Below are 115988 nucleotides of genomic sequence, written 5' to 3'. Positions count from 1 at the left end.
TTGAGCCTGAAAGCTTGTAGAAAAAGATGATTTTTTTTGTTGCCATTTCCTCGTTGGTCTAATAAAAGGTATCCTCTCGGAACCAAGAGTTCTAGAGTTTTGCATTTCGTTTTGTCTCTGACCAACACGGCTATCGAGTACATCCCTGAAATGGGGGTTCGGAGGACACTTAAAAAAATAAAAAAAGCCAAAGGCAGAGAGGAAAATAAATCAATATTGAGGAGAAATGACCTCAAAAACCCGAAACAGGGCAGAAGGACGTGGAGAGGCGCCCCTGCTGAGGAGGCGGGGGCTCATTAACACCGCCCACCCCTCAACCGCTGCCCGTTACTAGGGCCACGGACTATCGTCAAGAGCCGAGCACGAGTACAACGGGGGCAGACAGTTAACTTCGCCCCCTCCCCATAGCGGAGTCTGAGGGAGCGTGGCCCCACCCCCTCAGCCAAGCCTCCGTCATTGCCCCGCCCCCTCCCTCCCCTCGGGCAGGAAGTGACCTCCGCGCGCGGAGCGGGGGGGGCGCCGCGCGCGCGCTCGGTTGCTTCGTCACCAGGAGCCGCTGCTGCGCGAGTCGGCGGGGCCGGGCGCGGCCATCGCGGCGGCGGTTGGGCGGCCGTTAGCCATGGCCGCGGGCGGGGAGGAGCGGCGCGGTGCCGGGCCGCAGAAGGAGGTGGCGTACAACCGCCTGCTGCCCTACGGCGCCCGGCTGGAGGCCGAGGCCGCCTCCCTGCTCGCATGCATCAAAGGCAACCTGGGCCGCGCCGTGCAGCTCCGCGAGCTCTGGCCCGGCGGCCTCTTCTGGACCCGCAAGCTCGCCACGTGAGTCCTGGGGGAGGCTGGGTTACGGCGCGGGGGCCGGCGGCGGCTCTGTGCCCTTGAGTCCGGCTCGCTGCTCCGTGCCCGAGGCTGGGCCGCTTCAAGGAGCGACAAACCCCTCCCGCTTCCCGAGCCGGTTGCAGTGCCTGGGGCGAGTCGCAGATTTCCACAAGTTCAGGGCTGGGAGGGACCTTGTGAGATCATCGGGTCCAGTCCCCCTGCTCTGGGTTGGAAAGACTGCTGGGGCCAAATAACCCCTTGAAGTAAGGGGTTGGGAGGGTGTCCTGGAGGCTGCAGGGTGCTGAGGGTTCTGGGTGGGAGCTACTTGTCTTCCTGTGGTGGCTGGGATGGGCCTGGAGGTTGAGTGTGCCTTTGCTCCAGATACGTTCAGGGATGTATTTAGTAACCGTGTAGGTCTGAGACTAAAAGAAATGTGAAACTTTACAACTCTTGGTTCAGGGTTGATAGCTTTTATTAGACCAACTAGGAAATGTTTCTTAGTTCAGATCATCTCTTGGTTCAGAGGTGATACCTTTTATTAGACTGACTAAGAAATCTTTCTTGGCTCATCTAATAAAAGGTATCGCCTCTGAACCAAGAGTTTGAGAGTTCTGCACTTCTTTTCCAGGCAGTGGTTGTTGGGGTAAAGGTGGCTTTCTGGTCAGCCTCCTGCAGCCCTGCCACTGAGTTGGAAACCAGTCACTTGTCTAGGGAACGGCATGTTGAAGTGCCCCCTCGGGATGTTTTGGGGTGAGGGGGGGTGTTGGTGTAAGGACATAGGCAGACAAGGTTATTTGGGTAAGTGTGATATCTTCTGTTAAATAAAACCCAACTGCATAGTTGGAAAACTTGCTCTTTGCAAGTTCTGCATTGTGGCTTAAGCTTCTTTTTGGCCCTGGAGAAAACAACAGCAGACTCCCTCTATGCCTGAAGAAGGGTGTCTGTGCCTGAGAGCTTACAAATAATGTTTTTTTCCCCCCAACTATTCAGTTGGGTAAATATAAAATCTTGTATTAAACCAGCTAACTTTGTTTCTGTCAGGATGGGAATCTTTCCAAATGGGGATTCAGTTCAGGACGATGCAGGATTTAAATCTTGTAAAATAAAGCCTTGAAAGATTGCATTTGTGCTGCACTGGTTCAGTACCAGAAGTCTTGGTGTAAACACAATGATTGTTCAATTGTGTTAACAAAATCCTAGCAGCGGCAGAAAGAACAGGGCATCAAACATGGCCTTCACTAACCCAGTCAGAGCACTCATGCCAGTGCGGGTGATAGTGCTGGTGAGAACAGTTTCTAAAAATCCCTCCTGCTGGCAAAATCAGGAAGCGTTTTGATTCTGAGGACTGTGTCAAAGTGCAAGTGAAAATTTCCCTGGGTACTAATGATGCTCTTTCTGGCTCAGTCTTGTCATATGATGCCATTTTTATAAAAATGGACTGCCACAACTATAGTTAGTGCACCACATCCCTGTGATTAAAAATTCTGTCTTTACTAAATACTGTGTATCCCTACAGTGGTGACATTTGTTACATATGCAGACTAATGAGCGTCAAGTTACTGTCAAGCTCTGTGATGGCTTGTGTTTAATTGTCGTAAATGATAAATAGATTGTGAAGCTGATCTGCGCTTCCAGAATTTAAAAAAAAGGAAAAATAATATTTGAATATGCTTTTTGAACATTTAAGAATTTAATAAATATCTGGGTATTTAAAAATCTGCTTTTGTAAAAATAAATAAATAAAACCCCAACAAAAAACAGTGCAAATGACCTTATGTTTACCAAGTAGCTTTCTTGGATAGAATTACAGTGCTAGTTGCAAAATGACTTGCAAGATTGCATTATGAGACTTTTGTACCTGATTGGACATGGTGATACTGTTTTTCCTGTAGACATCTGCTAACTCATACTGTTTACAGTGATGCCTCTTGTTTTTTTAAGTCTTGTGGCAAAAGTTCATATGCCAATATTTTCAAAACACTTGTGGCAGTTGTCAGTGGCCAAGAGGAAGGGCAGCCTCTTATAGGTAGGGTGACTTGAGAAAGCAGCAGGACACTTGTTAGCATTAAGCCTTTTGCAACTTCAGAGTGCGACTGTTTTATACACTAGCGGTTACTAAACTGCAGCTACTGCTGGTAGTTTAATCTGTAGGACAATACGCATAGCTCATCCAGAATAGCTATTATGCTACTTCTGTGAATCTCAAAAAGAAGAAGCAGGTGTAATTAGTGTGCTTTGCCACCTATTCTTTGAAGTTTGAATTCACTGTAGGTGTAGTGCAGCTTGCACGATGTCCTTTATTTTGTCCGAAGACTTCCCTGTTGTAATATAATGCATTCCAGAGCCCGGAGTCCACGTTTTTATGTTTGGTGTGGGGAGCAGAGGGAAACAAAACTTGGTGCTAGTTTCATATTCGCTTCTGTAGTTTCACTCTGCTTTTGACACTTCTGTTTCCTTAACTTGACTAGACAAAATAGTTTATGTATGAAAACACATCATATGGGTCTGAATATTTTAGAATAAATTTCAGTATATGAAGATTTAAGTATTTTGGCCTGAGTCAAACTGATGTCAAGTGAAGTCTTTCATTTTATTGTCAGTGCATTATACAGTCTGTGGTAATGGGTAAAAACTTCTTCGCATCTTGAATCGGGGTGGATTGATTTTTATATCGGGTCCATTTAAATAACTGATTTAAATCAGCAAGCCTAAAACTGGATTTAAATAATTGATTTTTATCAACTTTCCCATTGCATTTTTTTTAAAAGAAAGGTGTGTTTTCATTGGTCGATATAATAATTTAATAAATGTTGATTTCATTTTCAACTAAATACAGTTTTTACAGTAGCTCTGTAAATACGCTTCCACATGGCTCCTTACTCTGCTCCACTCTCTTATCTACACAAGAAAATACCAGCAAACCAAGACTCCTTCTCCCTGTGACTTAACCCATCACATCCTTCCCCATTTCTCCTCACTCCAAGAAAAAATACCCTCCCTGCTAATAATCCATGGTTTGTGGTCTTATGACCCTCTGGCGTTGTGTGCTGCAGTATTTTAGTTTTCAGACATGGATAGAGGATTTGAGAAGTTAATGTTTACATCTCTGTACACATGCAAAGGGACCAAGGGCCATTTGACTAAAGTACCCAGAACCATTCAGAAGCAAGGGGTTGGTAGTTACTGAGCAGGTGGTTGTTTTTCCATGAGCTGGAGAGTAAGCCTCCACTGTAGGTGCAGAAGCATAAATACTCATAATCTGAAATCTTGGGTACAGAGAATAAAACAAGTTTGATACCATCCATGTGGGCTCAGTGGATAATCCTGTTTAAGGAGTACACATGGTATCTGCTGAAGTCAGAGGCCAGGTTTCAACACTTGATATGACTTTGCAGATCCTTTGCATCCAGTAGTATCTGTCCTGCATCCCTTTCAGGATCAAGCCCCCAGTATGTGAAATATTGTGCCGTATTTTTAAAGCCTGACCTCAAAAGTTGTGGTGGGGCAGGGTGTCCTGCATTCTTATATTGAAGAAAATTGGCTTTTAATTCCAGGGTTTGAGACTCATTGACTCAATGTATTATTTAAATTCTTTTAGTGGATTATGTTCAGCTCACCTTAAAATGTAGTTTGGCTTACTGCCACAGTTATTTTGCATGTTTCATTTTGGTGATGTAAATGTACTCTTGCACAGTGTGGGGGGACAGGAATGCTTTCTCCCATTAAGCAGACATTCATACAGTTATTTTTGTCCATGTGTCACTTAATGTGAGTTGTCCGTTGAAGTCATGGGGTTATTTTTTACAAGTGAAATTCTTTGTATCATTTAGCAAAAAACTAAGATGTAAATTTTGAACCAGTTTCCATTATAAGCCCTAATTTTAGTATTCCCAGTTCCTTCCAGTTTTGGTTAGCAAATTCTTTTGTCCTGTGAAGTGGTGCATTTGTCCTGAAAGCAAGAGGGAAAACTTATAGAAAACATGTTATTTTTTTTTTAATTGACTTAGTTTGCTTAGATTTTATCTAGTTAAAAAGCTTCCGTTTCCCTTTTTTGTTAAATTTTCTTGAAAAGTTGTGCTTAACCAATACTCTTGAAATAGCGTCTATAGTGGACTAATGTATTATAGCTTATGATTTCTTACAGGATATACAAGATCATTACATACTTTCTTGCATACGTAATGTGCCTTGGAATATGACTTCTACCTTCCCAAAAATCAAGGTACAATGAGGAGAGAAAGTTCTCTCCACGCGTTCCTCCCCAAGTTAGCTGCACAGAGCAGGGACAGAGCTAACTTTTCCTTTTTCCCCCAACTCTTCCCAAAGTGGCAGTGGAAATAGGGGGATGAAAGTACCTTCCCACTTTCTAACCAAACTAGGCTGCAGCTTTTCTTTCCCCCTATACCCAGCTGAAGTCCAAATTAGAACTCTAATTCAAATTGCACAGTGGACGTTCACTGTGCAGAACTAATCTGAGGCATGTTTCCAACTGGCTGACAAAACGAGAGGAAGGAGAGCAAGGTTTTGTTAGATTTCTGATGGACTCCAGAGGATATGAGTCAAAAGGAGTAGAATTTCAAGTTTACTGTGAAATGCTATCTTAACTCAGTATATATGTGTGTGTGCATGTGTTTGGTCTTTGTAACATTAACCTTCCTCTGAAAGGACAATAATTCAATATTTTTTGTTGTCCAGCACTTTTATTTTGGGTGTTTAAAGTATTCTGGAAGGACTTGAGCATAGGGTAGTGGTAAAAGCAAACAACTTCAATTCCCCATATAGTTTGGTGCATGTGAATGGAGGCTTGGGAGGCTCCCAACAGCCTTGTAGGATTCTGAACTGTTGTACCCATGCAGTTCTTATTTATTTGGTCATATTTTTTTCTCTGATGAGAAAGTGTTAGGTACTTTGAACACACTAAGTCTTGTTGCTTTTCCTTTTTAAGTATTGCTGAGGACACCCTGAGTAGACTGTATTTTATAATATTGTCTTGGTGACATTTGGGTCAATTGAAGATGAATGATCTGATTCTCTCCCCTTCCCCAGTCTGCTTGCATAAAGAAATCTCTCTTTGAAGTCGTAAAAATAGAAGCCATTTGACATCTAGTTTTGTTTTCTTCATAGTGAGATGTCATGCTTTGGGAACTAGGGTAGGTTTGTGCTTGTTTCCCCTTTACATTCTTACAGGAGCAATATTTAGTATAGCAGAACTGCTTTTACCTTTTCTGAAACTTGTTAATGGTTAAATTTTTTTAAATTCCATGAGTGCTGGCAAAGACACCCAAGTTTTCTCCTGTATGACACTTCTTTTCTTTCTCCTGATACTAAGTTAATTGAACCTTACTGAGTTTTACTCCAAACGAATTCATGCATATTAGCATCCTTGCCAGTTGTGGTTTGGGCTTCTGCATTAATTTTATTTTCTTAAAAGATTTTGAATACTACATTTTGATGAAATAGGACTGTTATACCTGTTAGTTTGCTGCTAGTTATTTTGAGGCACTTCCTACAAATTAATTGGAAAGTAGAGCATTATTAATAACTACAGGCTGTGGAAAAGGAACTAAATAAGTAATTACCATCACTTAAACCTCTCTTTCAGGATCTTCCTCTTCCACAGTTGATACTGATGTGTGCCCATTGGTGCTTCTGCTGCACAGGCTGGGAGCTGGTATAAGCTGTGGACAGGGCTGATATGGGCATACGTGCCTGGCATGATGCAGCAGCTGGAGCCACTAGCTTCCTGCAGGCTAGATCCCATGACTTTGTGGGCTGGGTATAATCAGTTGGTGGGCTAAATCCAGCTTGTAAGCTGTATTTTGCCCACCCCTGCTCTAGTCTCTGGACTACAAAGTGTCTGGAGGAGTGGTCTCAATGGTAAAGGGTGTACTTGCCCCCTCAGGTACAGACCAGATGCAGGGGGAGGGGCTGGAGGGTGGGAAAAAACAGGGCACAGCAAGGTGTAACATCTTTTCCCTCCTATTTTCAGCTGGAACCAGGTAAATCCAGTTCAGTGGTTTTCACCTGGTGTGAACTTTTAGAAAGTTATGGAGGGGTGCCACTACATTCTGAAAGTTATGAATGGGTGCCTTGAGGCTAAAAAGGTTGAGGACCACTGTTCTATTGAAAAGGACTAGGGGGAGGTGTTAAAGCAGCAATTCTTAGTTTCTCAGCCAGGGTGTCATGGCATCTTTTTAAGGTTAGCTATATGAACATGGTTAGGTTTGCAAACGCTTACATGCATGGTTCACAAGGTAAATCCAGAGATTTCAAATAAGAATCCCTCTCTTTTGACCTGTTGTTCTTTTTCTGAGTTGTTTGCAATAGAAGACCTAGCTGTATTAATTTTCTGTAGTTAAAAAATGAATGAAATCCAAGAGCTGGCACTTTCCATGGCATGCCTTGAATATGAAAATGTTGAGAAGTCCTGATTTAAAATCTTCCCTGATTATTACTAATTCTTGGTCTAGTCCAGCAACCGTTGCATATTTCTTCCCTGAAACAAACCTAGAAGAGGATGAGAAAGATGTAGCAAAGCAAGGTCAAAGGAATTTAGGTTTGCTTGTGATTAGTTAAAGTCCTTTTTTTGGTTAGTTTACTAATTTATAAATATGAAGGTTTGGGGATGAAAACATTTTGACTTTCAGAAAGAAAACTGGAAAGAAAAGTATAGGAAAATGAGACATTATCAATTTGAGGAAGTGTTGTAAAGCCAAAATGATATGCAGAACAGTTGTGAGGTATGCTTCTCTGGCATATCTCACCCAGGGCACTTAATGTTAAATGCAGTTTAAAATAAAAGCAGCACTTAAGTCTGTCAAAATCACAATAGCTGGACAATAACAAGGAAGGGAAGGTATGCTCCTGTGTATTTGTAGTAGTTCATGGCTGTGCTGCCTATAAAAAGCACCACTAAGTTTTGCTATAGCAAGTTCCCTTTTTTAGTAGGAAGCTCCTCTCTTTATTTTCCCTATCTAAACATGGAAGCAGGTAGGACAGTGTACTAGATTTTTTTGTTGTGTGAAACATTAAGTCTATTTTACAGAAATTAAATATGAAAGAGTTAGGATCTGTGGCACTGACTGACTGCAGCCTGCCTTGCTGTCCTTCATGGAATTTTTACTTGTGGTGCTGCATATGTTCAGGCTCCTTTTTGGAATTCCATCTTCTGCATTAACCTCTGCTGTATGCAATGGAAGCTTCACACACAGTGGAAGTGGAGAGAGAGTTTCTTTTACTCTTTTAGAAGAGTACAAGTGTCTGCTAATGCATTCCCTCCCATCCTGTGTCACTGAGACCCTTAGTAGACATGAAAGTATAGTAAAAGTACAGTGGGGTCTGATGCGGGATACTGACAGTTATGCTTCCTGTCCTGTGACATGCATGACAGGGGCGATTGTGGGATTCTGCATCAGGTCCCACTTTAAGACATGATTAATCTGTTAATTACGTTTTAAGCATAATGTCTGTTAGGGACATTGGGCTCTAGCTTAGAGACTATGAATAAATTTAGTGCTTACTTCCACAGCTTATTACTTTCTACTTTCCATGGCACTGACCCAGTGGAGAAGTCGGAGCATGTGGCCTTTCCTGGTTGTAGCCCAGGCTGGCTTGCCATGCTGGGCCTTGGGTTTGGGGAATTTGGCAGAGAGCGGGGGAGTTTTATTAATAGCCACTGCTCCTCTGCCGCCAAATTTCCTTGCCTGTCGGGAGCCCTGGAGGCCTGATGGGATGACTTTGCAGGCTGCATTTGGCACACAGACTGGTGGTTGAGCACCCTTGGTCCAAGGGGTTTTGTCTAGAGGTGCACCAGTACATTGGTCTATATTGTATTGGCACTGATAAAAGGAAAATTTGATGTCATCAGCTGTTGGCTTTTTTGGCCTGTGGCCAAAAAAATGGCACACAGCCAGCATGGCAGCTTGGAGAGCAGTGTCTAGCTGGTAAGTCTGTTAGGGTGAAGGGGCGGGAGGAAGGGGCAGATCGAGGCCCCCTAAGTGAGGGAGGGAGTGGGGCAGGCACGTGCTGCCCAGCGGGCAGGGCAGGATGTGGGACGGAGCTGCAAGAGGCTTATTTGTGGGGTGCAGCTCCCAATGCTGCGTGCAGCCCTGGGGCAGGCATAGGGGGCATGTCCCCCAGGTCTGTGCGTAGGGCTAGGGCAGGCTGCCGCTGGTGCTGGGGGCAGTGCTGGGCTCTTCCCAGTGGTGGGACTGGGCCGGGGCTATGCTCGGGGTTGGCAGCTGGGGTGGCAGCACTCAGACTGGGCCTACAGGGTGGGTTCCCCTGTAAACTCCCCTTCCAGCGCTGCCACCCACCTCTAACACTGCCACCTACCCCTAGCACAGCCCCGGCCCAGCCCCCCTGCTGGGAAGAGGCCAACATCAGCCCCGGCCCTAGTCTGCAGTGGCAGCCCGCCCTTACCCCTCACAGATCTGGGAGGCACATGGCTCCCATGCCTGCCCTGGGGTGCGTGCAGTGGTGGGAACCATGGTCCCTGGATGAGCTGCTTGTGGCTCTGTCCCATGTCCAGCCCTGGCTATGCAGCGCCGGCCCCAGCCCTCTTTCTCCCTTGCCAATCTGCTCCCACCCTGCCCCCCAGCAGACTTACCAGCCAGACGCTGCTCTCCAAGCTGCTGGGCTGTATATAGGGAATTGGATCAGTATTGGCCAATATGGCTCATTAATCGGCCATTGTTATTGGCCCAGAAAATCTTTATTGGTACATCCCTAGTTTTGTCTAATAGTGACAAAATTGTTGTACTTGATACTAGTACTTGGTGAAGTTATGAGCATCAGAAGATGACATGAGCTCTATGAAACCTTTGGATAACCATTGCAAAGTTTGAAAAATGCACTCAACATCTGATCTAAGAGCTAAAGTCTATGCATTGGGATGTACTTCACCAGTATCTTAAGCCACTTGTTCTTCTGAAGCAGCAGGAGAATGGTATATAACTCCTGCTGTTTGGTTTTAGGTTTCGCCAGATGAATTTTGTGTTGCCGATTAACTAAAATTGGACTACTCTTTGATTTTACATGATACTGGACTATTTCTTATGCACCTGATTATGTATCTGTCTCTCTGTAGACATCATTTACTATATTAGTTGCACTTGAAGCATGTTTGGAATGTTTTATAAACATAAAGACTAGAGACTTAATCATTTTATTGGGGGGGGGAAGAAAACTCAGATTCTGAAAACTGAGATTTTTTTCAAGTCCCTGGATACCACTGCATCTATTAATCTTTTGAATATATAGGTTTCCCTTGCTTTGTGGGTCCTGTATGTGCAAATTCGCACTTATGCAGTGATCCTTCTCAACCTGGAAGGACGTGGGCAGTGGGGTTCCGCAGGGCTCGGTCCTTGGGTCCACACTGTTCAACATCTTCATCAGCGATTTGGATGAGGGCGTAAAAAGCACCCTGTTCAAATTTGCTGATGACACTAAGATGTGGGGGGACGTGGGCACATTGGAAGGATGCAACAGGCTACAATCAGACCTAGACAGGTTACAAGGGTGGGCGGACGAGAATAGGATGGGTTTCAACACAGACAAGTGCAAGGTGATGCACCTCGGGAGGAACAACTAGCACCATACCTACAGGTTGGGGAACTCCCCTCTTGTCAGCACGGAGGATGAAAGGGATCTGGGGGTCGTCACTGACTCCAAGATGAACATGGGCCGGCAGTGTGGGGAGGCAGTCAACCGCACCTTGGCATGCATCCACAGATGCATCTCGAGCAGGTCCAAGGAGGTGATCCTCCCCCTCTATGCGGCACTGGTCAGGCCGTAGATGGAGTACTGCATCCAGTTCTGGGCACCGCACTTCAAGAGGGATGTCGACAGCATGGAGATGGTCCAGAGGAGGGCCACTCGTATGATCAGGAGACAACAGGGCAGGCCCTATGAGGAGAGGCTGCGGGACCTGAACCTGTTCAGCCTCCAAAAGAGAAGGCTGAGAGGGGATCTTGTGGCCTGTTATAAACTAGTCAGAGGGGACCAGCAGGCACTGGGGGAGTCACTGTTCCCCCGAGCACCGCCAGGAGTGACCAGGAATAACGGTCACAAGCTGGCAGAGGGTAGGTTTAGGTTAGATATCAGGAGGCGCTACTTCACAGTCAGGGTGGCTAGGGTCTGGAACCAGCTTCCAAGAGAAGTGGTGCTGGCCCCTACCCTGGGGGTGTTTAAGAGGAGGTTAGATGTACATCTTGCTGGGGTCATTTGACCTCAGTATTCTTTCCTGCCATGACAGGGGGTCGGACTAGATGATCTGCTCAGGTCCCTTCCGACCCTAGAAACTATGAAACTATGTTTCTGTAGTCGCCATCCCCATTATGATAGTGCCATGTGCTTGTGTGTCCTGCCTGCTGTTGGTGAGTACCAAAATTGTCTTGTAGAAATGGGTCTGGGGGTTGGGTACAGTTGAGGCCTTGAAATATATCCCCGTTTGTTACATTGTAAAGTGGGTTCCCTTTATGCAAATTTGAGTTATGCACCTTTTTCCAAGAACGCATGTACAGGAGACCCTCACCATTTGCGGGAGATCCATTTTGGAGATCCCCATGAATGGCGAAATCTGTTAATACTGACGGGGCTACCCATCAGACCCCACAGCTGCCCCCTGCTCTCTCCGTGAGCCTGGGGACTGACCATTGCTGCCTCCAGGGGAGAAGATGCCGCCCCTGTTCCTGGTGCTCCTCCTCTGCCCACCAAGCTCTGCTCTCTGCTCCACCCTCTCCAGCTCTGCCCTCCCCTGCCCCATGCAGTGCTCCATATCTGGCTTAACTGCAGAGGCAGGAGCTCAGCGTAGTGCCAGAGGGAGCCACAGTGGTGCTCACCCCAATTCGTGCATTTGGCATGGCGTACTGCGAATACTCAAATCCATGAATAGCAAGGGTTTCCTGTAGAGCATAAAGCAAGGGAAATGTGTATTCTTTTTTTATGACTATGAACTTATTTATGTGAAAGCTTAATGCTTGTGTAAATAAGTGGTAGGTGCCCACAGTCCAAAGAAATTTCCTTATTTACTACTGTTCAGTGGGCAAAAAGGATTTTAATCTGCTACTGGACAATTTCTTATAACTGATATATACTAACCAATATATTTTATGTAACCCACATCTTTTCTTCCAACACTAGTTGGGAAAATTGGGGTACTAATTATATGTGAGGAAAAGGTGTAGAGATTTGGGTGGTGGAGGGGTGCAGAGTGGTGGTAGCATCAATTAATGCAGCACGCCGTATCGGGCCACAGAAACCCCAGGCCTCTGGTACTTATCTGTTGAGATTTTTTTTTTTTCTTCCCCTTCTTTTCTTGAGGCTTTCCATACATAGGTTTTGTGTGGTACTTGGAGCCATGTCATATGTGAGAAAGTACTTGAACACAGTTGTGCCCTTACATTTTTAAAAATCATTTCCTAAAACTGAGTAGTCTTCAAATTATTCCTCTAAGCACGTTTTGTGTTTCTTAAATTAACCTAAGACATTACCTGTGGCTAGGAGGTGCTGAGACAGGCCATTATATAGAAGGAGCTTAGCAAGGCTTAACTTCCTGCTTGAACAGTAATATATCTCCTTTCTGGCCTTGAGTTCTTTAGGTGAGCTAGTCCTCTGGAATCGCTCTTCTTGTCCTCATGCAGTGTAGCATCATTTCCTTTTAGGAGGGTATTGTGCCAGGCTTGGCTTGCACACACGTACACGGTGTGTTTTAAATGTCTATAAAATGATACAACTTTGTGTAGGGCCATATAACTTCCTTTGAAATGAGGCATACCAAGTGTGTTTGCATTAGTAAATGTTACTGCACTTAAAGTATGGTCATACAAAGTTTATATGATTTAACTAAATTGCTTTTTTAAAGCAATTGAGACCACCTAAAGTGGTGTGCATGTGTGCAAGACTACAGGAGAGATAAGTACGTACTGCGCCTTTTCTGAGGGGGAGAGAGAGATTGATTAAGGGAGGCATTTTTGCCAAGGGCTTAACTAGTAAAATGTTTTCTTAAGCACATGCGCTTGTAGGCTTGGCAGTACCTGTAAGGAGAAATGCAAGGTGCTGCACCTAGGGAGGAAAAAATGTCCAGCACACCTACTGCCTAGGAAATGACCTGCTCGGCAGCACAAAAGCAGAAAAGGATCTCGGAGTCCTAGTGGACTCCAAGATGAACAGTGATGAAGTCATCAGCAAAGCTAACGGCACTTTATCATGCATCAGCAGATACACAACAAACAGAACCAAGGAGGTGATACTTCCCCTCTATCAGGCACTGGTCAGACGGCAGTTGGAATACTGCATCCAGTTTTGGGTGCCACACTTTAAGAGGGATATGGGTAACCTGGAGAAGGGTCCAGAGAAGGGCCACTTGTACGGTTAAAGGCTTGCAAGCCAAGCTCTATGAGGAGAGACTAGGGTACCTGGACCTCTTCAACCTCTGCAAGAGAAGGTTGAGAGGTGACCTTGTGGCTGCCTCTAAATTCATCATGGGGATGCAGAAGGGAATAAGTGAGGCTCTGTTCACCAAGGTACCCCTGGGGGTTACAAGAAATAATGCCCATGAGCTAGCAGAGAGCAGATTTAAACTGGACATTAGGAAGAACTTCAGAGTTAGAGTGGGCAAAATTTGGAATGGGCTCCCAAGGGAGGTGGTGCTCTCCCCTATCCTGGGGGTCTTCAAGAGGAGATTGGATGGGTACCTGGCTGGGGTCATCTGAACCCAGTACTCTTTCCTGCCTATGCAGGGGGTCGGACTTGATCTACTGAGGTCCCTTCCGACCCTAACATCTATGAATCTCTATGCTAGCACCATGACCAAAAGAGACCTGGGGGTCATGACTGACCATAAGATGAATATGAGCCACCAATGCGATACCACAGCTGGCAAAACGAACAAAATTCTGGCTTGCATTTACCGATGCATCTCCAGTAAAACCCAGGATGTCATCTTTCCACTGTACTCAGCCTTGGAGAGGCTGCAGCTGGAGTACTGCATCCAATTCTGGGCTCCACCAGTTAGGAAGGACATGGAGAAGCTTGACAGAGTCCAGAGGAGAGCCATGTGCATGGTCAGAGGGCAGGAGAGCAGGCCTTGTGAAGAGAGGCTGTGAGCTATGGGACTCTTCAACCTGGAGAAGCACAGGCTCAGGGGTGGCTTGGTGGCAGCCTATAAGTATATAATGGGTGTGCATCAGGATCTGGGGAAACACCTATTCACCAGAGCACCCCAGGGGATGACAAGGTCCAATGGTCACAAACTCCTGCAAGACTGTTGTGAGCTGGACTCAAGGAAAAACTTCTTTACTGTCCGAGCCTTCAAGGTCTGGAACAGACTCCCCCCGCAGAGGTGGTGCAAGCACCTACTCTGGATGCTTTCAAGAAACATTTGGACATTTATCTTGCTGGGATCCTTTGACCTTAGCTGACTTCCTGCCCCTTGGGCAGGGGGCTGGACCTGATGATCTAACGAGGTCTGTTCCAGCCCTAACGTCTATGAAATCTATGAAGTTCACTTCAGGCCAAAGACAAGTTTGTTAAAATTTGTGCATAGCAAAGGTAAGAGCTGTGAAATGAGACGTACATGATACTACAGTAAAAGTAGTACATGATACTACAGTAAAAGTAGTACAGTCTAGCTGATTGCTAACTAGTGTTTTGAAAAGAGGATTGATCTAGTGTTGTCTCACCTGAATGGGCAAATAGTGCTTCAACTACAAAGCATATACGGGTTGAAAATTAAATCCATATAAAAACATGGCCTGCCTCTGTACATGGTCTTTTGTTGGAGTCAGCAATTTGAATCATGGCTGGTGGACCAGAAAAACCCACCACCCCAAAACAAAAGTTCAGGATGCTGGTGAACCAGCCTGTTTCTTGCCAGGTGACTAAAGCATATTAATTAACCCATTGTAACGTCTTACTAGAGTTGAGGCACATGTCGTTTAGTTTTTTTATTGCAAGTTTGCTGCGGAGAAGAGTCCTAGATGGCATATAGGGTTGGTCTCTCTGCTACCTTGCAGCAGAAATTATTGTTTTGTTGCTAAGAACTGTACAGTGGGATAACTAATTTGTCAGTTTTCGTGCAGTAAAAACATACCTTGGCCTTGAAGAGAGAACTTTAGTTTAGTTTGGGTACTGTGCAAAAACTCATGAAAAATAGCTATTTTTATCCATTATAACATAGCTGCTGACAGGCATGGGGGGAAAAAACTGGAAGGGGCGGTGCAGTAGTTTGACACAGCTCTGCAGTATCTGTATAGATCACATACTTCAGCAGGGCTTTTTGGCATGTTTATGTAAAGTTGATTCAATAGGCTATTAAATTAAAGTGCCAAAAAGCCCCATTGAAGTATTGGATCTGTACAGATGTTGGGCAAGCTGGGTCAAACTAATGGGATGCTTTTTCTGGGCATGAGCTGAGCTTGGGGAGGGGGCATGCTGAATTTAAAGTGCCTTTTTTGTGTGTGTGCATGTGTAAGCAGTCTATAATATATTTTAACAAAGCAAAAACAAACTATTTGTAAAACATTGCATTCTTTTGTTTAAAAAATTATTTTTTGACCTTGTATGAAAGATCCATAAAAATGAAAGGGCAAACTGGTTGGCTATACAAGGCTACTTATGAAAACCTGAATTCTTCATCTGTATAAAGTACATTGAATAAACCTGCGTTAGACCTTCTTCTTAGTCTGTGTACTACCCTTCTCCCAGCATCTTCCCAGAGTGACAGGCCCGAGATGTTTTCTCATTTGCCAGCTCTGTAAGACGTAACAGCACTATCCTGAAAATTCAGCTGTCTGCTTATGCAATCTTCAGATCCATCTCGGTTACTGCTATTCCTTCTTCCTGTAACTTCATAATTGCCTTCTAACTCCCTTACTGCTTGTAAAGTCACTGAAATAATTTCCATTCTCTCCCCCTCCAGTCAGCAGCTCCATACTGGATATCTGAGACTATTTCCTGGTCTCTCTTTGCCCCCTCCCCTCCAAACTTCCCTTCCTGCCTTTCCCCACTTGCTCACCCTACATGCTACTTCTAATGCAAGAGAGAACATGCATGAATGTATGAGAGAGAATGTCTATTTATACTCCTCAGCATCCATGATGCTTCCTTTTGTATTCTGTCATGCTTTGTTTTATATGTACTGATTCCATTTATGATTGCTTATAGATTGCTTACTACCCAGTGCACTGATTTTTCTGATTGAGGAAGTAGATAGTAGAGTCAACTCTGTAGGAGGTGGAGACCAGGAACTGGGAAAAGAACATGATATGCCTAACATGTTACATAACTGCAAGGAAACTTTTCTTGCAGTTGGTTCAGGGGTATAGGTTGTAGCTGTGTTGGTCCAAGGACATAGGCAGACAAGGTTCTTTGGGTAAATCTAATAACTGCAGGATGCTTCCTCAGCCTGACAAAGAGGGTATTTATACCTGAAAGTTTGCAAAGAAGAATTTTTCCAACTGTTGGAGTTGGAAGATATCAGATTTACCCAAAGAACCATGTCTACTTACTGTTTCAACCTTTTTGAGTAGAGAGTTTAGGAGAATTCTGCTCTTCTTGTGTCAGGGTGACCTTTTCATTAGAATAGTTTGCCATTCTGAGCCACTATTCCTGACCTCCCGTGAGAGGGGGTGTGCATATTCTAGAAGGCCATGGATGTTTTCTGCCTGACTCTCTAATAATAATTTCATTACAACATTATATAAAATAGGAATGATGAAATGTTTACAAATGAGGTAGCATTCCCAGGGGTGGCCTCTGCATGTTTTTCCTAAGATGTGACCCTTTGTGGTATTGAATGTCAGAGGCACTCTGAAAAAATCAGTGCCAGTCAGGACAGCATGAACATTCTCATCTGACACTGAACATTTGGAGCAGAAATTATACAGCACAGAAAATAAGGAGCGATTTTTAAAAAAGATGTTTTTAATTGCTTGCTATGAAGTCATTTTCCATAAATTAATTTACAAATAATTCCTATGACCTTGCTATAATCTACTAAAATAACAATTGAGGTCAGGTAATACATATTTGCTGCCGCAGTTTTGAGGAATGTCAAACCACTGAACTGGCAGACGTTAATCAGGAACCAGAGTTTGTTGAAGTGACAAAAAAGCTTCAGATAGTTGTTCTCTCTTCTGAAGACAAATTAAAATGAAAAAAATCAGTTTTGGTTTGATAACCAGCGTGCCCTAAGCATTAAACTCATTCAGTTTAAAGAAAGAATTTGTTTGCTTCTTCCAATCTTTGAATAGAACCTAGTGTTGCAAGATCTGCTAGCTTAAATCTCGCTGGATGGAGTTTCAAGAAACAACACGTTTCATTTGTTTAAGATGCAAATGCATTTTTTCTTGTGCGTCCAACACATGTAACATAACTATAAAAACGTCTCTTTATGAGGTGAAAACTATTTTCTACACTTTAATTATTCCAGTTGCCATCCAAAAGCATGATTTAAAATAATGAAATTGGTTAGAAATAGTCATTATTTGCTAACGTAATATGTAAAAGTTAAGAATATAAGGTTGAAATTACTAAATTCTCTCACATACACTATGTTCCTTCCAGGAAAAAAAGTCAGCTGCTGGAAATTGGGGGTGGGGGGAGGTTAAGCAGGGAAATATGGCAATAACAGCTTTTTCAGTAGGAGCCTCTGCCAAGTAAAGTAACTTGGTATGAGCTGCCCCTGTGTGGCATTACTTTCCCTTCCCCAATCAGAGGCTCATGTTGCATCCCACGCGCTCCTCCCTGGGCACCAGCTGGCAAGTGATGGCAGCACAGAGTCCCTGCTTCCAGCACTGATGCGGGCATGGGAGCGGGGGTGTACCCTGCTGCCACTTACCCAGCCAGTGCTGGGGGGAGGGGGGGTAGCAGGTGTGGCTTACTCCCAGGTGGAAGGGGGCAAGCGGCAGTAGGGCATAGCCCCTGCTCCCAGCGCTGCCACGCCCACATCAGCACTGGGAGTGGGGGTTCTGTTCTGTTGCTGCTTCCAAGCTGGCACAGCATGCAAGTGTGGCAGTGCTGGGAGTGGGGGTTGTGCCCTGCTGCTGCTTGCCCCCTTCTGCCCAGAGCAAGCCGTGCCTGTATCCCGCACCCCCTTGCCCCCGGCTGGGTAGTTTTGTCCCAGCCCCAATCCCTCCCTCACCCCTTCCCTTCCACCTCCCCCAACCCCAACAGACTTACCAGCTGGAGGCATATGTGTCAACTGCCTGTCACATATGTGTGTTAAGAAACAGGGGGTGAAAACTGCAGGGATGGTAGCTCTTGCTGATGCTACAAAGCCTGCCAAGTTTCAAGGAGATAGGTGCAGGGTTTTGTGGGAAACTGCACCTCAAACTGCTGACGAGCAAAACTCTTGACACGGGTGACACTGTGTGTTAAGGCGCAGCAGGATGAAAGCTTCAGAAGAAGCTAACCCTTGCTGAGGCCATGAAGCCTTGCTAGCTGTCAAGGAGATAGGTGTAGGGACCCTGTACCTCCAACTGCTGACAGGCAAAACTCATGTCATAGGTGATTGTGCAACCAAGTGTCTCTGTCTTGGATCAGAAGCAGTTCTGGGCTCTGTATTGATTCTTTCCTCTCCTTGGTCTGTGGTTTTCTAGGTGTTAATCCTTGCTCGTTAACTCATCTAGTAGCTAGCTACTGTGTATTGAGCTGGTCCCTGAGTGAATCATGATTGATTGGTAACACAGTAACATAGCAGCTAGGCCTGCAGTAGTTCCCTTCCTCCTCCCCTGTGCCCCAAAACTGACACGGTTGCACAAGCACCCATGACACAAGTTTTGCCCGTCAGCAGCTAGAGTTGCAGGGCCCCAGAACCCAGAAGCCCCTGCACTTACCTCCTTAACAGCTGGCAGGCTTTGTGGCCTCAGCAGGGGCTAGCAGGCCTGCAGCTTTCACCCTGCTGCACCTTAACACATACACTGTCACCCGTGTCACAAGCTTTGCTTGTCAGAAGCTTGAGGTGCAGTTTCCCAGAAACCCCTGTACCTATCACCTTGAAAGGTGGCACGTGTCATGCTCTCAGCAGAGGCTACCTTCTCGGCAAGTTTCATCTGAATCTGCCAAAAGACAACAAAGTTATAGTTATTTCACTGATTCCCCATTATACCCTATGGCCGAATCACAGAATCTTTTCCAAATTGATTTGGAAAGCCTAAAGCTTCCAGTGATTTGATTCAGATTCGTAGATTTGGCTTCCAGATCATCCAAATCATCTCTGAATCCAAAGCTTTTTACAGCCCTGCTGTTCAGTCTATGTCTGAATCTCCGAAGCAGCGCCGAATCTTTCAGATCTGATTTGGCCAAATCAAATCAGAACAGTGATTTGATCTCTGAATCAAATCACTGTCCTGCAAATGGGCCAAATCAGAATTGAATTCTTGCTGCTTCGCACAGTCCTATCCAAGTAGTTTGGCTTGTCCTATAGCACCTGTAGTCTCTTGCAGTTGGGATTTAGGAGACCAGCCCCAGTGTTTTGCTTGCCTCCAACCCTCAGCCCCCTGGAATTGCCTGCACTTTCTCTTGGAAAATACTGTACTTGCCAATATTTTCAAGGAGAGATTTTTTTTTCTTAATTCTTTCTTTCAAAGAAGGATGTGCATCTTATTTGGGGGCACATTTGTATGGAACGAAAATACAGTATATAATTGCTTAAATGTCTAGTATATTCCCCTCATTAATAAAGTCTGTATTTAGTTGTAAATCAGCCTGTCATACAGCTTATTAACCAATGAAACTTAATGTTTCTTTGGGAAATTAACACAAAAGCACCAGCAAAAGGCCTAGCAAATACAGAACAAGATTAACATTTATTATAGAGAAAGATCTTATATTTGTCAGTTAAAACTAGTGACTTAAATCATTCTGACATGCTATGCAGTGTTGTACAATTTTCAGTTGCTTTAGGCTTTTTATTTCTCTTGTAAATGTTTTTCATTTACTAGCAGGCTATAACTAGACCCTTTGCTCTAGTGGTAAGACTTTAGGGTAGATTAACTTCAAGTTGTTTAACAACAAAGTTCTTGGGCAGCTCTGTCACTTAAGATGAGACTCTTTAAAGCATATTTTTTATTCCTTTTATTTTGCTTATAGGTATATCCGTTTATATGGGAGAAAATTTAGTAAAGAAGATCATGTGCTTTTTATCAAGTTGTTGTATGAGTTGGTGACAATTCAAAAGCTGGAGATCAGCATGATGCAAGGATTTGCACGTCTGTTGATAAACCTTTTAAAGTAAGTACTATTCTCTACAATCCATTGAAACTCTTATTTTTAAATATTTAAAGTCCATAACTGAAATAGTTTAAACTTGTTCCACAACTTTATGATGTGGCTTGTTTTCATGCCTTTTAACTCCATTTTGAGCTTGATAGCAACAGGTAGGTGACCTGTTGCTGGGGGCACTGACACTTTTCTGTTTTCCCAGTGGCTGGACATGGGGTGGGGAAGCTTACATGTGGGGGCCACTACCCCATAATGCCACCACTTCACATCCAGCTGTGTGCCAGCCTCCTCCCTCCCCCCTGCTCTGAGTCTGGCTGCCAGGGGGTAAGCTTATTAAAAAAGGTTGAAAACCCCTGCAGTAGACTAATTATTGCTCAGTAAATGTCTTGGCATCTACACGTATTCCCCTATTAAGCTGGAGTAAACTAATTTACTCTGTAGCAGGATAGTACTTGTTAAATACAAGTACTACCTTGCTGTGGAGTGAAAAAACCTGTAAATGCTGCCACGTCTGGCTGGGGCATGAGGTTGCTTCAGTGCAGGGCTGCCTGCTGCCTAGTCCCTCGCTGAAGCACCTTTGTCCCCCAGCCAGTCCCTCCACAGCATGCTGAGCTTGGGGGAGCAGCCCCAGGCTGGCAGGTGGTTCATAGTGTGGTCTTGAACACACCTTTTAACAGCAGTAAACTCCGGAGTGTATTGCTGCTGGATGCACGTTTAAACAGCGCACTCAGGAGCATTAAACTCTGGGGCAAGAAGCCTGGAGGTTATTGCTTCACATTAATTGCACGTGTAGCCATGCCCAGTGAGTTGTATTTCTTGGCTAAACTTTCCAAAAGCTCTGTAACATGTCTTATATCTATAAGGAAGGCGTTTAAATGAATGGTTTGTAGATAAATTGGCATTGAAGTGGAATTAGAAGGAAATAGCTAAAAACAGATGTCGAAGTCAGCTTTCTGTTTTTCAGTTTCTAGGTATTCTGATGTGATTCACGCTGGCATGGATAAAGTTTAATTCTAAAGTGCACTTTATTGTCTTAAATTAGGAAAAAAGAACTTCTCTCAAGAGATGATTTGGAATTACCATGGAGACCACTTTATGAAATGTTGGAGAGGATACTGTATTCCAAAACTGAACACCTGGGATTAAATTGGTTTCCTAAGTAAGGTTCACTGTATTTTGAAGCATTTATTTTGGCTTTGTAGTCTTTAGAATTTTGTCAAGTGAGGTTTCAAATTTTGTTTGTTATGTTTTAGAAGTAGATGTATAGTAAATGAGCAAATATTTTGGTGTTTGGCAGTTAAGTTAAAAAAAAAAAATGTTGGATAATCATATACATTCCTCTGTCAGTTAGTAGTTTTTTTCCATGTGTCTTTGTTTTTCATATACTTTTTCAAGTTTTTCTAAGTACATCACAGGATGAGTCTTCCACCATTTCTATTAGGAAACTAAACTGTTAGATCTGATGCTATAGTCAAAATTATAACATCCTCTTAATTCCACAGTGAGATTTAGCAAAACAAATGAGTTCTTTGGTACACATATACCCAATACACATGAAAATGTAATCGCTTTATATAATAGTGGATATAGCGTATTTTCTTCCATATAACCTACATCGTTTCTTCACATATAATGCACACTCCTATTTTCCCCAGCTGGCTTTTGGCGAAAAGCCATCCCCATGTGTCCACCCTTTCCCTGCTGCCAAATTTCCAGATCCTTGGGGAGTCATCCTACACCTCCCCAGCTGTGCGCTGAATTGGGCTAGGGTGTGGGGCTGATCTGTAGCTGGACCTGATGCACTGGGTCCAACCCTAGACATTAGCTCCAGAGCCACCTGGTGACTTGAACCCAGCATGCTGATACTGAGGCTTTGTGCTGGGTCAGATCTGGCATGTGACTTTAGAGCCAGTGCATGGGGTCAGACCCAGCATGCAATCCTAGACTTTGGGGGGCTGTCTGACTCAGCATGTAGGTCTGGAGCCAGCCAGGTGGTTCTGGATTTCGTGTGCTGGGTCCGACCTGACATGTGGCTCTCGGCCTGTGCTGGACTCAGACCTGGCATACTGACCTCATCCAGTATGTGGGGCTGGGAGCAGACTTGGCTCCCTAGCTGCTGCCACTCAACCATCTCAAGGATCTTTCTGTCTTCAGGCTCCCTTTCCAAATAATAGTGTGTAATATATATAGGGTATGCTATATGGAAGAAAATATGGTATGCACAAGAAAGTACTTTATGTGAAGATGATTATATATAAGAATGTAGACCTCCAGAATGCTAGTATGTAGGTAAATCTAGTTATTCAAAGTTTAATAAAATGTTTCTAAACATGCTTATTTTTAGAGGGGGCATGGAAGCAGTCTGTGACCTGCATATTGCCTTTGCATAAAGCCACTATAGAATGAGTGAAGTCTGGATATAGGACTTTGTAGGGACATTTGGTGTATGCAATACATATTGGCTATTGCCAGTCAAATTACAAAACAATCCTGATTCATAGCCCAGGAATCCTGAATTTTTACTATACAGTCTATTTATAATAAGAACCAAAAAGATTGTGAATTTATTAATGCACTACTAAAGGATTATACCAGGTAGCAAACAAAAGCCTTGTTGTCACATCTTTGTTCATGGTATCTTGGTTATCTCTTTAACTAACTGCTTTTTGTCAGGTAAAGATTCATAGCTTCGTTTGTTTAATTTTCTTAATTTCCTACTCATGTCTGCTCAGTCTGTTGGAGTCCCGTTATTGTACTGTCTGGTACCACTTATGAGTAGATAGAGCTGGTTGAATTTTTCAGGGGGTTGGGGCTGCTGTCGAGAGAGCCCCATGATTTTGTGAGAGATGCTATAAAATCAAGCTGTGAAAAGTCATTGAATAGCATAGTTACTATGTTTTACCTTCTCCCATTCTACCTTTCAAAAATTCTCCAGCTCTGGAAAGTTAAAAGAAAAAGTGAAGAAATTGAGAGATTCATTTACTGTATGTAGTGGCAAAATAGAAAAAGTGGAAGTGAGGGGGAAGCAAAACTCAAATTTTTCAATTTTATTTAAAACCTTCATGCTTTCAAGAATCAAAACAATGAGTACTTCTGTTTGAATTGAACCTTTGTCTTGAGAATTTGAGTGGAAATATTGTATTTAACATTTTTGGAGGAAAAACAGGTTTTCAGACCAGCCACACTTAAAAGTGATGCACACTTGTTTAATTTCTTTAGTAAAATCCTGCATCCCTGTTAAGTGTCTTGACTAGAAAACAACCAAGTTAAGGCTGTGGTTATGTTAGGAAAACCTTTGCTGCTCAGCTTTTCTTTTGATTGTGATACAATTCTGTTAAAGAATACAGTCAAATTAAAAAATCACACTTTCCTTTCGGAAACTTATATATGTGTTTATTAGTAACTGAGAGAGCAGAAGAAAACACTATTTTGCTTGGTTGCTTGCTTTATCTTACTCATGTCACATTCTTTTGAAACTGCTGTCATGTATTTTGCCCTATAGGATCTTTTTATTTAGTTTAACATTTGTCATGAAAGAAATAACGGGACACAAATTGGTGTGGTGGGCAGGAGAAATGAATTATAAGATCCAAATGGAGATGGTATAGATGAAAATATTATTTTGGATTAATTATATTTGAAGCTTTCAGGATCTTATTATGCAGTGCGATGTGTTCTCATATAGTGTTCTTTTTGCAACATTGATGCTCAAATTGAATGAGTTCCTTTTGCTGAGTGTGAAAGGATAATTATTTAAATATTGCCAGGTTAATCTTACGATGTAGTTGTTGATGTAAATGTTGTATTCCATTTCACATTTAAATCTCTCTTTTCTTGCATTCAGTTCATATCGACCAGGCTTGTCTTCACCTAAAACATTTGTGCTTAATGTTTTACATAGGTGGTAAGGACATTTTCTGTTCAGCTCTGGCCGATGTGTTATCTTCTGCATGTTTTGTTAGACTGTAACACTTGTCACGCAGGTGTAATTTTTTTTGCATAAATTAATTGTTTTGGAAAATCAATGTTAACATTACACCACTGTTTATGAGAATGTCGCACTGTATTTAAACCTTTCTAATTGTGGAACAACATACCATGTGTGAAGTGGCTGATACAATGGCTATGTGCTAATTACTTTAACCAACAAATATATTTCAAATGGTGAAATGCTAGGATAAAATCTATGTTTTCAGTAAATGGTAATTTGGATTATGGACAAAATGCATATTTATATAGTATTAGAAATGCATGTCGCTTACTTTACTACAAAATATTGAGAGCAAATAGAAGAACAAGAAACCCCTTAAGTAACAATTTCTAGTAGCAAGCTTAGTATGAAATGAGTTTTACCAGTAACTGGAGGGTTTTGACTACAGTGGATTTTTGCCAAGTGGAAACTTTTTTTTTTTAAAGCTGGCTTATGAACATGTAGAAACATAAGTAGAAAATTAGGATGATATTTAGAAAGATATTTTAGTATACAAACATTCATGATCTGGGGGCAGCAGGGCAGGCCCTACGAGGACAGGCTATGGGACATGAACCTGTTCAGCCTCCACAGGAGAAGGCTGAGGGGGGATCTAGTGGCCTGTTACAAACTAGGCGGAGGGGACCAGCAGGCACTGGGGAGTCCCTGTTCCCCTGAGCACCGCCAGGAGTGACCAGGAATAATGGTCACAAGCTGGCAGAGGGTAGATTCGGACTAGACATCAGGAGGCGCTACTTTACTGTCAGGGTGGCTAGGATCTGGAACCAACTTCCAAGGGAAGTGGTGCTGGCTCCTAGCCTGGGGGTCTTTAAGAGGAGGCTAGACTAAAATCTTGATGGGGCCGTTTGACCCCAGTACTTTTTCCTGCCAAGGCAGGGGGTCGGACTTGATGATCTGCTCAGGTCCCTTCCAACCTTATAAACTATCAAACTATTCTAAAAAAAGTATATGTTTAGTTGTAACACCCATGTACAATATTGGATTGTAAAAGTTAATTTTGGCACATTGGGTGAAATAATGCAGTTTGAAGCTGTGGCTGGTTGACCATTATTTCTGTATAAGCTTTTAGAGCAAAACATTTTATTGGATGGCTAGAATGTCATTTACTGCAGCATGATTTTTTTCATGGGTGGATCTTGTGATGCTTGTGCATTCCACTCTGTTTTTGATCTTCAGTGTTGTGTGTCAGTATTTTAGTTCTTATTGATTTGTGTATTTTAAAATATTGCACACACTCTGTATTCAGAGTGTTATTGAAGGTGTTCCAGGTTAGCTAGGACATGCCCTCTTACATATGAAGAAAATAAGCCTCATAATACTTAACTCTGTTCTTGGGCAGGTTTTTGTAACTTTTGTTTTTTTTTAAATGTAGCTGTATGACAAGACTGCTAATAAGTTAGTATGTCTGTCTGTAGTTAACCAGGAGGGCCAGGTAACTTTAAGTGAAAGAATGTTCATTGAGATTTAGAAAATTAGAGATTTTTATAAAGGTAACAGGCAGTATAAGATAGGAATCTAAACTAGTGCAAAAATGAGCAAAAGCCACTGCTTAAGAGGGTTAAGACAGTTCATTCAAATCAGTAGCAAAGACAGTAACTAATACCCCTAAGACTGAGTTTTACTTTCCAGCTGTACTACCTTGTCTTGCTTCTGACAGGTAGGTAGTTAAGCTAGAATCTCAAAATCTGTGTTCATTGACTTATAGTTAAACTGGATAATGGGCTTTCTTCACCTATCCTTTATTTTGACAAAATCATATTTGCTGTCTTTTAGTCAATTATTTTTAGTTTGCATTGTGAATCTGAAGATCTGCTTTAAATAGTATTGAAAACTAGTGGAGTGGAAAGACCAGTCTCATCTCTTGTATCAGAAACTGTCAGTTTTAACCTCCTTCCCTCCCTTCCAGTTCTCCAAATACTCCTTTGCATTTCATGTTTGAGTAGAATATGGTGACTTTTTTTATTCCACACAACTTGAAAGACCATTCATGTCAAATTTCAACAGCTTTTAGTATTACAGACTGCTGCTGACCCAGCTCTTTCTTGTCTGTCTCATGCAATGAAATGTACTAGGTTTTCCAATAATTTAATTATTCAGGAATTTTTTTTTAGCATTACTCTATTTTTCTTTTCTCCCCCTCCCCTCCAAATCTTTTGTGGCTCTGTATTACTAGTATTTGAGAACTGCACATAACTTCATTATTTGCAACAGGCGTTTGGCACTTTTGCTTGCAGTTTTACACCATTTTAGAAGGCTGACGGCTTCCCTTTAAAGAAATTTGATTTCCCCTTTTTCTTTTAATTTATTTTGTTAGCGCTGGGTAAGGACTGCAAAAAAGTCTTTTATAAAGCACTTCTTCAATTGAAGTAGTGTTGTGGGGAAGGATAAGAGAATGCTGGTTTGCAGTTAATTCTGTGGTGAAGTTGAAGGGTTGATAGATAGTTCATAGGCTTCTCTGGAGGGCAGAGTGGGGTGCCTGATCTATTCACAGTCTTTTTATGTGGAATCTATTCCCTTTGTGGGATGGCTGAAAAGTAAGGCATACTATGCACGTGGCCAGGATAGAAAATAATTTTAACTGGATTTCAACATTTGACTTGGAGAGCAGTCAGCCTTTCTTCCTTATATCCTGATGAAGGCTTCGGTTCTGTGTTGTCTCTTCTTTTGTTGCTGTGGTGAGGGATGTAGAGTGTTTCTTTTTAAGCCGTGTGTAAGCTACAGCTAAAGTAACAATGATGATCTAACTTCCGTGTAATCTTTTTCTTCAGGGAATCTGGTGAAATGTGAGCTACCATTTTGTATTCATTACAAAGTATTGCTCAGTACAAGGCTGTTTAAAATGTGAAATTGCCCTTTACAATGCCATGGGTATTTAAGATGTCATCTGCTTTTTGAACAAACTTACTATGTGTATGAGATCTGGTTTGAAGGTATTTGGTGTTGCCACGTGTGAAGTTTCACTTAAGAATTATAGTAGAACAGTTGTTAACTTCAAAGGTAAAAAGTTTTGCTACCTGTCATTAGGAGAACTTGTTCAGCAAGTTATTGTGTTAGGAAGCTGGTAAAACAACTAGTCAGTTATAGGTAATTCACTTTATTTAGTTAGGAATATATACACATTCATACAAACACCTTTCCCCATCCTCCCAGGGTTTTAGAATTAGGAGTCTAAGCTAAAATTTACTGAAATAAATTGACTTGATTTGTCTTGAAACTTTCTCTTCTATAATAAATGCCACTTTTTTCCTATTAATGTTTCGAGTTTCTACAAAAAAAAGCTATGATGATTCTGCTTGTTAATCTACAATAGAGTGCAAGATATAACGGTTTAATAATTACATTAATTTTTCACTTTTTGTTGAGATATAGTGAATATTGGAATGGAACAAGGTGTAGAATTAGGGGTTTAGTAAAGTAGCTTTAATTGTTGTGATTAGATCCATGCAGAAGAAAAGGATTAGTTACTGCATGTTCACAGATGGTGTCTAATTGCATCTATATCATCTTGGACTTAAAACAGTCATATGATGACTGTCTTAATTATATGCTGTACTTGAAATACACTAACGTAATTCTCCGATAACCTCTTTCTTTTTTGTTTCAGTTCTGTAGAAAGCGTCCTAAAAACACTTGTTAAAAGCTGCCGGCCGTAAGTATTTGAACTGCTTTCCAACTTTTATGCATATTTTAAATATTCTTTCCCCATAACACATTGGAACTAAAAAGCATAAGGTTTCGCATTTTTTTCCCCTCCTTTGCCAGCATAACCCTTAGCATTTGGAGACAGTTTTGAAAAGGAAACTATTTTTAGTAGTTTGTATTTGATAAAAGCCTTTGTTCTAATGCAGTAGTGCTCAATAGGGGTGTGCAAAATGGGCTGTATTTGATTTGGATTAGGCCTGAATCAGGGACAGTGATGCAATTTCATTGATTTGGATCACTGTCCCCGATCTTTTGATTCAGCTGAATCCAAATCTGAAGATTCAATACTGATTTGGAGAATCAGTGATTCGGCCATAGGCACAGTTTTCAGTGTGTATTTTTTGGTTTTTTTCCTACATACCTTGAGGTACCAGGTGTGATTTATGAACGCTGCAATGCTGGGGTGGATGGAGCATTCCACAGGAGCACTTCTGGTCCACTTCCGGGTGCGCTGCTGAGCATGCAGGGTGCGCTGCTGAGCACGCAGGGGGCCCCCCTGCGGCTTGGCAATTGGCTGCAGGGGGACCCCAAGTGCCTTGCACACCCAGGAGGTACCAGTCGCCAAGCCAGGAGGCACGGGGGGGCCCCCCAGCGCGGTTCTGGGCGGACCCAGAAGTATGTCTGGTCCACTTCCGAGTCTGCTGTGAAGCATGCTGGGGAGCCCCCCGCACTCATATGGGATACTCCATCTGCCCCAGTATCGCAGCATTCATGGTCCCTTGAGGTATGTAGAAAAAACATTTAAAGTTGTGTCTCCCTGAATTGTCAAATCTTTCCAAATCTCTCCAAATCAGTTTGATTCAGAGACATTAAAGGGTCTTCTGATTCAATTCGGAGATTTGGCCACCAAATCAGGCCAAATCTCCGCTGAATTGAATCGGGGACTGAAGCTTTGCACAACCCTAGTGCTCAACCTTTTTCCTGGCAGTCTCTGGTCTGGTCTGGTCTGACTGTGGGCCAGATGGAGGTTCCGATCTAGTGTCCAGGGCCAGCATGGTGGCTACTATCCAGCCACATGAAGGGGGGTAGGCAGCATCCTGAGCCCAACCCCCAAGGGAGAAATGGGGTTTCACTTAGCCCCGTGGAGAGGGAAATGTGATCTAGCTTGGGGGGGGGGGGGGGGACACACACGGTGAAGTGGTGTGGCCCAGCCTGGCCCCAACCTAGGGGAAGGGGGGGTGCAGCCTGGCCTTCTGGGGAGGAGGAGGAGGCACAGTCTGACTCTGACCGGGTGTGTGGTGTTTGGGATTTGGAAATTTGGCGGGGGAGGGGACTATTTATTATTATTTCATCATTTTAAATCAATATGAAGGTACCTTCATTAGTTTTAAAGGAATGCAACTGCATAATGGTTTTTATTATTTCCTTTTAGCCAGCATCACTAAATTTTAATTTTTCAGTTATTCCCTTTGTACCTGAGAGAGAAATGTTTGCTTCCTAGTTCTGCTGTCCTGGAAGTGGATGCTAATTTAGAGGCTAAAAGCCATGTCTCAACCTAAGGGTGAGGTTGGAAGAACTAAAAGCATGATTAGTAGTAACTTTTTGTACAAGTAATTCCATATTCTTGTGGTGCAACACACTAACTTTTTATGCGCACACAGCTCCCTAAAGAAGATAAAGAATTCTGGAGTGACTATCTTTTAGAAAAGCAGTATGCTTTATTCTAAGGAAGTGGGACCTTTTCTCTCCTTAGCTAAGGTCTCAAATGCCATTAGGAGTTAGCTTATTTACTTGAATCCAAGAGAATTTTTTTTCTTTCATGTGCCCTCTATTCAACACAGGAGAAGAAGGTGGGGAACCTCACCTTGTGTTTGAATACCGCTCGGAGCAGGTGGCTGCTCCAGCTCTACCCCACCCCTGGAATGGGAGAATGCATGGGAACTGCTGTGGCTCCAGCTCTGGCCTTCATGTGAATGGGCTGAGCCAGAGCCACTGCATAGGGTAAGCAGCAGCCAAAAGGGGCAGGAAAATGGGGAGACAATAGGCAGGGTATAAGCTGCCTGTCTCTTTTCATGTTGGTTGTTCCTCTGCCTCTGTTTCCCCATTTCAGTGGTGGTGGGGGAAGACTCTCCAAATTAGAGATGGCCCTACAGATTAAAGATGACTCTCCAAATTAGATTCCTTAATGTCCAATTTTAACAAATTTATAAAATCGAATTATTGGGAAGCTGTCTTAAATTTGAAGTAGTCTTGGATTCAGGGAAATGTGATGAATTGTCTCTCACAGTCTTTACCTCAAGACAGTTCTTCTTTATGAGGGTTTTTGAGCTTTTAGATGTAACATGAAGCAGGGGGAGTTGATTACAGGTGCAGTTTTTTTAAAAATAATCTATGGTTCTAATCTTGAATTGTCATATCCTTTAGTTTAATTCTTGTTTTTGTGAATTACTGGTTTGGTTCTGATATTGTTCTTTGTAATAAGTAATTATTGACTGTAGCATGTGAGTACATGACCTACTGTAAAATTTAATTTCATGGCAATCCTCCACCCCTCAAGAAAACACTGACTACACAGTGATTTTTCTGAGTGTGTATCATTTTAGACTTTTCTTCCTTTTTAGGTATTTTCCAGAGAATGCCACTGCAGAAATGCTAGATGAGTGGAGACCTTTAATGTGTCCATTTGATGTTACCATGCAAAAGGCCATCACCTATTTTGAACTGTTTCTACCCACTACCCTTCCTCCAAAACTTCACCATAAAGGTTTTAGGTAGGTATATCTAAATATGCAAGGGACAGGACTAGGAGGAATAATTTCAGTTTGACGGGGGAAGGTTAGGGGGATATTAGGAGAAATTTTTATTGGTGTGATGGGGTTAATTAAGCATTGGAAGGGAGTACAGAAAGAGGCTGTGGAATCTGCATACTTGGAAATTTTTTAAGAGTAGATGATACCAGGGCAGTTGAACTGGTGGGCCTATAGGCCATATGTGGCCCATAAGAGGTTAAGTTGTGGCCCCTAACTTGGTGTTCTGCCATCACTGGCTGCAGGAGTGCTGGTTGCCATCACCTGTGACTCATCTGGTACAGCCTGTGCTGCATGTAGCCTTCACTGGTGCAGCCCATGGGATATGTGGCCCTTGGAGGCTTAGAAGTTGGGAGAGGCCTGGGTTAGATGAGTGCTAGACCAAGATGGTTTAGTCAGGGATGATCCTACTTGGAGCATGGGTTTGGACTAGATGACCTCCTGAGTGAGATTACTTGCAACCCTACTTTTTGTGATTCTATTAAATATCTTAAACTTTGTCTCTTATATTGTAATACCCAACTGCATGATCAAGGGATTGCCTTTTAACTTCTTGTTTTTGAAGTCTCATATCATGCTCCTTGGAGTTGGTAGTGCCACGGGGTGAAGTGGGCCCAGACCTGGCATGGGGGTGGGGGGGAGGAGTGGGACCCTTGTGGTGGGGGGTGGGGAGGAAGAAGCAGGCCCAGGCAGTGGGGGGATGGGAGGTGTGGACTCTGGTCTGGGTCTGATGTGGGGGGGGAGGATCAGGCTCAAGAAGGGGTGGAGAAGCTGGCCTGCTGTGGTGGTAGAGGGAGCAGTGGGCCTGGCCCAATGTGGCATTGGCAAGGGGAGGGGAGGAGTGGGTTCCCCCCCTCCCCCGACCCTGAGCCTGCTCCTCCTGTCCCCCCCCACCCCCCCAACTGCCCAGTTGGCCCAGGCCTGCTGCTTTAAAGGAGAAAACCCATGGCAAACAGGAAAACCCAGATTCTTGCTAATGACTCATTACTTAAGCAATTAGCTGCTTGTTCATAGGTGTTCTCTCCTCCCAGTGCAGGGCTTCCTATGGGCTGTGTTTTGTGGCTGGGCTTGCCTACTCCCCTCAGTCGAAGGGAGCTGGGAGAGGCTCCCAGCAGCAGCTGTGTTTTCCGTTATTCATTTAACCAATATAATTACAGGAGGTTAAGTGAATATTTTTAAAAATAATATTTATATCCCTAAGATTTGCCTGTCTGAGTAGAGAAATTGGAAAAAAGCTGAAATGAACAGCTTTATTTCTTCTCTTTTAGGCTTTGGTTTGATGAATTTATAGGCCTTTGGGTTTCAGTTCAAAATCTTCCACAATGGGAAGGGGTAAGTATTTTCTTTTTCTAGGTACTGTAGAATAGCTTCATGTTTATAGCACTTCAGCATGTTTACAAAAAATAAACCCAACATATTTAATTTGGATGCAGTCAAATGCTGTTCTGTTCTTATCCTTCTCTTTTTAATGTGAAAATAGGAGATGGTAGTAATTTCATGACTCCCAACAAATTGTCACCATCTGAGTAAATAAGCCAGCAAAAAAGTGATTCTGTTTGTTTAAATCTTTATGTTCCAAACAATCAGTCAGTGTTTATGGGGATGCAAATGCTGTTTCAGTTGCTGCGAATTAGGATTAATTGGAATCCCATCAGTGTGACAATATTCCATGCTTCCATATTTTGTAGTGAATGAGAAATCAAGGAGGGGGGTGGGGTATACATACATTTTTCTTGTTTATTTCCTCACTTCCTGATTTTTCTTTAGTCGTAAGCATTTAGAAATAACATGGGAATGGAGGTTGTCAAATTTTTACATAAGACTTGTATTTAAATTGCTGAATTGTAGCATATGTGACATTTGGTTAATATACCAATGTTGAGGGGAAAAATGTATCTTGCCTCCATGGCAGCTGATGAAGGGAGTCTGATTCTTCTGTTTAAAAATCTGTGCAATAAATTATTGACATGTTTTTGGGTTTTTTTTTCTTTCCTTCCCCCTAGCATTTAGTAAATCTTTTTGCTCGCTTGGCCACTGACAACATAGGCTACATAGACTGGGATCCATATGTACCAAAGGTAAGCTTGATTATTTGTTGAAGTAATTTTTGGTTCTCCTAAAATAGATCTTTGGCAGTGTTACCAAGCTAAATATTTTCTGTAGTGTACACCTGGGCCATACTGTTACAGTATATAATCTAGGAAGAGGTTAGTATGTTGCATGAGTTAACTGGGAAGGGAATTGACATATTCCTGTAAACACTTAAGCACATGAATTCTACATGCACAGTTCCTTTTAAGAATGGGGCCTCATATGGTATCTTTTTGAAATGTGGAGCTTGTTGTGTTCTCTGAATACCTCAGATGTTTGATTTCAAGCTGTTCATGGCTTTTAAACATGTTCTATTTAATAAAAAAAATCTGGTGTTAGTTTTCTTGCCCATCTGGAGCTGTTCTTGAGATGTGTTATGCATCCCTTCAGAAATTGAGTTACTTCTGTTTCAGACCTTCCAAATCTTGAGTTAGTAAAGACACAGTGGGGTACTTGGTTTATTCTGTGTTTTTATTATAATTTGAACGCTGGAAAATCTAGGCCATTGTCTTTGCAAATCGTCCAGCTGAATAATGACACTGGGAAGGTTCAGAGTAATGCCTTCATTAAATTAACTGCATAATATAATCAAGTTGAGGAGTGAGAGGAGACCATTTCCCCAATTCTGTCTAGTTTTTGTGAAGGCTGCTGCTTGTTCATCATTTAATTCTATCTTTTCCTGAAAGAATACCCAAAGCTGTTCATTAACCATAAAGAAATAGACAACTTTTCACTGAATATTAAACTTATAGGATAATTCCCAGATAGCTACTAATGTCTTGACTTCTGCAGTATATCACTTTTAAACTACATGTTTATTAGTGAATGATTTGAGATTTATCAGTTTCTGCAATAATTGGGCTGCCTTTTTACAAGTCACTGAAATATTCTCTCTTTCTTTTTTAAGTTTAAGTCCATAATTTTCAGTTCCTGTTTTTTCAGTTATATCCTGCCTCTAGGATGCACGTTTTATTCAGAGGTGATCAGACATGCATATGTGTGTACAGTTCTCTGGTGTTCCTGCAGTGTTAAATGTTGTGATATTTCTTCTAGTGAGCAAATTCAGCATAATGTGAAAATGCCTTTCTCAAAATAACCCTTTGCTGGGAGCTGGCATTTTATTTGTTGTCTACTGCTAAGAACGGGATCTGCAGTGCCTGTAGGTTCCCCGTGACCAAAATCACATGTGCTGTTTCGTTGCACAGGTAAAATTTACTCTAGTAAATTAATTACAAAAAACAAAAACATGCAGGAATAATTGTTCTGTTCTAAAATATTGTAAAGAAACTTAGAATTAGTACATTATAATGCTCTTACTAACACTGAGTTACTCTTAAAACAGATATTTACAAGGATTCTGAGAAGTTTGAATCTTCCTGTGGGGAGCAATCAAGTTGTTGTTCCAAGATACTTAACAAATGCTTATGATATAGGACATGCAGTAATGTGGATCACAGCCATGATGGTTAGTATCCTACTTTTATAGTGTATCAAAAACTGTTACTGCAAAGCTCTAGCAGCTTTACAGCTAAAATGAATGTATAAGTGTCTTGGTATTCAGTTCCCTTGCAGAGGCTTATTTTTCTTAGGCTTTCCTTTTGTCTAATATGTATTTAAAAGTAATGTCTTCCCATTTATTTGGACCATTGAGCATGAGGTTTACTTCAGCCCTACTGCTAGTTCCAGCTGCACTGGTGATGAAAAATGGAGTGCAAGGATGAGATTTATCCATAGTGGTGTTCTCAGTCTTAGGAATGAGTGAGATTTAGATCCTCTTCTTGGGACTTTCCTACTCAAAGGTCAGATTTTGAGGGAGTGTTTGTGTGCTGTAGGTGGGTGTTTTAACCCTTTAAAGTGGCAGTGATTATAAATATGTGTGCCTGCCAGTTGCTAGCTTTTTTGATGTTTTGTGCCATTATTCCCCTTGCTTCTATAACTTTTGGGGTAAGAGAACTCTGCCTTGTTTTATTAGACCCAGAAGTGACAATTATCTATGACTGATTTCAGGTATAGCTTTGAAAAAAATCATTTAGAAGTACAAAAAAGAACGTGATAATGTAAGAGGGAATGGCTGATCAAAGTAAACCAGGAAAATATGTGAGCAATCAAATTTTGTCATAAATTTATGACAAATCTAATAAAAATACACTGAAACTATCAAGAAGCCTCTCCATGCCTGACCCTTGTAACTCAATACAGTACAGTTGCAACTTATGTGGGGGTTACGTTCCAAAGTCAGCGAGTATAGTTGAAATTGTGTATAGCTGAAATCACTGCACTCGGTGCCGAGCAGCCACCGCCACTGGGCCCGTACAAGGCAGCCAGCTGAGCATGAGCTCCCCAGCCATGCCAGCGCATGCAGGCAATACCATGCAGCGCTGCGCTACGAGCCGTGCCCCGGCCGGCACCTGGCCAGCAGCCAAGTGCGTAAAGCTGAATTTGCATAAGTAAAAGTACACATAAATTGCGACTGTACTGTACTAGACTTCTTAAGTGCCTTACCCACTACAACCTGGAGGGGGAACCTAATCATATATTTTATCTTAAGTCTGTTGCCCCAAAATGTTGCCAATTCATTACAATGCAAGGTAAAATACTTCTGTAATATTACTGAAGTCACGACCCAACACAGGGTTTCAGGCCTAATTTTCCATAGACCATTCTCCTACTGGGGAGAACAGTTTAACTTTAAGTGCACTGGCCTGGAGCTGTGTTGCTTCATCAAAGAGTATAAATAGATGGCAACACTAAGAGCATTTCTAGTATTATGCCATTGCTTGCCAACATGGCATAATACTATGACTGCATGGAATAAAGTACTCCTTCTCTGTAGGTGCCTTGTTCTAAATGGAAATGCATGCTCAGGAAGCTGATGTACTGATGTTCAGATAGCAAATACGATTTTATTTTTTTTTTATTTTTACTATCTTAAAACTATGCTGTTTTTAAGAATGGATTAAAATATATCTCATTTAATTCTCAATATACATAAGAATTTCAATATGAATGTTTAAGAGAGATCTTTTGCAGTATCTCTTTTCATCCTGGTTATCCTATTTAGTGAACATTTTGTGTGGGGTTTTTTTTTTGGTTTTGGACAGGGTGGACCAAGCAAAATAGTACAGAAGCACTTGTCTGGGTTATTCAGTAGCATTGCATCCTTTTATCATCCTTCAAATAATGGTCGATGGCTGGTGAGTATTAAGTTTAAAGCTTTGATGTTTTTCAGTACTAAAAATATTTTAAGTTTTACAGTGAAAATGTAATTCTAGGACAAATGTCTCTTAAGTCCTTCATTTTTAGTACAGTGTTTGTACTGTTTTTTACAGATTACTGTAATCTACTATTTACTGTAAGATAAAATAATGATGAATATACTTTCTCTTAAAAAAATAAATACCAAAAATACACAGGTGTGATAAGGAAGGTAAATAGAAAAGTAGCCAGAAAATGAGCAAATACAATGAATTTTAACTGGGTACAGTGCCAGCTATGAAACTCAGCTTGTCAAAGTAACTTTGCTGCAATTATCTGTTGTACCTGTCAGTTTTAAAGCACCCATGAAAGCGTTATCTTTGGTTAAGTAACAGGTTTTTTAGCATTTAAATGGCACTTTACTAGTAAGGCATCCTCTAGTTTTGTTGAGCTATCCTATATAAATGCATACTAGAGGTACACCAATACATCAATCTATATCATATTGGCACTGATAAAAGGAAAATTGACGTTATCGGCAATCAGCTTTTTGGCTGATGTGGCCGATTTAACGTTGCCAATAAATGCTGCGTGCATGCGCAGCTGCAGCTCAGCACTCAAGTGGCCAGGAGCACAGTCTGGCAGCATGGAGAGCAGCGTCCAGCTGGTAAGTCAGTTGTGGAGGAAGAGATGTGGGCGAGGGAAGGAGTGTGGATGGGGACCCAACTGAGTTTCTTGTGGTGAGGGAGGGAGTGGGGCTGGGGTAAGTGCTGCCCAACCGGGGTGCAGCGTGGGACAGATGTCACTTGTCAGGGGGAGAGTGGAGGATCGGCTCCTGCTTCTGCATGCACCCCAGTAGGGGATGGGGGGGGCATACGCCCCCCAGATCTGTGCTCAGGGTTAGAGTGGGCTGGGCCTGGGGACAGTGCTGGGCTGTTCCTGGTGAGGGGGCTTGCCAGGCTGTTCTCAGGGCAGGTGGCAGTAGCGCTAGAAATGAGGCTACAGGATGGGCTACAGCCACCCCAAAGTTTACTGTAGCCCCCCATTGCAGCATCGCTTGCCCAGTCCCCCCACCAGGAAGAGCCTGCCCTCATCCCGCACACACATCTGGGGAGCATGAGCCCCCCCCCATGCCTTCCCAGGGTGGTGGAAAAGCTCCCCCTCCTCTTCCCACACCCCTCTGGATGAGCTGTGGCTCCATCCTGTGCCCCGTCCTGGCTGGGCACCACCTGCCGCAGCTCTAGTGCCAGTCCCACTCTGTTTCCCCCGCCTCCCCCTCCCCACAATGCTCCTTTCCCCACTTGCCATCACCCCTTTTCCCCCAACAGACTTGCGAGTTGGACACTGCTCTCCAAGATGCTGGCCTGCGTCAGCAATTAGATCAGTATTAGCTGATCTTACTTGTTAAATATCAGCCATTGGTATCAGCCCAAAAAATCTCTGTCGGTGCACCCCTAATGTATACCAAAATCTCATTTTGATTATTCAGTGCAGAGTTAATTTTTGTTCAGTACTCGGCTAGTTGGGTCATAAAATCCACTGCTTAAATATTTGACCTAAAAATAGCATAAAATGTTGGTATTGGATAGAGTAGAAGTAGACAACCTTTTCTTATATTGCATCAGGGTGCTGGTTTAACAGGGCTTAAGTCTGAGTTGGAGGCCACTTCCAACCTAACTCATACCTTGGCTACAGATTTGACTGCTTCCCCTTGCCCCCACCCAGCTTTGCCACTGCTCTTGCTCTGCTGTCCATTAACCAAGCAAATTAGTCCTACCTACTACACTGCTGAAACACCATTCTGGGAGGCCAGATAAAATGACTCCATGGGCCAGTTCTGTATACATATAAATAACATGAGTTTAAAACTTTAACATTATGGTTCGCAACAGAACTGTGTGTATCTGCATCTTTCCCTGGATGGTATTCTTTGAAGTAAGAGATAATGTTATCATTACTGCTAACATTTAATAATAATAATAACAATAATAATAAACTTAGCTGAACTAATGAGAATTCATGCGGTCTGGATTTGTTTTTGTGCAAGTGCATATTGGCCAACTTCTAACACAGTTGCTAGAAGTGGTACAGGTAGCCTCTGTATGGCACATGGTGGATTGGGAGGGAGCAAGGAACAGAAAGCAAAGTAGCAGATTGGACAGGAAGCACAGGAAAGTACGCATAGCAACACATCAGGCAGTGAAGTGGCAATGGAGGGGCACTGGGGGAAAGTGAAGAGCTAATTTGTGGCCCACCTGCCAGAGAGGTTTGCCCCACTGAGTTAAGACAGTGTTTTATATTATTAACCCTTGTTATAGGGAATAGGTGTTTCTTGATCTATATATGTTGATGTCTTTCCCAACCCTCTGGGTAAATAAGAGTCCACACAGTGGGAGAGCTTTATAAAGTCGTGATGCTTAACCTCTACAATCCATAAGCCATATCTGGCATAGGGTTGGTCCATTGGTCCAGCATTATTATGCATCAGTGCAGTCTGGCATGTGGGGGTCATGTCATCTGCATCACAGGGCTCCCTGTAGATCTGAAAGTTTGGCAGTGGAGCAGTGATGGTGTTAATTGCTGTGGCTCTGGGAGCAATTAATGCTGCTAGTGTTCTCTTGCAACCAAATTTCCAGACCTGTGGGGAGCCCTGTGGGCTGAATAGCATGGCTTTGTGGGCCAGAGGCTGAGCACCAGTGTTTTAATATCCTTACAGTTGGGTTTCTGGGATTTTGCATGGTCCTTGGCTGGTATAGTGCAGTTATAGTGCACCCTCTGCGTGCAGCAGACATCTCCATGGTATCTAGTAGTGAGCAGAAGTTAGCGTGGCAAGACTGCCCTCACTGGTGTTAGGAGTCTGACTCTTCAAGCAGCACCTCTAGAATAACAAGGGTAGTTTCAGTATTCCAGAATATTCCCCTAGCATGAGAGTGCAGAGGATGCCATTGAAGATCTTCTGTTACTGGTAAATAATTTTCATTTATCTGATTAGCCACTGTACAAAAGCTCTAGGAAAAATAAAGTGTATAAGCATGTGTTGGACATTTACAGAAATGAGTAGGAGTGACACAGTGTAGCCTGTACTGGTGGGTATATCAGCCTCCATTGCACATCTTGATTACTTTAGATTTTACTACCTTTCAGTAAGTAGTTTTTCCTGTTGTGTAGTTGCTTACGTGTCTTAAGCTACTATGGCTGACCTTTTTTTTTCTTTAACTGCCTGTTGTATGAATTAAGTTCAGGTCTTGCTGATGTCTTCTCACTGCTAATTATTGAGACTGATTCTGTTACCGCTGGTTATATATTCAACAGAACAAGCTGATGAAACTACTTCAGAGATTACCAAGTAGCGTTGTTAGAAGATTGCATCGTGAACGTTACAAAAAAATGACTTGGCTTACACCTGTGCCTGATAGCCATAAACTTACTGATCAAGATGTTACAGACTTTGTAGAATGCATTATTCAACCTGTTCTTCTGGCTATGTTTAGTAAAACTGGAAGTCTAGAGGCTGCCCAAGCCCTACAGAATCTTGCACTAATGCGTCCTGAATTAGTAATTCCACCTGTACTTGAAAAGTAAGTTGTATTGAAACCATAAAAACAATCAATGCAGATTTAAAAAAAAGAAGATGATGATTCAGAGTTTGTGCCTAGAGCACCTGTATAGGCCAGTACAATTCTTTAATTGTTGGGGGGATACTTGGGTTGGGTACAGCTTTTTGAACACGCCAGAATTTAGCATCTGGATTGGTCAAGGTGTGGTGGTGTATAAGAGGATATTGTTTTGACTGGCTGCTGACGTGGCTTTTGGGTTGATAGCTACCATAAATTAGAATGGCTCTTACATGACTAGAAATTTTCAGGGTACCAATGCCAGATGGTTTGAGGAGTACCTCATAGCCAGCTTTGCACCACTCTCCCCTGACCTGTACTGATCACCCTTTTTTCACAGGTCAGGGTCTTGGCAAAAGTATATATAGGCATAATGCGTATTGTGAGTGGCACATGGTGTGTAATATGCTTCGTAGTATCTTGATTTTTCAGTGTGCTGTGTCAGATCACATATTGCATAATTACAAGTCATTACACTATTTAGTCTGTTGCTTCTGATTTTACAGGCAACCACAAAATGCATAACTGGAATGCTTTGGGCCCCTACCAGTGGGTTACTTCTCATTTCACTCTTGCACATGCACATTCACCTTCCCAAAACAATCCATGTTGTGAAGAATTTTATGCTCAGCAACTTCCTACAGAAAACAATTGAATTTTACAGCGTTCAAAAAGTTAGCCTGACCAAATGCCAGATGATATGCTGACTCGAGTTCATAAAAACACTTATTTATATAAAACAAATGTATTAAGTAAACATTGCAACACTATGACAATTGTAAATGAGGCAGTAATGATATTCTTTTACCTGTTCATTCTGAGGCAGCAAGGGAGGTCAAGTGTAGGGATGGGGCAAATGGCAGAGGGGGTAAGCAGCTGAGGCACAAACACTGGGGAGGTTCTGTGGGGGGGGAAGAAAGCAACATAAGGGCCAATCATGAGGGGAACAGGCAGCAGGGGCAAGGTACAAGGGTCAGGTTTCTTGACTCCCCCCACTGCCTGCTCCCCTGCCACTGCTTGTCTTTTTGCAATCACTTTCGCTGCCAAAGCAGTTTGGAGTGAGAACAAATTGAGGACAATAATTATAGTCTGTACAAGGAAAATTAATGCATTTTCCATGTATAGCATCTAATTGAGGAATAGCTTTAAATTCAAAGTTGTCTTGGATTTGAGTAAATACTGTGTGTTAGTTGTATGCAGGTTTGATGGATGAGAGCCTCCTAAAACTCCATTTGTGAGCATATATATGTGTATATATGTGTGTATGTATGAATGTGTATAAAAATAATGTTAAGGCCTTGGATCTAGGCTAATCACATTATGATTAATTCTCTGTGCTAGGGCGGTTCATAACTTATCCATCAATGATTTTCTGAGATAACAGTAGTTAATAAGACTCAGATAACTGGAGCATGTTTGAAAAGAACTGTGTTATGAATCCTTTGTGAAATGAAATCTGGAAAAAGTTTTGACCAGTAGGTGATTTTTAAAAGGAAACTTTTGAAGCTGACATTTGGTACTGCATATCTATTTTCATTGACTATAGTTTGTGTAGAAGCTCAAGGTTATTCCTGTCTCTATTTTTGATATGGCTTCTTTTGAAATTGTATAGGACATATCCGGCACTGGAGACATTGACCGAACCTCATCAGCTCACAGCTACTTTAAGCTGTGTAATTGGAGTAGCTCGTAGCTTGGTATCTGGAGGCAAGTGGTTTCCTGAAGGTCCAACACACATGTTACCTCTGTTGATGAGAGCATTGCCTGGCGTGGATCCAAATGACTTCAGCAAATGCATGGTGAGCATATAACTCTCTTAATTTTTTAAGGTATAAAGTACTATTTGGCTACCTTTAAATTGCTTTGAGACCTCTTTGAGACTAATATTAAAGTAAATGGAAGTTTTGTTAAAAGACTTTGAAGTCATATCTTGGGCTAAAGTTCCATTTCTAATTTTAGAAAGTCTTAAACTACTATAAACACTGGATAACACTATAGTGTGTGTGTTTGAACAGTTCTAAGCATTTTATTAATATGTTGAGTTCTGCTAATCTGTGTATTATGGACTTGCGTTGCATAATATTTAGTTCAGTAATCCGTGCTGTTAACTCAGGGCTGGCAGCATGTATTTGCCTTTTAAAGAACTGATAACACAGCCATTTGAAATCAGTGGAATGCCTTTTGCTTATTAAAATGGGCGCTTTTGGGGTCCTAGATGCCCATATGCTCATTTTCATAGACTTCATAGACGTTAGGGCTAGAAAGGACCTTGAAGATCATCACCAGGGGCAGGAAGTCAGCTAGGGTCAAAGGATCCCGGCAAGATAAGCATCCAAGCATTTCTTGAATGAGTCTGAAGTAGGTGCCCGCACCACTTCTGGAGGGAGTCTATTCCAGGCCTGGGGGGGCTTGGACAGTAAAAAAATTTTTCTAATGTCCAGGTAAAAATAGTCTTGGAGGAGTTTGACTGTTGACCCTTGTTTTCCCTTGGGGTGCTCTGGTGAACAGAAGTTCTCCCAGGTCCTGATGTTACACCCCTTATGTACTTATAAGCAGCCACCAGGTTCCCTTGAGCCTGCGCTTTTCCAGGCTGAAGAGTCCCATGGCTCTCAGCCTCTCTTCATAAGGCCTGTTTTCTTGCCCTCTGATCATGCATGTGGCTCTCCTCTGGACTCTCTCAAGCTTCTCAACATCCTTCTTGAATTGTGGAGCCCAGAATTGGATGCAGTACTCCAGCTGCAGCATCTCCAAGGCAGAGTACAGCAGGAGGATTCCATCCTGAGATTTGCTGACAAGCATCTATGGATGCAAGCCAGAATTTTGTTTGCTTTACCAGCTGCGACATCGCATTGGTGGCTCATGTTCATTTTGTGGTCAGTCATGACCCCCAAGTCTCTTTCAGCAGTGGTGCTAGCCAGTGTAGCACTGCCGAGCCAATAAGTTAGCTGTGGGATTTTTTCCCCAAGGTGGAGTACCTTACATTTATTGCTATTAAACGTCATCAGGTTTGTATCTTCCCACTTACTAAGTTTATCCAAGTCAGCTTGGATCACTGGCTTGTCCTCAGCTGTGGATGCTACCCCCCAAAGTTTAGTGTCATTGGCAAACTTAGCCAGTGTGCTTCTGACACCAGTGTCCACATCGGTGATAAAGATGTTGAAGAGAACCGGTACAAGGACAGAGCTGTGGGGGACACCACTGGTCACGGAGTGCTGTAATGATTTGCTACCATGAACCACTACTCTCTCGGTCTGACTTCAGAGCCGGTTTCCCAGCCATTGGACTGTGGTGTAGCCGAGGGTGCAGTTGGCCAATTTTTCCATGAGGAGGCCATGGGACATCAGATCAAAGGCTTTTTTAAAGTCCAAATACATAATGTCAGTCTCTTCTCCCTTGTCCAGGTGACAAGTCACCTGGTCATAGAAGGAGATGAGATTGGTCAGGCAAGACCTACCCGCAACAAACCCGTGCTGGCTGTCCCTTAGGATGTTGCCCTCAGCCAGCTTATCCAGAAAGGTCTCCTTGATGATTTTCTCCAGAATCTTACTGGGAATCGAGGTCAAGCTGATTGGCCTGTAATTCCTGGGATCTACTTTCCACCCTTTCTTGAAGATGGATATCACACTGGCCTTCTTCCAGTCTTCTTCTACCTAACCTGAGCATCATGAGTTTTCAAATACTTTTGTCAATATTTTGATCAGATATTTAGACAGTGTAAATCAGTGGAAAGGGGCAGGATTTTTGGTAGGCATGCTAGAAATTAGCCCTGTGCCATCCCAGAGTGCCAGTCTGGTCCCCTTGCCCTGATTGATTTGCTTCCTGTCCTGCGCTTCTGTTCTACCTTCTGTTTCCTATCCCTTATGTTACTGTGATGCTTGCCCCTCCCTGATCTGCTGTGTGCCCCACATGGAGGCTGCCCACACACTTGGGGGCAATTATACTGCTGGTTGACCACCCAGTGTAAACAATTTATACAAAACATCTTATGGGGTGGTTTTCACAATTTCATACTTTTTTTCATCGTAACATATCTGCAAATGGGATTGGGCCAATTCTTGGAGGAAAGGTACATCAGTAGCTAATGAGCATGGGAGTTTGGGATACAGCCTCTGAATCAGAACTTCCTAGTCCTTAAATGCTGGAGGCCACAAGTAGGAGAGGAGCAGTAGAAAAAACCTTGGTCATATCCTGCTCCCTCTCCTTTTCAACATCCACTCTCTGCCACTGTGTGATGCAGCATACTGGGCAAGGTGAACCTATAATCTGACCCAGTAAATGGCAGTTCGTACACTTTTATATTTTTACATAGGAGGTAAATATTTCCCAAAATTCAATATATAACAAGATGGCTTTACTAAAAATTCAGTTACTTTGATAGTACTAGTTTTTGTGGTAACTGGTACAGAGATTTCTGCCTGGAATGGAAGATAATTTGCCTGTTTTCTGCATAACTTTCTGGTCAAGCTTAATGCCTCGGCATGAACCCATATAGTTTGTTTCCAAGTCTCATAAGCTTTCGGTACGATAACATAGGAATATATATTAATATATATTTCAAATTCCCAACAGATCACATTCCAGTTTATTGCAACATTTTCTACCTTAGTGCCTTTGGTAGATTGCTCATCTGTACTACAAGAAAGAGATGATCTTTCAGAGGTAAGAATGCTTTGTAGACATAAAATATAACTAATACAGTTTTCCTGTCACCACATCTTCCTCCTTCTCTGGTTATTTTTTATTCTGTTGTTTCCTTTTAAGTGTAGAATAGGTGTGACAATTGGCCTCTAAACTAGCTTTTTTTCCTGCACTTGCCCTCAAAATGCTATTCCTGCATTTGACATAGACAATGGATGCAGAGACCTAGAGGTTAACTGTCCATGATACTGGACACTGAGCATCAGTCTGTGTTGTGGCAAACTGCAAGCCAAAAAATTCAGTTTAATATCTTCACTGTGGCCTCTAATGGCAGTTTTCAAAACTCTGTAAGACACGGGTATCAGAGAGAGATGGCCTGTGGGCTGGATCTGGCCTGCAGAGTCCTGTCATCTGGCCCCTGGTGCTGACTGGGTCCAGGAGTTGACCCAAAGGCAGCATGCAGGGTGCACCAGGTGGCCCAATGTGCTGCAGATGGTGCCCACTCTGGTAATCGCACTGCCCATTTCAGTGCGCATCAGCTTCATCAGTGCTGGCGCAGCTATCACTTGTGACAGCAGTTGAGTGCAGCCTCTCTGGCTGGTTCAAGATGTGTTGGATTTGGCATGCAGGGTGTGTCTGAGGGTCTGCTGTGGTCTGTAGAATGGCCCTGTGCCACTCATCTGACCTGTGGGCCCAGATGGGTTTGACACCCATGATACAAGGAAGTACAGCTTAAGCAGAAATTCTAGGATTTCAGGAACATCTTATGAGGGGACAGATGTTAATGTTGCTAAATCTACCACTAGTTACCACCAATAGTTAAACTTGTTGGCGATGCTAGCTGTCAGGATTTTAGTGGCTGCTTTCACCTGAGTGGATATGTAGCCAAAGTGTGAGGCCATGCGTGTTTGCAGCACAGTATGAAGATTAGACTGTGGCTTCCAACCTGTGGCTACAGAGAAACCCAGGTTGACACAGAACTTAGTATTGTAGTCCGAGTCTTTGTTTACTAACTTTTTAAAAATACTTTCAGTTTTTAAATTTTAGGATTATAAAACCATTTTATTTTATTAAGAAAGTTAAGCATTCCATTTTTGTCATCTTTTACTTGGAAATTGTAGGTAGAGAGAGAGCTGTGTTCTGCTACTGCTGAATTTGAGGATTTTGTACTGCAGTTTATGGACAGGTAAGTCTGTAGATTAATTTAACCAAAGTAACTTAAATTGCAAGCCTCTGCTTTTTTTTTTTTTCACTTACTGTATTGATCAACTTCTATAGATGTTTTGGGCTCATAGAAAGCAGCACGCTAGAACAAACTAGAGAAGAGACTGAAACTGAAAAGATGACTCATTTGGAGAGTTTAGTGGAATTGGGCCTCTCTTCTACTTTCAGTACAATCCTCACCCAGTGTTCGAAAGATATATTTAAGGTATGTGGAAATGTTCATCTGAGGAAGGGAAATATGTCGCTATTTTATTTGTGGGAAGGATTGGTTTTCCATGTAACAAAGTGCTGATCCATTTTGTTTCTTCCCTTCCTAACACTTCAGACTTATTGCAAAACAAAGGAAAAGAGCTAGAAACTTTGCCACCTTTAGTGATACACAAAACCCTCAGATACTTATCATCAGTTAACAAGAAACTAAATCATGGGAGGAATTAAGAGCCTTGGCACACAGTGTGTACCTGTATAATTTAAATTGGTATAGAAAAATTGTGCAAAAATTAGGAGTAAAGCTACATTGGTGTAAACTTGAAACAGCGTAATTGTCCTCTGCTTCTGTCTTGAGGGTGGCTGTTTGCTCTGTACAAATTATTACAAGCTTTCTTGCTACCTTGTTGCAAGGCACTCTGCTATACTACCACCCTTTTTAGTCACCCTATTGGGAGGGCTACATGTCTGTCAACTGAAGGCACTGGGATAGCTTAAGCTGACATACAAAATGAAGTTAAACCCGTGTGTTCAATATTCTTCCTTGCATGTTGTGGTAACTGTTGAATTTTGTCCTTGTGTTACTAAAACTGTAGATTGTTTGAGTGCTTATGTGTTGCTTTCTGAGCTGCTTTGTTGAACGCAGGGTGCCTAAATGTGCCTTCCTTTAGTTGATTATAAATCTTATAAGTGTGTTGTGGTGCTATAAAACTTAAATTTGTATTTCATCTTACTTGCTTAGATGAAATATGTAATTATTTTGATACTGACACTTTTTAAATGTCGCTTTGAATTTCTTCCCTTTATTGATCTAACTTTGGAGGATGTGAGGAAAGGAAGGTACATATTTTATAAATGAGAGAGGTTGGTGATGGTTTTGTCAGTTCCTAGTCTGGAAGTCTGGGAAGTAAGTTAGGGCCTGTTGATCCTCCCTCCGCACACAGGGGGAATAAGATGGTTGTCTTCAGGGACTTGCACAGTAACAGCCTGCTTCCTGTTCTTTCTGTAGCTTTTGGTTTGTTGCTTTTTTTGGGCACTCGGCAATAAGTGTCCAATGTTCCTTCCCAAGGTAGATCCATGAGCATTCATTTTGACAATATTCAAGAGGTACTGCCCCAGTGTGGCATCAACTTGGGCCAGCGCTTATTTGTTTTCAAACATTTAAAGACAAATTTGTAGCGTAATTCTGTTGTAGACTTGTAATGTAAATGCCTTAATGGTTATTTCCATCCTCTGACTTTGTAATACTCTTTCTGCAAGATTTTTTGTTATCATTATTTTCTTTGTGTTTTTAACCAAATTAAAGCTTTTTTTATTATAGAGCAAATCTCTACAAACATAATCAAACTTTGTAGCATCTTTTAATGGATACTACAGAGATGTTCCTTAGCATGCCAGCCATGAAAGTAAAGTCGCAAAGGATTCTGATAGTCGTCAGCTTTTTTTCTTCCTTCAGAAAATCTATACCCAAAATGATTGACATGGGTTGTTTTTATAATTAACCTTTTGAATATTCATTTTAAAATGAATTTATACAACTTCTGTTCTTGATGTTCTACATCCATGTTTGTTCTCCTTTTTGTTTAAGTATTTATATTTGAAAGAACAGGAGTGAATAAATGATTTGCTACATGAATTCCACTCTTTCATGTGTTCATGCGAAAAGACATTGCTCCATTCAAAAGCTCATTAATTAGGTAATAACTTCTGTATTTTGTATTCCACTCAGGTTGCCTTAGAAAAGGTTTTTAACTTTGCTGTTTCAAATATATTTGAGACAAGAGTTGCTGGTCGGATGGTTGCTGACATGTGCCGAGCTGCAGTAAAAGTGAGATGTTATTCTTATTTACTTGAATTTAAAAAAAAAAGGATTTAGCTTTGAAACCTATTTTTTTTCTTACATGGGCTTAAAATATGTTGTTACAAGATGATATAATATCATTTCAGTTCTATGAGATTGTGAGTTCTGCTCTGTAATGTAATACTGTGTTTGCTGAGAGTTAAAAAAATTATGAGGTCAGATTTCAAGCCTTAAAAGCTTGGTTTGAATTGTAGCTAGAGCTGAGCTGGACCATGTTCTTGTTCACTTTATCCTTAATTTGTAATAATGCTTTAAGAGTATTTGATTATCAAAAATACGTAGCTCCAGAAAGTCTTCTTGTTTAGATTTATGGTTGGTCATGATGTTTTCAGTGCCGCCCTGAGGAGTCTTTGAAGCTCTTTGTGCCCCATTGCTGCAGTGTAATAACTCACCTTACCATCAGTAAGTTCAAAAGTTACCTAATTGTATTGTATTAGTTTCATTTTGATTGAGTTTTATTGATCTAAAGAATAAAACTGATACTTTAAAATGACAGTCTGTTTTTCTTTATAAAGTAGCTTACTGAGAAGAGTGCTTTGTGGGGGTGGGTGTTTAAGAGGGCTGTGATAACTAATTAAAATGTTTTGAGAAACCATTTTTGAAGAGCAGTCTAACAAACTTCTTGGATGGCATGCTTCATAGAAGCATATTTGCAAGTAGTTCATCATGGAGCTGTCCAGGTGGCAGCTCCTGGGTTCCCATCTGGCTGCTGCTTCTCCCACTGCTCGTACTGCTGCTTGGCTCTTTGGGTTCTCTGCCCCTGGGCCTGCAGCCTGTAGGTAGGGAGGGAAAGGGGAGTACACAGGGCACCTGGGGCTTGCAGCCCACCAGGTGGTGGGGGGTGGCTCCTACTTATTCAGAAGTTGATTTCTGGGTTAATATTTAAATGTAATTAGTTTTATCTGATCACATTGGATTCAGGGACTTCTGGATGGGTGGGAACACATATGTATGTGTGAGATTTACAGGTAAAAGTGTGTGGTTATTAAATATACAGCAGTACAAGTATCCAGATGTCTTCTGTAGCTTATTTGAAACTCTGGACTTAAATGTTTGAAATCATTTAAACCTCCAGTTCGAGCATTTCATTTCAATTTAGGTAACAGTAGTGTTTAATACTTTTGTCCTTAGATGATGATGTCTTGCATGAAGAAGAGCTAGATAAGGAACTACTCTGGAACCTTCAACTTTTGTCAGAGGTACAATGAAGATCACAATTCTGTTCCTTAATTGAATCATCTTTGCTGTTGAAAGACAAATATTTTACTGCAGCAGCAAACATTCACCCTGTGTTTGAAAGATGCTGAAAGACACTTATGTTAAGCAGGAATGGATGATATTTACCTTGTGTTATGTACTCAGTCGTATACAACTTCAATAAAACTTTAAAAGCCATTTGCCCTAGCACCAGTAATGATGGAGTGGGATTGCTGCTGCAGGAAAGAAATAAAGAAGCATAGAGAGCAAACTGTATGATTTTCAGATGAACCGGAAGACGCTGTTGGTCAAGTCAGAAATTCTGTACATGATGTAGCTTTGAAAGTCCTGGGAGGTTGGGAACAGCATAGAGTCGGAATTTGTAGGAGTCAAACTTATGCATAAGTTTTCATATAACAGAAGAAAAGGCTGTTTTTGTATTTGCTACGTACTGCCAGTTTGAGATCCCTCCTTACCCCCTTTTTTAAAAAAACAGTAGTTAAAGCCAGTGCATATACTGTATTGGGCTTTTGACCTGGTTTGAACTAAATCATTTAAGTTCACATTTGAATGTTTCTCCCTTTTTTATTAGATTACACGAGTGGATGGAAAGAAATTGCTGCCATACAGGGAGCAGCTTGTGAAGATTCTGCAGCGAACCCTACGCTTAACCTGTAAGCAGGGTTACATTCTGTCTTGTAACCTGCTGCACCATCTTCTTCGTTCTACTACACTTATCTACCCCACAGAGTACTGCAGTGTGCCAGGTGGCTTTGACAAGCCTCTTTCTGAATACTTTCCTATCAAGGCAAGGATTTTCATTTATTTAGAATTAGAGGATTTGTCAAAACATTTAAAAATGCTAAACTATCTTGTTTGTTTTTATTTGAAGATTTATCAACGTAGTGACTATGGAAAGTGTAATTGAAAGATACTTTAAATGTTGAAACGTGCATTGCAATAGACTTTATTAACTAGTTTTTTAAATAAGATAAACAGAAAATAATAATACTTCATATTGTAATGAGTAGCTAAATGACATGGGACGTACTTCATGTAGTCATGCGAACATAGGCAATATTAAATGGTGAAAAGCAAAGACTGATACCTATTGTGTTTGTATTGTAATAATATATGGTGAACAGATTTGAGATCCACCCATCTTTACATGTAGCAGTACAAACTGCTGCTACTTTTATGATGAATCAGAAGAGATTTTTGATTCTTTAATATTCCAGCTATTCTTTTAAAGCAAATAGGTTTTTATATCATTTGTCAGAAAAAATCATTAACATAGTAGATATGATTTTCAAAAATGCCATCTTTCTTTTTATCTGTTGATCCAAATCTATACCCTTTCTTTTTATAAATGGAGACATTGCAATATATTAATAATAAAACAAATGCATGTGTAAATAATGAGTATGGAGAATTAGACGGATGTTCCAAGAGTGGTATTTACGTATGATGATCAGAGTTACAAATCTACAATGAAACTCTGTTGTTGCTTTTCAGATTTAGTTAAAATAAGATTAGAGGCAGCAGTAGTGTGTCTGTGTGTATATATCCATGTATTTGTGCGCGCGTGTGTGTGTGTGTGTGAATATATATGTGTATATATACACAAGTATACTTGAATTATTTGCAAGTCTGCTGGTGTATATCATCCTTGGGGTGACGTATTGATGTATAACATGCAAACAAAGGACAAATTGTCAGTTGGTTCTCCAGTCTCTAAAGAAGCCTAATCAAGCTTTCATAAAATAAAATCATTGTAGGTCTCACCATCATTACCTGAAAGCTAATGCAGTTAAGCGTTTATATGAAATGAAAATTAAGTCACATAACTGTGCATGCCTTATAGCAAGAATATACCTTGCTTAAATACTTCAAGGTTGATATGCAGAGGAAGCAACAGTCTTAAGTGCTCTTTGTGTCTTTTAAGTGCTTAGCACATGCTTAACTAGCCCTTCTTATACCAACTGGTAATTGTCATAATTTTTTATCTGTTGCTGCTTTTGTCTCCTGGGGGTTTTTCATATCTTTTCTCATCATTCTGTTGATTTTTGTGGAGAGTTTTGGTTATTTTTCCCCGAAGATGGCAAATTAGCAGCAGACTACTTTGTACAACTGTAGTCTTCACTTCGTTCCTTGTACTAGAATGATTTATTTCCAGGGTCTGCTAAACTAAAAGCTTTATAAATATTTGTAAGATCTTATTCATAGAGCACTGCATAGTCTTAGAGAAGGACAGTGGATAAAGAGGCAATTGGCAAGCAGGCTCGGATGATACAACCGTAGCTAATTTGCATCTCTCGGCCTCATAAGCAGCGAAGAGTGTGCTTATTACTAGCTCATTTCACATCTGTATTTCCTCTGAATATGTCAGATCATGAACAAATAATCACACTAAATTCAGTGGTTGGAGACTAAATGCAGAATTTCTGATGTTCGGTATCTGTTAAGTAGGACAACTCAGCCATGAAAGTAACAGGTCTAAGTTGTTCTGATTTTAGTGTTCATTTTTTGAATATTTAACAGCCCTTTCAGCAGCAGGAAATAGGCTGATATTTTCCCCCTGCCTAACCGGTGGCAGGTTAGGGTGTTATGTCTTGTGGTTGTGTCAGAGGTGACTGTGTAGCTTTACTAATAGGTTGGATGATAGATTTGTGTAGGACAGGTTGGATAGGGATGGTTCTGCCTCTGGCCAGAAGGTGTAAACTATAGATCACTTCTGAAGATCTCTTTTGAGTCCTATTTTTGTTACGACTCTGTCATGGGATGATTACAGTCACAAGAAGAGTAACTACATATCAGATGTTCTGTGGCAAGTCTCCAGTCTCTGTTAATTTGCTTACTTTAAGTATTTGTCTGTGCGCTCCAAATTTGCAGATTCTATAGCGTAATGAGCTCTGCTTTACAGAAATCAAGAAATAAGAGGTACATTGTTAACTTATGGAGAACCATGCTAGCCAGATGCAGCATGAAATGGTTAACTTAAAATTTGTAGAGGCTTTAATTGTGTGCTGAATGAGGAGACCCAATTTCATGATTGTAGCTCAAAATGATAACCATCTTACCAGATTTCAGTCTAAGGTTTTTCTGATCTTTGCTGGAAATATCAAAAATTGAAGTCATAACTAGGCAGTTTCCCTGTCTTCGGGTGGGAAGATTGTCTTGATGCAAATGCAGAAATCTTCAGCTAATTATTCATTTCAAGCTTGTCTTTGTGTTCCAGATGTATTACAGGTTCCTTCCCCCCGCCCCCTTGGGTTGACAGCTGTATTTCAGTCTTTCAAAACCACTTAAATTCATATTTAGGAGTGGTTTGTTATTTTTAAAGGAACAGTTTTTTGTGTTTGGAAATAAGTATTCATTTAAATACTTTTTAAACAAGTGTTTTGCTCTATAATTTGCTAAATGGAGAAATGTTCTACTTCTGTTTGTATAGGACTGGGGTAAACCAGGCGACTTGTGGAACCTGGATATCCAGTGGCACGTTCCTTCGTCTGAGGAAATAAACTTTGCCTTTTACTTATTGGATACTTTTCTTCAGCCTGAGCTCACAAAACTGGAACACCATGCAGAAGGAAAACTAGAAATGTCCAGGTTAGTAATATTGTGGGTTACAAAAGGTGACTTTGTATCTAGTTAGTTTGCATTGCTTATGTTAAAAAGTTAGCACCTATTGCACTGGTATTATTAAAAAATACAGTTAAGTGTATAAGAATAACCTCATGATAGCTGCAAATTTATTTCCTTTTTATTTTTGAACTGCCAAGATAAAGCACACTTTAAAAAAGTCAGCATATGGAAGTTCTTGCATCAATATGAGCCTCAGTCTAAGAAAAGACTATAGTACGTGGACTTGGCTGTTGTAAAACTCAGATAGTATCCCCTAAACAGGGCAAACACTAAACTGTAATGGTTCTCTGTGAAGCAAGAAGTGGGGCTCCTTCTTTCCCACCTTTCTAGGCTCCCATGTATCTATGAAAGCTACTGGGTGTCCTTTGGCTTCTTCCCTCAAGTCCCCAACCAAAAATTTTCTAGTATTATAAAAGCCTTGGTCGGTCGGTCAGTTGGTTGGTCTGTCTGCCTGTCTATAATGCTTTATTTGCACTCTGATTGGCTGACACGTGGTCAATATGAGTGCAAAGAAGCGTTTGGACAGGTGGCAGTGCACCACCATGGTGGTGGGGACACAGGGGAAGGGGCGGGGGAGAGGCCAGTACAGCTGGCCTCACACCCTGCTCCCTGGATGTGGCAGCAGTGGAGCAGATGGAAAGGGGGGGGGGGGATGGGGGAACCACCAGGGCTGGCCTTGGAAGGGGGTGTCCCTTGCTTCTTGGAGGTGATGGCAGTGCCGGGGGGAGCAGGGTCAGGATGCCCCAGGGGATGCGAGGCCACTGGTGTTGGCTTCAGCCTGCCCCTCCCCCTTCTGTCATTACCACCTACAGGGCCTATGAGGCGGTGGGGGCAGGGGAGGAGTGGGCCTGGGCCCGGGCCCAAGGTGGGTAGAGGGGAGGGAGAGCAAGCCCAAGCCAGGGGAGAAGCTGGCTCACCACAGCGGTAGTGGGGAGAGCAGTAGGCCTAGGCTAATGTGGCCTGACATAGCAGCGACTGGGGGAAGGGGGGAGCAGGCTTTCTCTGCTCCCTTGGACCCAGGCCTACTCCTCCCCCACACCCCCTTCCCCACCCCGTTGGCCCTGAGCCTGTTCCTCCTGTCCCCCCACTGCTGTCTGGTTGGCCTGGGCCTGTTGTGTTCATGTCCACCCCCCACCCCAGCAGCCTGGCTTCTTCCCCACCCTCAGGCCTGGTCCTCCCCTACTTTGGGCCCAGGCCCCCTCCTCCCCTCCCCCCCCCCACCATTGTGGTGTGGAGGGGATGAGTGGGCCTGGACCTCAAGCATCAGGAGGGAAGGGGGGAGCAGGCCTGGGGCATTCTTGATGGGCATTTGGATAATATTTAAATAAGAAACCAACAAGAGCAGGAAACTAACCTGGTGTTTACATGTCTTTATTCTGCTTGTATGCTCTAGTTTTGTCTGTATCTGCATTTCTGTGTAAGCTTTTGGTGGCAGGAATCACTTCTTTAATCCAGTGGTGCTCAGTGCTCTGAACATGTAAGCCAGATGAGTGGTGTGGGGCCAGTCTGCAGAATGGGTGAAGCCCTACACTGATCTTTCTGACCCTTCATTTCCAGACTGGGCTATGCATCGAAATTGGGTGCTGTCTGGCTGGTGGAGGCTCCTATCTTTTTAGTTTTGGAAATCTGGCAGTAGCTCCCCTGCTGTACACAGAAGCTATCAAAAAAAGTTGCTAATAGCTACTTCAGTGTATACATTTACAGGCACTTTAATCCTTTTCAGTTTTCCTTTGTAATGAAGTTATGAAATCGGATTTAGTCTGCAGCCTTTTTTACAACTAAAAAGTCTTTAGGTACTGTTTAATCTACAAGTACTAAAGAGATTGCAGTGAAGGATCCTTTAAAATGGAACTGTCTAATACATTGCCATGGCCAAATATAGCCTGGAAAGGTGGGTCATCCAGCCCCAATTTGGGCTTCTCACTGTGGCTGCCATAACCACAGGAGCTACATTTAACTCCTTGTCTGCTTGTGCCAACACAATGGCTCTGGCAGTTGCAGTGAGAAGCACCGAATGCTAGATCTGGAGGTCAGTTGTCCAGCTTAGAAGGAGCTCTTCTATCCAGATCCTGCCCATGAGGCCATAGGAGTTTGACACGCATCCTTAAAATAAATCTGAAACCAAAAATAAAATAATTGCATAGTAATCTCTGGATCATCATGATTACAACATCACTCTTACGCTGCCAGAAAAGCTTAGCATGTTTAAAAAGAACACCCCCCTCCCCCCCCCCCCCCAACTAATATTGTATATGGCTGCTTTCCAGTTTTCCTTTTTAGGAAAACAGTGATTATCATTAAAAAAAAATTACGTCCAAGTGCATTGAATTTTAAATTAAAATCTAGCTCAGTCAGCTTGTCCATTTTACTATGATAGAGAAATACCAAAATAGCATTATTATTGCATATTTCTGTAACATTGTGACTTGCTTCACAGTGGAATATGTTACGGGCTGAAGAACACTTACTTAGTTCTGCTTATGGTGGACAATTTTTTTAAAGTTTAGATTTGGATATTGGACTAGCTAATGTTATCAGGTATTGTTTTCAGATTTAGAAAATCAGGATTATCTACCATTTAAATGAAATTCTTTATCTCAAAGTGCAGGTATTTTCTCTTACTCTAACAATGTAGAATAGCCGATTATAACACAAACAAAGCAGAGGGTTATGGCTTTCTGACAGAGAGATCCTTTCTCAGCTTTTGTCAAGTGGTCTTCTAGATTTGCGAATTAGAGCAGATATTTTTAGTGAGGAGAAACTTAGAAGCTGACCAAAAGAAAATGCTGTCATTTCTAGAACTTAATAAAATTAAAACGAGACTCAATAGAAGAATTAAGTTAGGACAGACAAACGCACAAAAAATTGACTTATGTTTTAAAATGTTTGACTTTCAGAGATGATGTACAGCAGTGTCTCTCTATAGTACACAACTGCCTGATTGGTTCGGGGAACATTCTGCCTCCTCTAAAAGGAGAAAGGATAGCTCACCTGTAAGTAATGTTTGTGATTGTATAATAACAAAATGAAATGTTTTTAAGCTATAAATTTGTAAACGGAGGGTTTAATTTTGTATTTCTAGTCTCATAGTGAATTTTAAGATGATTACTTTTAGTAAATACTTGAAAATTAGCTTATCTTATGTTACCAAGGAAGATATACTGTATTATGCTCATGGCTATAGAAAAACTTGGATTTTTAAGATATGAAATAATAACACTGATTAGTGCTTCTCATGGATAAATGACAATATGCTTTACAAAGGTGGGTAATCAACATTGTACTGATTGTTATTTTACATGTGGAGAAAATCACAGACAGTAACTTACTTGAGTTCAGCGGTAGAATAAGAAAGAGAGGAGTGCTCCTTACTGAGGTTCTGTGCCAATAGCTACTGGACCAAGCAAGGGCTTTCCCTGCTAAAACTGCTTATTTATTCAGTGTTCAAGTTTCCATTTAAAATGCCTGTCTTGTCTGACTGGAAATAAAACACATCCACTGTAACTCAGTATGTTAGTGTCTTGCCCTGATTCCTGTCAGGCAGCCTGAAGAAATAAAGCCATCGGCACTCTGAGCTTCTTTTTGAGGACATGTACTCCTTCAAAGCATAATTTGTGATCTCTGCCAAAGCATTTTGTTACATTAAAAGAAAAGGACAAACATGTCCCTTCTTAAAGTTAAGAAACATATATGCCTGAGTAAAAACATAGGTCTAGAAGGCAAGTCTGGCTGCCAGCACCAGCAAAAATGTTCTCTGGTAAAGTAAATTGCGATTTAAGGGGTAAAGGGAACTAATATATTTTCTGTTGCCCTGCAGTTGTTCAGGCTTTAATTCAGTTGGTACAGTAGGATAAGCATTTATTAAAGCTTGATTATTGATATTGAGAAATGTTGAAATGTAGAAGTTAGACGTATGCATGTTCTGACTCATGCTCCTATAGCACATTAGTTTGAAGAGCATTTTCAAATACTTCGGTAGGTCTGTGTTCTAGCTTTTATGGGTAGAGCCGATGTGGATTCTGGTAGGAAATGGATTCTGAAGTGCTCTGCCCAAACAACAGCCACTTGAAGCATACTTATGGTACTGCTTGGCATCCATTGTCCAGTGCAGGAGGCTAGTGGGGCAGTGGTGACATTCCGATGCTGTTTAATGTGTCATGCAGTACGTTAATTGTAAACACTTCCAGGTGTATGCCAGAAATGTGAGGACAAACATTGGTTTTGCCTTTTGTACTAGGGCCTCAAAAAGGAAGAATATTTGGGTACAGGTTGTTTTTTTGCCCTAAAACAAGTGGAGGAGAATAAGGCACTGTCTACTCTCATATGTGTCAAGGTGGCAAAGAACTCCCTCTCCTGTAACCATCTGTAGGTATGTGAGCATATAAATAGTAAAAAAATATATATTTAAGAGTGTGTACTTGTAAGGGGAATTTTCCCACTCGGTTCCTAATCCCTGTCATACTGTGTAGAATCGATATTTTAGTTTGGTGCTGTTAAAGTATAAGCTTCTTATTAAGGAGTGGGAATCTTTAATGTGTTGCAGTTACCATAGCATCATAGAAATTTAGTGCTGGAAGTTTCAGGAGGTCATCTGGTCTTGACCCCCTTCTCAAAGCAGTACCATCACCAACTAGATCATCCCAGCCAAGACTTTGTCTACCTGGGTCTTAACCTCCAAGGATGAAGATTCTACAGCCTCTCTGGGGTAACATGGTCCAGTGCTTTTACCCTCCTAGTGAAAGAGGGTTTTTTTGTATCTAATCTAAACTTCTTTTGCTGCAACTGGAGACTGTTGCTCCTTGTTCTGTCATCTGCCACTATTGAGAACACCATCCTCTTTGGAACCACTGTTCAGATATATGAAGGCTGCTATTAAATCCCCTCCCCCTCAGTCTTCTCTTCTGTAGACTAAATAAGCTCAGTTCCCTTAGCCTCTCCTTAGAAGTCATGTCCTGGCCCATTTTTGTTGCCCGCTGCTGGACTCTCTCCAATCTGTCCACACCCTTTCTGCAGTGGGGGGGGGGGCCTCAAAATTGAACATGGCACTCAAGATGTGCCCTCACTAGTGCAGAATAGAAGGGAATTATCACTTCTGTTGATCTGCTAGCAACACTTCTACTAATTTAGCCCAGTATGCTATTAGCTGTCTTCAGAACAAGAGCGCACTGGTTCATACTCAGCTTAGTGTCCACTGTAACCCTCGGGTCCTTTTGTGCAGAGCTGTTGCTTAGCCAGTCTATCTCCAGCCTGTACCAGTGCATGGGATGGTTCCATCCTAAGTGCAGGACTTCTCACTTCTCCTTGTTGAACCCCATGAGATTTTTTTGGTCCAATCCTCCAGTTTGTCTAGCTCTCTCTGTATCCAGTCTGACCCTCCACTTATCTACTACTCTACCCAGCTTCATTATCTGCAGATTTGCTGAGGATGCGCTCCATTCCATCTCCCAGATCACTGGGTTACTGAACAAAACCAGGCCCAGGACTGACCCCACTTGATACCGGCTGCCAATTAGACTTGAGCCGTTGATTACTACTACCCTTTGAGCCCAACAGTTTAGCCATTTCACAGTCCATTCATTCAACCCATACTTCCTCAACTTGTTTGCAAGAATGATGTGGGAGACGGTATTAAAAGCCTTGCTAAAGTCAAGATGTATATCATATCCATTGCTCTCCCTGCATCCATAGAACCAGTCATCTCATTGTAGAAGGCAACCAGGTGTCCAGGCATGACTTGCCCTTGGTGAATCCATGCTGACTGTTCCTGTTCACCTTCTCCTTCAGGTGCTTAGAAATTGATTCTTTGGGGACCTGCTCTATGATTTTTCTGGGGACTGAGTTGAGGCTGACTGGTCTATAATTCTCTGGATCCTCCTCCTTCCCTTTCTTAAAGATGAACACTGTATTTGCCCTTCTCCAATGTCTGAAACCTCTCCCAATTTGCCATGAGTTTTCAAAGATAATGGCCAGGAGATCTGCAGTCACATTGGCCAGTTCCTTCAGCACTCTTGGGTGCTTTGTGTCTGGCTTCATTTACTTGTACACATCCAACTTTTCTATATAGTCCCTAACCTGTCCATTCATTACTGTTGGCTGCTTGTCTCCTTCCTGAACTATACTGCCAGATGCCGTAGCCTGGGAGCTGACCTTGCCTGTGATGGCTGAAGTGAAAAAGGCATTGAGCACTTCACCCTTTTCTGCATTATCTGTGACTAGATTGCCTCCCACTTTCAATAAGGGACCCACACTTCCCCAGATCTTCATCTTCTTGCTGACATGCTTGTAGACATCCTTCTTGTTACCTTTCAAATTCCTTGCTGGCTGCAACCCCAACTGCGCTTTGGCCTTCCTGATTTCATCCCTGCATGCCTAAGAAATATTATACTCCTCCATAGTTTTCTGTCCAAGTTTCCATGTTTTGTAAGCTTCCTTTTTGTGTTAATTCACTGAAGAGTTCCATGCTAAACTAAGCTGGTCTTCTGGCATACTTGTTAATCTTCCTGCACATTGGGATGGTTTGCTCCTGCATCCTCAGCAGTTTTTTTTTTTTTAAAGTACAACCACTCCTGTCCTCCCCAGACTGGCCTCCCAGGGGATCCTGCCTATCAGTTCCCTAAGTGAGGCAAAGTCTGCTCTTCTGAAGTCCAGGGTCCTTACTTTGCTGCTCTCCTTCCTTCCCTCAGGATCTTGAACTCGGTCATTTTGTGGTTTCTGCTGTCCAAAGTTGCCATTCACTTCTATGTTCCTCACCAGTTCTTCTCTGTTTGTGAGCAGTAGATCAAGAAGGCCTCTCCAACACTTGCACCAGAAAGCTGTTCCCAGTGGCTTCCACAAACTTCCTGGATTGCCTGTGTACTGCTGTATTGCCCTCTCAGCAGAGGTCAGGGTGATTTGAAGTGCCCATGACAGGCTCTGGTTCTCATGGGGGAAACTTGTGCTCGCTGTTTTGGAGAAAGCCTCATCCACCTCATTCTCTTGGTCTTTGGTGTGTAGCAGACACCCATCACGACCTCACTTGTGTTGCTCTCTGATCCTAACCCAGACGCTTTCAGCAGGCCTATCTCCAGTTCCACAGTGGAGCTCTAAGCAATTGTACGGCTCTTTTACATAAAGAGCAACTCCTCTTCTTCCCTGCCTGTCCTTCTTGAACAGTTTATATCCATGTATGGATATACTCCAGTGGTATGAGCTATTCCACCAGGTTTGTTACTTCAGTTGCATCACGGATGCAAGGTTTTCCAATTCTTCCCACTTGTTTCCCAGGCTCCATTCACTACCGCAAGTCATAAGATGGACAAAGGCCTACCTTGGTTTTATACAGCCTGCCTCTCTCTCTCTCTCTCTCACATGTATCGAATTTATGTTGACAAGCAATAACTACCATTTTCTGTTTGGAGGAACTCCAAGACATTTTTCTCGTCATAAATTTTGTTGATGCTTTTTTTTGTCCCTTTCAAATTGGAGTCCTGATCTGTCAGTCAGATTTGAAATGACTTGGAGTGGTTTTGAAAGATGTGAATGATATTTTTTGCTTCCTTTTTTCTTTGTTTTTTTTATTGCTATCTAATGTAGAAGATTTATAGTAATAACTTGAAAACAAATTTTGGCTACAGAAATTGAGTATCTTTCTTAGTGATTTTTTTTTAAACATCTGAATTTCAAATCTCAAGATTTATTGTAGGTGAATGTCCTGTCAACCTCAAATGGTTTGTTTCTTGCTATCAGCTCTTTGGAAGCTCACATATAGGTGACCCTCAGCAGAAAACTTCTTTTGACTTTTTTCTTTAGCTTTAATTTTAATGTCTCAAATGGTAACTTTTCCTAGCAACATGAACAGGTTTTACCTTGGATCTTTTTATGATCCCATAAAGTCTTTTAAAAACCATGATTAAATCAGTTCTTTTCTTGTTTTTTTTAAGGCTTAATTTAGAGAGGTCTTGAACAGTCTGTTACCTACCAAGAGCCTTCCAAGTCATAAAATCATAGAAATTAAGGACTGGAAGGGACCTTGAAAGATTGGTTCCAGTCCCCCCTGCTCTGGGCAGGAATATTTCCCAAGTGATCCCAGCAAGGTATCTGTCCAGTCTTCCCTTGAAGACTTCCAAGGTTGAGGACTGTACCACCTCCTTGGGAAGTCTATTCCAGATTCTGGTCACCCTTACCAGAAATAAGTTCTTACTTGCATCCAACCTGAAACCATCCTCTAACAGTTTATGGCCATTGCTCCTTGTCCTCCCTTGGGGTGCCCTAGTGAACAGATAAATTGAAACTTAGGATCAGCTGCCCACACCCAGACTTGATCTGTCAGCCTTTTTGTTCCAGGCTTACGACTCAGGCCCTTCAGTCATAGAAGTGAAGTGCTTCATCGCCTAAATAAACCTTGTAATTAATTGTCTTTTGCACTTCAGTCAGTGTCTTTAAGAGCTGGGTGACTTTTGGTTATTTGTGCTCTGGTGTTCCAGGGTGTTGTACATAATGGGTCATACGTAAGGAGGGAACCCAGCCATGCACTAATTGGGAGATGTAATATTTTTTGTTCCGTTTCCATTGAGGAAGGGACAGAAAATCTCCTATGCACTAGTTCGTATAGGTAAGTCTGTTCTGGCTACATTTCTTCTGTAATGCTGCATCTAGATTGCAGGGAAACTAAGTGAAACTGCAAGAAACAGTAAAAAGTTGATTTAATCACAGTTGCCTTGTGAATTCATTATTGGAATTTTTTTTGCTTGCATTGTCAAAATATGCCAGAAAGCCCTAGTCACTGAGGCAATAAGGAAGCTTCAGTTTCTCAACTTTACCACTTCAAGTTCAGCTCCTATATCCACTATAATTTTCAACAGTGGTGATTTAGTTTTTAGTTAAGTCAGTGTTTAGAAATGTTTGAGGCTGCATTATATAGATTGTACATGCAAATTGAATTGTCAAAACCCAGTTTTGAACATTTAAGTTTGCAAAGTTAGTTTTAACACTGACTCACCTATTAGATTCCTTGTTAGAATTCTTCCTGCCCTAAATGTTCCTTTTAAGGTATACACATATATGGCTAGCCTCCTGAACTTCAATCCCTACATAGTGTTAGGGATTAGCACTAAAATAGCTTACAAAGATTTGAAACGTGAATCCCTCTGGTCACTTCTAAGCTGGTACATTGTGCGTATGTTACAGATATGTAGTAGTTCAGCATTAGGGAAACTTTGTGCAGAACAGTGCAAGCCACAAATTTTGGCTGGTTTGTCACAAATTTGACCCTTGTCCTCCCTGAATGTCACATTAATTCCCTTCCTTTGCCTGATCTCCCACTCTTTCTGCTTCCTCACCTGTGCTCCCTGCTTGATCTCTTTCTTTGCTTTCTGCTTCCTGCCCTATTTGCTGCTGTGCTGTCTGTCCCTTCCCTGATCTGCCACATGCCGTGCACAGAGGCTCCCTTGCCACTTCTGACCAGTCTGCAACACACTTGCCACCCTGGTATAGGATATACACCGGTGCAAAAAACAGGTGTAGATAAATCCTTAAACTAAATTTAAATAATTTTTTTCTTCAGACAGTGGCAGAGATGATACTGAGTTTGAATGGGTCACCTAGTGGGACACCTAGATGTCCAGATTAGGCTTTAGGATATTAACCTCTGGTTAATAGGCAGTCAGTTAAGTATAAAGAAATTTAAAATAAGAACAGGCCCTTAATTTAATCTCCTTGGAAATTCTGTCCTCAAATCTATTTCCTCAGTTGTAAGACTCAGTTTCTTAAATACTGTACCACTAAATCAGGAGTGGGCAAAATATGGTCCACGGGCCGGATCCAGCCTGCCAACTGATTGGATCCAGACCGCGGTACTCTGCATGGGGCTAAGCCCCACCTACTTCTGCTGGGACAGTCTGTGCCGTGCTCTAGACAGTGCCTGCATGCCTGGGCCCTGACCAGTGCGTGCAGTTTCTGGTGGCCTGTTCCCGGTGCTGTTCTGCTCCCCTTGCCTCCAGCAGGATCCACCCACTGAAGCTCACTGCCAGACTGCCTGGCCTGGGGCAGCAGGAAGAGGAGTCACGGTTGGAGGTGAGGGGAGCAGAGCAGCACCCAGCCAGCTGCAGCTGTACTGGGAACAGTCCTGCTGAAAGCTGCATGGGTTGGCCAGGGCCCAGGCTGGCAGAGCTGTTCTGCTCCCCTTGCCTCCAGATGCAGCTCCTCCTTCTGTTCCTGCCCTTGCTCCATGGCTCAAAGTGGAGGGAACTTCAATCAGGTGGCTCCTGCCTCTGCATGGGGCTCTGGCTTCAGCTCCCAGCTGCCTTCCACCTTATCTGTCCGCCCACCTGGAGCGGCATAGCACAGCCTGGCCCACAACAGCTCATCAAAACTCCCCTTGTAAGCCTTGGGCTCAAGTAATTGCCCACCCCTGCCCTAACTGGTCTAAATTTCCTAAAGAATCAGAATCTATCCAAGAGATTCAGCATTATATATTCCCGTTTGATTTATGCATCTTCCTGTACAAGTCAGGGAAGATGAGTATTTTATGTTTGTCATTGATATTGCAATAATTCTGTTTCTAAGCTTGGATCTTGGTCTTCATGGGTGTTTTCCTTCTGTCCCTAGCTTGAGGTTAGGCAAATAAACTGTTCCAAGAGCTAACTTCCCAGTTAACTAATGGTTAAAGCTGTGCTTTCTTGTAATTTCTCAGAACTGATGTAACATATCCTTGGTGTAACGTATTTGTAAGTGGTATAGAACAAGACAGGATCTAAATTGCATAAGAAAGTAATTTATTTTTTATATTAAAGTAGTAAAAATGGAAAATTAATCATAAAATTATAGATCAGCCACATGGTTAAGAATATCATGAGATCACTACCTGGTTTCAGAGTGCAGGGGTTTGTAGTGAGGTCAGAATTGCCTGTCATAGTTAACCCCTATTTTCATATGCAGTTGCTAGGCTTTATACACAAAAATTGTTTTTGCTCAGTCTTTAAGCTGTTTAATTTGCTATGTTGGTCAAATATAAATAGTAGTCTAAATGACTTAAAATGTTACAATTTTTTCAAGTTCTACTTAACCTTTTGGGTAAAGAAAAAATAGTTTAGAGCTTAATGTAGTCACCGAACTAGATTTTCAGATAACTTCTTGGGTTTAAAGGGTGAGACCTGGTTTTATCCTAGCTTGTACTGTCAATATACATGAATTATCTTTATGGTAGAGGAGTTTTGCCATCTTATTTTTTTGTGGCAGTCTGAGTTAGTTTTGACAAATAATTTGAGAAAATATAATTGAGGGCATCCTCTTGAGTAGGTAGGATCCAGAACCTGTTGCGCTAAGAAGTTTAATTTAGTTTTAAATTCTGTCTTGTATGAGCATTAACAGAGTCGATTCCACCGGCATCAAAATCCATCCATCCTCTATGTTGATTCCCCTTCTACTTTAAATGAATTATGTTGAAGATCTCTCTCATCTTCAAGGAAGAAAACAGTGATGTGTTGTCCCTGTGTAGTCTCATATCAGTCGTAGGTCAGTGGTTCTCAATCTTGTTAGACTCAAGACACCCCTTGGAAAATGCAAGCTCTTAGTAAAAAAATAAAATAAAAATAAAAACTACAGAAAAATAATAGAGCAATTCTTCTGTTGCAAAGAACTCAGACTGCAGTTCTTTGAAAGTTTTTTGACACTATGGATTCCTACTGAATCTCTGGGGTTTTGTGAATCATGTTTGTACACCTGATGTACTAACATTGCTTGGCATCCTCGAAAGATCTCAAGGCACCCCAAGATGCCATGGTATCTTATTTGAGGAACACTGGTCTAAGTTGTTACTATCTTGGTCTGTTTTTGTTTTTTCCCTTTCTATAAGGACTGTTGTAGCACCTATGTTTCAGAGATTTCAACTTTGTTCAGCTAAAGAAAGGGAAACTACTTCCCCCCACACATCACATTTGTTGTATAGAATGCAGGATTGCAGAATTTAAAATGGTTAGATCAGCTGGAGAAGCTCAGCTAAAGATTACTGGTTTTGGGCTTCAGTGTGTAAGCTGATTGTTAAGGATTCAGTATTCCTTTTTCCCTGGTGTGAGCATGCTTTTAAGGGGAACAAATGCTGTATTGTTTGTTTTCGTTGGAGTACCAAGTAACACATGTTTCTAGGACTTAATTTCCGAAATTGTTATCCTAAGCAAGTTTATGGGACTTAACTCCTGGTCTAATCCTCATTCTTTAGCGAATTTTGTCATATTTCAGAGTGCTTTTTGACTATTTATAGTTCTTGTTTTTAAGAAAATGCAGTTACTAACTTCTTTGGAGTAGGGAGACCTAGGAATTGCACACTAAATAAACTAGAGGGTGAAGGAGGTAGTCTTGGTAACTTGGTTGCTTCTGGCATAGGGCTTGCATGACTGAATGAAAAATGCAGAGAATGTTAGAACGTAATGCTAGTGAGGTAATGCTGAAGATTTTTGTCAAAATCTTCAGTGGTATGTGGATTATGGCATAGCTTCAGAAATGCTACATGTTTGTCTTGCTGCAAAGTATGTGTATATATACATATAACATTTTGTGTGTGTATATACATATAATGTTTCTACAAACAGTCTCCTGTTAATATCTGTGGGCCTTTTTAATGGCTTGCAATCCCCCCTCCGCCTCCACAATGTTAGGAGTTTTTTTTCTATAAATGAATAAGCCTCATGGTGCTACAAATAAGGGTTTCTAATACAGACTGCTTATGAAGCCCTCATGCATTTTTGCCTGTAGACCATCACAGCTAAAACCTGTATCCCTTTTTGACTCTTCTTCATTTGAGCTGCATCTCTAGATTCCCTTCTCCACAACTGAACGTTACTGAATGGTGGCTCTAGCTTTCTTGGGGAAGTAGAAACAGGGTTACTCACTGAGTCACCATTTTTCCTTCTTAAATACACTTTGTTAGGATATGTATTGCTCCTTTTTTGGCACAACTGTTGTAGGAGCTTTTTTTTCCCTCCTCCTCCTCCTCTCCCCCTCCCAACTATCTGGTCACTGAAGACATTAAGACTGAAGGTCAAAGATGAGACCAGTTCTTTTTAATTGTGTAAGGATGTGACATCATACAATGAGGGGCAGGGCTAGCTAACCTCTCTTGGCATCTCCAGGAAACTACCCAGCTCAGCTGGGGGAGCTGCACACTGAAAAGGAAACAGTTACTACTCCACGGTGAGTAACCCTGTTTTCTCCTTGTTTCACCTTCCAACTGTTTTCTTTGACTTTTGACTTGGATTCTTGTATGGTAAAGATAAAATAGTTGTTCTGGCCCATGGTCAAATCCTAAATATGGAAAAACACCTACTTGCAGTTGGGAAAAAGATTCTGTTCAGTTGGTGGAGTCAGAAGGAAGTGAGCTGACGTTTTATTGTTGAAGCCTGTAACTTAAACTTAGAACATGGAATGCGTCTGAAGGGGCAAGGTAAAATGTCTGTGAATGTGGGGAGAAAAAACTTAGTTATAAAAAGGATTCAGGTTGGTAGCGTAAAGAGTAAATTAATGAATTCCTCATATTAGCTATTGCTGGGGGGGGGTTGTATTAAGATGCTTTAGCTATAAGTTAAGATGTCCTTTCAGTAGATTATTTTGGCAGTTCCTCTCTGGCTTTAAATAGGTACTGAAATGCAATATTATGCAGGATGGTGGGTTAGTTTCTGTTGTTTGGTTTGATCTGATTTTTGTATAACATGAATTATTGTCTCTTTCTATTTAAAAAAAAAATAGTGGACAGGATCTTTCTTTCAGCGTCTGCTTCATAGATATTGAAAATCGCATGTGCCTTTTCAAGTGTAGAAAAAATTACTAGTCAGTAGCTTCAGTAGCTCAATAGCTTAAGATCTAGTGCTATATATTACCAGTGAGGAGATCCTAATTAATGGGACCAGGTTGTTACCTTTATTAGTTCTGAATATGATACCTTGCACCATGGGTAGTCCCATTAAGGTCAGTGGGTCAGTTTATGGATTAAGGTGATGCATACATTTAAAGATATGGACATTTTAAGCTTTTGATTTCTAGATATTACCCGAGTTTAAATTGTTACTTAGTCCTTGCACCAGAGCCTGAAGTGTGGTATAGATAGTCTTGACATTGGAAAATGTTTTTCCTGTTGGCTGTATTCTGCAGCAGTATCCATAGGAAGAAATGGGGATGGATGGTCTGCTTGAGGCCTCATAATTTTCTCTCCTGTTTGAGAGTAACAACAAGAAAATATGAAAAGAAAATATTCCTAGTTCAGGAAAACTTCTAGGTTTGTATAAACTTGTCCTAGTGTTTATTTTCTCTCATGAGTAAAAGAGATGTTTGTGGTCTTTCATGTTTGTCCATTATTGGCATAGAAATTAACTTTAATATTAGGCTTCTGTTACTTGGAACCAATTTTTGTTCCTGGTAAGTTCATTTAGCAGTTGACATGACATACTGTCCTGAAGGAAATTAGTTGTCTCGCATCTTTCTTTAGCAGCTTTTCCTGTTAGCTTGGTGGGGAAGAAGAGACTTTTAGGAAGCACTCTGATTCAGCTGAGACACAGAATCTCCTTTTTCTTCAGTATTATAGATAGATAGATTCTGAATTGGTATGTGTTTTTCTCCAAGAGTAGACTTGGGGTTTTTAGAAGTTCCTATGCTGTTTAGGAAAATGCTGGCTATATAAGAATATCGGCATCTTATTTTAGGAGGGAAAAAAGCTGTTAAACTTTTTATAATGCATCTGGTATGGAAAGGTATTTATTATCAGGCTTCCAACTCAGTGCTAATTGAAATGTAGCAAGGAAGATACAGCTACTGTCTTTAGAAAGGGAAGCTTTCAGTTTAAAGTTGTACTACAATGCCTTTTTAATTGATGTGGGATTAAAGTTAATGTGCTACTATTTCTAATATACATATCAAAATCAGCATGTTACGTAGCAGGAGCTTATTTTTAAGGTCTTTGGTTTCTCCTGAATTTGTTGATATCCCTAACACTTATCAAAATAAGGATTGTAGCTCCTTGTTCTTTTTTTGGATACCAATGATATATTATAGGAGAAACATAACCCACTCTTTGGGTCTTGGCAGAGGAAACCTTTTTAATATACCACCTTAAATTTGGAGAGAGGTAGTTAGCTGCAGTCAGGCAGAAGGCAAGGCAGGAGGGCATCTTTTATAGGAGAAGCCTATTTTGTCAAATGCTATGAAGTAAGCTGTCACCTATGAGTTTGACTCTCTGAACCAATTACTCTATGTGTTGCCCTGCTCTGCCCTGCTTTCTGCCCTAAATCTGGAGGAATATTTCATTTTGTTTTAGTACTGTGTTAGTTGATGCTCTTGTTAAACTATGTGCACTTCTTGGCACATGATCCAACTTCCAGTTAAGAGGCTAATGTTCCTTTTCTTCAATTTTCTTTCTCTTTTGCTTTACTTTCATCCTTAATACATTCCTCAGTTCTGCAGGAAAAAAAGTTGTATTTCCAGTATGGGCTACTTGGTGATACTGCTTGCACAACACTTTAGTGTAATATAATTATGTAGCTCTTGAGCTTTTTTGAAAAGCATGCTGGTGGCTTTGTCCTTGAGGGATTGAATCCATGTACCTTTCAATGTATAGTGTTAGAAACAAAATAAAAAATGTGAGGTGTAGACTAATGGCTCTGCTTTGCCATTAGGTACGTTAGGTGCATCAGCTTGCAATGCCATTATCTCCTGTTGCATTTATGCTGCCATGTGCTTAAATCTACGAGAACGCACAGCTGAAAACCTGAGGAGAGTCAAGTCATAGCTGTAATCTTGGATGACCATTTCTTTATAAGGAAAAGCATGTTTTGTGTGTATACACATCTTTTTTTCTTACTTGCATTTTTTTCGTGGCATGGTTAGTAGTAATGGCCTTCAGAGCAGGAATCAGGGTTGAGCTTTATGTACTTCTTGTTTTAAGGAAGGACCACAATTCCAGGAGGGAGGAATGTAATTTAATTCTATACTCAATCTTTCAAATAGAGATCAACTCGGTTCCTTGCCGTCCAGCAGTCTAGATGCGCTGTAGTAATTACCCAGTGCATAATTCTAGTAGCTGTACTTTGCCTCGTGGCCAGTTTAAGTGAAAATGGAATAAAATAGCAGTAACTTGGGTCTAACTTTTGTTAAATAGGATATATTCACCAATTTGGGCTCAAGGTAGCCTTATGTTTCTTCATCTTTTAAGTGAACTACTCACAAGGTATTTGTAGTTTGAGAATCTTAGCTATCTATCATATATTGTTAGTAAATCAAGCCTTGTTAGGCCTCATCATCTAATTTGTTAGTGCAAGTTAGTAAAAATCATTTGGTGCTCTGCTTCCCAATTGTGTAACAAAGTATATTCTCTCTTCATGCAGGGTCCCAAGCCTGGTGTCTTTGGAAGAGACAAAACTTTATACTGGTGTTGACTATGGTAGGTCGATCCTATTTCTATTAAATTGGGTTATGAGAGAATTAATTTCATCTTCTTATTGTTGCTGATGCTGTAAAGCATATCCTGCTTCAGTGCATAGGTGTGGTGTGAATACTGGTCACTAGCCATTTGGAATGGTGATTAGGCCTCTGTGTGTTTCTGGCTAGAGGAGGAGTTGGGAAGTATATGGGCCTGTAGCAATTAAGAGTATATCAGGCACAGAGAATAGTCTGAATACTGCTCAAAAAAGTGGCAGGAAACATCTAGGTGACAGTCAAAGATAAGATGTCCTGGTGGGATAAGAGCTTACCTAATATCTGACAATTTCAAAAAAACAAAATGATCTAGTACAGGGGTTGTCAAAAACATACCCCTGGGGTACTTGAGACTGCCCTAGGGGGTATGCATAGATGGGTGGAGACAGAGCACTGCCATGCAGCATCCTGTGCTGCCATAGAGGTGCTGCCTGCCCAGCCAGATGCAGGAGGTGGGGGAAACTCATATGCAACAGTTGCCACCGCTCCGCATCTGGCTGATTGCCTCCCCTTCCTCCCCTACTCTCCACTCAGAGGCTGGGGGTACACTGCTCTGCATCCAGCTCCCAGGGGGTATAGTGATGCAGAAAGGTTGAAAACCCCTGATCTAGTGGCATATTTGCAGAGGCAGATATTGCAACTGATTACACTACTTTAAAAATCAAAGGAGCTGATCCTTCAGCCCTGCACAGCGTCCAGTACTTGCATTTTAATAGTAATTGCTTACTGTGTGAGACCTGTGTCTACCATTTGCATCCTGAGCTCAGAGTGCTTAGTTAAAGAGTACTTTGGGCATCAAAGTCTACTATCTAGCCAAGGGGTTTTCAACCTGTTTTTAAAGAGTGCACCCCTTCTGGTGACAGTGGCTGGATGCAGAATGGGGTGGGGGAGCTGGCACACAGGGACTCAAGGTGGTGGATGGTGGTGGCGGGTGCCTTCTCCCCCCTCCTTATGTCTGGGTGGTGCCTTTGCGGCTGACGCGGGAGGGGCAGGGGGGCTTGCACACAGGGGCTCAGGGTGGAGGCGGCTGCCTCCTCCTCCCCCCGCCCCCGATGGTGCTTTTGTGGCCTGCAGAGGGAAGCCACTGCCCTCGCACCCCATGCTCCTGGGATGTGGCTGTGCTCTGTCCTGGCCTGCCCATGCATACCTCCTAGCATCTTTCCAAGTACCCATGGGGGTATGCATACCCTCAGTTGACAACCCCAAATCTAGCCCAAATAGTTCATAACCTTTTCCTTTTCATGATTAAGAATTTGGGTCCTTTGTCACCTCAGTTTATATCAGTATTCGTGCCAGTTCCTGCCATCTGTTTCTAGACATTGTAATGGCCTTTGAACTGGGACTCATCTATTTTTATGAATATGGTGTGTGCCGATATGTGCTTTTGACAGTGTTACTTGGCAGTTAATCCCAGGCAAAAGGGATGCTCACCAGTCATTCTGAATAGTTTGATCTTGCATTTCTCTTGGTGAGGTGCAGAAAGCCAGGCCTGTCATCAAAGAGTTAACTCAAGAGAGACTGGAAATTAAAGAACTGTGGCAGCGCCTATTATAGTAGCATATGAATGCCTCACAATTTTTTAACATGTTAAAACCTTGCACCCCTGTGAAAGAGGGGTGCTGTTATCCCTGTTCTATAGATGGGGAACCAAGGTAAGGGAGGTTCAGTCAGATACCTAAATACTTTTAAGCACCTAATTTATGTTAACTCTTGGTGACAATTAGGTGCCTAAATTTTAATCTAGCCCTTATTTTATTTATTTTAATCTTAATTTTTGAGTAATATGTCTGAAGTCACACAAGCTGCCTATAGGAAATAGGAATGTGAAAGCCAGTCTGCCATTCAGTACTATAAAAGGGATTAGCTTAGTACAAGGAAGATTTTTTTTTTTATCAAAGGAAGTTATATTCTTTGTTTATCTTGAAGGGGGTGGTAGGTTCTTCCTGCCTTCAGTCATTCCTACTGTTTGGATTGGTAAAGTACTGCTTTCCCTTCTCCTACAAATAACCAAGGGAAATAGAAACTCCATTCTCTCCTTCTTGCTTAAAGGATAAACAGAGCCTTCCATTCGTTCCTTCTTTCCCAGTCAGTATCCTTCAGTGCTTCTGCATCATAGTGACATGGACAGAACAGTGTGCTTATTTTGCTCTGCCTCTATATGACTGTAGTACTTAACCGCTACTAACTCTGCTTAATGGGTGAATCAGAAACATGTTCCAATCTGCATGGGAGTGCAAGCCACTTCTGGCATTGTCCCCTGGCTCAAGAACCACTGTTGTAATTGGTGAATATTGCTGAAAATGTTGAGAGGAGTCCTGATTAGTACTTTGGTTGCCAAAAGCTGATGTCAGTGCAGTATTTAAATGATACAGAAAACTGAGTGGGGTACCCCATGACTTGGGCAAGAAGGTGCAACAGGCTGCTTTTGTTAAAGGGGGTGTATATGTATATGAAAACATTATTTCCTGTTACTTTGTGTTCAGTACTTTCTTATATCTCAAACTAGTCTTTGCTCATTCATGTTTGCTTGCCCCATACTGTTTTTGTTGATCTATCCTTTTATTACTCTGCTTTTTTTCTAATTCTGTAAAATTTAGAGAACATCTTGTGTGTAATGTTCTTGTTGGCTTGTCTAGATTTGTCGAGAGAGAATCACAGAGAAACAATTGCTAGGATCACAAGGAAACTGCTCCGTAAGTATATTTTCATGTAGTCTCCCTAATTTTACATAGAACTTGATTACAAAAACTTAAATGCTTCCTGTTCACTATACTTTTAAATGTCATTACATCACTGAAAATCAAAAAGGGAAAAGTCTGTTTTATGGCCTTTTCTTTGCTGCATGGTTCATGCAACATTTTGAACTTCAGAAAATAAATAAAATGTTGAATTGTATGCAACTGAAAGTTGTTCTTCATATTAGATAACAAGCTTTTATTTCCCTCCCTTCAATGATAGATTATATACTTGATAATTCGGAAGATGATACCAAGTCTTTGTTTCTAATCATAAAGGTAGGTTTAATGTGTGTGTGGGGTTTTTGTGTTTTTTTTTAATTTTAATGAATTGCTTGGTTTTACTCAGTGTTTTTGTTTGTTTGTTTGCTTTGGTGACAGATCATTAGTGATGTGTTACAGTTCCAAGGATCTCACAAGCATGAGTTTGATTCCAGATGGAAGAGCTTCAACCTAGTGAAGAAATCAATGGAGAACAGGGTCAGTATATTGTTTCAGGAGGAATTTTTGATTGTTCCTTGATTTTTATTCTTAGTTGCACCGTTCATAAATTCCAATTTAAACTGATAAAAGTTGCAATATAATTACATATTCTAAATATATTATATTATTTTTATCACTGTTTTTATTAAGAAAGATTCTAAATGCTCTGTAATTGTTAAGGCTTGTAACATCCCCTTTTTATATACAGCAATTTTATGCTATTATTAATGGGTTTATGTTTACTCACTAGGCAGGAAAATTAAGTGCATGCATATTTTTTGGAGACTAAATGCATGGAATTTATTACTTGAAAAGCACCAGTCAAGTTAGTTTATAGATTGCATGTAAGTTCAGAAACACATAGGAACCAATCTCCTTTAAGTGTAATAATATTTAGAACTCTTCATCCGCTGAATGCAGGGTAGTTTTCAAAAGGGAGAAACAAATATGTATTTCTAAAGTGAAGCAATAGAGACATAGACTTTTAACCTCTCAATTTAGGCAGTAGATTTAAATCAAGAGATTAAAAGACTGTCAGAACATGGCAGTTTTGACAGTGTTATAGTAAATAGTCCTCACTAATTTAAGGCATTAAAATAAGGAGCAGATAAGGTACAACTCCCTTAAAAAAAAAAAGGGGGGAATTTTAAGCGCCCAAATACCAGCGTGGGGGGAGGGGGAGTGATATATGCCTAGAATCTTAGGTTGGTCTGGCAGCAGGGCACTGATATGATGTGCGTTTATCAGTCAGCTGCCTTGGACACTTGCATCTTCAAGTGTCTATCTCATGTTGAACCTTGCTATAGTCCCTCTTCGTGCCTTGGCATTTGTGCCTTTTCCTGCCATGGCAGGGGGTCACGCTTGATGATCTGCTCGGGTCCCTTCCGACCCTACCAACTATGAAACTATCTCCCAGTGTTCCTTCATTAAACAAATGATCATGTTTGCAGCAGTGGAGGTAGTTGCGATATGATGCATAGCCTCTTATCCCATGGGACAAAAAGTCCTACATGTGTTAAAGGCAACTGTTAAACCTAACAGCAAAATTTATTAATAAATATAGAGCTGGAGATATAAATGTAGTATATGTAGGACTGGATGGGGTCTGTGGTCCATTATGTTCAAATTTCTGCATTCAGAGGCAGTCATTTTGCCAAAAGATTCTACAGGATTATCCAGTCTGGCCATTCTTGCACACAAATACATTTTAGTGTGCCACAGGTAAAGAGCAAAGGAAACTGACTATTTTATTTAAATAAATAAATTGTATGCATGTATTATATAAAATATAAATAAATAATATAAAACAGTGTGTGTAATAGTAACTGTTTAACATTTAAAATAAAAGCTGTGGGTTTTTTAATAGGATCACAAAATAACCCTCAGTGGCTTGGGACAGAAATAAGAAATATCTACCTCAGTGGCTAGGGACAGAAATTACGCACACAGTGGTTTAAGTCCAGGGTTCCCAACCTCTGGGCCACAGTCCAGTGCGAGGCCATGAGGGGCTGGCTGCCAGACCGGAAGTGACTGTGGAGCAGCAAACCATGGACTGGAAATGACAAGCATACTGTGGACCGGCAGCCAACCCTTTTTTATACTGAGTATAAGGAAGGGTTGGCAACCTGCCCAAAGTCTTCCGGTCCTCAGACTAAAAAGTTTGGGAACCTCTGGTTTAAGTGATCAGAAACCGGTTTGGATCTGTAACACAACAGAAATTTAGTGCACATAAACCACTTTCAGAATGGCTGAAACTGGCTTAAGATAAACTTAGATGGATGTAGTATCAGACTTAACTAATTTAAGTTAAATCAGTTTATTGAGCTTCTGTCCCAGATCCCCTCCAGATTCAAGTTAATATGCAGTCCCCCAGCATCCCAGGATGCTTTAGACCTCCCCTGCAGATGCTCCTGTTGCAGGGTAGGTGGTCTAGCCTTAGCCCAAGCTGTCTGCTTCAGTGGAGCAGGAAGGTATGCTCTAGCAGCCCCCGGTCCCCACATGTAAAGATTCCCAAAATGATTTACAGCCAGGATGCACTGACTCTAGCAGCAACTGTTATGGAAGTCTTTCTTTATATATATGGCCCAACAGTCAGGATGTCTTTCTGTACATCTCACTACTAATAGGATGTATTATGTGAAGTGATCTTGGGGAGAGGAGTGAAGGGTTCACGTGGCTGATGTGTATGTGGAGATTTTGAACCAAATTGTTTTTCCTTTACAGCTTCAAGGAAAGAAGCAGCATATCAGAGCCTTGCTGATTGATAGGGTCATGTTGCAGCATGAGGTAATACTTGTTCTCTACCAATTTTCAGTCACTACTGTACTAGGAAAAATTACATGGCTACATAGTCATTTAAAGGCATTCTGTACAATAACTCTTATGTTTGTGTAACTCTAAATATGCCCTATATCTAACATGCAGTTTTCTACTTAATTTAGCTGAGAACACTAACTGTTGAGGGCTGTGAATATAAAAATATACACCAGGGAATGATCAGGGATCTTCTGTGCTTGTCCACAAGTTCCTATGGTCAGGTAAGCAAAAATCATCTTTGTTAATTTGCACAGTTGTGGGGGGGCGGGGGGGTTCAGCTTGATATTTGCAGTGGATAGATATAATATAGTTCTTTTTTTGGAAGGCTCTTCATTGTTAAAATGTCTCTATTTGTTTCTAATGCTAGGGAAACATTTAATCACTTATGATTATTTTCAGAGCTCTTGCCAATCCTTGTCAGGCCAAAATTTTAATGTCCTTTGAAATTTATACAGGTCAGGTTTTTTTTGTCCTGTGAAGTACATTTGCTTAAATTGCTAGAAGCCACATGCACATTTCCAAAGGAAGTCTCAGGCCCATAAAATCTGGTGTAGAATCATCTGGATTAGTTAAAAAAAAAAATTGAATTTGGTATAAATGTGCTAACTACACATCTTTTAACAGTTCTGTAGATTAAATTCTCTAACCATACCACAGGTACAGCAGGGATTGACAAACGTAGCAGTAGTAAGCGGCTATACATTGGTTAAGAAGTTCAGTAGCGAGCGCTGTAGTAAGGAAGAGAGCAATATATTGTTATCAGATTACTAGTGCAGGCCCTGATTGCTATGTTTTTATTAATGTTAGACCATATAAAGTAAGGCAGTAAAGGGGAAAAATTTTAAAGCTGTGCTTACCTGGTACTGTGGCTGAAACGAGACATTTTAATTTTAAATCAAAATTCCGTATTTTTTCAAGGTTTCTGAAAACATTGTGGAGAAGTGGTTTGTCACCTAGATAATTAGCATACCCCGGGGGGGGACTGCTTTGTACCTAAACAGTACAACCTGAATTGATTGGAAGACACTATGAAAATAATTTAAAAAAAAATAATAATAATAATTCTGACATCAGTTTTAATGCTCTTCCTGCACAAGTCACTATATCAGTGTGTGCTGGTGAGGTGTCCAAAGGATTAGAATTATGAGAATCAAAAGGAGAGGTCCCCCAGTGATATCTGCTAGAGAATCAATTGACTTCCAAATCTCAGCCCTATTAATTTTGACCATCTGTGGCTTTCTGCTATGCTATTCCCAATGAATTGGATATTGCCAGACTGGATCACACATTCCCCTGCAGCAACAAATTGTAATAACAGGCATGATGTATTCTTTTGCAAATTGCTTTAGTTGGATCATAGGCCTTTTTCATAGTTTCATAGTAGCTAGGTCAGGAGGAACCTGAACAGATCATCTAGCCTGACCCCCTGACACAGGCAGGAATGAATGCTGGGTTCACAAGACCCCAGATAGGTGATCATTCAACCTCCTCTTGAATTTGCTCAAGGTAGGGGTGAGGACCACTTCCCTGGGAAATTGGTTCCAGATTTTGGCCGCACCGGCTGTAAAATATTGCCTTCTGACCTAACCTAAACCTATTCTCCAGCAGCTTATTACCATTGTTCCTCGTCACCCCAGGTGGTGCTGGGGAGAAAAGGGCTCTACCCTGTTGATCTCCCCTGATGAGTTTGTAGGCAGCCACCAGGTCCCCCCTCAGCTTCCTCTTGCTGAGGCTGAACAGGTTCAGGTCCTTCAGTCTCTCCTCATAGGGCCTGTCCTGCTGCCCTCTCACCAAGCGGGTGGCCCTCCTCTGAACCCTCTCTTGAAGTGTGGTGCCCAGTGCGGCCTGACCAAAGTCTCACAGAGGGGGAGTATTGCCTCTTTGGACCAGCTTGAGATGCATCTTTGGATGCATGACAAGGTATACTGGCCTTGTGGGCTGCAGTCTGGCATTGGCGGCTCATGTTCATCTTGGAATCAATAATGACTCCCAAGTTCCCGTTCTGCCTCTGTGCTTTCAAGAGGGGAAATCCCCAGCCTGTATGTGTTCTGTGGATTCCTTCTCCCAAGGTGCAGCACCCCGCATTTGTCTATGTTGAACCCCATCCTATTCTCATCTGCCCACTTTTGTAATCTATCTAAATCTAGTTGCAGCCTCTCTCTCCCTTCAAGTGTGTCCACCTCACCCCACATCTTAGCGTCATCAGCAAACTTGGACAACGTGCTTTCCACCCCCTCGTCCAAGTTGCTGATGAAGTTGTTAAACAGTGCAGGCCCGAGGACCAAGTCCTGTGGTACCACACTACTCGCATCTCGCCAGGTTGAGTGCAACCTGTCCACCACTGCTCTTTGGGTGTGCCCCGCCAGCCTATTTTTGATAGCTTAAATACACAAAATAGCTGATAAAAGTGATGGGAGTTCAGAGCATTGTGGAACCTCCCAGGTGCATATAGTTCCAGACATGCATTTCTTGTCTAGGGAGATTCTGTGGGTCTGAAGACCACCTAACCACTGCTATCAGAAGGAACAGTCCATAGAAATATGGAAAAGTAAATCTGACTTTTTTAAAGTACTATTGATATATTCAGTAATGTTAGGCCAAGATTTTAAAGTTATGTTGAAAGTGATCTTTTTAAGTAAATGCTAGAAAGAGTGAAGTATATTGAAAGCAAATGTGTGATAGGGTTGGGGAATGCATTGTTAACCTTTCAAAAATAAAACGGGCTACATAAACCCTGCCCATTATGATGAGGACTAGGGTATCAATGCTGTGTATATTTGTTTTCAAACGCCTTGAAGGTCTCAAATATTTGTTTTTACAGGTCAGAAATAAAGCTCAACAAGCCTTCTTCACAGCACTGGGAACATATAACTTTTGTTGCAGAGATATCATTCCTTTGGTTTTGGAGTTCTTGCGTCCAGATCGGCAAGATGTCACTCAGCAGCAGTTTAAAGTACTGTCTCAATTACTTAATTTCAAATCTGTCTCCAGTTTGTGTCTGTGTAAGAGATTTTTATATGTTAAAATACATGCTCTTTAATATTTTTATTAGCATGACTTTGGGTTGGCTATATCTCCCATGAATGGCTAACCCTAGAGTGAGTGTCAGTAACCTTTCCAAATGAGTGCCAGCAAATAATAAAAAATATTTCCCTCCGCTTCTATATATGCATGCTCCATTTCATAAATTGTTAATAGCTGTTGGTAGCTTTGCCATTTCCAGTGGTGCTGAGAGGTATCCTGAATTGAACAAGGAGTTGAGCAACAAAAATATGCTCTGATGTTTCACAGATAGGTTGGTAAAAAGGTGATAGGATCATAGGCATGGAAGGAACAACCTTGAGCCATTTAGTCCAGCATCTTCTATTTGTAGGCCATCTAACTGATGGAAATCCCAAAAGCACCATGTCAAACCACCCTCCCCTACAAGTACAAAAAAGGACATCCAGAATCCCTTGTGTTAACAACAGGATTGACAAGGACATTGGAAGAAATCCCCAGCTACTGTCTTACAGGGTGGTAGCTGGTTAATCCCTGCTCAGAATATCCTAGGAAATGGACTAGACCCCATGCTACAAATCAAGGCAAACATCTCAATAGTCCCACCAATCTGATCTGCAGGAAAAATTGCTTCCTGACCCCAAATTTAGTGATTGATATGAACCAGGGCAGAGAAGTGAAGCCCTCTAGCAATGCTACGTATGCATTTCAAGAATCGTGGTGAATTATGAAGAGAGAACTCCCTGGTAACTACCTTTTTGAAGAGCATCAGAAGTATTTTCGCACAGTATTGAAAATGAATACTTAATATGGTGAGAACTATGGCAATATCTCATACTTGGGTAGTGAAGCTCAGGGCTTCCACCTCCATTAGTGTAGCATTTTAGTTGCTGGTAAAAGAGATTGTTTTATTTAAATAGATATATAATTTATATTTTAAATTTGGTTTTCTACAGGGTGCCTTATATTGTCTTCTTGGAAATCACAGTGGTGTATGCCTGGCAAATCTCCATGATTGGGATTGTATTGTACAGACTTGGCCAGCAATAGTCTCCTCTGGACTTAGCAAAGCCATGTCTCTGGAAAAACCATCTATAGTTAGACTTTTTGATGACCTTGCAGAAAAGATCCACAGACAGTATGAAACAATTGGATTGGATTTTACAGTAAGCAGAAAATTAAAAGTTAATATCTGTACTTCAGAAGATGTTTTGTTTATTTGATAAATTGTCTCAATTTTACATGTATTTTATTTCCTCTGACATCAATGGATCAATCTTGTACTGATTTCTGGCATACAGAAATGAACACCTTTTATTTCTGAGACTTGAATGTTCTACGTTTCATCCTAAAATCACTAGATTGCAGCCCCTTCGTTGAGTTTTAGAGAGGCCGGTATGAAATGTGAATGGAAACTGAAGTTAGGTTATCACCAGGGATCTGGGTTTTCCATTTCCCACGGAAAAACGGAGAAAACTACAGATTCCCTGTCTTTATTGGAGAAAACACTGATTTTTCTCTTTAGCAGAGAAATCCACGGATTCTCTGCTTTTGAAAAAAGAGCTCTTGCAGGCTGGCACAACTCCAGCCTGCAAGAGCCAACTGCAAAAAGAGCTGGAAACCCCCAGCCCCGGCTGGAGGGAGAGGAGGAGGGCAGAGCCTGAGCCTCTGAGGCAGGCAAGGCCGGGCTCAGGCTCACCCTTTGCCCCTGGAGCATGGAGGTAAGTGGGGCAGGGCTGGGGAAGATGGTTGGGGGCTGAGGGAGCAGGGGGTGCTGCCAGCCCCAGGCGGGACGCAACAGCTGAGAGCAGGGCCAGGGGGTGAGGGCAGGAGTGCCCCTCTGTGGTGGGGGCTTTGTGGGAAAGTGATGCAGGGCACAGTGTGGTGGTGCCTGCCATGTGTGGGCCACACATGCCACCTGGCCAGCTGCCCAGGGGAGGGGGAGGTTGGCATGTGGCTGGAGCACAGCTCTGTGGCCGATTCAGCGAGGGATAGGGACGCGGGGGGTGGCTGGGGCTTGCATGTAGTGGCCACTGCAACTTGCTTGGAGGGCCGTGATGGCCGCTGCCTCCAAAACCTCCCGCAAGTGCCGCGGAGCCGTGCATGGAGCTGTGCAACTGGCTGCTGAGCAGCAGTGTGGTGGTGGCCAGGTGGCACGCAGCCATCCCCCCCCACCCCCACCCCCCATCCCACACTGTGCCACTGCTGCTAGCTGCACAGCTCCAAGCATGGCTCTGCGGTAGCAGCAGGAGGTTGTGAAGGCAGCAGCAGTCACTGCTGGCATGGGCTGCCAGTGCCAGCGGTGATGGCCGCTGCGTATAAAAACTGCTGTTGCTGGCCATGCAGCTCCGTGGCAGCAGCAGCTGTCACCACTGGCACTGGCAGTCCCGCAGGCAAGCAGCTTTCCGTGCCAGTGGTAATGGCTGCTGCCTTGACAATCTCCTGCTGTTGCTGTGGAGCTGTGCTCAGAGCTGTGCAGCTGGTGGCAGTGGTGGGGCTGGAAATGGCTGCACGGTGCCACTGCCACCAGCCGCACAGCTCCATGGCGGCAGTGGGAGGTTTTGGAGGCAGCGGCCATCACAGCTCTCCAAGTAAGTGGCAGCGGCCGTTGCGTGCAAGCCCAGGCCCCAACCCTACCCCGCACCCCCATCTCTCACCATGGCTGCAGCATCAGCCACAGAGCTATGCTCCAGCTGCATGCTAGTCTCCCTCTCCCCCTCCCCCGGGCAGGAGGCCAGGTGGCATGTGTGTGTGGCCTGTGCGTGGTGGGCACCACCACACTGCCTCCCATATCACTTGCCTGCAAAGCCCCCTGCAGGGGGGCACCCCTGCCCTCACTCCCTGGCCCTGCTCCCAGCTGTTGCGTGTCACCTGGGGCCGGCAGAACTCCTCACTCCCTCAGCCCTGCCCCACTTACCTCTAGGATCCAGAGGCAAAGGGCATGGCTCTGCGGTGGCAGTGCTTGTCCACAAAGCCCTCCCATCCTTCATGCAGCCACCGCCACCCCACACCACCGCGGAGCTGTGCAGTTGGTTGTAGGGCATGCCACTGCATGCAAGCTTCCTGTTTCACCCCCCCGGCCGGGTGGCACATACGTGGCCTGTACTTGGTAGTTGCCACCACACTGCTGCTGCCGCACCCTGTGCCACTTGCCCACAAAGTCGTGCATGTGGCTGTGGGATAGTAGCACAGGGTGCGGTGGCAGAGTTGCGGTGGTGGCCTCTGTGCGAACCTCCTGTCAGGCTGACCGGCATGTGTGTGGCCCACAAAGTGGCAGCCCTGCCCTTACCCCCTGGCCCTGCTCCTTGATCCACCCCCACAGCACCTTCCCTTTCCCCCACCCTGCCCAGTTCCTTCTCCCCACAGACTTTACCTGCTGGGTAAAGTGCCAGTGTCTGTGGGTCTGGTCTGGGGAGCTGTTGCAAGGGGCATCAGGAGGGCTGTTGAGATTGCGTGGGGGGAAGTGCAAGACACCAGCAGCACTGGGAGGGGCTTTGGGGGGGGGCTTTAATTTTTATCATGATTTTGGGTTTTTAACCAGAGAATTTGCGATTTTTAATCAGAGAAAACCAGGATCCCTGGTTATCGCCTCTGCTAAGGGTGGTCCCTTCAGATTGTGGCTGATCTGTAGTGATATGAGTGTGAAGATGCTTGCACTGTCTTTGTTCTGTGTTATGTCTGCTCACCTTTTAGGGGCTGAAACACTAAATTTACCTAAATGAAAAAGGGTTTTGGAGGCATTATGCTAAAATAATTTACCATTTTTGTTTTAAGGTTAAATTTTTAAGGCATAGTTTATCGTTTAAAAGAAATGCAGTCATCACTCCATCTATATGTTTTTATCTTTGCTTCGTAAAATAAGACTGACATATTTGGAGAAGTGACAACAAAGGAGAAACTTGAACTACCTTAGTAGTAGTTACAGAAAACTGAGTAATAACCTCTTCTGAAAGGATACTAGAAAGTTCACAAGCTGCTGGTTAGCTGAATGTTTCCGTTTTTGGTCAACAGGTTCCAAAGAAGTGTGCTGAGATAGCTGTACTGCTGCAAAGATCGGAACACCCCAGCACCAACTTGACAATGCTAACATCAGAAGAGATTCAGTTAGGAATTCAGCGCCAGAAAGAAAAGAATGCTGAGGCTTTGCAGTAAGCTAGTCTTTGGTTAACTATGCACAGTTGTAATGTTATAGTAGCTTTTAGATGATTAATTAATTAAGTTGATAGCTGATATCTAATTGATCTACATTAGTATAATGAATGTTGCTTCTGTGGAGGAAAAATTGGTATTTTTTCTAAGTTTTGAGACCCATTTGTGAGATTTGTGTAGAGCAATGGAGATCAGCCTTTTGGACTAGTGGACCTAAGTGCTCGTGAGCCAGCTGTACCATGGGCCAACACCCCTTTCTGGTAGGGAGGAGAATGAAGGAGTAGGGAGGTTGGTGCTAGTGCTGGAGGGAGAGAGGGGAAAAGTGGTAGGATGCAGGGCAGGGAAGGGAATGCACTGGGGCAGGCTACTTGCCACTGATTCTAAAAAAATAATCCTTTTTTCCAAACCTGATTTTTTTTTTTTTTTTAACTTCATTGTTTCATGTTTCCATTTTTTTTGTCAATAGTATTGACTTTCAGGACTCTTCATTTGCATTTGAAGGGATGCCACTGGCTTCAATTAGCCTCTATAAATTCTTATATCATACTCCTCACTGTAATGCAGTGATTAGCAATAGTGTGTCATAGCATCTGGTTGTGCCAAAATGAGACGTTTTTTTATAAAGGGTGTCATGCAGTATTAGCACTGTCAGGTTGGCACACATCTCTGTGATTTACAAGATAAAACTACAGATCTCAAATAGTATCAAAATCACTCTCACCTGTTGTGATCTTTCTGAATTCTTTGCAACAGCAGAAATGCTCTGGTTCTGTAAAGTTGGCATTTGCTGGGGGGTGTGGTTTGAGTCCTACAACAGGTGCCTTGCACCTAAAAAGTTTGAGAACCACTGCTGTACTATCTTGAGCTCACTATTGATGCATTCACGTAGTAACTGTCATCAGTACAGCATTTTGACATAGACGTATTACAATACAAGTACCCATTAAGATGACTATACATCAGATTTTACGGTAGGTTACATTTGTGAATATGAGATCTTGGTTTGTAGTCTGTTTAATTGGCATTGCTGTTGTATACCTTTTTATTTCAGCTTTATTACAGGAAAATACTCTCTTAAAGTGTTTATGAAGAGAAAATGGAGGGGGTGCCTGGGTATTCTAGGAAGATTCGGTAATAAGAGAATATCACTGCTGCAGTAATAGGAGAGAAGTGGTGGTGATATGAGCCAAGGCTGATGTGGCTCTGGGGGCCATGGCAATGAATGCTGCTGCCATTTGCCCCACCACCAAATTTCTGGCCCTACCGACAGCACCTCAGCCTGTGTGACACTGCTTCGTGGGCCAGATCTGGCCCACAAGGCTGTCTTCAATGTCTGAGGTTAAGTAATCCTTTGGTGGTTCTTCCTCAACTTAGTAGCATTGCTGCTCCTCCACCTTCCCAAAATTACAATTATTAATCCTGCAAATGCTGTGCATTTATTACTGACTGTGGTTTATTTTGACTTTGGATTAAAGAGATCTTTTTCTGTCTTGACATTTTTTTATGCTGCTTAGTCTCAATAGAGACTAGAAGGTCCTCCTCTCTAGATGTTCATTTTGCTTTTGTTTTTTTCAGAAACTATGAGAATCTGGTCAACATGCTGTTAGATTGTGTGGAACAAAGAAATCTGTAAGTTTATTCTTCTGTAAGCTCCTTTGAAGAAAGGGAGGGGGAGTACATTAGTAGTAATAAAATGTATAGTAGTAAAATGGGTAGTTTAAGTGACTAGGACATGCTATCTTTGATTTTCATTTTAGACTAGCATGAGTTTTTTAGATAAATATTAATCAAAAGATCTGTAGTATCTTGTCTTTTTTTTAAATAAATTTTGTTTTGTCTTATTTCACGGATTGTCACGGAGTTGGGGAGTGACTAACCCCACAAATGGTCTTCTGCCTCCCTTATAGTGAAAAGGGAAGAGAAACGGGACAGTGTGCTTAGTTATCTATTCTTTCAAGCTATTTAGTTTATAACAGGTACAAGGCGCATGTTTCAGAATAAGACAAAATGGGCACGTCTGCACACAAACTAATTCAGCATAATAAACTCGGTGCAGTTCGCTCTGAACTTCGTTGCTCCCAGGACCGCACCATGTTGAGCTGAGGCAGCATAGCCCCAGCTAGCAGGGGGCCCACAGAGTCATCCTGCCAGCCTGGTGCTGTTCTGCCCAGGCTCAACATGCTGCGGAAGGGCTGGCTGGGGCAGGAGGGTGCTACAGTGCAGGGCTAGCCAGTACAGTCTATGCACAATCTAGACGTGCCTTGCGGTGGACTAAGTAACTCCACCGTAGAATACTTGCGTTGTGCAGTACTATCCTGTAGATGGTGATGCTTTACTGTGGAGCTCACTAGGCAACTCTGCAGTAAGCATTTTGTGTAGCTGCACCCAATGTGTTCAGTTTGGATGCATTACATAGTCTTGTAGTATTTAGTTGTTAGGCTGCTGTGCAGTGGCCAGGTTCTGTTAAGCCTGTGGTATCGCAGTGTTCATATGTGCTGATTTCTTTATTTATCACTGCTAAGAATGATCAGTTCTTGGTATTAAAAGTATTCTGCCCAATACGATTCTGAGTAATGGACGCTATATTTTAACTGCCCTAAATCATTTTATTTTATTACTACATCTGCTTAATTTCAGTGATTTTTTTTTCTTTGATACATTTTAATAAGCATCTTATGTGTAAGGTGCTGTCTTCTCCATTATTGCTTTTTGATTTTCAGACCCTGGAAATTTGAGCACATAGGCATTGGCTTTTTATCCTTGCTCCTGAGAGATGATAGGGTGCTGCCTGTCCGTGCCATAAGATTCTTTGTTCAGTGTCTAACCCATGATGCCATTGTGGTTCGTAAGGTAAAGTTCATACATGTTGAAAATTCCCACTTTCAGATGGATCCCTGGTCCATGTGTAAATGTTTTGTATAGAGCTCTATGTACCTATGAGTGACTGCATGTGTACACGCTAGTTTTTGCCCCTGTAAAAATTAGTTTAGGGAGTTCAGTAACATTGGCATTAGCTGTAGAAGCTTACGTGTATAATTCAGTGAATACTCTTTCTTCATGCTAGTATTGCTTTTTATGGTATCTCCCTTAAATGTAATCAGTTCAGGAGTTCTGGTTAACAGAGCTTAAACACAGTGCAGAAGGATGTTCATCCCTGCTTTCTGTGTATACCATTCATTTGGTTTAATGTAATGAGCACAGTAGTGTTTCCACCACTTGAAGCTGAAAAAATAAAAACAATAAAAAAGGTTGTTAGTTGTGGACTGCAGCTCCTGAGGAGGCAAACTCAGCTACTGATGTGCTTAGTGGTGGTAGTTATACATTTGAGGGAATGCCTCTAAGCATTGTGTTAGTAAGATGGGTGGCCATAATGTGAATACAGACCAGTTCTTCCAGTGAGAATGTGAAATGGATACACTAATCCTCAGATTCTTATTTTTAGATGGCTATTTCAGCTGTTGCTGGCATTCTCAAGCAGCTGAAGAGAGTCCACAAAACGGTGCCCATCTGTCCATATGAAGTCAGTAAGTATTTGATAATGTCTAAAGTCTCTCCTTCAAATTTTCTGAAAATACCTTCCTCAACTACCTTACTAATAAAACAGCCTGTGTTCTGTGAATTCTTCAAGGTGTTAATGTTTTAAGCAAATAAACAAGATAAGTAGCCTATCCAGAATTCTTTTATATTATTTCTGTATTTGTTAGCAGAAGAGCTGACTTTTCCTGATTCTGAAGAACCCAAATACCTACCAAATATAGACAAGGTTATTTGGATGAATCTGATATCTTTTCATAGATTTCATAGACATTAAGGCTGGAAGGGACCTCAGAAGATCGAGTCCAGCCCCGTGCCCAAAGGGCAGGAAGTCAGCTGGGGTCATAGAATCCCAGCAAGATAAGCATCCAATTTGCTCTTGAAGGTGTTCAGTGTCGGTACTTGAACCGCCTTTGGTGGCAGGCTGTTCCAGACCTTGGGGGCTCGGGCAGTAAAGAAGTTCTTCCTTATGTCCAGCCTGAAAACGGTCTTGCAGTAGTTTGTGACCATTCGACCTAGTCATCCCTTGGGGCGCTCTGGTGAACAAGTGTTTCCCCAGATACTGGTGATCACCCCTAATAAACTTATAGGTGGCCATCAGATCACCCCTGAGCCTGTGTTTTTCCAGGCTAAAGAGCCCCATGGTGCTCAGCCTGTCATTGTAAGGTCCGTTTTCCTGACCTCTGATTATGCGTGTGGTTCTTCTCTGGACTCTCTCAAGGTTCTCCACATCCTTTTTGACGTGTGGGGCCCAAAACTGGACGCAGTACTCCAGCTGCAGCCTCACCAAAGCCAAGTACAAGGGGAGAACGACATCACGGGATTTGCTTGAGAAACCTCTATGGATGCAAGCCAGCATTTTGGTCGCTTTACTAGCCACAGCACCTCATTGCAGGCTCATGTTCATCTTGTAGTCAGTGATGACCCCCATGTCTCTTTCTTCCATAGTGCTAGCCAGCGCAGCACTGTCGAGCCTATAAGGATGCTGCAGGTTTTTCTTCTCAAGGTGAAGAACCTTGGATTTTTCAATGTTTAAATGCCATCAGGTTCTCGTCCACCCATTTGCTGAGCCTGTCCAGGTCAGCCTCAATCACCCACTTGTCTTCTGGCATGGATGCTTTGCCCCAAAGTTTGGCGTCATCGGCGAACGTGGCCAGTCCACTTCTGACTCCAATGTCCACATCATTAATGAAGATGTTGAACAATATGGGTCCAAGGACAGAGCCTTGGGGGACCCCACTGGTCACAGAACACCATGATGATTGACTAGCATCAATTACTACCCTCTGGGTCTGACCACAGAGTCAATTTCCCAGCCAGCGGATCATGGTGGACCCAAAGCCACAATTGACCAGTTTCGCCAAGAGGTGATCATGGGATACCAGATCAAAAGCTTTTTTGAAGTCAAGATATATGACATCAATCTATTCTCTCTTGTCCAGGGGACAGGTCACCTAGTCGTAGAAGGAAATAAGATTGCTCAAGCAAGACCTACCCACAAACCCATGCTGCGTATCCCTCAGGACGTTGGTGTCAGCCAGTCTATTAAGGATGGCCTCTTTAATAAACGTTTCTACGATCTTCCCTGGGATAGAAGTCAGACTGATGGGCCTATAGTTAGCTGGATCTGCTTTCCTCCCTTTCTTGAAGATAGGCACCGCATTGGCCTTCTTTCAGTCTTCGGGCACTACACCAGAGCACCAGGAGTTTTCAGAGATCCATGCCAGAGGCTGGGCTATGACGCTCGCCAGCTCCTTGAGTACCCTGGGGTGCAGATTGTCAGGACTGGCTGACTTGAAGGTATCCAGCTTCTCAAGATGTTCCTTCACGAGGTCAGCATTGATGGAGGGCAGGTGACCTCACTCACCCGGACCTCCCTGTCCCGTGGTGGGCATGGGTGTCCCATGGGACTGATGAAAGACTGAAGCAAAGTACCCATTTAAGAGGATGGCTTTTTCCTGGGTGTCAGTTGTCAGTTGCCCCATCTGGTCATCAGGGGGTCTACTGTTGCCCTTGCTTTTCCTGCGGCTCCCCACATATCTGAAAAAGGACTTTTTATTGTCCTTGATGCTCACAGCTAGTTGGAGTTCAATTGCAGCCTTGGCTTTCCTGGTTTGCTCCCTGCAGGACCGGACCAGTGCAGAATAATCCTCCTTGGAAGTGAATCCCACCCTCCACCCTTTGTAGGCCTTTCTTTTTAGCCTCAGGAGGTCTGCTAGATTCCTGGAGAGCCCAGGGGGCTGCTGTGCCCTCCTGCTGCCTTTCGTCCGAGATGGAATAGAATTAGCTTGTGCGTTGAGGATCGTTCCCTTGAGGAGCAACCACTCTTCTTGAACTCCTCTCTCCCTGGGGTCGTGGTCCCTTAGGGCCTCACTGACAAGCCACCTGAGCTTGTCAAAGTCGGCCTTCCTGAAGTGGAGGACTTCCGTGTTGCTGACTGACTTGCCAGCTTTAAGGGGGATGGTGAAAGTGATCAGCTCGTGGTCGCTGTCACCCAGCTTCCTATTGATCACTAGGTCACTGATTAGGTCATCCCAGGTAGCCAGTACCAGGTCATGCAGCATTTTACCTCTCGTTGGCCCATAGACTTCTTGAGTCAGGTAGAGGTCATCTACGCATGAGAGAAAGCTTTGCGACCGCTCGGATTTTGCCGAGTGATCCTCCTGCTTATTCCCCAAGCTCCTGGCATTTGTGTACAGGCAGGCAAATGTCCCCTTGGGGGCTCTTGCCTTGCCCACAGATTGTGCCAGGGCTGGGGCAGGGGTGGGCTCCCTTAAGTGCCTTGGCCTGCTGGCTTTGCAAGGGTTGCTCAGCGGGCCAGCAGTGGCAGTAGTCCCCCCGCCATCCCCCAGTGGGCTTAGTTTAAAGCCCGGTGGAGCAGGTCAGCCAGTCTGACTGAGAAGAGCCTCCTCCTCAAGGGAGAGAGGTGGAGACGATCTCTCCCCAGCAGCTCACTGCCTCTCTTGCCAAAGAGTGCGCTGTGGTCATGGAAGCCAAAGCCTTCCCAATGACACCAGCACCGCAGTCTTTTGGTTGACTACGTGGATCCTCCTCTCCCTCCTCAGCCCATACCCTGAGACTGGGAGGATCATCGAGAACACCACCTGTGCCCCCAGACCCTTTAGCCCTGCTCCCAAATCCCTGTAGCGCCTCATGACCCAGCTGGGAGCGCTCCGAGCCATGTCATTGGTGCCCACATGAATAAGGAGCATAGGATGGTCTGTGGGCTGGAGGAGCTTAGGGAATCTTCTCCGCAATCACCCAGATGTGGGCCCCCGGCTGAAACTTCCTTAGCTCAACGAAGGGTTTTTGAACCTGAAAGCTTGCTTAAAAATTGTTCTTCAACTATTTCAGTTGGTCTAATAAAAGATATCAGATTCACCCAAAGAACCTTGCCTGTTGGTCTATGTCCTTAGACCAACCTGGCTACAACCTACACCCCTGTACCAAATAGAAAGAGCTATGAAGACACTGCTTTTAGAAAAAAAATTCAGCCTCAGTTTGGGGGATTATCTTGCTCTGGTCCAGGCATTACCATGGAAACTGACAAAAAATGCATCCAACCATTGATAGAAATATCATAAGTTCAGTTTTTATTTTCACTGCATTATTTCAACTCGTTTAATCTGTTCTTCTCCCTGGTGCTTCAAAGTACCCAGCACCTCTCAGAGATTTCAAATTGTTTCTTAATATTTCAGGCGGTGTATGTGTGTGAGGGGGTTAACTTTCAACTTTTAAATTAAAGTTAGTACTATCTTTGTTCCCCTTTCTTGGTTTAGGTACTTGCAAGCTGATACTACTTCAAGCTAGGTTCATATACTCAACTTTTATCTAGATTTTGGGAAAACTTAGTTAAAATAAACTGAAGGATGGTCAAAGTGGTGTTTCCAGAAATTTTGGAGGATGAACAGCTTTCCAAGGATCACCTGAAAATACTCATATTTGAAATTATTTGTAGGGTGACTAGGCGTTACTCCTATTGCACTCTGTTTACGGCTACACATGTATGGGTCAGTCTGTCAGGAAAAAGGAATGACAGCTTGCAGTGGCTGAGTAATCCCCCAGGGTTTTCCTGGGAAGAAGCAAAATGGTGGGTAGTGGGGGTGGATCCTCCTCCTGGTTCCCCCAACTTGCTGGGGCATCTTGCTGGGCTCTAGCCCAGATCTCCCAGACAGCAGCAAGCTGTGGGGGGTGGGAAATTCCACCCCCACTCCCCACCTCCCACGCAGGGAGCCAGGGACACCCTGTCCAGTTGGAGCAGAGCCAGGGGGTTCCCTCCCTGTTCTTCTCCCTCTCCTGTGTGTGCTGCTGCTTGGCAGATGGGTCTGGGCAAGATATCCTGAGTTCCCTTTGCTTGTGCAGAGAAGGTGACGGGATGGGGTAGGACAGGGATTTTCCCTATGCTTGTTGCTGTTTTGGGAAACCCAGGCTCTGTTGTAGCTGGGCAGGGTGTCTCTTGCTTCCTGTAATTGTTCAGGGCTGGATAGCCCACGCCCACCCTGCTTGCTGCTGCCTGAGATGCTCCAGCCTGGCAGGGGGGGGAGAAGCATTGCTTTTTACACTAGAAGTTTTAAGTCATTTTGAATATTGAAAATGTAGATGCCTCATAAAGATTTGTACCTGATTATAGAGTATCTATTTATTTACATTTACAGTTATTTCCCTGGTCAACTCAATTGGCAAATGTTAACTCTTTAGTTACAACATGGCCAAAGCTTCTAGAGAGCTCTATACAAAGATATCTTCATTACGTTTCCAAGACGGACTTCATTTGAAGAAGGCTTCTCAAAAAACATGAATTCATGAAGTCACTTGAAAATGCTAAAAGAGATATAACCATGATTGGGACTATCAGCTCTCTAAAAAAAAATTTCATAAGAGTATGAATTTTTTTTTTTTTTTTTTTTTTTTTTAAAATAGGTGGAAATCTTAAGCCTTCTAGCATTCAGGCTGGTGACAGACTTGATAACCAGTGGTTGCACTACGATGGTCAAAATCTACCAAAGACTAAACAAGCTTGGGAATCGTGCTGCTTTGTGGAGAAAACACACTGGGGGTATTATACCTGGCCTCAGTGAGTATTAAATGACATGCTCCAGGGGCAAAATGCTACAAGAAAAACCATGTTTCTGACTAATGCGGTTGGCATTAAAATGGACACTAAATTATTGTTTTAATGTTATTACTTTTTATTGAACATGAACAATTTTTAAAATATGTTTGCCTTTTTATTTGTGCTGCTGGTACTTTATGCACTTCTTGTTTGGGCCATGAAAATAAATTCAGTTTTTCTATTGAGTGCAAATTATTACAAATTCTTTCATTTTGATTATTTTTGTGTGTTGTAAACTTTGCATGGGATTATTTTATTTGGCTATTTAACTATTTTCATTAGAATTATATGCACAGTTCATACATTTTGCAGAAATCTTACAATAGCAGTGCTGGATTGAGTTTGTTCCAATAATGCCTTTTTAAGGCTAGATATAAGTATTTATGATACAAATTTTAAATATAATGTAGATAAATAGATAATGTATGCATTTTTTTGCCTTTTATCTTGAAAAATGTTAATGCATGTTTTCTCTAATTCCTAGAAACATGTTAGTTTATGCTCCTGCTGATCAACAGCCAAAGCTTGGGCGAGGGAGAGAGGAGTTGTTAGAGGTAAGCCACCATGTTGTGAATATTGATTGTTCTGGTTCAAAACTAGCACAGATTCGTACCTGACTTCTAAGGTCTTGGGTACATGCATTTCAAGTGCTGTGAATCCTGTACCATTTCACATTTGGCACCACGTGGCAGATGCAGTACAGTATGTATATTTGAAATACTTATGATATTTTAAGTTGTGTTACTGAAGGTATTTTTTGACTGGAGGGGTATACTTAAATTGGGAATATAGCAATTGATTTCCAGTTTTGGGGAAGCATGGGCACTTGATAAAGCAGCTGTGTAAAAGATGGCATAGTTATTCTTATACAATTGAGAGCCAGAGCTTAGTATTCAAAATATTGAAAGCACTGTGGCCATGCCTTAGCAAAGTAGTAAAGATTTTGGCTGACTTGACGTGTTAGCAATCTCATGTGGACTACTCACATAATTAAGCAAATGCCTAACAAAGCAGCTTGCACCTATACAAGAGAGAGTAAAAATAAGAAATAACTGAAAAATTAACCAAAATAAAGCTTAGGAAAACTGCCACAAAAGGGGCTTATGTTTCATTTTAGGTGGGTTCCTTGTTGCTTACCCAAAAAAATCTTGTTTTCTGTTTCTCTAATATATAGCTATGGAACAATAAAGAACTGGACATGATCAGGAGAGTGGTCATAAGGACAGACTTGATTCATTGCAGTCAGTGCAGATTGAAAGGCTTTTCTAGGGGTTGTGTTAGTTGGAGGGAAATGATCCAATATTATGATGCACAGAAAAGTTTGCTGGCATTAAGTTGTTGACAAAACTCTTGTTTAGAACAGGGGTGAGGAATTATTTCAGCTGGGGATGCTGCTTAACAACTTTTGGTGAGCTGTTGAAGGCCTCAAAGGTAGCCCCATACCTTGAAAGGTGCCCTGCCCCCGATTGCCATCTTGGGACTGGAAGTCCCACCCTCTAGCCCCTGACCTTTGCTACAGGATGTACTCCTTTTGGGAAGGGATTTTGCCATGTTAGAACCAGAAAAAGCCAAATCGTATACTAAAAATCCAACATCAGCTATTAACGTATATTAATTTTAGTTCAAAAAATATTTTTGTTGTGATTTATATGTGTTTGCATAATGTATAGGGGGGCTATTTTATAATAGCTCAAGAATAAGACTTTATTTTGTATTTTGTTCGTGGGGTGTGGTTGGGGGGCGGGGTTTGTGAGGGTATTTGGGCCCCCTTCCATGGCGCACAGCCCCTGCCTCTGGTGGCAGCAGCAGGCAGCGGATGCTCAGGGCGCTCATGGCCCACAGCAGGCAGAGCCCTCCCAGTGGTGCGTTCCTCCAACTGAGTCCCAGGATTTGCAGGTAGTGGCACAGAGCTGGGCCGGCCTGCTGGCTCATGCCTTCAAACCAGACCAGCACATCAGACTCCCAGTGGTGCAGGTGGGAAGTCATGTGCCATCAGGCTGGGCCAGGCCAGCTGTGTGCCTCTACATGGGGCTCCCAGCACTCCAGCAGGGAGCCGCGTGTGGAGGCACAGAGCCAGCCCAGCCCAATGGTGCACAGCTCCTCCCTACAGTGCCAGGAGCCCTGTATAGAGGCATGAAGCCAGCCTGGCCCAGCTGCGGTATTGGGAGCCACACATGCTGACACAGAGCCAGCCTGGCCGGCTTGGTGGCATGCAGCTCCTAGAAGGAGTGCTGGGACTTGCATGTGGTGGCATGGAACCTGCCTGGCCTGATGGCATGCAACTCCCTGGGGTTCCCAGTCCATGTGTCATTGGTTTGAGCTGGCTGCATGCCATCAAGTGTGACTCCTGGGAGCTGTGGACCATTGGGCTGGCTGGGCTGGCTCAGTCACAGCATGTATGGCTTCTGGTACTCGAGCCAGGAGCACGCTGGGCTGGCTTTGTGCTTCCATGTGGGGCTCCTGGCACTGCAGGCAGGAGCTCCCGTCCCTGCTCACCGGCTGTCCAGTCACATACCATCACGCTCTGCACTTCCACATGGTGCTCCCAGCTGGAGTGTCGGGAGCTGCACGGAGGTGGAGGCACAGAGCCTGCCTGATCCAATGGCATGTGACCTCTGAAAGCCTGCACCTCCCACCAGCTTTCAGTGGGGCAGCCGTGTGCTGGTAATAGTTTTTTGGAGGGGCCCTTCAGGCAGGATAGGATGGACTGGATCCAGCCTGCAGGCTGTATTTTGCCCGCTTCAGTTTTGAATGATTGAAAATGAATAGCCCGTACATGATTGAGTTTCTGCTTGATTGAAGTAGTAATGAAATAAAAAATAAGACTTTGACTAAATAAGGTGGGTGCTAGCATGGTGGTTCCAAGCACCTTACAAATAGACTAAACTCTCACTGGTTTTTCTTTTACAGGCAGAGCAAGCTATATATGATCACTTTTCTGATCCGAAATTTGTTGAGCAGTTAATAAAGTTCCTATCTTTAGAAGACCGAAAAGGAAAAGACAAATTTAATCCTCGCAGATTTTGCCTCTTCAAGGTATTGAGACTTCTATGCGTTATGCGTAACTTGCTTTCTTTGTGCAGATAAAATGATCAAATAAACGTGAAAAACATGCACAGAGATCCATCCCATCGCTGTTAATATTGTTGGAAGCTTTGCAATAATTGCCACTTTGATTAGCCTCACTAGGTAGGGTATGTAGAATGCCTTGCTGAGATTATGAAAGACTTGGGTGTATTTTCATTTAAATATAGGAGAAGCAACAAATTAATTTTACTGCAGGTTGAGATTTGAATTTTTTTTTAACTGCCTAAAAGTAATAACACATTGGAAGTGTAACACACTGAGTGTGTCCACATGTGTGGCAGATTGCGCAGTCATTTAGTACTTGCTTAAACAAATACTAAATGACTGCAGTTATTGGCATTACTGTGCCGTCCCATAATTGCATGGGTATTTTTAGATGCTACTGTGAGTTGCACACGTTCTTGGTGACTTTCTAATGCATCTGCATGTATTATCATCTTACTGTACTGTTTCTACACTCGTGTATCAGCTGTAGTAGTAGATGGAGCAATTTTTTTCAAAAGAATTCAGGATAGTAAATAAGAAATAAAATATTCCAAAGAGATGATGCCTTAGCAGTTCAGTAGAAGGTAACCATACAGGCTGTTGTTTTTATGGACCTGGGTATTTCATATCAACTGTATGTAACATTAAGTTAAAATTTAAAATAATGCTTAAAAACTTGTAAGTGGTCTAGAATAATTTCAAAATGATAAATGATTTAAATTTGTATTTTGTAACCAAACTTAACAGGGCCTATTCAGAAACTTTGACGATGCCTTCTTGCCAGTTTTAAAGCCCCATTTGGAACGGCTAGTAGCAGACTGTCATGAAAGTACCCAGCGATGTGTAGCTGAAATCATAGCTGGCTTGATAAGGGGCTCTAAACACTGGACATTTGAAAAGGTAGGAGTGGTGTGTGTGTGTGTTTGAACGCTTCAGTATTCTGAAGGGTTTTTTTGTTGTTGTTTTTTTAAAGGAATACATTCTTGTTGGTTTGTTGGCAGGCAAGGTTCTTCAGGTAGACAGTTAGTTAACCTTTCCTTGCATGTTAATGTGTGGGCTGAAGAATTGCCTGCAGCTTAGATTGGTGGTGCTCAATGTTTTGGGCCTGTGGGCAAGAAGAATAGCGCAGGACCCATCCGCAGGCTGGATTGGGCCCTGTGTGGCTTTTGCCAGTCCTGCATACCTAGATTGGGTCTTGGTGCCCCACACAGGGCTTTGTGCTAGGATTAGGCCTTATGCCACTTGTATTTGGCCCCATGGACCAGGACTGAGCCATGATGCCCTGTGCCACCCCTGCACAGCCCCATGTGCTGGGATTGGCCCCACCCATTCCCACATGCCAGGATTGGGCCTTACGCTGCCCTGCATGTCAGATCTAGTGGACAGAGCCCTGGTGTCTGGGCTGTGGGGCTGTCGATGGGTCTGGGAATTTGGCAGCAGGTAAGTGGCAACCTCTCCCCCACTGCCAAACTTTCAGACTTGTGGGGAGCCCTCTGAGCTGGATGACATGGCCCTGGGGGCAAGAAGCCCCTCAGAGTTGAGCACTGACTTCTAGGTGCCTTGGTCTATTTTTGCAATTGTCAGTAAATGAAAGAATCATTTAATGGAAGCCATTAATACCTATTATCAAAACATTACCCCAGTCTCACTTCGTGCTTCACAATAGAGTTATAAAATACTGCCAATCTGAAAAAAATGAGACTGCTGGGAGCAGTGCAGAGGCATGTGGGATAGGGCACACAGGCAGCAGAAACTGGTGGACCAGTCCATGGTGGAGGAAGAGGGAAGTGGGTTGATGAGAAATGGGAGAAGCATTACAGGCCCCTGATGTAGTGGGAAGAAGGTTGAGGAGTTCATACACCATCTCAAGCGTGGAGTTGAGGCACAGGGGATCCTTATGAGAGAAGGAGGTGGAAAGTGGAAACACATAATACATAATGCTGCTGTGATGGTAGAGGGAAAACAAGGAACCTGGCATGCAGGAAAAAGGGGCAGTTGAGCCCACTACATAGGAGAGAGAGGGCTTTCAGGGGGGTCCTCAAATACAAAGGGATGGGAAGACAACGCATAAACTTGTGGGGAGCTGGAGAATGGAAGGAGTCTCTGGTGTTTGTAAGGAGCTTAGCCTACAGAAGCAACAGTGATAAACTGTGCAACTCCTATGGTGCTTCAAAACGCCTGTAAACAAAGCAGAAAGAGATATTACCAGTCTCTTTCATGGCAATATTTTTAAGACTGGAATGTTGACCTTCTGCAAGAAGCTCGCTGTGCTTTTTGTGAGGGTGGAAGAAAGGTGGGGGGAAGGTTCAAGTGTTAGAGGAGTTAAATAGGAACCCAAAATGGAAAAACTTCATCTTCTTGCCTTCTATTCATCAGGTGGAGAAACTTTGGATGCTTCTTTGTCCATTGCTTCGAACAGCTTTATCTAACATCACAGTGGAAACGTATAATGATTGGGGCACATGCATAGCAACTTCCTGTGTAAGTATTCCATATTTAACGTTGTTTGGGTTATTTTTGTAAGATTGAACAGATAACGGTAAAGTTTTGCCTAATATGTAAATAAATTTTTCATGGAGAAAAAATGTTTAAATTTATGTGTTAAGATGGAATTTAGAGTACTAAATACTACTAAACATATGTATTGTACACTAGTCCTTGAATTACTACAGAAAATGATCAGCTGCTTTTGTTTCTGGAAATATAAGTTTTCATCTGCTTCCAAGGAGTTTTTAGGGGGCTATGGGTGTCTTTTTATTAAAGCTAGTGTTAATATTTATGTATTTACTATAATGTTTTATAATTAGTACAGGCAACCCCGCTTAACACTGTTTTGCTTAGCACTATTTTGCTATAGCGCTTATTTAAAATTCATACCCGATTCTACTGAGCGCTCAGCCAGTTTCGTTATAACACTCAGTGGAATTGTTCAGTTTTGGTGGGCAGTGAGGTTGAGAGACGTGGCAGTGATGACAAAGTGGCGAGTAGCAGCAAGTTGGGTGGGCGGGCTTGAGTGCGGGGCCCACGCTGGTGCCCTGAGGTCAGGGCCGGCAGAGGCCCAGGGCAGGGCAGGGTGAGTTATATTTATTTACATTAATTTATATGGGAAATTGGGTTTCACTTAGCGTGGATTTGCTTAACGCTCGTTTTTTCTGGAACCAATTAAGAGCACTAAACAGGGGTTACCAGTACTAAACTCTTTTATATCCTTTTTGAACTTGGATGATAGACCTGTCCTCATTTGCTAAAATATAAAGTATAGAGCTTTCTCATATGCTTGGCAAAAATAATTTAGGAAAACTCAGATTAAATACTTTAAGGAACCCTGTTAATTTCTTGGCTACAGTAAGATTCCTGTACGCTAGATGGATATACCTTTCGTAAGTTGGTTGCTTTATTTAATTGTCACAAATTGAAGTTCTTTACATGTTTTCTTTTACCCATAGTGTGCCAGATTTTTAAGTAATGGCAATGATTTGGCATGAATGAGTAAAATATCGTGATTTATGTCTTGTGCTGATTCTGTTTTCCTCAGATTACTTTGGGAAAAGTAAAACATTTATTTCTTTTGCATAGTAGAACATTCTTAGGACTTAAAGATATTCAATACAAATATCTTTCTTCTGTATGGTTAGAACTGGAATTTTGCTGAATTCCAATCACTGATGTGTATATAAATTTCCCCTCTTCTCTCCCGCAGGAAAGCAGAGATCCTCGGAAATTGCACTTTTTATTTGAACTCTTGTTGGAGTCTCCCTTAAGTGGTGAAGGAGGATCATTTGTAGATGCATGGTAAGAATTTAACTTTGTTTTTTTTAGTATATATCAGTAAATTCTCCCTCTTCCCCTCTCTATAGAGATGTATCAAGTTCACTTCAAGCAATTTTTCCTTCTGCCTGGAGGAAAGGCACACCTATTTGTATACCCCACGTAAACCCTTTTGCAATTGCAGCTTTTGTGCCTTTCCCCTACAGCCGTTAGACCTGTGTGCATAGGCAAAGGCATTGTGTAAAGTGCATCACTTTAATGCCATTCTAACAGGATTTAGTAACTATTGTGGAAATGCAGTGTTGATATAGCAGTTATATTGTTTTATTTTGTGATTACACCCAGCATTTGGAATAAGATTTGGGCATAGAAAAAGAATTTGTCACTTACATGTTGTAGTTAATGTTACAGTATTGATGTTCTGATTTCTAGCCGGCTGTACGTATTGCAAGGTGGCCTTGCACAGCAAGAATGGCGAGTTCCAGAACTGTTGCACAGATTGCTTAAGTACTTGGAACCTAAACTCACACAGGTCTACAAAAATGTCAGAGAGAGAATAGGAAGGTCAGTGGTCTCTTTTGTAGTTCGTTTTGTTCCATGTGTACGTATATGGATCATTATTTTTCAATAATAGGATATACTCTGGGGTGTCATTGATCTTTGTGTACCTGAACACTGCTCAGCAAATTGGGTGTACTACTGAGGCTGTTAGGTGCCACAATAATGCCCTTAAATTGCAGTGTAAGTGCTGGTGTCAAACTTTGGGTCATTTCTTCATTCGCGTTCTTTACGTTGAAAATTTTTAACCTCTGGAAATTGCATGTATCCAGTGCTTAATGTGGAATAAATGTAATGGGTAATATTTTTTTAAAGCATTTTGGTGACTCTAAAATCCTACATGTAGGGATTCACAGTGGAAATGCACTGCATAGCAGCTCCTTTAATCATGTTCCTTTTGCCAAGCACCTGCCCTCCCCTGCTGATTGGTGGAGGGGCTCTGGTGGCCTTGCCACTTGCTGCTGATTGGTTGGGAGGCAAAACTGCAGTTTTAAATATGTCATGGTTTTTTACTTCTGCTGTCGATTTATCTGAGGGGCCCCAGCAGCACCGCCACCACTTGTTGCTGATTGACTGGGACATGGAAACTGCAGCTTTTTCTTTCCGGCCAAGTGACAGTGGGGCTGCAAGGCACCCTTAGCCAGTCAGCTGTGAGGAGGGTGGCAGCAAAAAGAGCAAGGTTAAAAGAGCTACTGTACAGTGTACTTCTGCTGCAGTTTAGGTAGGTTCCCTAAGTCTTGAAAACTCCAGCCAACAGCAGTACAAATTATGGATAATGGCTTTTGTGTGTGCAGGAGTTAAGTCTACCAGAAGCATTTAGCTGTAACAAATACTACGTGATCTACAGTTTGTCATCTTGAAGAAAGAGTTCTAGGCAGACAGTTGACCCCTTTTGTGAATGCTTTTTTTCATAGATTTCATAGACATTAGGGCCTGAAGGGACCTCGAAAGATAGAGTCCAGCCTCCTGCCCCAGGGGCAGGAAGTTGGCTGGGGTCATAGGATCCCAGCAAGGTTGCCTCTTAAATGAATCCAGAGGTGGTGTGAGCACCACCTCTGGCAGCAGTCTGTTCCAGACCTTGGGGGCTTGGACTGTAAAGAAATTCTTCCTTATGTCCAGCCTGAGATGGTCTTTGAGAAGTTTGTGACCGTGAGTGTAATGGTAATTGTAAATAAAATATTTCTAGATATTAAATTGCAATATGTTATCAAGCTACCTTACCCTCCAAATACCTATTATTAGAAATCACTAAAGATGCCTGATCTAAATTATTAGAAATAGCAGCAATAGCTTTATTTTTCTCTTGCTTTCTTAAATTACAAAGTGAAAGGCATAGCAGATCATATGTTCTCAACTCCTAGTTTCTCTTCTATCTAACATTGAAATGTTTATATATAGTGATGCAGCTCAGTGTACTAAAGTATTTTGTCTTGGTGTGCTGTAGCATTTTGTTATGACTTGATTCCAGGCAGGCATCTGAGTCAGTCATTTCAGTCTTTCAGGTAGCAATTGTTTTCAAAAGGTTTACCTGGGGACAGGAGTTAATCTACTTTAGAGGAAATATTCAGTTTCAATTAGTAAAGTGAAGCAAACAGTAGTCACTGAACAATTCTTGTTATTTAAGTTGTGCAGTGAAATTAATATATTAAACTCTTGAACTATTTATTTTTAGTGTTTTGACCTACATATTCATGATAGATGTTTCTTTGCCAAATACTGCTCCAACAAAGTCCCCTCGTATCCATGAATTCACTACACGAATACTTGAAAAACTGAAACCCCTTATGGAAGTGGATGAAGAAATTCAGAACCATGTGATGGAAGAGAATGGAGTTGGTGAACAAGATGAGCGAACTCAGGGCATTAAACTCTTGAAAACCAGTGAGTTGCTGAATTTCACTTGTCAGAACATGTTACGCTGCCATAATACTCTGCAACTAAACACCATAAATATTTATAATCTAGAATTTTGCTTTATGCCAACGAGGTTTCTGTGTATCCCTTATATTTTGGGCTGTGTCAGCTGATGTTGATAGCCAAGAGTACTCTGATTTACATTACTGTTCCCTTATTAGCAATGTTACTGAGAGTTGCTTGTAAATTCTAATGCCAAGAATACGGGGTTCAGCTTGCTACTAGCACAACCCCAGTGATTTAAATGGATGTCTTTTGGGTTTTACTATTAGTAAATCTGACTTGACTTGTTTTGTTTTTGATCTTTTTATTCTATTTAACATTTCTCTTTTACACACAGTCCTGAAGTGGTTGATGGCAAGTGCAGGTCGGTCCTTCTCCACAGCTGTCACAGAGCAACTCCAGCTTTTACCGTTGTTTTTCAAGGTAATTTGTTTTCATTTTTAATACTGAATTGTTCATGTTTGAAAGAGTGTTTGAGAAAAAAACTAAGACGTTGTAATTAAAATAGAAAGCTGCTTAAATATAGCACACTTGGTCCTTGCTTACTTGCCCAATTCATTTATTTATTCAATTTGTACCAACAAAAGCTTGTGTGTGAAACTGATAGCCTTGGGCTTAAGAAGCTGGAACCACTATTTTTAGTTGTCTTCTGGAAATAACTAATATATGCATATCCTGTATCCCTAACACGTTATGCATACAGAAGGAAGTGTTATTACCCCATGAGTAATTACCTTTATCAAATGTAGAAATATCTACATGCCATTTATGATGCAGCAGTTCATATTAAAATGTTATTGTCTATGTGTATCTTATCATTGGGCACCCAATAAAACTCATTATAATGATGTCTGTATTAAGCAGGTGAGTTTTGTATCCATTTACAAAGTTGCTGTGACACATAAGTACTCCTCATTTGTAAACGTTTTACGTTTACTGAACTTTAAACCAGCTAAGTGTTTCTCAGTACACAGATTTTAAAATACAGAAGTGCTGAAATATCATAAATGTGCATGTTCTGAAATGACTAGCCTAGTTGTTTAATCTTTACTAGTGAAAGTTATTTAAACAAATGCAGAAGTTTTGTTTTTTCTTGCATAACATATCGCTGTTATAAGGAAATTTTTCTTCAGCAACAGTTATTTCCTGAGTGTTCTGTTTGATCTTACCTTACAGATTGCCCCAGTAGAAAATGATAATAGCTATGATGAACTCAAGAGAGATGCTAAGATGTGTTTATCACTAATGTCTCAGGGGTTGTTGTATCCTCAACAAGTGCCTTTGGTACTTCAGGTGCTAAAACAAGTGAGTCTGGTCTAAGTTATTAAAATGAAAGTTTAAGACTATGAAATGTGCTAAGCTTTTTCTTATCTATCATCTAACTATCACATTGACTGCTAAGGCAAGTGCAAAAATCTTCTGCCATTTCAGAACTATTTTCTGCCTTTTTTTTTTTTTTTTGTCTATGGCAACACTGTTGCCAATGTAGCTGCTTTTATCATTTATATCTATGTTGGAGTAGCAAATTTAACCAACATAAGTGATTAGATAACTGCTGGTTGCAATTGTAATTTGCTGAAAACCATGCAAAAAGGCAGCACTGAGGAGAATTGTCTGTTTCTGCTGGAGGTTCTGTAATGGATTCTATTAGTATTTGGTCATCAAAATGGAAATTGGCACAGAATTAACTAGCAACATTAATTAAAGTCATTAAAATTTTTTGCTGAATAGAAATGTTTACTAATAGCAAGGCACTGAAAATTTTCATAAAGGGCTTCGTTCTGATTTGATCTTTCTACTAATATGCCCATTGTTTTAAAGTATAATTAAATTGAAAAATAACTCAAATATTCATTTTTACTACAAATACAAACCTTATAAAAGGAAAAACAAAATCTGATTCGAGTTTTAATATTCTTTTAAACATTTGGCCCCCACAAGATTTTTTTGCTGGGGGAAGAGGTATTTTCATTTCTTAAAATTAAGTTATAGATCAGTGATTCTCAACCAGGGTTATTTGAGATCTTTTCAAGGGTGTGGGGTGTCTCACCATTAGGTATGCAAACATGATTCACAAGGTAAACCCAGGTTTCAAATAAGATTTCATAGTATTAAAACTGTTGTAGTAATTCTTTGCAACAGAAGAAATATTTAGTTTCCTGTCAGTCAAAAAAATAAGTGAAAAATTAAGAGCTGGCATTTTCAGAGGGATGCTTTGAGTGTAATGAGAGGTACCTTGAGTTTTAAAGGTTGAGAACTACTGGTTCAGTAGATTCAGTAGTGAGTCAGTTTCAAATAAAATTATCACTTCAGAGAGATCCTTAACTTGAAATTCATTTCAAAAGTAAATCAAAATGTATTGTCAAAATGCAGCACACTACAATAGGTTCTGCTGCTTTTTGGGTCAGGTGAGGGGTTACAGTATTTTTCTGTTTTAAAAAACATGCCTTGCAGAAGACTCACACAAATGGAAAAAAAAATTGACTGTATAGGGAGATGGAGAAACTGACTACATTTAGTGTAGTCAACACACAGTAGGAACTGAGGAATCTCTTGGAAAAAATATCCATTGTGGACACCTTTTTTTCATAGTTTAGACTTCTAGAGCCCTACACATAGGATAAAATGGTGACTTTTAGCATAATTTTTTCCAAAGTCCACTATATGCAAAAGATTTCAATGTGCAACTGAGAAGATCCAACATTTTGGCTTATTCATAAAAGGCAAATGACTGAGACTGAATAAACCAGAAGTCATGTCCTGTTTAAATGCTTTAGAGTTGAACCTAAAATTACAAGTTAAAAAAAAGCTCAGTAGAATAAAATATTTCATTGCTAATTTGCTATAGCAACAACCAAATATATAACTTGATTTTGAAACGAACCAACAGTTTACTTAGATACCCTTATTTTTAATTCTAACTACTTTGTTCTCTCTCTTTGCAGACAGCAAAAAGCAATTCTTGGCATGCTAGATACACAGTACTAACCTACCTTCAGACCATGGTATTTTATAATCTGTTTATCTTCCTCAACAATGAAGAAGCTGTCAGTGACATCAGATGGTTGGTAATAAAGCTACTGGAAGACGAACAGCTTGAGGCAAGTATAGTAATTTAACTGTCAGTGAAGGGCAATGAATACAAAAAGAAAAAGTGGAAGGTAGTATTTCCATGTTTCTTTAGCATAGGTGATGCGTAGGGAGGTTTTGGGGGGGCATGTGCTCCCCACCCCAAGATTGGCCGGCGCTTGCTGACAAGTGGGGGCGCAGAGAGAAGTGCCAGCTGGTGCTCCCCTTGAGATGGGCACCGTCCCGGGAGTGGGAGTGCTTAGCGCCAGTGGCCCTTCTGGTTTTACTGCTGACATACCCGGTTTTGCTGCTGGCACTTCTGGGGTCAGCAGTTGGCTGCTGGGGACACCCCTCCATCCCTCTTCCAGTTGGCGGTTGGCTCAGGAGGCACCAGTCGCCCATGTTTAAGATGCCTAGTTTCTTACCTTACTTCGTATAACCTTGTACAAAGCATAGCAGATGACCTGTAATTAACACTAATACAGAAAGATCTTTAGTGTTTTGCAGTATATTCTAGCTGTATTATATGTGGCTAAATACAGATCATCTTCAATATGCACGTGCACACAGCTAGCTATATATTTTAGTTATGTATACCTCTTCACCTTTTATATAAGCTGTGTAAAATTGTACAGAAATACGCTTTTGATAAGAAAATAAATATTCTAGAACATGTTTTATTTGCAGTAATATAAAAGCAAAATTCTCACAGTGTCTTCTGTGCTCTCAGATTTCAGCAGTAGGAAGTATAATATCACTAGAGTATAAACGATAGCATGGAAATTCATTAGAAAAACTCAACCTGCAGATTAAAATAAATTTCTACCATCACTGCTGACTTGTTTAAAAAAAAAAAAAGTTTGTACTCAGCAGACCTGCTTTGTTTGCAATTGGTCATTTTAGCATATTGTTGTGACAGGTTTTTTGGTGGGGTTTTTCTTTTTTAATTTCATTTTGTTCATGTAGGCAGTATTGGGTTTACAGCACCATGAGCAAGTGAACTGGACTTACTATCTTTATCAGACATGGGAATATATATAAAGTTCCTACTCTGGAACCAAATTGTGTCTATTGCAGACTTGCAAAAGTATGTGAAGACAATATGGTTCAACATCTCTTGCAGAATCTTTTATTGTGTGCTACTGAAGCTGTTCCCTTGGGCAGCTAAGAGGGCAAGATATTTATGGGGTCAAACTGAACAAGCAAGAAGGATTCTGACTGTCTCAAAGAAGGGCACTCATTTGACAGGGAGGAGTCTTGGGTTTTGGTCTCTGATATTGGGACTAGTAACTGATTTCAATAGAAGTAGCCCTGGAAGCAGGAACTGTAACACAGGGCTCCCCGTTCCCATGGGAGGGCTTTTCTTACTGAGCTTACAGAATTGTTTGCTTGCTAATCTGGCTCTCTGAACTGCATTCTTGGCCACCCAGTTGGACAGCTTCACTTGGAAGGGTAGAGAATCTTAATCCATAGCATGGTGATTAGGATGCTGTCTTAGGAAGTGGAAGGTGTGCATTTATATTCCCTGACGTAGTAGGGTTTGAAATCTAGATCTCTGACCTCCTGGGCAAGTGTGCTAACCATTGTGCTGTTGTACAAAACATGGACACCACCACTGGCTGTGAGTAGCAGTAAGCATGGAGGGTACAAGTGTTTTTTGCTGAATTCACTGCTGCTGTTGATGCATCCTGTCTGGAAGCTGCATTCTAAGATAACGGAGATGCTCATGTGCAGCCCTGAGTTGTGTTCTAAGCTCCGAAGAGGAGAGGGCATTCAGATATTCTTATGTCTAGCATTTCCTCTTGGCTAGCTGTAGGCCTAGCCAAGTACTTAGTGCCTAGGCACTCTGGATTGCTTATGGGAAGTTTTTCCATCCACTGTAGAGGAACTGTAGGTGCCAAACTTTAGAATTTGCCTTATAGGATAAGCTGCATAAATTTTAGGCAGTGTCATTGTTGATGTCTGTGAAGACCATTTGGATCTGGCTCTTCAGCCTTGTTTGTCAGATTGAGGCCTCTGGTGATGGAGTGAGGGGAGGCCAGGCCGGGCCAGGGGAGGGTCGGAGCCCAGGCAACTCATCGGGGAGGATGGGGGGACTCCTGCTGCTGCACGTATCTTTCCCCGCCCCCCCGGGATCTGTGCATGGCATGAGGTCACTTTGCACCCCAAGCTGCAGTGGGGCTTGGGACACAAAACCCAGTGTGCAGCAGCAGCTGCCTCACTCCACACAAATCAGGGGGATGTGTGTCCCCCAGGCCTCCACTAGGGTGCACGCAGCAGCAGGAGCCCCTCACGCTCCAAGACAAGTCACCAAGGCTCTGACCCTCCCCTGGCCCATCTGGGGCACCACTTACCCCGTGGCAGGGGTGCGGCTCAGCCCAGCCACATGCATCCCACTACTCATACATCCCACTGCTCCTCATGTGCATCCCACCGCACCCGATTGTGGAGCCCCTGACAGTCTCTCTTAGTCTGGGGGGTTCTCCAGTTGACCAGTTGATCACAATCAACTGGTTGGTGACGCCTGCTGTAGTGCCAACTCCAGTTTTCAGCAGAGCTGCTGCATACCTGTCACACATTGTAGTGTTAAAGCAGAATAAGCCAGTGAGCCTGTTTAACGTTACCCTTTCCAGTCGGAGCATTTAGAACAACTAGATAGGATTTTTGTAAATGGTTTGTTCATTTTTAATAAGTTCACATGCGCAAATATTGGGTAAAAGGTATGTCCTTGTATTGCTTAGATATAAATCAGACAAGGCTTGTTTATGGAATAAGTGCTTATGATCTTGTTACCATAGAAACTTTGCTTTACTGTGACCGTCCCTTTTTATAGGGATTGGCAAATTCCAATCTGTTCAGCATTTACCACAGAATTGTTTTCATTATGCTCTGTTTTTAAGGTGAAGTTTATGATTTCAGTATAAAATCTAATTTTGAATGGCTTATAACTTTCTTTTGACCTGAAACTTAACATATGGGTTCTCAGTTTTTCAAGCATTTTTTGCCAGTAAGATGTTAAAATTGATGGCTCACTTTTTTTCTTTAAATCTTAACTCTTCAAATTTTGGTGGGATCTCAGGATTTACCATTTAGTTCAATGTTATCTCGCATCTTTCTTAGTCATTTGAAGGGAAAAAAAACACCATATAAAATCATTGTTGATACAATTTTCAGGCGGTACAAAATTAATAAATGACAGACTTTCTAGTTACATAGTTAATCTGGATCACTTGGTGGCTTGGATACAATAAAACACCAATTTTAATGCATTGTGGAAGGTGCTGACTGGAAGGGAGTTTTAATGATCGCGAGCTGGCTTATGTGTGAAAGAACAATTGTGATCCTGAGGTATACGGACAAGAGAAACAGAGTGAAGGCAAGGGAAGTGATTGCCTCTGCAAACCATACTGGGGAGATGACCACTACTGGAGTACTGTGTCTGGTTCAAGGCTGTCTTCTAAAATGATTGGTGGGGGGATTGAGTTTTTAATTAGTGATTGGATCAGTCTAGAATATTTGTAGAGCAAGGGTATCAGATGCTTCAGGATTCTTTAACTGAGAGGACATTTGTCCAGTGACTAAAAGCTGAAGCTAGAGATATCAAATTGAAAATAAGGCACAGATTTTTCTAAGTGAAGGCAGCAAACCACTGGAACATCTTGTATAGAAGTAACACATTCTTTATTCCTTGAAGTGTTCGAATTGGTTGGCTATCTAAATTCTATGCACTAGTCCAAACTACAAGTTATCTAGTTGGATGCAGGAATTAGTGCTTGATGTTCTGCAGTCTTTGTTATACAGCTCCATTTTGATATTAAAATCTAACAAGTGAAACCACCCACACAGATCCACCCAAGGGTCCCTTAAAATGTTTACTTTCTCAACAGCAAAATATCTGACGTTTAAAATGAGATTGACAGGGGTGGGCAATTATTTCAGGTGGAGGGCCGATTACTGAGTTTTGGCAAGCCATTGAGGGGGCCGCATGACAGATATCCGGGGCAGATGAATATTAATTTTTAAATTTTTAATTTCTAAATTTTTAGGGGCCTCGTGGGTCAGATAAAATGGCCTGGCAGGCTGCATGCTGCCTGCAGGCCACATTTTGCCCACCCCTGTGTTAAGTGAACCAGACTGTCAATTTATATAACCTACCTTAGGCCAGCTTCGACTGGGGCTTTTCTCCTCTTCTCATCTGTTTTAGGAAGTTCTCCAGAGAACAGCTGCTTTCTTTTTCTTTTTATGCTTTATACGCAGCAAAAAATCTCTCTTAATTTACTCTATATCACAGCTAAATGTCCTAGCTAGAATCTGTTTTATATTTCACTATAGTCTTCCTTTTAAGAATCTTAAGCCCACACTTACAAAGGTATTTAGGCAACTGACTTGCTGACTTCTTATGCAGCGTACTGTTTTGAGATTACTTGATCCCACCTTGTCCTTTGTAGGATTTGTCTTCATTTTGCTTGCTTACTCCCTTGTTTTAGTATTGGTGTGTCACTAAAGACTAACTAAAAGGAAACTAATCATTAACTAAAAGGAAGCTACTGACAGCAGTTGGATTTCCGCTATATAAATGGATATGAGAAAATCCAGTGTAAATGAAAAACATTTCAAAGAACACTTCTGCTCTTTGGATTTTACATCATCATATGAGTCTGTAGATTTTTAAATCTAAGTTGTTAGTGAGCTGTGATACAGCTATGTGAGAGCTATAAGTATGTACAATTTTAAGTAGGAGTGCACTGATAACTGGGCTGAGACTGATAGCTGCTGTGCAGCCTGGCAACATGGAGACCAGCATCTAGCTGGTAAGTTTGTTGGGGGGAAAGGACATGGGGGGGAGCAGATTGAGGCCCCCATAGTAAGGGAGGGAGTGGGGCAGGGGCAGGCACTGGCCTGCTGGGCAGGGCACAGTGTGATGCCAACAGCTCATCTAGGGGGGGCAGCTCCTGCCTCTGCATGCACCCCTGGGGGATGCATGGAGGGGCATGTGCCACACCCCCCCCCCCATCCCCTGGATCTGTGCAAAGAGTGAGGGTGGGCTGCCCACTGCATGCTTGTGGCCGGGGCTGCTCCAGCCTCTTCCTGGCAGCTGTGCTCAGGCTCGGTCTAGGTGGGGCAGGTGGCAGCAGCACTGGAAGGGGAGGCTACTGCAAATGTTGTGGTGGCTCTAGGCCCCCTCCCAGCACCACTGCCACCCACCCTGCTCCACCAGCCTGAGTGTAGCTACCAGGTAGAGGGTGGAGCAGCTCTGGACCCGAGTCCACAGCAGGCAGCCCACTCTCTCCCCACACACAAATTAGCAGGGGGGCACATGCCCCCGTGCTTTCTCCAGGGTTGCACACCATGGTAGGAGCCATCCTGTGCCCCGCAGATGAGCCATCAGCTCTGTCCTATGCCCTGGCTGTGTAGCTTCTGCCCCTGCCCTAGCCCCACTCCCTTACCTTGGGGGCCTCAATTTGCTTCTACCCCCCCCACTCAATGTTCCTTCCCCCCAACAGATTTGCCATCCAGATGGTGTTCTCCAAGCTGCACTCCTGGTCACATGCATGCTGCAGCTGCGCACATGCATGTGGCATTTATCTGTGACATTATTGGCCACATCAGCCGAGAAAAGCCAATTGCCAGTAATGTCAAATTTCCTTGTATCATTGCCGATGCAGTATGGACCAGTGTATTGGTGCACCTCTAATTTTAAGTGCATTATTTCTAAATGCTCCTTTCAGCAATGTGTTTCTGTTAGTAAGTTTATTCATCTGAGGCTACTGAAAATGGATTTTAATACAGTGAACAGTAAAGTGAATGACTACAGATCCCTTGTGAGTTTGCTCAGTTTACAGCCAAGCTTCCTCCTATTCTGGGACTTGCATTAGCACTTCATGTTTCATTCAATAGCATAGTCCTTATGAAGCTCACCAATTGCTGAAAACCAATACTGGCAGGCTCTCACTTCATACTTTTCTATGCTGTTAATAAAGTTGATCACGTTTGACTAATACACTGTGGAAGTATAAATGGAAGGGAAGAATGTCTCAAGAGTCTACTGTTAACTCACTGTTTAATTATCACAGCACTTGCAGCTATACTTGCTGCTTTGTGGAGGTTCAGAACATTATGTTCAAGGATATAATTTATTGTAATCTTCTGCATTGGATTCAGAGCATTAGTAGGTGTTTGTACTCTAGATAGATGAACGTTCTGTTTACAGTTAAGTGTAACAGTATGTACTTAACCATTAAATATGGCAACTGCTGTTAATATTTTTTAACAAGTTTAATTCAGATTTTTAAAAGTTTAGAGTTTTTTGTTAGCTAGTATATGTGTGCACCTTTAATAGAAGTGGACTTATTGGTAGGATCACATTTGAGATAAGGCAGAACCTATGGTTCTAGCTCTTTTATGAAATTAATTGATTTTAATGACAGAGTAAGAATGGGGACATGGCTGAGTAAGCATACCTAGTTTTGGAAGCCAACAGTAAATTTGGCTGCAAATACAATTAAAAAAAATTTAATTGAATTAAAAAATAAACTATTGTACTAGGAATGCATGACTTACCAGCTGAAATTGTGATTTGTCTTGTACTTTCGGTAATGAGTGACCAGAGATGGTACAAAGAAATTTTACTGATGATTTGACTAGGGCCCATGGCAGTAAAGTGAATGAGTGCCTCAGCTTTATAGGATCGAGTTGGTAACTACATTCTATTCTTGTCTAATAATATCAGTTTTATTACTTAGATGCCACAGAATTTTTACATTATGAATAGAAAGGAGGCAACTTTAGTCTTTAATTCTCTGTGCAGTAGACAGCTTCACAACATTCACCTAGAGTAATCTGTATTGTGAACGTACATTTTTAAATGTGCACACTAGGAAGATGATGTTGCTGTTGTCAGGTCTTTTATGTTCCACATGGAGTGAGTAAAATACGGAAGAGTAGAAGTTGTCTACGTGTTTCCTATGTAAACTAATTTTAATACAGTGATTACATTAATGGATAAAGCAGGTATCTCTGTAATTGTGATATTACTGCAGTAGAAAAGGTATAAATAAGAGGCATTGTAAATTGCTTGAGAGGACATATTTGTTAGCATACAGGTAATATTTCTAGCAGGTCAAAAAATCACATAGCTTACAGTGTAAGTTGCTTAAAGCTGAAGTTAAATAAATGCTGGGAGCAAAGAATGATTAATTTTATATGCCACCCTTTCCAAAAAAGGCTCGGGGCATAGCTCACTAATTTTGGCTACTTGTAGGAAGAGAGCTTTTAACTGCAGGTGTATTGTGGTTATCAATTTTCTTTGTTTGCTTGCTTGTTTGTTTGTAAGTGACCATTTTAATAGTAATGGTGGTATTTAATGGCCTGTGAAGATGAGGGGATAAAATTTGAAACACTTGTCAAACACAGTGACTTAACTGACGGGCTCAAAAGCGCAGCAGTGACATTAAATGGGAATTGATGCATCTGATCTCTTTTATCACAGGTGAGAGAAATGGCTGCTACCACACTGAGTGGTCTGTTACAGTGCAGCTTCCTCGCTATGGATGGTCCCATGCAGACTCACTTTGAACAGCTCTGCAAGATGAGGTTACCAAAAAAGAGAAAACGAGACCCTGGCACCGTAGCAGATACCATTCCTTCTGGAGGTAAAAGAGCAGGTTCTACCTTTAAAAAGCTGGCTAGGGAAGATTAAAACGTTCTGTGTTCTTTCACCAGCTGATTATGTGAGCATGCCCCACAGTGCAGGTGTTTGCTTAGAGAGACTTACAGTTAAATGTTTGTAAATGATTTTTGTTTATCAATCTCTGCTTTGCCTGTGCATGACACGGGGAGAAGGAGACCTGCTTGTAAAATCCTGATTTCAAATAGATGTATTGAATAATCTTGCAGCATAAATGATGAATAATAGTTTACTGCTGTAAAGTAGGGAAGGCGGATTTTATAGTGTGCCTTTTCCATTAAAAATAATGAAAGAGCTGGAATTACTGACAGTGAAGTTTGGTCTGCGTCTGCCATGGAAGCGTATCTTAAATGTTAGAAGCATATACTGCCACAGCTCTGTTATTGTCTTTCCATTGCAGACCTGGTTAAGCGCCATGCTGGTGTGCTAGGACTTAGTGCATGTATTTTGTCAAGTCCCTATGATGTACCCACCTGGATGCCCCAGCTGTTGATGGACCTCAGTGCTCATCTGAATGATCCTCAGCCTATTGAGGTAAGAACACCTACTCTTAATTCATTCCTTTTCCTCTTTTAATATAGCAAAACTAAAACATGCTGCTTGTCCTCTGATGAAAGACTGTGAAGGAATGCATTCATTACAGAGGGTGGGAGCAAATGCAACACTTCAAGCACTGCAAAGTGCAGCTGCACTTCGAAGCAATTAAAAAATGGAATATTTTAGACACAGACATGTACAGAGCCCTGCCACATACCCCAGATGGAGCTCTTCAGTACCACCTTAGCTCTATGCAGTGCCCTGCTATTTGGCAAGGGGGTGTGACGGGTCTGTGGTGACCTGCAGCTCCACTCCCCGCTTCCACCACCACTACCACCATGGCAAGGTTGGGAGTGGAGTAGACTGTCAATGTGGCTCTGCTTCCCTACAGTTCCACTGAACAAGGGGGCATGGAACAGATGTCAGTGAGCTCTCTCCTGTTTGCCCTGCCTCTTTCTAAGAGCATTATCCCTGCTGGAACTAGGAGACCAGATGCAGAGAGGTACACAGGAATAGGGACTTGGAGAGTAGGAATGCTGGTTCCAGCAGGAGAGTGGGGGCAGCATGAAGCCTCTAATCTTCTGCTTCCAGGAGGTGGAGTGGGAAGAGGGAGCACTAACTGACAGTGTCCTGCTCTCTCTTCCTAATAATAATGTTTGGAACCTCTCCTTATATGATCCATCTCCAGTCTTCCTTGCAAATTATTCATATGGAGAGAGCCAAAATTGTTTTGGGGTTTGGGTTCAGTGACACGTGAGTCCACCACCAGTGCAAATAAAATAGAAATTCAAGAGGAAGAAAGAAAACAGTTTCAACTAATATGGATTAGACAGTATCGTAAGTGGCTTCAGGCTTGTAAAAATTTTGCAAAAGGTGCCCTTGGTTCATGAGTCTTAGCAACTACTGATTGAGAGGTTAGAAGTAAAACTAGAGCTGTAAAAATACGAAACCTGAAGCTCGGATTGGATACTTATTTGGGGTCCTTAGCCTCAAAATATTCCCAACATACATACACACTCTAGTGCAGCCATTTCTTCAAAATAAGCACTTCCTATTGCATTTAAATATTTTTATCCTGTTCCTGGGATCTTTTGATGCATATAGAATCATAGGTACAGCTGGAAGGAATGTCAGGAGGTCATTTAGTTCAAGTCCCTGCTCAAGGCATGATCATCTTTGACTTGACCATTGAGGCTGTTTGTGTAATCTGCTTTAAATAATTCTAGGTTTTTCTGTCCTTCCTCAATTTGAAGATATACATGGTAATCTATATTCTGTCTGAAATTAAGCAGAAGGTAGGCCAGGTGGCTGGTTAGAGACTGAGGATAGAAATGGACGTTGTATTTATCCCGGAAGAAACTGTTTTATCCTGAGACAAGGTGCAGTCATTCAGACATCTGTGTTTATTGCAGAACAAACCCTAAAAAGGTTTATGGGATAAGAAGTGTGCTAACAGTTTATACTGGGATGTTATGAAGTTTGTCTGAATAGTTGTCCTAGGATTGCATCATTGAATCAGTGGCAGAAAAGTAGCAGTGCATTTGACTGCTCACTAAACCCTGACTGGAAGAGCAGTGTGTCTACATGCCAATACTGGGACTCTTCTCTGCTGGGACAGCTTGTCCTGGGACAAATGAAAACATCTGTTCCTAGCCTAACTGGTTCTGAGGCATGACCTTAGGTAGAAATGTACTTCATCAGATGTAATTTGAAGAGGAATGAGTCTTCCCTCATAAGTTATGTTTACCAGATTGAGTCATTTTTGTTGCTCTCTAATTTGCCCCTACTTTTCTTAAAGTGCAGAGCCCAAAACTGGACATGGTGCTTTAGATGAGGCCTATCAGTGCCAAATAGAACAGAAGAATCGTTTTCCTTGATTTGCAAGTGACATGCAGTACACCAGTGGCTGCTTTTGTGACGAGCATATTGGCTTTTATTCAGTTTATGGTCCATTCTAACTCTTGCATATTTTTCTTCAGTACCACAGCCTAGCCAATCATTCCTCAGTCTGTATTTGTGCATCCAGTTGTTCTGTATCTAAGTACAGGACTTTAAACTTGCCATTACTGAATTTCATGTAGTTGATTTTTGAACCACTTCTCCAATTCATCAAGGTAATCTGAATCCTAGCCTTACCCACATCTCTGCCCATCTTGGTGTAAACTTATCAAATGTGCACTCATTCATATCCTCCAAATCTGTTAATGAACATATTAAACAGTATTGGACCCAAAATGGATGCCTGGGGAAACCTATACTGCATCTCATCCCAGCTGGATATCAAGCCATTGAAGACTACTCATTGAGCACATTGATCCAACTGCTTGTGTATCTGTGTTGCAGTACTTTCATCTAGTCTGTATTTCCGTAGTTTACTAATGGGATTGTCATGAGATACTGGTGTCAGAAACCTTGCTAAAATCAAGATATACTATATCTGCTGCTTCCCCCCTATCCACAGAGCGTTTCACCTTGTCACAGAAGGAAATCAAGTTGGTTAGGCATGAATTGCTTTTGATGAATCCATGCTGACTGTTGGATCACCTTGTTTTCCTTCCATTGCTTGGAAGTTTCCTTACTAACCTTCTCCATGTTCTCTGTTGGTATTGAGATCAGACAGAGTGATCTATAATCCCTTGGACACTCCTTCCCTTGATTTAAAATGTAAAATGATTTCATAAAAATATTCTTTTTCTTACACAGATGACTGTAAAGAAAACACTGTCCAATTTCCGGAGGACCCACCATGACAATTGGCAGGAGCACAAACAGCAGTTCACTGATGACCAGCTGCTTGTCCTTACAGACCTCTTAGTATCACCCTGCTATTATGCATAAATAAGGTAAATGTGCATGTGTATTCGTTAAGTTGGGGAAACACTGCTGCCTTTTGTGAAATCTGCTGTAGCCATCTAATTGGACAGAGTGAAGGAAAAGAGCCTCAAGTCCAGAGGAGAGTGTTCTCTCCAAACTAACACTTTATCCAGCTCAGGGGAGCATCTCCTGTTGGCTAAGAACTGATAGTGATCGGCTGTGTGTTTGTTGTATATTCCCTTTTTTTAGACTACATTTTTTCTGGTCCCCCTTTGCTCCCACCCCTTTGCCAATTAGCTTCCCCTTGAGCATCTGTCACAGGACCCATCACTAAAGAAACATTGAAGTACTTCTCTCTACTTCACCCTACCCTAAGAGCAAGTACAAGTCTTTGGCTTGTAGAACTTTGATTTCCTGTTTGCTGAAACTCTGTTAGTTTTGAAAGGAAGTTATTATTTTTGTTTTTATTTTGTTCTACAGTATTAACTTCTTTGTAACTATTTCTGTTTCAGGTTTCATTTGGAAAATGAGGATGTAGAAACATTTCTGCAAAATAAAGGAAACTCAAAACTAATTTATCGTGTAGAGAACTTGGTTTTGGAACTATTTTTAAATGCAAATATTCAAGTCCTGAGCGGGCTCTATTCATCAAGAACTCCAACTCCACACGGAGCAGCTATGAGAGCCTTGCAGTCTTCCATAACTGCATCTGTGGAGCCTGGTTCTGACATGTTACAAAGTTCCATGTCACTGGCCTGTGTTACAAAACTGCAGTTATTTCTCATGCACAGTGGCTTATGCCGGATGTCTCTTCTCTTATCTCATCTTTTCTCTTCCTCCACATCCCCAGCCATTTTTAAGCAGTAGATATGCAGAACACACAGGATTGTGTGAGTCGGAACCTTCTCAGTGAACCTCTCCAATTTTGGTTGATTTAACTTTTTATCTGATCGACCTGCAAGACCAGGAGCCAATTTTTTTCACAAAGGATTTATTTTTCACTGCGTGGGTTTGAGCACCCATTAGATGATGGCCCTGTATCATTTAATCCACCTCAGATCTGGATTACTTTTTATAATCTCTATATAAATGTAAATATCCATTCTGCTTTTTGCAGCCTAGATCGGCAGGGCAGGAAGCAGGAAAACTTACATGGCCTAGTTGAGTTTTAATAGAAGCTCAGCCAGGTGTAGAACACAAAACCATGACCATCTGCAGCTTTCTAAAGCAAGTGGAAAGGCTGGGAATCCTTTCAGATGAATAGAGCCCATAGATATGAAGTTCTTGTCTCCAAGCAATGTTTGAATTAATAGAATGAAGAATATATGCTTTGTGCATAAAAGCACTGAATGGCCGACTTTTTTTTTTTTTAAATACTCTCATTTACAAAGACTCTTAGTTGCTATTTGAACAAACATCCCTTGCATAAATGGGAGACTGCTAAGATAGTGGAAGTTCTATATATTTTTTTTTTTGCCTGCAACTTTGTTCAGAGACTATCTATTGGCTATTTAATGACATGTTTAATATGTGTTACATAGATGTAAAAGACTGTATAAATTGTAGAGGCATTGCATTAATGAAACATTGTACAGTTTGCGACCTTTTACATAACACCATTGTGAGATTATTTTGTAAAGATTCACACTTAGATGTTAATACTATAGTGGTATTGGCTTTTGTATCAAATCAAATGCCATTAGTTTTTTTTAAATTATTTTCTTTAACAGAATATCTTTCCATGTCTAAAAGGCAGAGATTTTATTTTGTTTTGGGTTTTCATTGATCTCATTACTTATATCTGATGCAGATTTTTAATGCAATGTTTGTGGCCATCTCTAAATGAAGACATCACATGTTTTGATGTGGTAAGTTTATAGAATGCAAGGTACTTCCTACATTGAAATAAATTCCCAAGTTGGTGTGTGTTTCATCTTTCATACAGCCAAACTGGAACACTATGATACAATTTGAATCATCTACCTGCTGAGTATGTGACTCAATCCAAACTTAAAAGCACAGCAGTGTTCCTAGTACAGTATTTAGTAAACGTCAGCACACAGATGTAACCACTGTATAGCGTAGTGCCAAAATTATTTCAATCGTGTACCTAGTTTAAAACCCAATAAATGGATTGTTTGTAACATCTGCATTTTTCATCTTTTCAAAAGTAGACATTCATTGTGTAAAGAACAGAATGTTAGATTTATCTGCTCTGATTTTTCTCTGGAGATTGTGCGTCAAATCTTCATACCTGCTTTTCCTGTGGTAAGAGTTTATGCATTATATAAACATAATAATATACTTGTGTTCCAAAGCCATTTTATATTATTGTATGTATAAATGTAGCCTTTTCACCAGCCACTGAAATAGTTTACCTCAGGACTAGACTATGACATCTGTTTTAACGTCACACAGCATGTGGATGAATAATGCTGCATTAATTTGAATTCAGGTTGTAATTTGAAGCAGGCACAGTTGGTGTTTACTAGGGCTGATCAAAATAGCACTGTTCCATTTTGACTAGAGTTTTGAGGTTTCAATGGAACAGCGTTTTGTTTCAAATGTCATTTAGAGTAGAAACAGCTGTTTTGTTTTGCTTCATTAAAACAGTGAGGCTGTTTCAGCGCTGTTTCAACGTTTCGTCCATTCG

At 42.0% G+C, this 115988-nt stretch overlaps 1 protein-coding gene across 2 annotated transcripts; it reads left to right on the top strand.

Annotated features, from left to right (window-relative positions):
* Positions 1 to 491: 491 nt before the first annotated feature.
* PSME4 (proteasome activator subunit 4) lies at positions 492 to 115479 on the top strand. 2 transcript variants are annotated; one of them, XM_090049420.1, is made up of 48 exons: positions 492 to 816; positions 19906 to 20046; positions 21080 to 21196; positions 23882 to 23941; positions 27633 to 27677; positions 30292 to 30441; positions 31746 to 31809; positions 32481 to 32555; positions 33911 to 34033; positions 35670 to 35762; positions 39076 to 39341; positions 40990 to 41176; positions 43947 to 44036; positions 45137 to 45201; positions 45294 to 45444; positions 47176 to 47274; positions 47640 to 47709; positions 48439 to 48506; positions 49097 to 49312; positions 51956 to 52113; positions 55047 to 55142; positions 68493 to 68548; positions 71220 to 71276; positions 71542 to 71597; positions 71700 to 71798; positions 74025 to 74087; positions 74243 to 74338; positions 76939 to 77070; positions 78074 to 78283; positions 81129 to 81265; positions 82842 to 82895; positions 83987 to 84116; positions 84709 to 84790; positions 89721 to 89874; positions 90398 to 90467; positions 92824 to 92949; positions 93733 to 93885; positions 95362 to 95466; positions 96686 to 96777; positions 97186 to 97317; positions 98984 to 99192; positions 99566 to 99651; positions 100405 to 100533; positions 102174 to 102329; positions 109787 to 109949; positions 110385 to 110518; positions 113225 to 113364; positions 113848 to 115479. In XM_090049420.1, exons 1-47 carry the CDS (start codon positions 620 to 622, stop codon positions 113357 to 113359), a joined length of 5547 nt encoding a protein of 1848 aa, XP_089905546.1. In that variant the 5' UTR covers positions 492 to 619; the 3' UTR covers positions 113360 to 113364; positions 113848 to 115479. The 2 variants fall into 2 exon arrangements, with proteins under 2 accessions (XP_089905546.1, XP_089905556.1); XM_090049430.1 differs by lacking the exon at positions 23882 to 23941 and having other exon boundaries at positions 493 to 816.
* The last annotated feature ends 509 nt before the right edge of the window (positions 115480 to 115988 follow it).

Source organism: Crocodylus siamensis, chromosome 1 (assembly GCF_052110815.1).
Source record: "Crocodylus siamensis isolate JL-2025a chromosome 1, ASM5211081v1, whole genome shotgun sequence".
NCBI classification, from domain to species: Eukaryota; Metazoa; Chordata; order Crocodylia; family Crocodylidae; genus Crocodylus; species Crocodylus siamensis.
Note: the sequence above shows the minus strand (reverse complement) of the source record. Positions and strands in the feature narration are given on the sequence as shown.

What these genes read in the sequence shown, in the direction of transcription:
- PSME4 (XM_090049420.1), top strand. Translation starts at nt 620, where the DNA reads ATGGCCGCGGGCGGGGAGGAGCGGCGCGGTGCCGGGCCGCAGAAGGAG. An exon ending in GGAAAACTAGAAATGTCCAG is followed by an intron (nt 52,114 to 55,046) that starts GTTAGTAATATT and finishes TTTGACTTTCAG; the next exon opens with AGATGATGTACAGCAGTGTC. An exon ending in CATTAAACTCTTGAAAACCA is followed by an intron (nt 99,193 to 99,565) that starts GTGAGTTGCTGA and finishes TTTTACACACAG; the next exon opens with TCCTGAAGTGGTTGATGGCA.